This window comes from Cydia pomonella, chromosome 1 (assembly GCF_033807575.1).
Source record: "Cydia pomonella isolate Wapato2018A chromosome 1, ilCydPomo1, whole genome shotgun sequence".
Taxonomy (NCBI): Eukaryota; Metazoa; Arthropoda; class Insecta; order Lepidoptera; family Tortricidae; genus Cydia; species Cydia pomonella.
This window is the reverse complement of record NC_084703.1, coordinates 9,797,951-9,924,110: the sequence shown is the minus strand read 5'-3', so window position 1 is coordinate 9,924,110 and position 126,160 is coordinate 9,797,951. Positions and strand designations below refer to the sequence as shown.

At 35.2% G+C, this 126,160-nt stretch overlaps 3 protein-coding genes across 4 annotated transcripts in view; 2 read left to right on the top strand and 1 right to left on the bottom strand.

Moving 5' to 3' along the window:
* The first annotated feature begins 4,827 nt into the window (after positions 1 to 4,827).
* On the top strand, positions 4,828 to 112,828 carry LOC133531912 (glutamate receptor 1). 2 transcript variants are annotated; one of them, XM_061870441.1, is made up of 18 exons: positions 4,828 to 7,949; positions 24,687 to 24,839; positions 34,190 to 34,317; positions 35,368 to 35,497; positions 65,648 to 65,901; positions 74,058 to 74,207; positions 81,063 to 81,269; positions 81,486 to 81,593; positions 84,038 to 84,266; positions 84,455 to 84,543; positions 92,433 to 92,600; positions 96,378 to 96,509; positions 96,821 to 96,909; positions 101,491 to 101,647; positions 102,884 to 103,032; positions 108,064 to 108,178; positions 109,695 to 109,976; positions 112,130 to 112,828. In XM_061870441.1, exons 1-18 carry the CDS (start codon positions 7,847 to 7,849, stop codon positions 112,193 to 112,195), a joined length of 2,709 nt encoding a protein of 902 aa, XP_061726425.1. In that variant the 5' UTR covers positions 4,828 to 7,846; the 3' UTR covers positions 112,196 to 112,828. The 2 variants fall into 2 exon arrangements, with proteins under 2 accessions (XP_061726425.1, XP_061726350.1); XM_061870366.1 differs by having other exon boundaries at positions 102,881 to 103,032.
* Positions 42,483 to 49,087, top strand: LOC133531837 (uncharacterized). Its single transcript, XM_061870255.1, has 2 exons — positions 42,483 to 42,908; positions 43,018 to 49,087. The coding sequence occupies exon 2, from the start codon at positions 43,649 to 43,651 to the stop codon at positions 48,851 to 48,853; it is 5,205 nt and encodes a 1,734-aa protein (XP_061726239.1). The 5' UTR covers positions 42,483 to 42,908; positions 43,018 to 43,648; the 3' UTR covers positions 48,854 to 49,087.
* A 6,571-nt stretch (positions 112,829 to 119,399) lies between the features above and the next one.
* The window catches only part of LOC133529199 (uncharacterized), a 16,848-nt gene continuing 10,087 nt past the window's right edge, over positions 119,400 to 126,160 (bottom strand). Inside the window, exons 2-3 of the mRNA XM_061866864.1 lie at positions 121,059 to 121,194; positions 119,400 to 120,592 (exon numbers count right to left, since the gene is read on the bottom strand). Of these exons, the coding sequence (XP_061722848.1) occupies positions 120,215 to 120,592; positions 121,059 to 121,194 (514 nt within the window). The 3' untranslated portion in view covers positions 119,400 to 120,214. The remainder of the gene's footprint in view (positions 120,593 to 121,058; positions 121,195 to 126,160) is intronic.

Genomic DNA, 126,160 nt, shown 5'->3' with positions numbered 1-126,160 from the left:
AATTGTATTTAAAAGTTCTTACAAGCCTCGTCTTTCAGTCTTTTACAAGTATCGAGAAGAGTTAAATTGAGTGTAACTTATATTCAAACGACATTCTTTGACAGGACCAGCTTGTCCTTTCGCGAAATAAACTTCAGCGAAACCCCTTCAGCCTGCTTGAAACTTAAAAGCGAATTGCATTGACGTAGAGGTTCGATGCATCGTAAAAATATGTCTTGTATGTCTCTTGTTTAATCTGCAAGGTCCAGCAATTTATTATTGAATTATTACAGAGTACTGGTAAAGCTGAAAGTTGGTTAACAATAAGATGAATAAGTCAAGAGCCTTTCTAGTGTTCCGCAATCAAGTCAATTAGGAACTCTTAAGTATTGTTTCGCTACGTCCGTCTATCTGTCCAGTTGGGCACATGCTTTTCGTTGTGTTTGAATATCCAAATAACCTACTTGCCCTGATGCAGTAGAAAAAGAAGTAGGTATTTTATTTATTAAATATTTTTTCACTTTTTTCACTTCAAATTGCATGACACTTTAATGGTAAAAAAAAAAAAACGTCATCCACACCATACTACCCTCCCCTACTGTACTTACTTATGTATGCATGGGCTCGAAACAAAATTGTCAGTAGTTAGATTGGCAGAGTCGTGATATTTTTTTTACCCTTTCGACATCTGCTATAAATACCTACCCGAAATAATTTAAAAAAACAAACTCGATTATCGAATTTAAACTTTCGTGAGACATACTAACATTAGACTAATTCTACGGTTTACACTCACGTGTTTTTACACGTAACTAAAAACACGTAAGTGCAAACCGTAGAATTAGTTTAAGAAAATCGATTGTTTACATTTGGTATTCCTTGTATTTGAATTAGGGCATTGTAGAATATTTCCATGTATTGTTGGAAACCCCTTAACTTTAACTTACTTTAAACATCTTTATGTTACATGAGAAACGTGAGCATGAACACATGAGTTGAGTGTAATGCAATAAACTCTTAATGTAGCCTACTCGCCCGCGAATTGTGTCTTGCCACGAAACACAAACCTTTGAAAGTACATCTATATGGTTTGTTGAAAGCCGGAAGCATTATGTTTCTTGTACATGCTAACCGATTATAGTCTGTTCCTAAATAATATTATAGAAAAATGCTGAATAGCTACTTGGTCTCACAGGCCGTCGCCACGACCGTTCACAAACTTTTATGTTGTGAAACTTGGCTGTTTGCGCTTGACATTTATTGCTTTTATATTTTACGGTCTCTAGAAAGACGATTTGTTAAATGATGTAGTACAATGTAAGGAAATATGTCGACGATCTTGATTTTTTTTTCAGTCGTTAATAAATGTACTTAAGTTTTAATTCAATAACTATCTGTGACCATCCGATTACTGCCATAAATAATTAAAGTATTAGAATGTAACATAAGTGATTGCTTTGTTCATCATTTATCTTAATTATGTATGAGCGTCTTTGGAAATATCAACTAAGCAAAAAAGGCGTAATATGTAACAATCGAGCTATGAACGGGCTATACTATAAAAGAACAGCAAATATCTATCCAAACCGAACCGAAGTACCCATCGTCACCCATACTGCTCGTACTGAATTGTATGACAGAATAACATCTCGATGTTTGCGCGAGGTAAAGATATTAAATTATTTTTTAATTTTTTCCTATAAACATGCTTCTTATATAACTATTGTAGAGAATTGCATAAAAAAATACATTGTCAATTAATAAAAGAAGGGGATAGTGTGATGCCCACGCGAACATAATTGGTACAAACTAGCGAATATTAAAACTTACCAAGTAGTTCGGATATCGCCCTCATCCAAAAATGTAATGTGAAGCACCGTCGGGGTGTGAACCATAAGTGGTCACTAGCAGAAAATTATTTATTAATTATTTATTATTTACTATTAAATAAAATGAAAAAAAACCCTACACTATAATGCCAAAATATCCATTTCATGCCAAAAATGCCTAACATGAGTTTGGAAAAGAGCTGATACTCTTCAAACTGCTAGATCGATTTTCATGAAACCAGACTATAGATAATGTTAGTGTGCGTGATGTATAAAATTGAATTATTTTGCAGTTCTTACATATATCTTAAGAAGAAAAAAAGCAATGCTGAGTGCAAATAGATTTCGAAATAGAAGTACCTAATATTTTTACTTGTTTCGCAAATATCTTCTGTAAAGGGAGATGACCTATTGGGATGTGCTTCGTCGAAACAAATAAACATAATACACATAACTATAATTTCTATATTTTTTCATAGGCTTATATTGATGGCCGTCTCTAGGAATGCCGCCACATCTCGGTCTGACAGCGACCAACTGCCAGTAACTGTCCGTCGACCAAGAAGACTGTAAAGGTGGCAAACATTTACGCTACACACCTCATGAAATTATTAGGGTTTTGTGAAAATTGGTGAAAAAATGCAAGTTGTGTGAAATTACGCCATCTATTGGTAGTTAATCGGCATGACCGCCATTGACATCCACCGTAAAAGGTCGCATTATGGTATAAAGTCAGCCATTTAAGGTTTCTTTTAAACAATAAAGAACAAATATATAGCGGGTGAAACGTAATCTGTTTAAATTAAGATATGTTGGGATAAGTGCGGATTCGGAATAATGCGGACAAATCGTAAAAGTTACATATTTCAAGACAGCTTTTTTTTTACCAACGGTTACATTCACGTTTTTGAATTTCTATCACTCGTATTCCAAAAATTACTTTAAAATAATAAAAACAACCTTGGTGGGATAATATAGTGAAAGAGTCGAGCGTTCGAATGTCAAATACCCCTAGGTGATTGGGTAGGTCATTTTCCCAAAATCATTATTTCCTTGTAGCGTAATTTCCAGTCGCATTTTTTCCTATTCTTAATTTACACCAGACATATTTATTCCTAACATGATTTTTCCATTCGCATATTTTCCCATTAGACAATTTAACTATTCTTAATTTACACTAGACGTATAATATTCATTGCAAAATTGTCGGTGTTGGGAGTGTTGGGATTGGGACGGTGAAAATTTAACGGTAGGTTAGGTTCGTTAGGTATCTTCAAACGGCCGAAGGCCAAATGGCACAGAATAGGAGCCCCGCGCAAGCGGGGCTCCGTCGATATTGCTAACTGTACGCAATTTGGGTGATTGTGGATAAATTGTCTAATGGGAAAATCTACGCATGGAAAAATCATGCAAGGAATAAATACGTCTAGTGTAAATTAAGAATAGTTACATTGTCTAATGGGAAAATATGCGAATGGAAAAATCTTGTTAGGAATAAATACGTCTGGTGTAAATTAAGAATAGGAAAAAATGCGACTGGAAATTACGCTACAAGGAAATAATGATTTTGGGAAAATGACCTAACCAGTCCCCTAGGTTACAGTCCAAGTTCTAAGTAGCTCCCTTAATTTACACCTTTTGAGTAAAATGACTAGCCAATTTTAATAGCTGTCTGGGGTTAAACATACCCTGTAACTTAATAATGATCCAAATAAGTTTTATGCGTAACAAGACAAAATTTAACTTATTTAATTTCCCAATGAACAAGCTTCCACATGAGCTCTTGATATTTTTCCAAGAAAAGTATAGGGACCACGTGTACATTGCTTTTCCTTAACACGGAAAATTGTGAACATACTAGAGCTTTTTCATAAGAAAATGATATTTTTCTAGGTCGGTTCTTTGAATTTCAAGAAAATTCTGTAATCACAGGTTTTAAATTAAAATAAATTAAATTGTTTAAAAATAAATTATTATTATTATAATAAATTAAAATAAATTAAACTTTTAAATTAAATTGAATTAAATTCATTTATTCAAAAAGACAACACAATCGTATATTCTTTAGTTTTGACTTAATCTACGTCTTAGTTTACTAAAGCTTACAATAGTAATAAAATATAAAAGTAATTTCGTCTTCTGGCTCATTTTCCACATACGTAAAAGGACAATCTAAATTTTTGCCATCATGTTTAAAATGCTGTTGCTTTTGCCGCGCACCCTATCAAGCAGCGAGGCGGTTCTCTCGCCCCAGTCGGCATCGCAACAGTTTTCTTGCGCCATACGGTATCGAAGACATTTGTGCGTGCCTCGGCGAACATGGATGACGCGCTGCAGAAACGCGGCAGACTCAACAGCCCCCTAAAGGCATTATTGTATTGTAAGTTGCACAAAACTTCTGAAATCGTGCTGCTTTCATATTTGGCGAATTTTTGTAAACAGTAATTTCGCAAACAGGTGTTTATAATGTTTGGAAAATATTATCATGCAAACCGGTAATGTGAGAGTTTTTGGTAATTATTGTTTTTCATTAGTATTTAAAACGGTCTTATCTTACCTTTTTGGAAAAAGGCGGATTTCATAAGTAGTAAGACATGTTGAGTTTACAATATATACTAACACAATCAGTAGGTAATTTATCCATTTATTCCCAACGGCCGCAGGCTGGAGTGAATTAAAGACTTGAGTTCGTAATATTCTTACCCTTAGAGTAAAACATAATATTTTTCATCACACTTGCTAAGAAAAAACTAAATTTTAAGCGAAATAACTATTAAATACAGTGACATTTCAAACAAACGTCCTCCATATTGACCTTTTTTTACAGATTACAGGTATCGAAGACACAAACAGACCCGTCCGGCATTCACCTACGATTGATCATTGTGTCAAAATATTTTAAACGGCTATTAAACTAATCAAATTTAATATTTTTGAACATAAAACAAGGATTTTACTTGTAATCTACTCGGTTCGTATGAAGTAGTGACTTATTAAAAAAGCTATAACTCTTTAGGGAGTCCTTATAGGCCTTTGTTCTTCAGTACACCTGCATGAAATAAGATCTTTTTCGAGCAAGTGTGATGAAAATACATTTTTTAAATGTTTTGCAAAATATTTTGCAAACGTCTCACAAGGTCAAAGACTCGACCAAATCTCTCTTCTACCTCGCAATTACAGATTGCCTCATGACTAAAGAACATTTTTGTGCAAAAAATTTAATATTAGGTTTGTGTTAGCCCCGCTACCCAGGGTATCATATAGGAGAAGTATCAGACACATTTTCAGTTTGCCTCAAATACTCTAAAATGTCTACTGGCTCTCAGACCATCGTTTTCGTAAAATCCATACAAGAGTGAAGAAAATAAATAAACCGTGAAGGCTTAGTTACCAACTTGTCAAAAAAAAGTTCATACTTACTCCAAAATACCTTTCCCATAACGTTATTTGGTAGGTGGCTACTAACTACCCTTTGAACTATGTACAAATTGTACAATATACATTTAAATATTTTATACTAGCATTTTCAACATCTATCAAAAATATACACATTCCAGTTCCTGCTCTGTCAAGTATGGAAGTATTAACTACCTAAATAAATTATATCTACATTGTTATGACTGCATCATCATACTTGCACGTTCGTGTTGAGAACATTCGCGCTTCAGTATTGGCATCTAAAGTGTGCCTTGCTGGTATGTTATTGTAAAACATAACATTTCAGTTACAATTCTAGCTCCTCCGTCACGCAAGATGAGTAAAAGATAAATGGTTAGCTTGTACGAATCTTGAGTGCGTTACAACTTTCTAGTTACACTACGAAGTTACAAAATTAGCATTTTATGTACTTAGTTACTTGGAACTAGGCCTCAGCCCAACCTCGTTACTCAGTGGCTCCCCAAAGTAGCGATCAAAATCAAACTTGCTTAAATTTGCAATTGAAATATCTTTTTATTTTCCCTTTGAGCTTTCAAGGTTTAAGGGGCCCAAGCTCGTCAACTGCTTAAGGATATTAAACTTCCTAGAGCCTTCCCTTTAATTTAAGTTATTTGAGGGACAGTTTTTTATTTGTTGCTGCGAATTTGTTTATCTTTCTTACTAGGTATATATACTCTTAAGCGATTAAATTTTATCATTAAACTTTTCTTATAAGAAGATATTGATAAAAGTATTACTATTGAGTTGGGCTAAATGACCTTACACAAAACTTTATTTAGGGTTAGGTATATTAGAAACATTGCATCACACTTGCTCGAAAAAGATCTTATTTCATGCAGGTATACTGAAGGACAAAGGCCTATATTGTCTCCGGAGGAGTTATGGATTGTAAAAAAAGCTATAACTCCCTAGGATAAATGAATTGTACCATTAAAATATGGACGTTTATAATTTAAAATTATTGTTTATGTTTAAAAATATTTAATTTGTTTAATTTAATTAGCCCAACTTACCCCAAAGACAACACAGGTCAGACGGTCCTGGCGCATGAGAGCGAGGAGAGTCGACCCCCAATAATGGGAATAAGGAAAAGAGAAAGAAGAAGAATTTGATTAATTTAATAGCCGTTTACAATATTTTCATATAATTTTCAATCGTGGCTGAATGGCGAATAGGTATGTGCCTTCGATGACGACAATATGGCGGACGAATGTTTATATGTCATCGTATTTATGAATTATTTCGCTTAAAATTTAGGGGAATTACCACCCTAGTTTCCAAAATTTCACTTACCCCCCGCGGTGCACAATGCACTATCAAGTGCGGCGTACATTAATTTATCTCTAATGGACTTGTCACTTTTAACCCAATCACATAAAGGGTTTCACCTGAGAATGAGAGATAATAACTTAATCAGCTGGAAACTGGTAAATACCTTCATGTTCTAGAAGTTGTCTGAAATGTCGCAGAAACTCTCATGTCTGGAATGCAAGTTATTCAAGGTTTTTCACAAATATCAAGGTTTCATTGGCTCTGCTCCTAGTAAGATGGTAACATAATGATTTTATTAATTTTGAAGAAGTAAGGTATCTAGCTGCAGCCTGCACGTTTCTCGCTCTATATCTTAAAAACAGTCGAGCATATGAAATAATTTTTGTGATGTAACTTACCGCATTTTTTCTTCAATATTTATCTAGATGTAAAAACGTATGAATATTGAGCTTTGTAGTATTTACGATTAATGATCTTGATTATGATGTATTTATTGCGGATAATAATTAATATTGGAATTTAACATTATTAATCAAACTAATAACTGAATCTGGTTACAATAGTCTATTTTAATAGTTCGTAGTTCGAAATTACATATTTTTTTAGTAATGTTCATAAATACCAACTAGGTATAAAAAAAATTTACTAAATTATCTATAATATAGGTTTAAAATATACCCCGTATTTCAAAGATTTTAGGTTATGAGTACTATCACAGTACTAAAATTAATAGGCGAAACTTGGAAGCAGTGGTTTTCCAGAGAACTGTGGCTAATGTGAGAGAGGTAACCTCAGTATTAGGGGTGAAGCAGGGGCGGGGAGCTTAACTCAGCGGAGCGACGCGCGCACCACACGTACTAACAACATACTTCAAACGAAACTTTAATATCAACTATACTTAAAATAAATTACACTTGCCTGCACTCCCTTTCTTAAATAGACTTTCAATATTTCAAGAATACTAACAGACTTTTAGCGCTTTGTTTTGTTATGCTAGTTAAAGTAACTATGTATTATCTATCATACATGAAGATGCTTAAATATGGAAAAATAAACAAAAACATTGAATTTAATATGGTTATATTAAAATAAAGGTTTCAGTCAGAAAGTAAGCGCGCGGTTGTGGCGGGCGGGAGGGGGCCCCATGCCACGGCCGCTCCGCCTCACAATCAGTCGCCCCTAAGTCTCAGGTTTGTACGCAGCATCCCGACACTTTATCTCCTTACGATTCACACGAAATTTTCTCAGTTGATTGGTGACCAAGAGGCTGGATTATGTATTTTATCTCATCGTCCTGTGCATAAAAGTGGTCGGGTTGCTAGCGCACAATGGCGTACGAACGTAAAGTACGATGTTCGGTCGGCGCCGGGTTGTTATTGTTGTACGTCGGTGTGGCGGCGCAGCCTTTTTCCGTCGAGAAAATAGTCGTCGGTAAGTGTCATTCTCCCGCGATAAGCGAGATAATTCATGTTAATTCTTAGTTGACAGCTTTGGATGGTTTGGTTTAAAAAGAAAACTTTATTATTATTTTATATTTGCTGTTGTATGTGGGGAAAGGTGATAAAAATATGTTTGGTTTCCTTTTCACTCTAACGCACGCGGATACTCTCTTGCCCGTTCAGGGAGTATCGATTTTCTCTTTCCAACCTTATGTGATGTCTCTCTCGGTCTGACGGGAGTTATAATTGTGCTTTACAAGGGTACTTACTTATAGGTAATTATATCAGCGCAAATGGTTGTTTGACTTTTTCCATTTATGGATTTTATAACTATTACGTTTTTATAGTATTTATTGACTTAATTTTTAAGTCATATTACTTAGTTAATACATTGTGGGAGAATGGGATCTTACAGATGACACAGCTCTTTTTGAACAATTAATTGGTGATATTCTAATATTAATAAACACTCACAAAATCCCGCTGATATTAAGGTGAGAATAATACATAGAACCATTTACCTAATATAATTAACTTCTGTTTGACTGTTGTTAAGCTCTACATTTTTGCTACTAACTGCGAAAAGTATGTATGCTATCGGCTACGACATAGCGCGTACGGCCTAATTCGAACTTAAAGATACGTCAAATATTCCCTAATATTGGACGTCTAATAAATTTCGAATCGGTACCGGTAGTGTAGTCCTGAGTTCAATACAATTTCAAGTTTTAAGTCGTAAGTATAATTTTGAATGAACAGTGAAATACAATAATACTTTATAATTAAAAAAAGAAGAAAGATCATTTTGCGTATGTAGGTACATATATCGAGAGAAGGAAAATCGGTTTTCTCAACCTATGGAGTTTCATATTCCAAAAACATATACCTACATAAAAAAATAGCAACAGAAACTCGAACATACTCGTAGTAAAGTATTTTGTACGGGTTACTCACGTAATAAGTTGAATAAAAACTCGACACATTCCGACCCGTTTTTGAGTATTTATAATTAACTATTTTCGTCTCGCGTGAGTTTTATAGTTAGAACAAAATAATTCTGTATTTTTTTTATTTTTTTTTATAGTATGTTCAGTAGTGTCTATTATTTGTATGAAATCATTCATTTCGTTCATTTCATATATTTTATAGAATGCATATATATTTTACTATCCTAATAGTAGCAAAGTAGTTATAAATTTGGAGGAAAAATAAAAATGCTCATTCTATGTACAATGCCCATGAATATATGTTTAAGACACCATAGTTTACAGCGATTTAGAACAATAACCTTATAGTGCTAGCGATACGTCAAAATAACTGCAAATTGTATTAAAGGCATAAAAACGGAACTATTGATATTTAGGCCATAATAAAAAAAATAACTCGTAGCCCCAAACAAAGGAAAAGAATTATGAATCAATTTAAACTGTAGTGAGACATGCTGACATTAAACTAATTTAACAGTTCACACTCACGTGTTTTAAGTAACTCGCGCGACATGTTTCGGAACGCCTTGGCACACAACTACTCCGCTACTACTACTAATAGATAACGACAGCGCAAGACCTCACCCAACTGGTTTTCTAAGCGCACGCGCAGCGCCCGACGCGGCGCGCAGCAGTACGCGAAGCACGGCCGTCGTGAACGCTGCCCGCACTGTTGGTGCTTGAGAAATGAGACCTAGGCTCTCCGAAACATGTCGCGTGAGTGACTAAAAACATGTGAATATAAACCGTAAAAATATTAGTTTCATAATAGTTTTACGGTTTACATTAAAATAATGGTAAGTAAGATTCGGGCGTAACCCGGAGTAAACGATGCGCTGCACGCGCTCTAATTTCTCAAATGTGTAATGTGCTGAATGTGTCAATAAAAGGGTGATGCGATAAAACTAGTTTTCATCGAGATCTTAGGTACAAAGAACTAGTTATAATTGTAACTAGTGAAAACTCATTTTCTCCATGGGCATACGGATAACTAGTTTTAACTAGGGAAAGCGCGTTTTAACTAAAAACGGGTATTTAGGGTAACATTTACTATATTTACAAGCTCTGTATATACATTCACAAGCCAAATGAAGTTGGAGCTGTTGTACAACATCTTTTCAGCAATCCCTGCTGGCTTTCAACATCGGTACAGTCAAAAAAATTAATTTCAGTATCATTTATAATAGAAATTCTGTTTATTTAAACAAATGAATTACAATTAAGAAAATAAACACTTATCGGTTCTTAAAGATTTTAAAAACAAAATTAAATAATAATACTAAAATAAAACTAATATAATTAAATTAAAAATCAGTACAGTATCATTTCGTACCTTGTCACAGTGAAAATCAATATGAAAGTCGCTAGGGACCTCATACTAACTCACTGTGACGAAAATACGAAATGGGTAATTAAATTCCTTGACCGCACTTTACTCACTTTTATCCGGCAAACGAGAGGTAGGAAAAATTATTTTCACGTCAGCAGCTCGAAAAAGGGTAATTTGCTGCTTAAAAACAGTGAGCAACATTGCATTTTGCTCACTGAGTGAGACAAAGTAACATTCAATGACCTTTATATTCGAATGTCATTTCAACGTGCCGGGCCTAATACAAGTTCGAAATATTTGGATTCTATTGTCTTAATTTGTCCCTTTAACGTCAATAGCAAAGCAAAGAGACAAAAAAGTTCACACTTAATTCAACAGTATATTGACGGTTAATAATAGACCCCCGAAATAAGTCAGACCGCATTGTTCCAAAACACCCTACGAGTCTTCTTCATTTGTAATAATTAATTAATGAACTAAAAGTTTAAAATTAAATAAAAACACCATATTTTACGTATTTTATTATACAATCAAAAAAATTTACTTATAAAAAATTACGCAATTGTTACGCAAAGTAAATAATTTTACTTTTATCGATCACTCCTATAGTTGACAAAAGTAGTATCCGCAATTCGGAGCGTAACTTACAAAGTTTTTAAAAAAAAACAAAGTTGTCGTTTGAACTGTCAATTGATGTTTGTTATTTCATTATTTTCGTATTATTTTATTGAAATTTCGTTCGTTTTGTTTTATTGCGGTAATTAAACTTAATTGTTAGAATACCTTCAGAAAACCTGAGTAAAATAGTGATGAAGACGGATTAAATTTTTTCAGGTTGTATTTTTATCTTCCAAATATGTTCCCATTGCCGACGTAATTTTTTTTTGTGTACTATACGATATCAAAGTTACTTACATCTCAAAATTCTATATTATAATATTATAGAATTGTTCGCTTGCACGGGACTCAAAATAAGCACTCGAAGAAATATCTAACTTTGCTCTCTTGTTGTACAAATAACTATTCCTACGTATGTATTCTTAAATAAATTAAATACTGGTTATCACGTTAATTCGTTGTTTCGTGATAAATACATATTTACCAAGACTCGAAATAAGCATAACAATAATATGAAATTAATATGGTAATTTTGCCCTTTCTTTGATACATTTTTTTAGTAAAACCTACGTATTACAAAAGATCGTTACGCTTTATGTCAAAATAAGAAAGTATTCAGTGCACCAAAGAAAACTTCAACGGCAGCACTTTAAACTTGAAAGCAACGTTTGACGAAAGTTACCGTAATTACCCTATTCGAATAGTCTTTGTACAGGTTCCACCTGCTACTTACCGGGCAATATCTGTAGAATACCTTAAAAAGTCAGCTTTATATTCAATCTTCCTAGAATATCACTCCTGTAAGTGTAAACTTGTAAAGACAACCCTACCCGAAAGTTCGCATGGTCACATAACCCTTTAAGTCCATGTTTTCAAATCATAGTGCCAGAATCAAAAGAAACGGAGGAACGTGTGACAATAAATAGGATATATTAGGTGTAAACTCACACTCACATATAAATTATCTGTAGTTTAACAATTAGTAATTATGTACTTTATAGATCTTTGATTTCAATCTTGGTTGTAACAAAATAAAACTGGCAATGTGAGGATTGGCATCCCGCTAGGCAAATAACCTCTGTATATAAATTATTAATAATTTTTTTTACGTTCGTTGTGCTGTGTGTAACATCGAGTTTGAGGTTTTTTTTATATAGAGATACAATTACCCCAAAAAATCTATAGTTGGAGGCCAACATAATATTTTTCATATCAGTAGTCTAATAATTATGGTTCTTAAAATATAGTCCGCTTGGATACGGACGAACAGTCGGGCAGACAGGGCAGCTGACCTAGCAGAGAGAAAGTAGGCTTAGGAAAATATTTTGTGGTTCTTTACATTAGAATAAAATCTTCTATTTATCCGGTTAAATTAGAAAATATATAGAATATATCTAAAATAGCGTAGCTAAATTAATTTTTCACGTCAGCAGCTCGAACAAGGGTAATTTGCTGCTTAAAAACAGTAAGCAAAATCGCATTTTGCTCACGGAGTGAGACAAAATAACATTCAAGTGACCTTTAGATTCGAATGTCATTTCAACGTGCGGGGCCTAATACAAGTTCGAAATATTTGGATTCTATTGTCTTTGTCCCTTTCACGTCATTAGCAAAAAAAAAGAGTCAAAAAAAGTGCATACGTATTTCAACGGTATATTGACGGTTTATAATAGACCCCCGAAATAAGTCAGACCGCATCGTTCCAAAACACCCTACGAGTCTTCATTCATAACAATTAATTAATGAAATAAAAGTTTAAAATTTAATAAAAACACCATATTTTACGTATTTTATTATACAATCAAAACAATGAACTTATACAAATTTACGCAGTAAATAATTCTACTTAACTACTTTCAACGGTCTCTACTATAGTTGACAAATAGTAGTATCCGCAATTCGGACAGTATCTTACAATTTTTTTTTTTACAAAAAACAAGTTGTCGATTGAACTGTCAATAGATGTTCGTTAATTCATTATTTTCATATTATTTTATTGAAATTTCTTTCGTTTTGTTTTATTGCGGTAATTAAAGTTAATTGTTAGAATACCTTCAGAAAACATGAGTGAAATAGTGATCCATCCATCTGGATTACATTTTTTCAGGTTGTATTTTTTGTTGGCTAACTGACGTGAAAAATTTTGTGTACTACACGAGATCAAAGTTATTTACATCTCGTGCGCTTTTGAGTCCCTTACTACGCTCAAGATTCTAAATTATATTCACTCGCTACGCTCGTGAATCTATTATAGAATCTTTCGCTTGCAGGGGACTCAAAACAAGCACTCGAAGAAATATCAAACTTTGCTCTCTTGTTGTACGAATAACTATTTCACGTTAGCAGCTCGAACAAGGGTAATTTGCTGCTTAAAAACAGTGTGAAAAAATCGAATTTTGCTCACTGAGTAAGACAAAATAATAATGTCATTTCAACGGGCCTAATACAAGTTCGAAATATTTGGATTCTATTGTCTTTGTACCTTTCCGTTATTAGCAAATAGAAAGAGAAAAAAAAGTGCATACGCAATTCAACGGTATATTGACCGTTTATAATAGACCTGCGAAGTAAGTCAGACCGCATCGTTCCAAAAGACCCTACGAGTCTTCATTCGGAATAATTAATTAATGAAATAATAGTTTAAAATTTAATGAAAATGCCATATTTTACGTATTTTAGTATACAATCAAAACAATAAACTTAAAAAAAACGCAATTGTTACGCGAAGTATATAATTCTACTTTTAACGATCTCTATTATAGTTGACAAAAGTTGTATTCGCAATCCGGACCGTATTTTACAAACTTTAATTTTACAAAAAAAAGTTGTCTATTGAATTGTCAATTGATGTTCGTTATTTCATTAATTTCATTATTTCCGTATTATTTTATTGAAATTTCTTTCCTTTTGTTTTATTGCGCTAATTAAAGTTAATTGTTAGAATACCTTAAGAAAACATAGTGAAATAGTGATGACGACGATGATTTTTTCAGGTTGTATTTTTACGTTCCAATATGTTCTCACTGCTGTCGTGAAAAGTTTTGTGTACTACACGAGATCAAAGTTATTTCCATCTCGTGCGCTTTTGAGTCCCTTACTACGCTCAAGATTCTAAATTTGATCTATTATAGAATCTTTCGCTTGCACGGGATTCAAAATAAGCACTCGAAGAAATATCAAACTTTGCTCTCTTGTTGTACAAATAACTATAGATTCAATCCGGGAGGAGCATATCCTGACTTGTTGACAGAGCGATAAGACTGTACCAGTTTCAGATGTACTGTTAACTTTGTATCAAGTAAAATATATTATTATTTTACTAACATATAATATATACGTGTAGCGCTCTATTATGTTTCCCTTTATAGTCTCACCGAAACAAGGTGAGCGAGGGAAGTTTTAACAATATTTGAATAAACTTGGGTAGCGTTACGGGCCGCAAAAGTTATGCGACTCCAACAGCCGCGATCTCACGTGGCTACCTTAAACTTTTGCTATTTTATCTTTATATTCATGTTCATAAATATACCCTTTAACATTCTACATGCCAAGTTTTTCGATTATTGGAAATTTAGTAGAAAATCTTAGGAATGTTCGGTTACCGAATAAAAATACTTAATATAATATCTCTTGTATAATTAAATCTGGAGGCACGGTAATGCCCCCGCCAAGGCGAATCAAGCGAAGCGCAAGGGCACTACCTACCTTTTCTCGGAGCGCTTCGTAGTTTTTTTGAACCCTCATAACTGGGTTTGGATTATCCCAGATAAACTAAATTCTTGGGGTATGATGTTGTTTTTTGCAATTGCATAGCTTATTAGCATAAGATTTAATTGTAATCTCAAAAACCCCGATTTTGTCACTGACTCAATCACTCGTTCACCGATGATCATCAAAACTCATAGGGTAGTTCCTAAAGTCCTAGAAAGCTGAAAATTGTTATGTAAGCTAGTACACAAACAACAAAAACAATTCTAAAACTTGGTACTTACACCCTAACCCCTTAGACTAGGGGATGAAAATTTGTATGTGGGTTATGCAAATTTTGATGCTAGAGGTGTGAAAGATATGTGGATTCCTTCGGTCAGATTCGAAGAATGAGATACGATAACGATAAGTTCTGGTTTAGATAAGTTCACATTTAGATATCGTTTGTACAGTCAGCATCAAAAGTAGGGGATCAAATAACGCTTCATAAGTATCTACCATTCTGTAACAGCTAAACAAAAAGTGATGTTTTTAATATACAACAACTAAGACTGAAAGAAAAGATAGTTTTGAATATCAGTTTTAGAAATGTATCTATATTTGGAAAAGTTATCCGGGATGTCAGATACTTTTGGCGCGTTGTTTCATCCGCTACTTTCGATGCTGACTGTACGTCGTATAATTGACAGAAGCACTTCAATTCGGGCAACCAATGTCACTTTGACGTTATAGGTAGAAATATCGTAGGTAGATCTTATTGGGATCACAGCGGAATCGAAATAAACATCAATGTTGACATGTCGTTTAGCTATCGATCTTTTAAAGATCTTTCTAAGATCTTAAACGTGTTTTAATCATTCTTCGAATTGGGCTGTTTGTTATAAATAACAACAATCGTTCTTGTAGCAACGAAACGGCCAATTAAGACACATATTTTGATTAATATTTACTTATTGCATGTTTCATTATTAAATCTAAGTTTCATTGAATTGTGAACATTGCATTAACCTACGTGTCATTTACAATTAAATATACCTTACAATTACCGCAAAGTACAGAACGTGACAGTTCTCGCAGCGAGGACTTAAACATTTTTACCCTCAACACATTTATGTGACATAAAATGAAATTACGTGAAGAATTCCCGTGTAAGCTGTTGGCTTCTGGCCAGCTCCTATCTTCTAGCAATAAAACTACTTCTTCGTAATGAAGTTGCATTCTAACCTTGTACTAAATAATACAATATAAAAAAATATACCTACATGCAAAGGTCAATTCTCAAGAGCTGGCCACAAATGACTATGAAAATATTAACTGTTCAGTACAAATATTTGTTTGCGTAAGTATATCATCGTTTTTACCTGTTTTTACCTGTTTTTATTAGTGTAGTTACTTATTTATCTTAGTAGAGGGGGGTATAGGGGAGTCGGGGAATCCGATTACCTCATACGGTTCCGGGTAAATTGGAACGGCAACGCTTGTTTTCCTCCAAAATGAAGTATGATAACATTTATTTAAAATTATGATTTTATTAAACATATGAAGATAGGCAGATAGCCAACCTAACACTTAGCGTAAAAATTGTTTTTTTTAGAGTGTTTGAAGTTAATTGTTCCCAATTCCCCCACTTTCCCCTAAATAAAAGCTGGAAAGGGAGAATAAAGTACAAACAATTTTATTGGTTATCGTATAATTCCATAATAGTATTTTGTGTAGCAATTACATAATAAGGGTTCTATAGTTGATGTTACAAAATGTTGCTGGAGTAGAATAAATAACCGGCCAAGTGCGAGTCGGACTCGCGTTCCAAGGGTACATTAAAAAAGTGGCTCTACAAACTGTAAACCTTTCTGTTATTTATTTACTATAGAGTTAATATATAACTAAAAACCGACTACAATAAAAAATCCGCGCCACATATCTATATTAGGCGTCGCCTGACTATATTAAGTACCTATTACGAGCGCATCGGATCACGAGCAGTGTCCCCTGTAAGTTGCCCCGTACGTCAGGCTTTTCCCGAATTTTTCGTGTAAATGGTGATGTCAATGGTGTGCACTGTTCATTACAGTTGGCCCAACTCTTATTGTATGACGGGCAGGCTAGTCTGGATCCAAGTTCTTTAAAGTTACTTAAGCCCTTTCATGAATGATATACAACACGGTATCGTTCTTTAATTATTAGAGTCCATCTAAAATAACTTTGCATCGCGTTAACACAAAGAGTTGGAGTGTCATTAAACCTTTAGGTACATCATATTTTCTAATAAATTGCAATAAATTATCTTGGTCCCACTTTATCTTCTTAGTCATGACAGACTTAGGATCTCATAAGGGAAAAAATTGTTCATGACACATTATTTATTTAGCCTAACAAACCGTTTCGAATGACACCTCAGTTGAGAAATTATAATAAGTACCTAATTTAGAGAGATAGATAGAGCCGGCGTAGCTTTATTGACGTTCATAATATAACGTAATGGTAATGTCGACTTGAAAACAAGGTTTTTGTTGAAAATAATGTTTCTGATACAAGATTTTATCGCTGACTGTACTTTTCTTTCCAAACTAAATACTCATCGAGACAGGTTGCATTTCATCACAGAGCTCTAATGGCCACCTCCTACCTCCTATCTCCATCATCAGATCAGCTCGATTGTCTTAGAAGTTTTTGAGGAAACAGATGAACCTACATACATATATATCTACAAACATACTGCTTTAGCTTTGCTGTAGTCGGTAAAATATAAAAAAATACTGGAATTCTGCCTTAACTTCACATGATTGTGATAGATTACAAAAATGTGTCGTATAATAAATATTATGGGTTTGTTTGTTGTCTGTACAAATTGGTTCGTATGAGATAAAACTAAGAGGAGTGCTTCTTTTACACCAAATTATTTGCGATCGAGGGGATAGTACGAAAATTGTGGCTAAGCTACGGAGATGCAGCGTGTGCCTGCGTTGCACGTGCGCCGTAGACATGTGCTTTACGTGCGCGTAACCCGTGCGGCAGAGGTGCTGCTCACGTCTTAACCATGTCTTAACTGATCCTTCTTACCCTTTAATAAATTTAAAAAACCAACAACAGTGCAAATCCAGGCACGATTGTATATAAGAAAAACTTAATATAATTATGTATGTATTAATGAGAATTGTCAAGTTAGTATTCCTTTGAATAAAAGTCGAGTTAGCTAGCGTAATAGTAACATCAATTTGTTAGATTTCTGTACACGGTCTATTTGATTCTTTTAATCAATCCGAAACATTTAGTTCGCTTTCATAAATAAGTACCTAAGCACTAGGCTTATTAAACACTTCTAATATTTAATTTACAATTTTCTCTGGTGCACAAAGTGAGGAAAGATTAAAAACCAGTTAACGACGTCTTCTTCCAACTCTCTGTCCGGCGTAAAATAAGTTGAAAAGTACCGAAATCAATCTTAATTAAGACTGCATTTTTGATAACAATTTTTAACGTCTGAAATAAGAGGACAAAAGGATTTAGGTGCAATTACTTTTTAACACAATAAACTCGATTAATAATATCACTACCTATGTTAGGTTAGGCAGCTTTCGGCCACATCCGACACTTTTCGACAGCATTCTTTCGAAACTAGGTTTCCAAAAAAGAATCGAAGTCTGTTTTATAAACACTTGCCGTATTCTTCTCTTTCTCAGTCGTATACTCTTGTCAGAGTAGTCGTGGTCATTGAAGTCGTTGTACGGTATTTTTTGTTTTTCCCACCATGCTCCTGTATTGCATGCCGCACGCATAGATTTAAGAGTGACCCGGTGAGAACTTTCAATTGGTCGGTCCATCGCGTTGAGGGCCACAATCTGGGTTTTATCTTGTACCTTTTACTCTGCAGCACAAGCAGAGTACGTTTTCAAAAACAAATCCTTGAAATTCTAGCTGAGATAACTTAATATCTTTGTGTAATTTGTTGCAGTGGCATTTAGTAGCTTAAGTGTGTTAAATTTAGCTTAGTTTAGTGTACTGTAGTCGACCGAAGCGTAGCGTACCGGTCCGGTGAAGAGGGATGGACAGAGACATATTGTCAGAAGAGCGAAGTTGACGGTCGCGGGTAACGCCATAATATTGAAAGAAGGATTTGAGGTATTCAGGAGAATGTGGATCGTTAAGCACAGAAAAAATAGTGGAAAGCAAGCGAATATTGCGTCGTTGTCGTCGCCAGCCAAGTTGTGCGCGAAAAGAAGAAACGTGATCATATTTGCGGAGGCAAAAAACGAAGCGAATGCAGTTATTAAGCAGGCGGTCCAATTTATCGAGGAGCTCTTCGTTTTTTGCCTATTTTATTGAATAACTTCGAAACTAATTATTCGAAAATTATAAAAAAAAATATATTTGAGATTCCCACAATAAGCCCTTTCATTTGATATATAGCACAATATATTTTACAAAACTTTTAATTTTATTTTTCTCTTTTACCCCCCAAAAGTGGCCCCTATGTATAATATTCATTTATTTAAGTTACATTTCCGGCTTTGGGTCACAGATTTACATATGTGTACCAAATTTCAACTTTATTGGTTCAGTAGTTTCGGAGTAAATAGGCTGTGACTGACAGACAGACAGACGCACGAGTGATCCTATAAAGGTTCCGTTTTTTCCTTTCGAGATACGGAACCCTAAAAATGAGTAATATTATGCTTGAGACAACTCAGCGATTACTTCTTATTTTATTCCAAACATACAAAAAAATATATATCTGCACTCCCGGGCACGCAGTTCCATCTCGCTCACGCTTACGCTTAGTGAGAGTGAGAGAAGAACACGAAATTACGACACCTTAACTCAAAAAGTCGTATTAATGACGCGACGTCACAAATAATTGGGTTTTCTGAACTGGTTACAATACTGTGTTAAGCGCTTTAAAAGCGGACTTGCTTAGAACTGATTTAGACGGACTTAAGGCTTCCATATTTCGAAACTTAAAACTACATTAATTAAAATAGCATACGTTTTGGCATACATATACGTAATTACGAGGTTACTAAATTACTAAACTAATACTTCGACTTTTCTAAGTTTGTACCCTAGAGGCGTTTCACTCGCTATTCAAATATTAAAAAAAAACCGACTTCAATGGGGGAGACCGGTGAAAGAAAGATTATTGTTGATTTTGGATTTCATACAATGAAATTAAAAAGACAGCGTCCTACGACTAATTATGTAGAAAAGGAGGTAAAAGGAGGTAAAAGGAGGTTTGTCACTGCACCCACCTTGACACATTTCAGATTTGCTGGTTGACTGGTAAAATACCCGCAATAGGGTATTCGACTGTATTTAAAATAAATTATTTCACACTATACATGAAATAATAATAAAAATGGCTATAAGTTTGCTTAAAATAGTCGAGAAGTACCCTCAATTCCTCCTGGAATTCATTATCAGAGCTCAAGATGACTAAAATGTGCCTTGAAAACCTAAATCCTTCACAAACATGCGAAGAGGACAAATTGCCAAACGTGAACTATGCGGCGTTGAAGAGTTCCATTCTGCTCAACATCAGCAGTTCCGCAAAAAAAAAATACAAAATGTTACATTTCAGGGGATAGATCCAGGGACCTCTCTCTCCCTGCTACAAAGTTTAGTCAATCAAAAATAGGAAATTAAAGAGCAAAAAAAAAACAAAAAAGAATTCTATGTCCAGGATTGGAACCCAGAACCTCGACATTGCCAAACGAGCGTATTCCAACTGAGCAACGAATGGATATACATGACATGTTGAAATTAGGCTACTTATTCTCGGGTAAAATCTAAATATCTAAATACTCCCTAAACCAGCGTTCTAAAATATCTGAATTATTCGTAAATCACTCTGTAAACATGTCTCACAAGGAAGAAACTCTTACGATATGGATACGGCTATTTGTTTAGGCCCGACGTACCATGTATCCGCCATTTTGAAAAAAAAATCCAAAAACTGGTTCGACAAAAAAATTCTATTTCATCATAAAATATATGGTCACAAATTTTCACGCGAATCGGTTGAGAATTGCGACCTGTAGAGGAGAACATCCGGACATACGAAAGTAAATTGCCCAAGTCAAAACGTAGACCTACACTACGCTTCGGTCAATTAGGAAATTGAGTTCGTCCATAGTGTTCATCCTAACTAACGACACCAATTGGTGTCGTAGATATAAAGATAGAAATAGGTCGATATACTGATATATGTATAGTTCATGTCATCCACGATAACGCGCAGATTTGTCAAATCTAACCTTTAGTAACATGACAAGACAATACGAGTCAAGACACGCGTCTTAGTAAATGACAGGATCTATACCGAACATAGTTTTAGTATACTTCCCCACATTGACCTTACTTAAAAATCGAACTCCGCAAAGGCGTCATATTTTATGTTGATTTGACAAAGGACTAAAGAACATTTCAACAAAGATCTCTGTAATACGGTACCGTGTCATTACAATAATGTTCTAAAAATAGATGTGCCCCACCAACACCAAGCTAAGTGCATAAGCGCGTAAAGTAGCGGTGACCCGAGCGCTCTAGTTGAATACGGTTCAACTTATGTTCATGTAAAAAGATAAACGTGTTGGTGTTGCATTTAAAGCTAAATCTCGGGCCTAACGATTGTACATAGTAGGCCGACGATAGTACTTGAAATTAAATACAAATTAAGTTTCGAATATGTGTTTACATGCGTTGTAGGTATTAAGTGTAAGGCCTGAGTGGACGCTCGAAGCGGAGCGTTCGGCGGGGCGTGCAGCGTGGCGTCGGGCTCACGAGTGATTTTGAGCAGCGTGCACTAAGGCCGCTGCTATACGTTTGCATTTGTTTAACATGCACGCCACACGCCCCACCCCGCTGCACGCCCAACTCAAGCGTCCACTCAGGCCTTACACTAAGACGACCGGTCTGGCCTAGTCGGTAGTGATCCTGCCTATGAAGCCGATGGTTCTGGGTTCGAATCCCGGTAAGGGCATTTATTTGTGTGATGAGCACAGATATTTGCGTCTGAGTCATGGATGTTTTCTATGTATTTTAAATATTTATATATTATATACAGTACCCACAACATAAGCCTTCTTGGCTTACAGTGGGACTTAGTCAATTTGTGTACGAATGTCCCTATAATATATATATATTTATTTAAGAATTTATTTAAGTTTACCTGCACTAAAGCATAGATAAATAAGGAAGCTTAGAGTCCAGACATAGGTTATGTATGGAGTACCTAAGCACTTTAATTGAAGCTTATTAATTTATCTATGACTAGGTAATGTATTGCATAAAGATGCACCTACTCGCATATGTTATTACCCCTTTTAATAAACGCAGAGGTATTGATTAAAATAAACAATTTACCCCGAGCATATTACATAGTACGAATAAATAATCCGTTGCGGGTACTCTGGTCTATTAATTACCTATTAAATACAATTTTGAGAGGAAGTAGAGTGCTTAAAATTGCATGTCATATCAATAAAGCTTTGTACGTTAAGCATTTAAACGATAAAGATAAAACACTGCATGAAAATAAATTGCCACCGGCTTTTAATTTATTAAATTGAACAAAATATAAGTTAAACCATGATATTGCAGCGAGCCATTATCGTCTCATAAAATTCATAGCACTGTTACTGCGCCCGAGGCTTAGAACACTTTGCAGAGCTGAAAAAGTTTCTTTTAATCTTCTTTTAATGAACTTACAGCCTCAGCCAGGTAGGACACTACCGAGCGTCGACAAATCCTACTTTTAAAAGAAATATTCGGTATGAAAAAACATCGCACTTTTTAAATAATAAACTAACGAAGTCTATTTATTCAAAGTTGTAGTGAACATTATAAAATACAAAGAACCATTTTAATTTATTATATTTGTTGAGTATACAAGAAACTTTAGAAATCCTCACTTATATAATTTGCGTCAATCTATAATACCATGAACTCGCACACACGAAGATTTCGAACGTAATATAGAAAGAAATGACGTCGCAAATGGAAGAAATATTGCTAAGAATTGAGGCTCGAAATGGCTCTTAGGATAGGACATAATGTTCGGTCGGTGTAAGAAAAAAAAAGACATAGCGATAGTGTATGGGTACGTAACGTAAGGCGCGCCAAAGTCGGGCGTTAAAGGAACCAGCGAGCTGTGGGCTCTGATTCCGATAAACGTTTTGGTCAGCACTCATATATCAAGCCAATGACGCTTTTCAGAATGCTAGCGGACCCGTTTTTTCACTATACGACCAATAAAGATGTCGAATCGAGTGTTCCATTACATGTCGCGGGATGTTCGGTAGAAATAATAATTCTATCTTTTGGAGCATGACAAATTATGTAAAAGAAAAAATGTTCAAGTACTATAATATATATATTTATTTATTTATTTATACCGGTATATAAAACTGGGTAAAATCGACGATGTTTAAATTGTTTTTACAATAGTGAAGATCGCTATTTCATCATTTTCAACACTATCAGCTATTTCTAAATAAAAGCTGTTTATTTTTACAATAAATAAGGGTTTAAAGCGATTCATTGCACCTGAGATATTTTTCATTTCGATTACGAGGAAAGTAAAATACACAGGATGCATTCCATAAAAGGAATGAAGTAACAGAAACAATGTTCATAAATAATAAAATGTTATTTATGAAGTAACCAGTATCATTACGGATCGGCACTCATGGAATTAAGTAAAATACCTGAATTGAAAATATTGAACAGACGTATCCGAAAAGAAGTATGGGCATTGTGAATAAGAGAGGTACATATGGGCAATGTGAATGTCATCTCGCTTTGTGTGGTAGGGCACAGATCTAGAGCAGAGCCCAACTGGGGAAGTACCTACCTTCACCTTATAGAAAACCGCAGCCAAATAACACTAGATCCTACTCATAGTATTGTTCCTGCCGGTGAGTAAGGTTGCCAGAGCTCAACGAGGGTGCGGAGTGTTAGGGCCGGCAACGCGCATGTAACTCTTCTGAAGTTGCAGGCGTACAGATGCTACGGAGACTGCTTACCATCAGGCAGACCGTATGCTTGTTTGCCACCACCGTATTATTAAAAAAAACTGGACATAATTTATTTTGTTATATTATCATCAGATCGGGCGCCCCAGGTACCGCTGGTGTGATGTCGTGGATTGCTTCTATTTCAAAAGCATCGCCTTTTTCCACAGATTTTAGAGTGACGAAATCGAGCGCTCGAAATTCAAAATTAGGCCCAATGGACACATACTTACTGTATGGGAGCGAGACAATGACGGGTAGTGATAAAGTTGGACGATTATATTGTCTGTCGGCCCGATTCGAGGAATGGTTAAGACACGTTTAAGATCTTTAAAAGATCGATAACTAAACGACATGTCTAAATTGATGTTCATTTCGATTCCGCTGTAATCCCAATAAGATCTATTTACGATATTTGTAACGTCGAAGTGACATTGGGTGCCCGAATCGAGCTGCTTCTGTCAAAATTTTAAGACATACAAACGATAGCTAAATGTGAACTTATCTAAACCAGAACTTATCGTTATCGTATCACATTCCGCTGGCCGTTGATCGGGTATAGTCGTAAAGAATAATTCACACTATATGCGTCAAACATTTTTCCTGCGATTTTTAGTTCCTAGTAGTGTCTACATCGAGCTCTGACCCAAAGATAAGCAAAATAATTCCGTATAATAAATTGCGTACCAGAACTGGCCTTTTTTCAGACGACCGAACTAAAACCTATTGAAAGAATACTCTTTTGTCAAAAACCATCAAAAACTACATTTTTTTTATAACTAATAGTCATTAAATGTATTTATAATTTAATAAAATAAGCAGTTCGATAATTATTTACTTGATTTTCGTTGGTTACATAACTGTCGTCGTCTCAAAATTAATGAACATACGAGGTAATTTACATCTCTAATGCAAAAGTAGCTCTGTTTGTTAACAGTGCGGTTTTTTAAGATAAATAATATATAATTAATTATCGCACGTCTCCTACTGTCCATACTGTATGACATACCTCAAAAATATTTCTCACTTATCTTTAGTTTAACAAAACATACCTAAATGCCTTTTTGTTTGTTCAACAGGCGCCATATTCGACCAAAACACCGAGGAGATTCAAAATGTGTTCAAATACGCAATGAACACTCATAACCAAAACATCAGCAGTCGTCGTCTGGAGTTGCAGGCATACGTAGACGTCATTAACACTGCAGATGCATTCAAGCTCAGTCGGCTTAGTAAGTATCGTATTATAATATTTTAAATAAATACTGAATTATGGTAATAGAATTATTTCTCAAAAGACTAGCGGCTACCAGACATATACGCCAAATGAAGATGTTGTAAGCGAACTCGCAAAATGTTACTTACAAAATGTCATCTACACTCCCACACAGAATGCGCCACAGGCCTAGCAGGCCGCCGGTAGCGTTGTTCATTTCCACTACTCTTATGCGGCCGTCTTTTCCAGGCAGGATACTTTTTATTAGGCTTCGTGTCCTGTGGCTTCTGCTCTTGTTGCCACTTCTTCCTCGGGAACAGAAGCGGGCGTTTCTAATGCTGCGCTATTCGCCAATGCTTTGTTAAGGCTAAGTCCGAATCGACAAATACTCGGACAGCAACTTAATACGGCAACTTGGACAAAGAGCCTATAACAAAATGGTTGGGCGTGATCGCTTCAGAAGAGCCAGGCTCTATTTATGTATTAAGGTTTGCCAACAGATGTAATACATATACAATTGGACATAAATAATAATTAATAACCACAAAAATCATACTGGAGTATCCACCCAATTATAGGCAAACACAACTTGCTAATACTACGCGTTTACACTTTGTACTTATGTTAAAATTCTTATCCTTAGCCAAAACAAAAAAAAAAACTACAAGCATTAAGATACAAGAAAGCAAAATGAAAAGTAAAACAGATGTAACTATTCTAGAACTAACCTCTAAGCTATGAGAAACTATAAAGACTTCAAGAATACTACAATTTCATGTACCAACCTACTACAGAGGTAAGTACATAGGTGCATACAATTGCAATACTTAGGAAAGTGCGTTACGCTAGGAATGTTTCTCTTAGTGCTCGTTCATTCAAAATTACACGAAGTTCGATTTACAGTTCGAATCAAGCTCTCCTACGCCCAATGGAAATACATCTTCACAGGGCCTGCGAGGTTCCTATCTTTCCACAGGAACCTAAGGGCGTTCAGAGCCACGGAATTATTTTTCATCACACTTGCTCGAAAAAGATCTTATTTCATTGCAGGTGTACTGAAGGACTGTCCGAAAGACAAAGGCCTATTTTGATCCCGCGAGAGTTATGGATTGTATATTTTGTTGTATGTTGTGTACAAACCAAGTAGCATAAATAATAAGCGTCACTATTTCAAAAGTGTTACTTTTAAAATAGTGACGCTTATTATTTAATATTTTTTTTTAATGTTTAAAATTATTTTATTTGATTAATTTAACAGACGTTTTAAATATTTTTACATACTTTTCAATCATGGCTGAATGCCGAGTAAGTCTGTGCCTTCGATGACTAACCTGTCAAGAAATTATAAAAAAATGGCAGACGAATGTTTGATATGTCGATATTTCGTTTAAAATTTAGTTGTTTCTTCGGAAGTGTGACGAAAAACATTGTGTGACACTCCGGGGGTAAGAATATTGCTAACTCGGGTCTTTAATTCCCTCCAGCCTGAGGTTGTCAGGAACAGTGTTGTCACATGTACCAACTTTTCGGTAGATCTACCTATTTTGCCTGCGTTCTACCTATCTACCTCCCTCGGCCTGAAATCTACCTATTTTTCAAAATGGTACAATTGTAAGCAATTCCCAATACATGTGATGGAACATTACTTCATTTCTACCGAATTTCGATTCGATTTAATGAAAGCTTGCCAAAGAAACAGATTATACAAGCAGGTTTATTACCTAAAAACAATGGAAATCCTAACTTTTGCTTCAATTTCTTTAATAAACACGTGTACTAACGTCACAATATTAAAAACTTATAAATAATTCAAAACATTTTATACACATTTTTAATCATAAATTGTACTTCTATTGAGTGGTAGATCTACCTATTTTTCATTTTAAACTCCACCCATTTCTACCTGTTTTTGCACCCTGTAATACCATTTCGCCAAAATTGTGTGTGACAACACTGGTCGGGAATTACCACCCTCGTGTCCAAAATTTCACTTGCCCCCCTCGTTGCACAATGTACTATTAATTCCAATAAAACATATCTTTTATGTCACCGGTTATTGCTACCCTTTCATCTCGAAAACAAACCATAAAGCGGAACAAGAAAATGAGTAAATCCGGACCCGTAAGAAGAAATTCATTAAGAAACTTTCTGTGACTCAGCCACTGCATCATAACGCAGCTTCTTCTTGTTCAGATTGTCAATTCCAATATGTGACAAGTACCATGTATTGTGCGTGAGTAACGTGTCAGCCTTTCGAGCGAAATCATTTTCAAACGACCGATCCATTTGTATTTTTCTGATTCATCTGTAAACGTTGTATTTTTAACAATACTACAAAGTAGTCATGGTATCATCCGAACCGGACCACGTAACATGACGTGCATGCAGATTTTTTTTTAAATATTATCAAATGAAAGATAAATTTAGTTACAGCAACAATTTCAGTGACAACATCCTAAGCAACTATAAAAAAAATACATATGATATACAAAATACAATGATATTGAAAATTCGCGTCTGAACACAATTGAACCCCTTAAAATATTGACCCTTATTTATTGTAAAATGTTGAGGTTACATTAAAATATATGTGGCTTTCCATAGAGACCCTTCAATCCTTCTGTCCTTTACGCTAAACTACGTAAAATTTTCATAATCGCGTAATTTCGACGTCAGACAATGACATCAGTCGCCCAGTTATTGACTTTCTAACCCTCGGAGTAGAACTGACGATAGCAATAGACAATCCTTTGAGGCGTTTGTTTTAAATACCAATCGTAACAAAGCAGTACGCTCGAAAGTCTGTGAAAAATGTTTCATTTCAACCCTGGCTTTACACTCAGAATATGTGCCCGAGCGGCGTTTATTGGTATTGTTGTCACTCAACGATCCTGGGTTGTAAAGCCAATTATTCTTGCTGCACGATAGAACACACGTTACTGATTGAAATCTCGTCATGTTCGATGTGTCTTCGTTTTGTATTTTATTCCATTCACGGTTAAAAATTAGTAAATGTCACGAATGATAATTTTACGATAGGTACCTACGATAGTTTTATGATTGGTAACTAATAAAAAAATTAAAATATCATTCTGCTATTAAGACGAAAGGGGGACGACTTTGCGAAATCGCTTTTCATACAAACGTAGTCCGCATTTTCCTCTCTGAATAGGTATTAACAATAATTGATAAATCTTACCCATCCTCAAAGTCAAGCCATTACAAAATATTTTTCTCAAAAATAAACGCCTGTTTCTTAAAGCACCCTTGTTGCCTTTGCTTAATTTTGCTATAGCAGCAACTGAGAAAAACAAAAGAAAACCCCTGACATCGCCAACCTTATCGCAATGCTTTATATTGCTTCCAGAGGGGCTGTCTAGTGCTATCAATGAAAGAACACGACTTAATTGTGACAGATAGACGTAAGCCTAGGCCATATTTTATCTCTCGTAAAATAAGAACAATGGACAAAAAAAAATATACGGAAATTAAAACAGAAAACAAAAGCAATAGGCCGTGAAAGAGGATGGTGCGGCAGACGCTGTCAGTGGCTGTTTGGTTAACGGCGAGTATTTTCCCGTGACTGCGACTGCGCCGTCTCTAATACAAGGACTCACACCGACACAAAGCAGATGCAATTTCTTTATTTTGCTAACAATTAAATCGAACGCAATTATATTCCCTCTTCAAATCTCTGCCAACATACAAATATTTGAATTATAATACACCTAAATTTTAACTCGGAGATTTATTCAGCGAATAAGCCACAAGGGTAATATTACGTTCCTTTGTCCTATTTATTAACAATTACATTTATACCTACCCCAGTAATTACTCGTCTAGTCGGGTAATTGGCTGATTAGGACTGTGATTAGTTGGAAGATTTTCAGGTCGGGATATATGAGGCTGCATGTCACTGCTTTCTTAATGATTTATTCACGTACAAGCATACGGCCCTTCTGGTGGTAAGCAGTCTCCGTAGCATATGGACGACTGAAACTCTAGAGGTTTTACATGTGCGTTGCCGACCCTAATACTCCGCACCCTCGTTGAGCTTTGGCAACATTACTCACCGGCAGGAACACAACACTTGGCTGCGGTTTTCTGTATGGTGGAGGTACTTCCCCGGTTGGAATGACATCCGCTGTGCTGTGCCCTATGACACAAAGCGAGATGACATTCACAGTGCCCATTATATCTCTCTTTTGGTCATAGTTTAACTGCTCAAGCTAATTTGGCTGTCCAATACTAATGCTATGATATCTCCAACGTAAAGTAAACCCTAAATGGCTACACAATTAAAGTCCGAGACCGTAGGTACACTAAAGGCTTTGAAGGATACTTGGTATTATTTCTATTAAGTTCACGGCGTGCCGTAATTTAAACCTAAACAAGAATCTGCAATAATCTCAAAAATCGAATATATTGAGATGTGGCTGTTTATCAGGCAATATACCACCTACATGGTTTTTTAAGTTATTTTTAAAATAAATTACATTATTGACACAGTTGTTTACTTTCTTATTAAGCTTATTTTTTCTTGTGACCAGAGCTAGACTGGAATATACATAAATAATCGTATGTATAGACCTGACTTCTCAGGTCAGAATTAATCGCAGTTTCAGACAAGGGTCAAACGGTATTTGGCTGCTGTTCAAAGTCATGATCCAAGTCTAGTTAGAAACCCAAAATCTTTTATAAATAGTACCTATATTCATTCTAACGCTTACAAAGTTTAGATCATTATCTGTCAATTATTTATGAGTGGATCATTCATAATTTATTTCAGTTTTATTGAAGACTAAACGTAAAAATTTAATAAATAAATTTGTTATAACACACAGGTTTTTAAAAACATATTTTAGATGTTAAGTAAGAGTATTTGTTAAACTAATTTATTATTGATATTTTTTGTGACCTAAATAATGTATATATATATAAATTAACATATGATATAGTATAATGCATAATATAGTAACAAGTAAAAGATGGAAACCAGCTCGTCGCCCGACGGTAGAATGCCCAGTAGGCTTTTGGCATTGCCGCGCTGTATGGCGATTCCAGTTCGCTGGGCAAGGAAAGGAAAGAACCAGCCTTCTGGTTACCCGTAGCATATTTTAATAATAGGTCTAATAAATGATTAGATATTTTAAACTCCCATATTATATATAATTTCTGTACTTACAAGTAATGTAGGCGATATACCTAGATGTTATCGTTATCGCATAAATGTAACATCTCCCAGGCAACTAAATGAACCTAGCATGGATACGATGATCGGTTTTTTCTACGTGACAGCGTGATAAAACGGTGTCCGTCAATCCCGCGGTGTTAAAAAGAGACGGTTATTTTGTCACATGGATAAAGCCATCCATAATACGCTTACAGGATTGATACACGTACAGTCACCAGCATAAATATATGACTGTGGGCAGCCGTGCAAAAATATCTGATTTTCTATTGGAGCTATAAAAATATGAAAAAAACCGTGGCCGGTAAGAACATAATTACTGTGTATCCGCATAAATATCGAATCGGGTCGCTTAAAAATATTTGATTACTCATGAAAATCAAAATTATGTGATTACTCTCACCTGGCATAAATATATATCTACTGTGAAAGCAAATACATCCGATGGTAGTTGGACCGCCTATATATCTGACACGTTGGAAAATCAAAAATATGTTACCAAGCTGCAAAAACGAACCGTACCTGTTTGGTATAGAGTAGTAAATTGTATAAAGTGATTTCAAATTCACAAAAACAGTGCAGACTTGTCATTGTATATGTCTGTCTCGCATTTTATTCTATCAATTTGGCGGAATAAAATGGTTTTTTTTTTGGATATTTGCATTGAAATAAAAGCTTATCGTGTCATTCACGATGACGTGCGAATTTGTCAAATCTAACCTTGAATGCCGTTACAACTAAGCAAGGCATGCGTCCTTGTGAATGACACGATCTTTATGTATGTGAGCAAAGTTGCTCTGATAAGGGTCGTGAACATTAAATATTTTACCTCTACGTTTCGAGCTAGATAAAATAATCATTCCTTAGTCGCTTTATTGCCACTAGTAGGACAGCTGTACCCCAACGGCATTCAATAAAACACGGCAGATATTCAATAATTGTATTCTCACTTTCTTACGTATAAAACATTTAAAATAAATTCTCTTGAACTTAAACCTCTATCCTCTGTCTTAATAAAATAAGTGAAATTAACCCTAATATCGAGTATAGCCACCCTCGGCATTTCTTACGTCATTCAGCCTGTCTCGCATGGACATCTCCATGTTGTAACAATGATCCAAACCCCGCAGGGATTCCCAAATGTCAAAGCAGTGCTGAGTTAATGTTGCCTTCGTGCTAGCTTGTGTGAAATCCCAGTGCTGTGTCATTATGCCCCACAAGTTTTCAATGACATTTAGGTCTGGACTTTTAGGTGGGAAGTCTAATAACGCAATTTTTTCTTGTTCGTTAATCCAATGGCGAACAATGCAGCTGTTGTGAAAAGAACAGTTGTTCTGGATCATATATACAGGATTGACGTCTGGATAAGTAATATGCAAAGAAGGCAATAGCACATCGTTGAGGATTTCAATATAATCTCTGCTGTTTAGTCGACCAGTCACTTGGCACAGTTCTCCCGGCCCTGCAGACGACATCCATCCCCAAACTCCGCATGAAATACGACCTGCGATCTTCTATTTTCCATTACGTTTAATTCGTTATAACTGGTATTATTTACTCTCCACAATGACACTCGACCATCCATGCTTGACTGAAACACTTTTTCATCTAAAAACGCAACGTTTCTAAAATCAAAGTTTAAATACTGATTCGCAAAATCGAGTCGGAGGTCCTTATGTCTTTTTTGTAGCACTGGTTTTCGAGCAGGGACTCGATTTCTTAAGCCAGCCGCTTTCAATCTTCGACGAACACTATCGCGAGATATACCATAGTCATTTGCGACTTCGAGCGTTGAAGTTATAGGATTTTCTTGATGTATATGATGGCTGTAGTTTTACGGGGACGACCTAAACTTTTATGGTGCTTGACATTGCCTTCTGCTTCCCATCGTGTTATCCATAATTTCACGGTATTTCTCTAAAAAAATCGAATATTAGCAATATATTATTAAGTAAAGTAACTGTAACGTATTCATGGAGTACGTACTACGTAATTAACAAAAAACTAACTTACAGAAACTCCCAATACATCCATGATTTCATGAATGGGTTTATTTTCCTCGTGCATTGAAACAATTCTATGTTTCAAAAGGTCATCGACTCGATAAGTCGCCATGATATTGAGTTCTGTAACTGTTAAGATTATCCCTGCAAAATGATAATGAGGTCGATTTTTTGTAATGTGACATATTAAAGTTGACTTATTAATCTTTCTTTTTAATGCTATGTAAGAAGGAGGTTTATTATTATTACACATCTCATACAACATATCTTTATAAGTTTTCTGATATCAGATTTTGAATCATGTCACAATTATTTAAAATTGCAAATGAAAAATGTGAGACAGACATATGCAATGACAAGTCTGCACTTTTTTCGTGAATTGTCAAATCACTTCATACAATTTACGGCTCTATGCTAGCCAGGTACTCGTATGGTTCATTTTTAGGGTTCCGTAGTCAACTAGGAACCTTTATAGTTTCGCCATGTCCGTCTGTCTGTCCGAGGCTTTGCTCCGTGGTCGTTAGTGCTAGACAGCTGAAATTTGGTATGGATTTATAAATCAATAAATCCGACAAAGTGGTACAATAAAATCTAAAAATTTTATTTTTTTAGGGTACCTCCCCCACACGTAAAGTGGGGGTGAATTTTTTTTTGCTTCAACCCTACAGTGTGGGGTATCGTTGGAAAGGTCTTTCAAAACTAATAGGGGTCTTCAAAAACATTTTTTGATAACGTGAATATATTCGGAGATAATCGCTCCGAAAGAAAAAAAATGTGTCCCCCCCCCACTAACTTTTGAACCGTAGGTCCAAAAAATATGAAAAAAATCCTGGAAGTAGAGCTTAAGAAAGACAATAAATGAAAACTATAGCGGACATGATCAGTTTAGCTGTTTTTGAGTTATCGCAAAATGTTTCCCCTTCATAGTAAAAAGACGTACCTACATCCACAGTTCATCCCTTGGTTAACAATCTACTATACTTTAAGCTTCAGTTTAGCTTATTGTGACGGAAGAGTAACTACGGAACCCTACTCTGAGCATGGCCCGACATGCTCTTGGCCGGTTTATTTATTAATTTTCGTGTCAGATATATAGGCGGTCCAACTACCATCAGATATATTTGCTGTCACAGTAGATAGATATTTATACCAGGTGAGAGTAATCACATAATTTTGATTTTCATGAGTAATCAAATATTTTTAAGCGGCCCGATTCGATATTTATGCGAATACAGAGTAATTATGTTTTTGCCGGCCACAAAGCATCACATATTTTTACGAAGGTTGTTTCGTCATATACTTATAGCTCCAATGAAAGATCAGATATTTTTTCACGGCTGCCCACAGTCGTTTATTTATGCTGGTGACTGTACTATATGTTTATATTATAACATCCTGTGTTTACCAAACAAAACAGTTCATATAATATTTATAAAACCAGTATCTCATGTTCACTTTACTAAATTTAAGATAAAATTGAGTACTTACCTAAAGCCACATTTTATATACCTATTCGATTATTTAAATAACCAATTCAATTTAACAGTCCCAACAGACACCGATATTGACAACGGCTCAATCGCCCCCTCCCTATTGTAATTGCACCCTAATGCAATTACCCTAAAAGCCTGTCAGTGAAGCTAAATTTAATGAACTTGAAAATAAAGTGAACGTCCGATTTAATCCATCTCTTCTTCGGTACTTATTTAAAATCGACACGTAAGTATAGAATATCTTTCGTTCTTGTTATTGATACTTTTCCCTTTTGAAATTGGTCGTGGAAAAGACCAATTGCAATAAAATCGATCACAACAAAACTTGACGCAGCTTATATGTTCGTTTTAATGTGTTGCATTTTGGTCGTAGGTACGTCATTTTGGTACGTAGCTAAACGAAGCATCAACGTCTTTTGAGTAGCAGTGTGGCCCATCCTGTTAATTAAACTTTTGTTATTCAAATCAAAATAATTTATCCGCTTTTGTGCGAAAAAGTTACAAACAGCTAATAGAGGACGTCTATGTGTGACCTATCGGCCTTTTTACGTAAGCTCTCCGTAAAGCGGAGCCTGTAAGTGGTACAGTAATGGTTAGAAGCACTTATCAAAGTTTAGCATTTGAGGAATGTAAAAACAAATACCGACAGTGAATGCATTACAGATTGTGTTTGTTTCAGTATGCAACCAATTTGCGCGCGGCGTGTTCGGCATGCTCGGCGCGGTAACGCCGGAATCGTTTGACACACTCCATTCCTACACCAACACCTTTCAGATGCCCTTTGTGACACCATGGTTCCCAGAGAAGGTAACATATGTATGATAGATAAATCTTAGGGAGTTCCCTGTTTCTCAGTTTGTTTATTTGTCGATGTCGCTTTGTAGAAAGGTTGAACAGGTCAAACTAATTAAGCTGAAGTAATTTCAGAGTAAGGCAAAGTTCAAAGTTTTGAAAAGTCAATTTCATTTCACGAAAATTGAAATAAATTGTTAATAAATAATAATTTCCACAATTCTGCGGATCTCTCTCGCGACGTTCGCGGTGATATTTATTTATTCGGTTTAAAATCCTAAACCAGTTTAATATTAGTTACGTATTATATTTACACCAAGCAAATCTGTTTTTAAGCAACTACTCCACAAGCATCTTCTGTCAGAAGAATTTAAATAATGTTCTCCATCATGTATGATAAGCATGTAGTAATAGGTATTAGTTTATCTTTTGTATATCATAAGTAATAGTATTTGATCATAGTTTCGTAGATTTATTTTATATAATATTTGGTTATTCGGTTAAATAATTTATGAATCTCTTCTGCACCAACATGCATGTCTCTGTTTGACCCAATGGTAGACTGGTAGAGAATGCCTTTTGGCATTAAGTCTGCCATTTATACACTTTTCTTTGTTTATGCAATACAGTTTAAACAAATTCTAACATATTAACTTCTTCTAAATTCTAATATAACAATTCTAATAACAGCTTTCAAAACTGTTATAGTAAAGTAATATTTTTTGTTTTAATTAGTATGGATTTCCGCAAAGTAACGCATTATTCTATTCATGATTATGAATTACAGTTTAAAAGACTAAGTAATTGTGCTAAACTACTTTAAAGTTCCCAAAAAGTAATCATAAAGCAATATGGAAGCAATGACATAAATAAAATGTAAACTAAAAATCTTAAATAATAATACGATGCCTGTATTGATGATTCTTTCCAAAGCGTTTCATACTTCGCTGGCAAATTGCTATCCAAGGTACATACATAAATACCACCGACAACACCATATCTCAAACGCGTTTATACGGATTTTAAGTCTATGACTACTATACTCTAGGATTGTTTTTTTGACAGGTGATACCACCTTCGTCGGGATTGATTGACCACGCAGTGAGCATGAGGCCGGATTATCACAAGGCAATTGTAGATACAATCGTGTGGTATGGCTGGACTGAGATCATCTACATGTACGACTCGCATGACGGTAAGTGAACGCGTTTATTAGTGTTATAAAAGAGCAGCAGTATTGCATACCTCATCATCGCAAAACAGACACGGGACTCATTATGGTGCAGCTCCGTCCGTTTGTCTGTCACATTGCTAAATATGGCGCCATTCATTTATTGCGTAGTAAGTTTTTGCCAATTTTCGACCCTCTACTCTTGATTTACTGCCATCTTTCGTATCATACTGTCATCATCTACTTAAAACTTTTATTACGCCATTTGATTTTGATCCTTATTCTTTAACTGATATGTGTTAAATTTGTTAAAAGTAGCGCCATCCTTGTAGTACGGGTAGGTTATGGCGCCATCGCTTGAAAAGATGCCGCCTTACCTTTGGCCTATAATTTGATGCGGCCATACCTGTTGCTACAAAGTTTACTTTGATAATCCAACTCTATTTGAAATTCTTACCTTATGCTTAAAATTTTCAATCTCGTCCCTTTAGGCAACTTAGTAAGCTTCGTTGCCTAAACACGGTACTTGACTGAAAAGCTTTCTAATATATCACGATTGTATAAAATACTATATTATAAGATTGCCTTTTTTGTTTTGTTTATTTGATTTTGATTATACGTAGTAAAAGAGACAATGATTATTAAATTATAATAGGATAAGTGGTCAAATTGCGGAATGCTGTCGTTTTAATTTAAAATAATGGAACAATGAGATCAGTTCCGAACGTACCGGGAAATACCGGTTCCATTTTCCACCGGTACCGAAAATCCCGGTTCTTTAAAACAGTTCCGGTTCTGCAATCCCAATATTATACACACAATTGTACTTGGTATACTTCGCCATGAATATTTCGTGTTTATAGTTTCAGGGGACAGTTTGTATGGAATCCCCGCGCGAGTTAATCGAACTCACACTAGACCGGTTTTTTAAATACGCTTCACTCTACCTACATTATTTCTTTCTTTTTCATCCTAGGCAGAATGCTATTAATAAAAACCTTTCCATGCATTTTCTTTACATAGCAGATTAATGATTAGCTATGCGACGCGATACTTCTTATTCCTAATATAAGTCCTGAAATAAAAACCAAAATTATTATTTTAATTTAGAACCTGGTAAAATCATCAGCTCAAGTCACACTGGAACTAAACTCTTTATAAACATTACCTTCCACTCTTCGCTATTGAATGGATATCACTATTAGTTTTCGATTTCCATATAGGAAAAGTTTTAGCTCAACTCGAGCAGAGGAGAACACAGGAATTGGTTAATATTTTTACCTTTGCATTTTAAGCACGGGTCTTGTTTTCCTTAGACGTCTGTGATAACAGCGACCGAGGCGGCTGCTCCTGTTATTTTTGCGGATTAACTTTTTAATATCAGTGAATATTAAGATAAAGGGAGACTGCGAACGGGGTGAGCTCGGAAGTCAAGCCGGCTTACTGCATTCTCTTTATTGTGTTGCTTTACAGAAATGGAGGTTTTGTAAATCGTAAATTTGCTTCCTTCGGACACTTCAATCTGTTTCCATCGCGGCATGCTATTTTCTTTTATAACGAGGAACAAAAATATTCAAGTGACGAGCTACTAATACTTGTTGTTAGATTTAAGTTCATTTAATAAAACTAATATGGTTTTAATTTACAAGGTGTTACTTTTTTAAAGACCCTGTAAAGTGTCCTACTCCCTCTGCTGAGCAAAGGCCTCCCCCCTAGACTTCCAATACTCCCGATTAACTGCAGCATCCGTCCAGTTGCTGATAAATGCATCCAGGTCGTCCCGCCATCTCTTCTTAGGCCGATCACTTCGATGTTTATATTATATAATCAAATGTTTTTTTTTTGACCTATTAATTTATTTTTGATAGCAGATACCAATTGATATTATACAACAAGGAATACAGATATAATAAAAATACGCTAGGCAAAAAAATGTTTTGGTAAATTGAACATGTTATCTGTATGTACTTGTACACGTGTACCTAAACGTATAATTGTGACAGTAAATTCTATTATGTCTAAGTAATTGATAACTCCATACAAAATAGTTTTCAGTAAAAAAAAAAATACATAGTAAAAAACTATTCGCATTAGTTTAAACATTTTTCATGGTTATAAATAGCATTGAAACATCTCTCAAAATGATATTCAAATCCCATGAGTTGAGTTGGAACAGCTAAAAACTTTCGGACTAACCCTCGTAAATACTATATCCATTAATATCTCATACTAAAATGTATGAGGTTATTAAACCTTCTCTAAATCTCCAGAAAGACTATTATTTGAACGCTTGCTAGCTATTTACATATTTCACCTCCGACAGTTAAGACCCGCCTACACTCTCAGGAAAAGTTATAAAAAACTTTCCTTTCGGAAAGTAAGCTCTATCAGAACGTACCTCTTGTGATTTAAGACGAAGAGAATTCAACTTTTGTTTTCAAAAATATCACACCTTTGTTTCTTCCAGGTGATGTCGATAATAATATCCGGACATAGTAGTATTTTATGTAACAGATACGTAAATATAAGGGTTTTTATAGGGCTGAAGTTACAAAACGAGAGGAAGTCGAGTTTTTTAAATAAAAGTCCTATAATTTAAAGACCTATTTATGAACCATTGCACACAATATGTTTTTACTAACAGAGCAACAAACCTAAAATGATAAATAAAATCGAAGTACGTGCACAAGAAAAAATCGGAGTACACTAGAAAGCAAAGGCAAAGGTGCCTTAGCGCAAAGGTTGTCCATCGCGGTTCAACGCGGAAACGCAGCAAGCGTGAGGGGCACCTTTGCACTGGGAGCGATGCGGGTAGGCTGATTGGCTAGTTTGTATATTTAGGTACACTAGAATAAATCAATTCCTTTTTATATATTTTTGGTAACAAAATATCCATACTCTTTTGTTGTAAAGCTTTAGAAGAACACTATAAAGCCTCTGTGTCACTTATATTCATGAGTTTTGTGTAAAGTTTTTTGTTTTGTGAAACCTTTGCTCAAAACTTTTTAAATTGCATAATTATCCGGTTCGCAATTGTAAAAGTACGAACGCCTTCAAGTAAAGTGTCAAAATAAAAATATGTTTAAAAATATATATTTTGTATACTTAAGTAAAAATTAAATGAAATAAAAAAATACGCTACAGTTATTTTTATTTAATATTGACTAAATAGATGTACCCAATTATATGTATCTCAATTCGAAAAATGTGATTGATTTGAAAACAAAAAACTAACCTTGTTCGAACATATTGCCTAGAAGTCGGGCCTTAAAAAAATACAACAGCTACAAACAGACTTCAGTATCACCACTCAAATGAAGATGATTTAGATATCACTCTCATTCATTCACATTGAGTGCCGGGAACCCGCTCAGCGGGCGCTCTGTTCGTAGTCGCTCTACAAAGCGGGAAAACGCTAGAATCGGCTACGCGTGTAGCGCTACGAAAACGTTAACAGTGAATGCGATTGATGGAAAAATAATTATTTGTTAGTATCAAAACATAGGTACTCACATATTAGCGGAAAGTAAAAATGCATTTAAGAGATAAAAAGAAAATGGTAATTGCAGAAAGAATCAATTATAGATAATTTTGTAAAAGATACAAACTAGATGTCATACTTTCTGTGATACTCCTACATAAATCAAGGACATTTCTGTCGAAGCGAAGACCATTTTTAACCATATTGAAAAATTATTCTTGTTCACCAAAATCCACGAATGCGTCCAAACGTTTTAGTAATTCAGTTAGGCAATAAAAAAAATATGTCATGGCAGTTTGTGCAGACCATTCCAATGTACCAGATTTGGTAAAATGTGACAGGGGCTTTACTCGATTATCGCCGCACATTTGCCGGTTTGAACATAAATGTTTATGACATCCAGCAAAATTGCAGGGCTTCGATTGCACAAACTGCATCTAACAGTAATTGTTTTTTTTTTTTCCTTTTATAAAGTAAAACTTGTTATTTCGGATTCCGTAAACTTGTAGAATCGCCGTGCCCTTAAACGACCGTATATTTTCAAATCAATCGAAAGTTTTTATTTCACCTACTTTAAAGTTTACTTTTTAATGTCAAGTTTTCGTCCAGTTTTAGTATATTAGTGATATTGAATTTTGATTTATGACAATTGTCGTTGAAATAAAATTTTGGTTATACAGAATCATGCAGAATTTCTGTAGACATTTCGAGAACATGTTGAACTGGTATATACCTGAAAGAATTAAAATATGAATTATTGCATAGCGAGGTTTTCGTACATAAAAACAAGTGAGGTATGCAAACCTAAGATGGAATATCATCGTCGTACTGGTTCATTTTAATCGTGACTAGCTAGCTGAGCTCGGGTGAAACCTTACATGCCTATTATGTAGCATACTTTAAGTATGTTTTGTCTGATGAGTATGTGTATGGTAATGATTAGGGTCGATAATTGACTGTTGTCGATCAGTTTAGTTTATGAATCCTTTACCGCAATGACACACAGTAAGCGCAGTCGTAGGCGTCCGTGTTAACAATCTAATATTCTGTAAAGTTGCCTGCCTACGTATTACATTTCGTTATGCTCGATGTATACTGATAAAACCCATTTCCAATTCAAACACAGATAGCCCAGTACTCTAGTCAATGCACAGATAAAATATTTCATATTGACAGAGCCGCACGTATGTTAATGATGTTACGTAAATCATCAAGAGTATTATTATGTTTCTTTTTTATGGCTATAAAACAGTTGCAGGTTCTGATAGTATTTATGTGAAAATGAGTAAGTAGACTTTCTATGGATCTGTATCCTGTTTGAACATTTATTAGACTTTTTACGGTTTCGTAGTTAACTAGGAACCCTTATAGATTCGCCATATCCGTCTGTCTGTCTGTCCATCTACGGCTTAGGTTAGTGAATAAACTGCAATTTGGTATGGAAATCAATCACGCCGACAAAATGATAAAATAAAAACTAGATTTTAGTTACTGTACCTACACGTAAAGTGGGGATACATTTTTTTTTTTCATTCAACCTTATGATGTAAATAAAGAACATCAATGAAAACTGTAGCGGACATGCTGGATTAAGCCAAATTTGAGTTTTCGCAAAAAAAAATCCCTTCTTGATAATAAGACGTACGAGTACAAGTGCTGCGTAGGTACTCCCTTTTGCTTGTTATGTACATGATACCCACTAATAGCACCTGTTAAATGCATCCTACATTATGACGAACAGGTAACTACGGAACCCTACACTGAGCATGTCCCGACAACCCGACATGCTATTGGCCGGTTTTCTAGTTGCAGGCATGGTTGTAACTATAAGAAAAGTTGAAATGTATGTATAAGAAAAGTTTGTGGTGAAGCAAAGTTTTTTTTATCAGATACGGTTAGTTTTTTAGATTAAATGTCTGTCTAACCGTTTGTCCATCCACAGTTTTGCTCAGTGATCTTCTGTAGGTACTAGACAAAGTGGTACCTAAGTATTTTACAGAATACGTAAAGTGAAGGCGATTTTTTTTCTCTTTTACCAGATGGGACGGGGTAACGGAGGAAAGGTTTTTTTTCTATTTTTAAAGTATATATACTTGGAAATATAATAATTTCGTAAATCCAATAAACGTGTTCGTCAACTAACTTTAAAATTGTGACTACTATAAAATAATTGAATTCCTTTTCAGTATCTAAATAAACTCACTGGTTACCTACTACTCTGTGCAGAGATCATATCAGGATTCAATTTATTCAAGGCGACGCGCGACCGCATTTTCACAAGACGTCACATGTCACCGGCACACACATGCACCAGGAGTGCACCAGGATTCATTTCAGGAATACGGCTTCGATCAATCATGTTGAACTATATTACACTCCCAGCTGTCACTTGGCACGTGAAACTAGAGATTCTCTTAAAATTATTTTATTAAATCAGAGCAAACATAAGAGAATACGAGTAATTATTATTAAAATTAAATTACAGTCAATTGGTTTTGACTAGGTTAGTAAGTAGGTAGGTACTTTTACAATTGGACCACGCTAAGTTTTTATGCCAAAGTGCTACGTCAATTATGGAGCTTATAGGGATAGGTATCCATTCGTATGCCAGTTTGTGCAAAGTTAGCGTGGTCAGTCTTTTTACTTAGGTAAATACATTCTTAACAGAGATACAAAAGATGGCGGCCAACATCAATGCTTTGATGATTCAATCTCAAAATATTAAAAATAAAAACGTAAAAAGATGTTTAACTAGGCAAGTATGAAAAAAGGTATACCTGGTTAGATTATATCTATCTACCTACTTACTTTAATCTCAAAATAAATATCTCACGATAATTGTCTTGAAGGTATTTTTTAACAAATAAAAGAAGTAACTTTATAAAATAATTAGAAATGAAATGTTTTTATGGTCTTTATGAGTGGGATTAAAAAAGTAAAATAGTTGCAAATGATATTTACACAATTTTCAATAGTGGCTTTATGCTGCACGGGTTTTGCTTTTCATGCCTTTATGTCAAACCATAAACAAATTGGTGGACGATATCAGAAATGTTACTGTATTTAACATTTCATATTTGGGTTACGCAAGTGGGATCAAAAACTTTGGTTGAACATGGACGTAATTAAAATTGTAAACTCGAGGCATAATAAAAACACTTCCGTACAAATTCAACTTATTATTTTTTATATCTTTTACTAATTAATAGTTTTCTGATTTTTCCCTGTACTTGTAGCATAAGACGATATGATTTGGACAATTTCATAGGTCTAGAGGTCAACGGAAAGTACCCTATAAATTTCGATTCCTTTGAGAGTGTCAAAATATACGTTTTTTGCTACATAAACGGCCGTATCTTTTTTATGTTGACTTAAAAGTTTGATTTTTTTTCACAGCTGCTAGACTGAGCTTTCTGTAGACCTGAGTACATATAGATATGGTTTTAAATTCAACTCGATACCACCACGCGTCCCCCAGGTAAAGGGTCTTGAGAGGCAGACGGACGGAAAGACAACAAACTGATAATAATAAGTGGTGGTGATAGCACCAACGCATCATCTTAGGCCCTGCTGGACACACGGAGCAGAACCGGTCGTCCACCGGCCGCCGCGCCCGCGCCCGCGCCCCGCGCACCGCGCGCGACATTCTCCCACCAACCGCGACACACGAAACACGACGGCTCGCGTCCATCCCGCTCGCGATTATGCGGTACGCGCCGCGCTCTGTTTTTATTGTAACGGTCGATTTATAGTTTTAATATATTTTTACATAAGTTATACAGTCCGCTTATTTCTCTCCAGTAGCTAGACCAACATATGGTCCTTAAACGCCGTAGTAAATGACAGTGGACCGTTACAAGCGCGATTTAAAATAAAACCGTTAATATCGTATCCGTCGTTCTACGATTGATCACCTCATCACGACGGTTCTACGAGTGGAGGTCGCAGCGCATCGTGAGAAGCACATCTACATTCGCCCGTCTTCAGTTGCTTTCGAGATTGCTACATAAAACTGAGGTCTTCGCCGTTATTATCATAACTCCAAAGTGCACGGCCCCTACAGAGCAGCAGTATCTTCGAACTACGTACAACAACAGAAGCAACACCGGGTGAACAACAAACATCATAAATACAAGTGCAAGAAGTTCATATAATAAAAACCACAAACAGAATAATCATCGGGATTGGAGCTCACTACCTACCGGCCTACGATTACGGATAGCATAACTGTGAGATCATTCCAATATTCCCCTTATTTTAGTTTGCATTCCCATAAACAGTAAAGTAGTTTTTAAAATCATTTCATTAAAATTACTTACGATCAAAACAAACCATTAAAAGTGCTTCGATCTTAATTGCATGTTAAAGTTGTCTTGTTCAGTCTTACAAAGCTTTATTTTTAACTTCCATTATTATTATCGTCATTCTTGCAAAGTAATTTAGTCATAAATAAAAGTTAAAATCGTAATTATTTTTCATAATAAAAGTGGGTTGGTCGAGAAAAGCATTTTACGATACGATTTCTTAATAGCAATATCACAAGTAGCTTATTCCACGAAATTTCAACGCCTGCAAAAAAGCTTAGAGCAAAGTTGAGAATAGTGTTGCTATTTTTTTTCATCAGTTAACATAGTTATTACGTAGAACACTTAGTACTTAATTCTATTTCACTTTTTCTATTTTTTCACTGCATAATGGCTACAGAAATACGCTGCAAAGAATTAATTAAGAAGCGTGGTACAGTTAAAGCTAAGCTTACGCAATTTACTGCATATTTAGCTACAGCAAAATCTTGTGCTCAGTTGAGTGACCCACAATTGGTCGAACTAGACCTACGCATAACCAAAATAGATGCTTTATATGAGTCATATGACACGTTTCAGAGCGAGTTGGAGCAGCTAGTGGAGGACCCGAGCGAGCTGTATACCGATCGAGAGCAGTTTGAAGGGACTTATTACCACGAGCTCGCGACCGCACGAGAACTATTGGAGCGACATCGTAGTCAGCGCGCTAAGGAGTACGCTAGCGCCAGGTCTGAGGTAGGTTCCGATGAGTGCCCAACTGTCATATCATGCAGACAAAGCAACGTACGTTTGCCAAAAATAAATCTACCACATTTTAGCGGCGGCTGTCAGAATTGGTTGGAATTTAAAGATATTTATGTTTCATTAATTCATACGGAGAAAAGCATAGATGATATCAATAAATTCCATTATCTTCGTGCTTCTCTTCACGGAAGTGCGGCCATAGTGATCCGTAGCTTAGATTTTAGGGCAGAAAATTATAATGCAGCATGGAAATTGCTATGCGACAGGTACGACAACAAACAATTATTGGTAAATAATCATGTTCAAGCTCTTTTTAACATAGACCCGATTCACCGCGAGTCTTGTCATGGTCTCCGACAAATAGTCGACACTGCAAATAAAAATCTTAGAGCACTGGCTACCCTTGATCAGCCAGTCGATCATTGGGATACCTTAGTCATTCATATAATGTCGTCAAAGTTAGACAACATTACTAGTAGAAAATGGGAGGAGCATAGGAACTCATTGTCAGAACCTCCTTCGCTTGACAATTTTCTGACATTTTTGAGTAACAGGTGTAATCTTCTTGAAACATTAGAAGAATCCAAAAATAATAAGTCGAAGGCTGAGCCGTCAGTCAGTAAACCGAAAAGTTTTGCAGCCTCTTCAAGTCAACATGACAGTGCAAAAAAGCATCTTAAACCCTGTCCCTTGTGTAACAAGAACCACTATATCTTTAATTGTGACACCTTCAGAGCCTTGCCGGTTGACCAACGTTGGAATAAGGCCAAGGAGCATAAAGTGTGCCTTAACTGTCTGCGCCCGGGACATCATGAGTCGAAATGCAGTCTTAGTCATTGTAAATATTGTAAGGTCAGACACAATACGTTGTTGCACACTCATAATGACACAAATACCCCTACAGAACACGTAGCATTGTCGGCAACCAATCACGTCATGGGTAACGTATCGCCACATGTATTTCTTTCCACAGCTCAGGTGAAGGTCAGTGACAGCAAGGGTCAATTGCACACAGTGAGAATCATGCTGGATAATGGCAGCACAGCAAATTACATTTCGCAGAGTTTGACGAGTAGACTATCATTGCCAACACGCCCTATTATTTCTAATACGTCTGGTTTAAACGAACAAGAGTCAAAAGGTGTACAGGCTTGCTCTCTTCATATGGAGTCTCGCGATGGAACGTTTAAGACAGACATTGATTGTTACATATTGCCAAAGGTCACACGACCCATTCCTGACCAGTTTTTAAACGTGAATGAAATACCTATTCCTTCAGGACTTTGTTTAGCTGACCCCTCTTATTATGAACCGTCTTCAATTAATCTTCTTGTCGGTGCCCAAATCTTTTGGGCTATACTTGGTTCAGGGCGTATAGATCTTGGAAAACAAAATCCACTCCTTGCTGAAACTAAACTTGGCTGGCTTGTCGTAGGAGCTTTGTATCAGCCAAGCCTTAATAAACCTCATAATCCTGTTTGTTTCTTTCTTAATGATCAGCAAACGGGCATAGATCTTACTCCATTTTGGGAGCTTGACACAATACCTTCAGAACATAATCGCACCGTAGACGAAAATACATGTGAGCAAATCTTTACCACTACAACAAAACGTGATGAAGAGGGACGCTTTGTAGTCACTATGCCATTGAAGGAGTCACCAGACGTATTGGGAAGCTCGTTCGAACTGGCTAGACGCAGGTTCCTTTCCTTAGAGCAAAAGTTTGATAGGGACCCTTTGTTTAGAGAGCGGTACGTTGACTTCATTACTGAATATGAAACGTTAGGCCACATGAGCGAAAGTTTTCATGACACTTCGCGACAGTCATATTTTCTACCACATCATGGAATTCTAAGGGATTCTAGCAGCACTACCAAGCTGCGGGCGGTTTTTGACGCGTCTGCTGCCACCACGTCTGGAAAGTCCCTAAACGACATCCAGCTAGTAGGTCCTAGGATTCAAGATGACTTATTCTCTATACTACTTAGATTCCGTCAACATAAGTTTGTGGTGTCTGCAGACATAGAAAAAATGTACCGACAAATTTTAGTTGACGAGGAACAACGGTCTCTTCAAAAGATTCTCTGGCGGGCTAACCCCTCGCAACCTATAAAAATTTACACACTTAATACTGTGACTTATGGTACAGCGTCGGCTCCTTACCTTAGCACACGCTGTCTTCTCCAGTTGGCACAGGATTCTCTAGACAAGCAAACTCAAGATGCAATATCAAAAGACTTTTACGTAGATGACTTCCTGTCAGGGTCACACTCAATTGCTGATACCGTGTCTCTGTGTCAAAAGGTCACAGACACTCTTCGCTCAGCAAAATTCAATCTTCGAAAGTGGCAATCTAATAGCGAACAAATTCTAAAGCAAATCAAAAATGAACCTTCTCTTAATCATACCGTAAACTTAAGCGAAAAAGAATTATCAAAAACACTTGGCATTAGCTGGCATTGTACTCAAGATACTTTAACCTTTCAAATAAACATTTCAGTTCCTTCCGTAGTTACCAAACGCACTATATTGTCAGCCATAGCACAGATATTCGATCCTCTTGGTTTAGTTACACCTTGCATTGTAGAAGCCAAAATTTTAATGCAAAAATTGTGGGTAGACAAAATGGATTGGGATCAGCCTCTTTCAGGCAGCTTACTTACATCATGGAACAATTTTGCAAAAACATTACCTAACCTAAATAATGTAAATATACCAAGATGGATATTATGTGAATCATTTGCTTCTATTGAGTTTCATATTTTTACTGATGCCTCAGAAAGGGCATATGGAGCGTGCCTTTATGTCCGCTCCGTGGCCGGGGATGGCTCTGTGTGTGTGCGTCTTCTGGCCTCCAAGAGCAAAATTGCACCAATTAAGGCCACGACTATCCCTCGCCTTGAACTTTGTGCAGCATTGTTAGGAACAAGACTGTGTACTAAAGTCCTGGAGTCACTGACCTTGAAACCAGAACGTTGCATATTTTGGTGCGACTCCATGATTGTCCTTGGATGGTTAAAATCTTCTCCAGCTCTTCTAAGGCCGTTCGTAAAAAACCGTATCTCCGAGATACAAGATAGCTTTCAACAGGAATGTTGGCGTTACGTTCCTTCTAAAGAAAATTCAGCTGATCTCGTGTCTCGGGGTCTTGATGCGGATCTTATACAAACCTCGTCTTTATGGTGGTCCGGGCCGTCTTTTTTAGCGTCAGATTCTTCACATTGGCCAACTACACCTGGCTCTGAAAGTGAAACCTCATTACCAGAGATCATAACACATAAATCATTCGTCATTACTTCATCCAATTCAGATGATGCCAATGCTATTCAAACTTTGATTAATAATCGCTCAGATTATGCAAAGATTCAGCGGGTAATTGCCTACATTAAAAGATTCACATACAATTGTCAGAATGCTAGTAATAAGAAACAGGGTTACCTTACCGCGTCTGAATTATCTGCTGCATCTACTCTGATCCTTCGCATATCTCAACAAACTGCCTTTCCTGAAGATTATGAATTGCTCAAATCAGGAAAGGAATTACCAAAACAAAGCAGACTTAAATCATTGTCCCCATTTTACGACGCTGGTCTTATCAGAGTTGGCGGTCGACTACTTAATTCCTTCTACGATTACGATGTTAAGCACCCCATAATTGTTTGTTGTAAACAACCTATAATAAGGCTTCTAGTTAGGATGTTGCACCTCCGCGCTCTCCATGCAGGTCCTCAGTTACTTATGACAGTTTTACGTCAAAATTACTGGCCTCTTGGGGGACGCAACTTAGTAAAGCATACAGTTCAACAATGTATCCGTTGCATTAGGCTCAAGGCAGAAACGATCCAACCTGTAATGGGTAACTTACCAAAGGAGCGGTTACATCTTGAATTTCCATTTATTGAAACAGGCACTGATTATGCCGGACCTATTTTGATAGCCGATCGCAAGGGTAGAGGCTGCAGACTTGTGAAAGCTTATATTTGTATTTTCGTTTGCTTAGCAACACGGGCACTTCATTTGGAGCTTGTCTCTGATCTTACTAAAGAAGCTTTTATTGCAGCGCTCGATCGGTTTATAGCTCGTCGAGGGAAGCCGAGAACCATATTCTCGGACAATGGTACTACCTTTGTTGGCGCTGCCAACGAGCTCGCTAACGTGCTGAACCAAGATTTAGCCAAGGATAGGGCTGCTGAAGGTATTAACTTCTCTTTTATTCCCGCGTACACTCCTCATTTTGGCGGCTTATGGGAGTCTGCTGTTAAATCGGTGAAGCATCATTTACGTAGAGTGTTAGGCCTTACGCATCTCACCTTTGAAGAGATGGCGACATGCCTTAGTCAGGTCGAAGCAATTTTAAATTCGCGACCTCTTACCCCCCTTTCCGACGACCCCTCTGACCTTATACCCCTTACTCCGTCACACTTTCTTATTGGGAGATCTCTTACGGCCGTACCACATCGTCAAGTCTCCAGCCAGAACATCTCAAGTCTCCAAAGGTTCCAGCGGATAGAAGTTCTCAAACAGCACTTTTGGAATCGTTTCTCAAGCGAGTACATCTTCAGTCTTCAACAGAGGACAAAATGGCGCAGTTCAAGAGGAAGGCTTGAAGTTGGCACTATGGTAGTAGTGAAGGAGAACAACCAACCGCCTCTTATGTGGTTAATGGGCCGTATCGTCAACGTGCTACCTGGAAAGGATGGAGTGGCCAGAGTAGCAGACATCAAGACCAAGAAGGGAATCATACGTCGAGCCTTTAACACAATATGCCCTCTCCCGATCTACAGTCTTGAAGACAATGAGTCTTCAACGCCGGGAGTATATGGTGGTGATAGCACCAACGCATCATCTTAGGCCCTGCTGGACACACGGAGCAGAACCGGTCGTCCACCGGCCGCCGCGCCCGCGCCCGCGCCCCGCGCACCGCGCGCGACATTCTCCCACCAACCGCGACACACGAAACACGACGGCTCGCGTCCATCCCGCTCGCGATTATGCGGTACGCGCCGCGCTCTGTTTTTATTGTAACGGTCGATTTATAGTTTTAATATATTTTTACATAAGTTATACAGTCCGCTTATTTCTCTCCAGTAGCTAGACCAACAATAAGGATATTGGGTATATACGGGTTCCGTTTTATTCCTTTTGAGGTACGGAACCCTAAAAATACAAAAATTGGACCAGTGCGAGTCGGATTCGCGCACCGAGGGTTCCGTTCTTTTTAGTATTTGTTGTTATAGCGGTAACAGAACTATCACAGTTCATGAGATACAGCCTGGTGACAGAGGGACGGACAGCAGAGTAATAGGGTCACGATTTGACCCTTTGGGTACAGAACCCTAAGAAGCCACGAGTAACACCTCTTAATATTTATATTGTTGTAATGTATCAGTGGGCCTTACACTGAAGCGCAGGCAGACAGACAGAAAGGCAGAGAGACGGACGGACGGACGAGCAGCGTAAGCTTTTAGTAATAATTAACCTTAAACTAATTAGACGGTTTAACTCAGGTACATCCGTACCGAAAGGGTTGTAACCCTTGAATTTAAACAGTTTATATACAAGGGTAACAACCTTTTTGGAAGTATGGATATGCGCCAGCTTTTATTTCACAAAATCCAAATTATTGTTTAGTTAACAATATGTTCTTTTAACACTTTATCTCATTTGTGTATTTTAATTTTAACTTCAAATTCAATCTAAACATAGTTTTTGTGAAACCTACAGGTATGTACATCAAAATACATCTAATGAATGATCACAAAACTTATTTTTATTAGTTATATTTAGAAGCAGGTATGGGACCAGAACAAATCACCGTCTCTGCAATCTCGAGACGAGTGGCACAATTTTCAAACAACAAGGCTGGAAAGGCACCAAGAACAAAGAAGTGCATTAGCGGATTCAAACAAGAGCAAGAGTATTAAATTTTTTATAAGAATAAACCTGTATTTTATGGCAGAAATATAAAACATCATGTTTTTGCAATCTCGAAATTACGAATGAAATATACAGAAAGGTTAAAAATAATGCTATGAAAAAGTTGCGCACTCAACCAGACCTCAACATCAAAATGTGAATTTATTGCAAATAACCGGGGAATTGATATTTATGCACTGTCGTAAATTTTGTCGAGAATAGACCTTGACTTGAGTGTTTCTAACACACCGCCGGAAATAAACAAGAGTGCTCGAGTTTTGAGGTTCAAAAATGCTTATAAAACATTTCGTTTTAATAATCTTCCGTCAGCTCCCGAAGTTATGTGGTATCCTCTCGAGAATTAGTTGTTTTATTTTTGAATTTGGATCCTATAGTTCAGAATAGATCGTAAAATATCTACAAAATTACGTAAGAGGGGTCTTAGGAGGGTATTCATATTTATTCATAAAGTACACATACATTACACGTCAACATTACAATTAAAGAAATAATAATTAAACATATTATAATTAATAGCATCATCTAAATAATAGGTATTAAAATTATGTGATCAATAAAATTACAAATGAAATGTTTATTATAGACCTATAGATAGACTAACATAAATGAGGCAAAATGATTTAAAAGGTAATTTACTGACTCCTGGTACTTACGTATTACGTGTATGACAAAAAGTTTTAAACATATTCGACAAGAATTCATCCGTTCTTTTTATTCATTTTGTAGTTGATAAATGGTAGAAACTTCCTTGAGCTCAAAAAACTGGCCAAATGCGTGTCAGACCACGCATAATGGAGGGTTCTGTACTTTCATACAATACACGAAGCCTTTATTAAAACATATTTAAAACGGGGTCTATCGCGAATTTATTCACCCAATAAGAAAAGGGCTTGTAGGCACTTATTCGCCAGTTCATTGAAGTAAACTACCAACACGTTTTCCAAGAAAGACTGGGCGTTTTTGCTGATTTCCCATTGAATAAAAGTTTCATATGCCGCCAATTATTATTCACCCGATGTTGATGGTAATTTAATTGCCTCTATTAAGTATTACTGGCAGCTTAAATTTTATGTGTTCTTTATTTTCAATGCTTGAAAATGACATTTTCGTTAATAAATTAACTAAAATCATGCAAAACCATTTCAATTTTATAACAAATACGGAAAATGGCTGGCGCGTTATTTTTTTTACGCACGATTCCAATGCGCACGCAAGGCAAAGGCGCGAAAGAAATCGACAAACAGCCAATTAAAAAAATGTAAAAAAGCTAATATTTTCGTAGTTCTGTTTGACGGATGGAGATCCAATCGACAAAATGTTATGTTTATTCATTAATGTCATTTACGAGATAATTTAATCTATAAATTATGCTTCGTGTGATAAAACCTCTTTGAACTAACATTTCAAACCTAATAGTTGGTTAAAAAATGTATTTCTCGACCAAATTAAGAAGGCTCCGTCTCCATGCATATTATTAGTAATCAGTTACTTCTTAACTCAGTCGGATAATATAATGAAAAAGCACAAGTGTTATAATATACTGAAAAAGCACGCGTGTTTAATATCTAGGATTATAAGCCAAAAATCAGTGGAATGAAAACGCCGTTTTGAGCAAGTCTGTTGAATAATAAATAAAATAACAATAAAATCCGCGATACCGGGCACGCACGCCCGTCCGCCCAGTGCCCAGCGAACTCTGTTCTGAGAAGGACTTGAACTCAGTGCACCTTAACGAAGTATCGACTATTCCAAAGAGGCATTTAGGTCCAATTCCAATTGAAGTAATTGGGTAAATTAGGTATCTATTCCTTGGAGGATTATTCGACTAATTGCTAGTACTTTATGAATACAAATAAATAAATAAATATTACAGGACATTATTACACAAATCGACTAACGAAATATAACGTAAACTGAATGTTTATGTAATTTTAGGACATAAAAGGGTCACTTCGGTTGCTGGGTACAAATCAGTCTTGCACGAAAATGCAATATCACTTTTTATTATATATTTTTTAGGTTGGATGATAATAACAAAATAAAATCGTATAAGTAGAAATACACTTTTTGAAGTACTTTGGAAATGTCTATAATTTAATCTCTACTATAATTATCCCTAGAGCAGACTGGTTTGGAAATGTTCCAAGTGGCTTTGGTGACTCCAGCTCGAGCTTTGTCTTACGGGCCGGGAACTATTCGCTTTGCCTTTGATATTTTTACTAAATTAACTCGATATTTTATTCGCTTTGTGGTATTAAGTAAGTCTTTATACACCGTGTTTTTTTTGATTTGCGTTAATTTCGAGGGTGCATTCCTGAGCTTAAATTAAGTAACTTTCTCAAAGATACCGATATTCTAACTAACTCCATTTCGGAGATAATCAATCATAAATTTTTATATTATAAGGCCCTTACGAGCGTGTACACTTGCTTTAGGACCTGTTTACTTATTAGTTAGTGTTTAGTGCGAGTTCATACATTTGCTACTAAACGTACGTACTATCTCGGACGATCGATGTTTGAAATGACATTGATATGTCACAGTTTTCAATTGTTTGGTTGAGTTAAATGTAATGCCCGTGTTACAACAACGCTATATGCAACATTTCGTTACTTTTTATAAAAATAAAAATAGTAAAAAAAAAAACAAAAAAATTTTTTTTTTTTTTGAAAATTAACTATGCCATTTAGTTTCCTTAAACGTACTTACCGAAACCCCGGAGTTAACGCAATTCAATAAAAACACGGTGTATACATATTCGAAGTAACTGGTAGCTATAGTTTTGTACACTCGAGTCATTCCATAAGAAAACTTATGACGGAGTGTGCAGAATGATTTTAGATAATGTTAAAAAAAATCAGGTGTGTACTTTGGGGTATGAAATCACTAAAACCATGGAATTTTTGAATACTTTAAGTTTAAACTGGCTTCAATATCTTACTGCCCTTAAACTAGATAATAATAGATTTTGGACTGCAAACAGACTGGAACTTCTTTGGAACTGCCCGTGTGATGGTGCAAATAATTTGAAAATCTAGTTTGAGAAGAACAACGGGGAGTCATTTAATTTTTCCCATATATTAAACCTCAAGCAGTGTTCGGTTTTTAGGGTTCTGTACCTCAATAGGAAAAAACCGAACCCTTTTGTGATCACTGTGTTGTCCGTCCGTCCTTATGTCTATCTGACACAGAACGCGTGGAGATATCGAGTTAAAATTAAAACCATATACTCAGGTTTACAGTTCCTTGAAGCCGTGAAAAAATCAAACTTCTAAGTTAAAATAAAAATGTATGCCGCAAAAAATGTATATTTCGACACTCTCAAAGGAATCAAAATTTATAGGGTAGTTACTTTCCGTTGACCTAGAACTATGAAATTTGCAAAGTAATACATATACTTAGTATTACACTACATGTATATGGAAAGATTTTAAAACTATAAATTTGTAAATAAATAAATAAATATTTTAAATTTGTACAGAATCCTCGGTGATCGAGTCTGACTCGCACTTGCGAGTACACTCCTGATTCTTTTTCGACAAAATCTAATATAATTCATCTCACTCCTTCAGAAGTTTTCATATGGATTTACTCGTGTGTACAAAAATACAGGAATTAGCTACTACGTGAAAACCCTGTGCGTGCGATAAGTACGAGGATAAGTTTTATGTTGTGTTATAATTCTTATTACTTTTTTATGAAATTCGTATTAGTATGATTTTATGAGATAGGTAATACATATAGTACATATAATAAACGGTTATTTGATGTGTGAGAACCATAAAATACCCAAAATAATATTTTTAGCATTAGTGAGTACATTCTAGGTTTTCCTTTTATGTTTTGTTAATCTAGGCCTAAATTAGGATTAATAGGATATTTTTGATAATAACTTTTCCGCGGCGTTATAATCGTAGATTTTTTTGTTTATGACAAAAAAGAATATGACAATTCTTTATGCTAGCTGGCTATATAAGTCATAATATAATTTTTATCACCTAAAGACTGCTAATTAAACATCATCTGCAGGAAAAACGAAAATTCTACATAAACTTTAGTTATTAGAACAAAAGAGACAAATCTAAGAGTAAACCAAAAGATTAGAGTTGCTACTTTAATTAAAATTGCATATTTACGTAAAGTATGGCATCTATCCGGGTTTTACCCTAGATATTCAACAGCACAAACTTTTGAAGAAGTGAATGTAAATGCTACAACTGCCTTAGCAGTGTCATCATCATGAACTTAGGAGTTATTCTCTTGTCGGTGGAGTATCTTCCAGCTTTTCCTATCTTGCGCCAACTCTTAAACTGACATATTCGCTAACGTCCGCTAGCCAATATGTCAGTGTCAAACTGGTGATAGTCGTACTTATGGAGTGAGGATTTTAAAAGGAGTGAAATTTCTTATGGTAGAACTGTTGCAAAAAGTGTCCAGCTGTCAGCTATATATAATAGTTCCAAACTCCAGAGTAGCGCTAGAGTAGCTAAGAACCTAGGCGCTATTGACGGAGTGAAGTGCGCTGTCTATGATTTGATTTTATCGTCGAGTATTCTAGATATTGTAGCGCCACCTATTTAAGGTTTTTTGGTGACACTTTTTGGTACATGGAGATTTCATACCTCCACCTTCCATAGTCGTACTGTTAGTAGGCAGAAATCGAAACGTAGAAGAAAGAATTTCAGAAGGTATTGCATGGTTTTATATATACATATTTCTTTATTATGGCGATCATTTTTCATTTAATTAAGAAATAATTCTTATGTACGTGCAGTTTTATGGGTTTAAGACACTTTTAATAAGTATCTGAGTTTTGCATATTGTCTCATAATCTAGCAATAATCACAGTATAAAATCCAGTTGCGATGTATACTTAAGAATTTATGATCTGTCATCTTAGATTTAAGAAAATATTCCATTTAAACATTGATTTTTTGGGTTCAAAGTGAATCCGTTTCCATTTTTTCATAATTTCAGTGTGTTTTCCAGTAAGATATTATAATACATTTTGATATCTAAAATATAGGTACTTAAGTAGTTTGAATTTAGGTGTTCTTGAGGTTGACAAATAAATTATATTCCTGAGTCCAATACAAAAGACCGAACTTCAATCCGAGAATCATGAAGCTGGAAGTCGCCAGCAACACGCTGAGATGAGGCCATTTCGTGACACTTTACTCTCACTATGTTCTCTTTTATGTCTGTCTATTACTGTTTGTGTGTTTATGAATAAAACAAATTCTATTTCTATTTATATTTCTATGAAGGAAGGAAGGAAGATGTTATGTGACGAATGTAAGAGGTTATGTGATGCGATGGATGATCACGCGTCTTCGGTTAGTATTTTAACGTTTTAGGATAGTACATAATTATTAATATTGTATGCATTCCACAGTGCCTTAGTGTCACACTGTAATCTGTTAGAATACGTAAATGATAACGTGCAATTTTTTACGAATTTTTAGTGATTTATGCTGATGTGTTTGAAGTAAATGTTATAATTCATAACGGATACTGTGTTTAATGACCTATATTATTAAATAAAGACCATTTTTATACTTCTAAGCAAAGTTTCAGCGTAGTATGTGCGAGAAGAAAACGACACCATTGCGAACTTCTGGTTGGTGCTGATGCGATACATTAAGGGCAACGGTTTTTGTTGTTAAATGTCTCATAAGTAGTACAGTCAGGCCTATGGAAGTTATGGAACTCTCCGCGCGAGCTCAAATTGATGCCTACAAAACTCGTCCCGTCTACGGTACAAAAGTCAGCCAGTTGGTTGCCACGTGCGCTCACGGACGCACGTCACTACGCGCTCTTAGATTAGATTAGATTAGATTAATTTATTTTCATAACGATAAATTACAGTATAAATTATTCTTATGTTAATCTATATGAATTTACATTATGATCGTCAATGATTTGGCATGCAAACATATAATTATAAAACGTCAATAATAATTATCAAAAAATAAAAAAAACAAATTCGAAATTACCGTCAAATTAAAAACTACGAAACAAAAGAAACAGGAAAACTAAAAAGAAATAATGGAATACATGTCAAACTAAATATTTAGTAGATATCACATAATGATCGTCATTAAAACTAAGAGCAGTACTTAATAATAATATTCTAGAACAAATGTCATCTTAAATCAATTTTACATAAACTATAATGTTAAACAGTTATTATAATTTTAATTCCATGTATTCATCCACTGAATATAATGGGTTTTCCAATAAAAAATTCCTCAATTGACGTTCAAATGCTTCGTCAGATATTTCAGTTCTTAATTCGGCGGGTAGACGTTCGTAATAAGTTGGGCCTATTACTCGCGGATTCTTACATGAAAGTGCCATGCGACGCGGCACTGTTCGCAGTCTTCCCGTCGATCTGATTTGTTTGCCCATGACTTCGACACGTTTGAACATAGAGAAGTTTTTTCTCACGAACATCAGAACTTGAAACATGTATAACGAATAATGCGTCATTATACCATTATTTTTAAAAAGTTCCTTACAATGGTGCATTGGTTTAACTCCAGCTAGTAAACGGATCGCACGTTTTTGGAGAATTAATACTCTCTTTGCATCTGTGGAATTTCCCCAAAGCAGTGTACCGTATGACATCAAGGAGTGAAAGTGCGAGAAATATACGGCTTTAAGTGACTTCCTTGATATCAGAGGTTGTAGTTTTTTTAATGCAAAGATAGAACTACTCAACCTGTTACAAAGCAGATCGACATGGCACTTCCAGTTAAGATTCGAGTCAAGTATGAAACCCAGAAATTTTGTTTCATTACATAGTGGCATTGGACCGTTACTAATACATTTAGACATACACTATTACTTAGATTAGATATTGTGCGAAGGAAATGTCTTCGTCACGAACAAATAACACGGCTTGTATGGATGGAGGCAGAAACATCAAAATAAATACAAAATATCGATTTGGTCTTCCGCAAGATGAGGAAAAATAGTAGGTAGACATTAATTGAGAAATACGTACTTACACTTATTGTTAATATTTATTGAATTTCTTTCAAAATCTTATGTTTGTACGAGACATCATGTATAATTAGATTTGAAACAGGTGAATATGTATAACTAACTTTTTAGGCCTTTTGGTATATGTATGTTTATTTTAATGAGAGCTAGTACTTACTAGAATTTAAATATATTGCTTACGCCCTGGTTATCTTATAATTACCAGTATTCATGCTTTCTTTATTATTTGTCTGTATTGTGTAACGTTAATCTCTACCTGGTTATAAACTACACAAAGTTTCATAACGAATTATTGCTGAGTTCATTGCGCGGCTTATAACTACATTACTACGGGGGACATATGACCTTTTATAATGTTTCGTCGGAATGAAATTCATAAACGAAATATTATAATGATTGCTACTTGCTCATAGTTATTTTACTTGCATGTCTAGCAAATCCTCTACGAGAGGTTGCATTTTTATTTTTAACCAAAAAAATCGAAATATAATTAAACGTCCCTTCGTTTATGATTAAGATACAATAAATAGTGAATAAATATTTTCCATGGCAGTACCCAGAAAGGAAAATAGTAATAAATCTTAATCAAAATGTTTTAGGGCCTACGCTAGCTGACGCGGACTGCTATTTGTAGGTGAAATCCGCCGCACGCGTCCGCTTCAGTTACCGTTGCTCATACTATTTTTCGTTAACCCGCTCGTCCACTCCGTGCACCCGCGTTAGCTAGCGTAGGCCCTTAGATGTAAAAAAATCAGAATAAGCAATAGGTAGATCCTCCTCCTCTCCTTCCTCACGTTGGCCCGGCATTTTGCCACGGCTCATGGGAGCCTGGGATCCGCTTGACAACTAATCCCAAGATTTGGCGTAGGTACTAGTTTACTTGATTAATTGGCAGCACCTAAAAGATCTAATATTTTGTGAACACGGGGTCGGTATTAAAATTTCGATCGCTTGATTTCGTATTCACCCTTTAATACTGTCCCTATTACTAGGTATTTAAATTCTACCAAGTAATATAATTGAAAACGAATGGTTAATACCACTATATTCCTAATTTTTAACGCTCGTATTTCAAAAATAGCATCGGCCCTCAAATACTTTTTATAAAATGATAGCACACATGGAGTCTTAGAAACTGATCACCATGACTGTTCGTTAGGACACTTCGATACGACGAAGTAAAACGGAATAAAAAAATAAGTAAGCTTTTTCTAAATATGATGTACACCACCTAAATAAGTACTGAAATATCCCTCATAATTGTATAAAATAGCATGCGTAGAGCCTGCGCAGCTAACAAGTTTCAGACCAACTTTCGGACTGTAAGTCTATACATACTAGGGTGGGTCGATTTTGTAAAAATAATATTTTTTATGCTGGGTACGTTTAAAAAGTTGCGTTTTGGTCTGTTTAGCATCAGAAAAATAATAAAAAAAAATACCGATATAACTTTTAGCCCTCTACCATGGCTTAAATATTTCTAAATTATATATTTTTCGACATTTTTATTTTTGTATCTAAAATGTGTTCTAAAGCTTTTTTTTTAATTTTATAGTTTATTCATTCATTGCGAGTATCGGGACGTACATTACAATGTTCTTTTTTTTAAATCATAGACAAAAGTAAGCTTTCTTGCGTCAAAACTGTCAAGTGAATTTTCGCGTTTCCCGCCAATTTGTTCATAAATTTGTCAAGTAGTTGTTCTCATAACTTATTGATAGTTTTTAAGTAAAAATAAATAAAACCAAGTGAAAATTTTATTAAACATTTAGTAAACTACATAATAAGTCAACTTTATTCAAGTTTTGTTCATAAATATGAGTGCTAAACAATCTACCGTCAAAACACGAAGTGAAGTTACTTGCCCTTTGTTTGGACCACCTTCAGATCTTAATGTGAGATTGTTACCGACGATATCAGACACTATTAAGTATATACTTATCGTAAGACACCGTTTGCAAGATCTTAATTCCGGAAAACAACCGTCGATAACCCATGTTTTTGCTTGTGTGAGCTGCGACATCGAGAAGATCTGGGCTTCCGCTTCTATTCCTATTGTAAGTCCCAAGAGAATAAAAGAGTTGTTAAAAAAGTATTACGACGAATACTTAAAGTTAATACGATACCCTAAAAGTAAAATAAACGACAACTATAGGGATAAGTTGACGAGCTTTAAGAACGGCTGTTTAACGCAACTTTTCGACATTGCAGCTTGCAAGTGCACGATTGTACTGAGTACCGATTATTGTTCCTGTGCTAAGCAAAATAAAGTACCAGCCGTCGAACAAAAATTTCTACTAGATCAACGATCTCACAGACAAATGATTATAGCTGGTGTAGACAAAATTCAGACTCAAAAAAATTGCTCAAAAATTGAAAGACAGCAAAAGTTGCAGAACCGTATGATGGATTTTTATAACTCTCAACCAGGTCTAAGCTCTAACCGAAAAATAGCACGTACTTCGCTTGCTTCAAATACGGATTCGAATGGCATCATTACTACTCCACCTGTAATATCACTGCCGATGACTGATACACCTTATAACACCCTAAGATTGCCAGAACTGGCAAAGACGTGTGATCGGTACGGAATTTCAAATCGATCCGGAGCTGCAATCGCAACTGCTGTGCTGCAAGACGTAGGACTTATATCTTACGACGACAAAAACTTAGTAGTGGATAAAAACAAACTATGGCGGGCTCGAAATAACGAAAGATGTAACTTGCAGGAGAATATGAGTCATGATCAATTGGAAGCGATTTATTTTGACGGCAGGAAGGACAAAACCTTGCTTATCGAAAATTCGAATGGTCGCTCTTATCGTAGACTTACTGTGGAAGAACATATATCGCTTATAAGTGAACCAGGCTCCGTATATTTAGGACACACGACACCACGAACAGGAACTGGCAAGGAAATTTGCAATTCAATCGTTGAATACTGTCAAAGCCACAAAATCGACTTAAATGAATTAAAATGTATAGGTTGTGATGGGACTGCCACGAATACTGGGTGGAAAGCAGGAGTTATTAGATTAACTGAGTTGAAGTTGCAAAAACCATTACAGTGGCTTGTATGCCAACTCCATGCGAATGAGTTGCCTTTACGACACTTATTTTGTCAGCTGGATGGAGGCACAAGTGGACCTAGAGAGTACTCGGGGCCCATAGGAAAAGCTCTAGAAACCTGTGATAAACTGTGTGTAAAAAAGTACGCAGCTATTAATAGTGGTACTACTGATATAGATCAAAATGTCTTAAAATCTTTAAGTACGGACCAAAAGTATTTGTACGAAATGTGTTGTGCTGTGTCGACGGGAACTTGTAGTGCAGAACTCGCAAATAGACAACCTGGAAAGATGGCTCATTCTCGTTGGCTTACCACAGCAAATCGTATATTACGATACTATATCGGATGTCAGAAACCGTCGAATAAATTGAAAATTCTAACAGAATACATTGTCAAAGTGTACGCACCGGTCTGGTTTGAAATAAAGAAAAAATCGTCGTGTATTTATGGAGCCCACCACGTATTTAATTTAATACGTTTAACTAGATCCTTCGATAACAATGTGAAGTCTATTATTGATCCAGTAATCCAGAGGAATGCTTTTTTTGCTCACCCTGAAAACATACTGGTGGCTATGATATCGGATGAGAGAAAATCTGTGAGAGAACTTGCTCTAAGAAAAATTTTACAAGCAAGACGTCAGCCAATCAGTGGTTCTGTCAGAGTGTTTAAAGTGCCTCAGCTCAATTTTAATGCAACTGATTATATAGACATGATAATCTGGGCTGAGTGTCAAGTTACACCTCCGCCGATTATGAGCCACGTGTCTGAGGAGGATTTGCAGAAGATGATAGATGACGTCTCGCTAGCTCGAGATGTCGTTTTGTCTAAGTTTCCCTGTCACACGCAGGCAGTAGAACGGTGCATAAAACTTGTGACGGAAGCATCGATCACGGTGGCTTCAAAAAATGCACGGGATGGACTTATTCGGACCAAACTGAAATCCAGATCTGTAATGCCATCTTTTGACAATAAGGCACAATACCACTGCTAATTTAGTTAAAATTCAAGTTTTTCAACAATAAATTCTCGACATTATGCATTTATTTTGTAACTAAAATGTCATATTTATAAATAATTAGACTATGTTTTATATAATACATGTGTTTTTCATTATTTAGTACTACAAAAAATATAAATAATCATACTCGAAACTGACGTCTAATATTTCAAAAATTTAAAACTTTGAACAGCTGTAGAGGGCTAAATCATGTAACGAATCAACATTATTTTAACTGAATATAAGAGCTTAAACAAAATAGCAACTTTTTAGACCCCCCCAGGTACGATTTACACAAAAAAAAATTTTTTCATACAATATCGACCCACCCTAATACATACCTATATATTACAATGTCAAGGCATACCTACAGATTGTACGTACGATAGGTTTAATAGACTAGTGACAGGCCTCGAATATTACGTTAAAACTAGTGGCGGTGCGATCTAATTTTAGATTTTGTAAGTTCATTTACAATGTTTCGCTATCGCAAGGCGCGGATAATAGACGACTCGCATAACTGACGCTAAACAAAAGTGCCCAGCCCGATCTGCACGCGTCGAGCGACCGACTAGGTACTAGTAAACAAATCACTGTGTGAAAAGATAACGACGCTACACCTATTATTTCTTAACTGATTCATGTTAACTCACTGACATTGTAAGAACAAAAATATGCACATAATGGACAAAAATAAGTCAACACACTCGGTATTATCGGAAGTAGCAAATGCTTTTCCATCACAGGCCGTGTCGTACGGGACACGAAAATAAATTATTTAACCAACATTTTTTTTCGGCATCACACCATACCTACTTCGTCATTGTAACCCAATTTGAAGCTTATGTAAAGTAAGAAAATGGGGGAGATTGAACGGAAAACACACAATAAACCATCAATAATTTTGGCGCAAAATGGCTTGTCAACACTATATTCGTTTACATTTAACTATTATCAACGTATTAACGGATTTATTTTTATACCACTTCGGTGGCAAATAAGCATACGGCCCGCCTGATGGTAAGCAGTCGCCGTAGCCCATAGACACCTGCAACACCAGATATATTTTATTAATTTTATGATAATGTATATAACAATGTATACCAAAATTAAATAACGCTGAAAAAACATTAATGAAATGCCATCGTGATATACACCGTGTTTTTTTTTATTTCCGTTAATTTCAAGGGTGCATTAATGAGCTTAAATTAAGTAGCTTTCTCAAAGACACAGGTATTCTAATTATCTCTATTTCGGAGATAATATATAATTTATTTTTATCTTATAAGGCCCTTACGAGCGTATGGAGTTGCCTGAGGGCATGTTTACATATGGATTAGTGTTTTGTACGAGTGTGTACATTTGCTACTAAACGGAAATACTATCTCGAACGATTGATGTTCGAAATGACATTGATATATCACAGTTTCTAATTGTTTGGTTTAATTAAATGTAATGCCCATGTTACAACAACGCTACATGCAACATTTAATGACTTTTTATAAAGATAAAAATTTATATGACTTTTTTTTGACAATTAACTACGCTATTTAGTTTCTTTACACGTACTTAGCACTACTTACCCATACCCCGGAGTTAACGGAATTTAATAAAATCACGGTGTATAAACAACTAAAACCAAACTTATATTCTTATAGCAGAGCAAAATCTCTTTAACCTATGTTTGGTCGAAGCTAATTGGCACCGTGATTGAGTAGTAATAGCTGTTTCTTACATGTAACTATTGAACAATATATAAAAGTAGATTAACCTTTATCTTGTAGTGTGTGATGCCTTGATTTTATTTACAATGAATTCTGTTTGGTGAGGACCTATCGTAAAAAAAATCTTTATAAGAGATTGACATAGAATTCAATAACGTTTCATTTTTTCCGGGATAAGAGGTGTGTATACTCGTAATATTTCGTCCTTGTTCTACGTCATTGAGATTAGAAAAACACAAAGAGGCAACATAATATGTAAATCAGCTGCAAAGAAAAGAGATCTCATTTTGGTATCGACAACTTCATAATTGATTTTGGGACACACAAGGCGACTGAAGGGGACGTCATAAGCCATTAGTCCGGTGACGACAGTGGAAAACCTCAAGGGTCACGAGTTCAAATGCGACACATGGTGAGAATAGTCCGGGTGCGGGTGAAACTTTCACCGCATCTCCAGCCGCACATTTATCTCTCAACAACGAAACTGTTTTGGATTTCCACTTGCGTGTACGCGAAGCGGTTTAGGTCACGATATCCCGTCACCGGCCTACATAACGAATGCATTTGTAAAGATTTTAGAATACAAATAAGATTTACATTTTAAACGTGTATCAGATTTTAAGTATATGGATATAGATTAGTAAGAGCAGAGTGGAGCTTACGGATATCTTAAACGTGTACAAATAATGTAAGTATTATACGAGTATGTATCGTCATCTACTGGTACATAATAATCACAGCACATTGAGATTATTGTGGGCTTAACTTTATTTTAGTAACATTTACAGGTAATGTTTATTTACTACTTATTTATCGACAATTTTATAAGTAGTTGTTTTACAATAAAGACAATTCATTGCTTTTTATTTAGATATTTATAACAGTAACAAAAAATGTGTCTGTTATCGTTTATGCATGACGGGGATTCTCAATAAATTTACACTCATGTGACGGAATAAAACAGTGAGAAAATCGTTAACTGAACGTATAATCCCATTGGATATGATTCACACCAAATTCATCCGCACGCCAATCCATTGCCGTAATTAATTAATGCTCAATTCGGACATCAATATTTTGTAAATTTCCAACAATATACTCTTGATGAATATTATTTCATAGCGACGCCTAATATCAACACAGTAAATCCCTTTCCTTTCGATTTAAATAATTGTCTTATATGTATATGTATCAGTATGATCAGTGTATTTATCATAGGTTATACGAGATGGTATATTTTATTAACATTTTATTTGTTCCGCTATGAAACCCTGTAGGACACTGCAATATAACTTAAATCTAACTTAATTACTATGGCTTAAGGCTCTTTCTTATACATTGGTACCTTACCTTATTATTACCTTGCAAAGTATTCCTATACATATTTTAAACAGTCACAGATATATTTAACTTGCAATATCAAAATCTACTATACTAAATAATATTCATCAACTACCAAAATATACTTGCATGAGTAAAAACAGTTGTCTGATACATATAAATATCTAGTCATTTTTCTTTATCTCTGACAGTCTTTGGAAGTTTATTATACACTTGTATATACATTGCAAGTGGACTATTTAAACACTTCCACGCACCAAACTAAGTAAATGGCCGCGAACAGAATTTTACGCGTTGTATTATCTTTTTCGTCGGGTATATATCGTTCATACCTTCCAGCTTAGGCACCCTTTCACGCAGAGCAAAAGAGTTTTTATTTTTTGCCTCCTCCGAGCACGCTTTTGTCCCTTTTTCGTTCCGCTTGTTTTATATGGGGCGTTTAATTCGATAAAATTCGCGTGGACTCGAATTGGTTTAGGAGAACTGGAAAATAGAGCAGCGTATAAATGCTTTTGGCATTGTCAGTGTTCTATATGTTCTATTATCTTTGTATTGTTCACGAGACTGTATCTACGTAAAGTGCTCGGTATCTTTGTTAGGTGGATATTGTGTTACTGAGTGTTACTAATACATTCCTTATTCTTGCAATGTTTTGCGTATGAAAATAGTAGGGGCATATGTGGTACCTATTACCATGTAGAGGGATAGAGGCAGTGTATGCAACAGTGAGAATGAGCCCAATTCGTATACAGGGCGTTCTTTTTTGTTTTCCGTTAAGTTTAGCGTTTGCCTGTACGAATATACATACCGTTTTGAATTGAAATTATAATGGCATATTCTTACATTTGTTATGGCCTTCTTTTTCTACAGTTTATTTACAAATTCGTTACATTTCCGAGTAACGACAAAAAAATCTTGATGACGTTTTTTCATAAGATCTTACCTTTTTGACTAAAGAACAAAATGCAACAATATATTAGGTTTTCGTGGCTAGATTTTGCCTAGTAACCCACAACAAATTATGTAGAATGTTTATTTCAAATGTATTGACTTGGAATGTAATAACATTGAATGACTATGATAGGTGCAGTAAATTGTAGCGGTATCTTAGACTGTACGAGTAATCTAAGGCAAGTGTGCACACTCGGGAATGCTTTATTAGATAAAAAAAACAATTATAGATTATCTTTATAACTTAATTCGAATACCGGTGTCTTTAAGCAATTAACTTAATTTACTCGCATGAATATACGGTCACGTCTGAAAATATCGAGACGGACAAAATGTCAAAAATATGTATACACTACCCTATTAATATATGGGCCATAAGGTCGTGTATATATATTTTTGGCACTTCGATCGTGTCGATGTTTTCAGACGTGACTGTACTCTTCAAATTAACGGAGTTCAAAAAATACAAAGTGTATTAAATGGTTCAGATATTTCATTGCATGTAAATATTTTAGTTATCTACATTATTATACTGTACAGCATAGGAGACTCAAACATGTTAACTTTAATGAGGCAAGCCAAAATGACAAATAACGTTGAATGTATTTATACAGGATTACTACGTCTACAGCAGCTGTATCAATCAATGCAGCCAGGCCGCACCGTGTTCCGAATCTCTCTTGTGAAACGGATTACCAACGCATCGGAAGCGATGGACTTTTTGCTGGCACTGGAGCAACATGACCGGTGGGGCAACAAGCGTATTGTTCTCGATTGCAACGCAAAAAATGCCAAAAGCATTCTAGTTGAACATGTACGGAAAGTGCAATTGGGGCGGAGAACTTACCATTACATGCTCAGCGGACTGGTGAGTGCTATTCTACTATAGTTAGATAAGTCGTAGTAACAGTAAAACACTTTATTGTACGATTATTAAAACAAACCATGAAATAAACACGAATCACTAGTACAAAGGCGAACTTCTCTTTAAGGGATCTCTTCCAATTAACCTTTGAGCAATTGAGGGAGAATCGGAGACGGTAGGTAGACGTTACGGTTGCAAAGAATCTTGAAATTTTAATATTCGTAATGCGTTTTACCTTACACTAGCTACTTAAAAATGATATGCATAGAATAGACCTCAATATTTGACCCCTGGATTTTTTTCATTTTTTTTCTGTTTATAGCCTGGAGTATGCGAATATACAACTAAATATGTTACCGGCCCCGCTATTTTACTTATAATGGCAACTTTGTTACTGATAAAAATATTTATAAAAATGAATATAATATATTTTTTTACTTTAGTTACAAGATATCGTTGGCGCGGCATGTAAATCTGTTTTATATTGATATACAATAAAAAATACATCATTTACAGATAAAAAAATCAAATACCTGCTTTTGGGGACAAAAATACCTGCAGTAAAAAGTAGAATGACCCAATTTCATTTTTGAGGTAACTCAGCGATTGTTTTTGCCTTTTATTTTAAACTAACATAAAATTAAAATTCAAAAACATGATATCCGCTCACGCTTTCGCTCAGTAAGAGTGAGGGAAGATCACGAACCTACGGGGCCTTAAGTTTGTCCAACGTAAGTGCAACTTGAAATTTTAATAAATAAAAAAGTGTTCGTATTCGTAGCAAAATTTACTAGACATTCTTAGCAGATTTACCTACAATACATTTAGTGTGGGTACTCAGGCAACGATATATAATATAATAATATATACAATATTGATTGATTTCTACAAAATGAAAAGTATAATAGAGGCACAAAATCGTATTTTGACTATTTGTAGAGTGTATGCACACTCTACAAATATTTTAGGCATATGGTCTCAAGTTAAAATTATATGTCATAGAATCTATTATATCTTTTTAAGATTAGTTAGTCTCAATGTTGGGTTCTTCACTCCAAAAACATTCGCCATTAGCAACATATTACCATGACTCTCGTCGGAAAATAGTTCATTTAAATTCGCTATGTGCCAAAAAAATCATGATAAACCACATAGCGATTTTTTTATTCGTATGGACGATGCATAGTATTGTTACTAAAGTTAAAGGCAAAATGTCGTATCTACTGATATACAGTATGTTTACATTTTAAATAGGGGATAAGTTGGTTGACAGTGGGTTGGTTGTACACATTAACTATCGCTAATTCTGAAGGTCTGTATCTCCTGCGCGGGTAAATTTGTGATTATTGAAGTTTGTTTCCAACATATATAACTGTATGAATTCATTTATATATTTTATTGCAAACTAGGCAGTTCAGTAAGCAATTTTTACATAACATTAGTGTATTTGCTGACTCATATATAAATGATTTTATGAACTTTATTTTATTTGGTAATTGAGGCCTGGGTTGGCAGCTGATCAAGTTAATCAGGTTGACAGTTCAAGAAAACATGACGAAGCAAAAATGTTTTTGTGAATAAAAGGTTGATATTACTTTAAGACGGTCTAGAGAAGTTTTCTAGGTAGAAATATATTGTAACTGGAAATTACAACAGATCTAAATAGGATCTTTCCTCATCTAAAATTCTAAAATGTGTTTGTAAATGTACCTCGATATTTTTTACCAGATTATTTCAATCTTTGTTTTACTTTAGACTACCAGGTGAAAAAGACTAAGCGTAGACTACCCCTGTCGCACAGTGAGTCAATTCCCATTTTTCATTAAAAGCATTACCAGCATCAAAAAGTTTAATTTAGATTTTTAAGTATAATTTAGTTAAACATAGACAAATTGTGTATACAATAATTCAAAAATCAAGTACCTATGTATCTCAGTTATTTCTCGAGATATGGGCGTAGGAAAATAAAGTGATCCAGTGTTAACCATTTTACCCTACATATAAAGCTTCACGGAACTTATGTACTTCCTGTATCTCACCAACTAAAATTCATAGAAATGCCAGTATCCACTTATCAAAAACAGGGTGCGCTATTTATTACCGTATTGTTAAAGAGTCATTTTGATCGGATGTTCACATCCGATATTATGGATTTCGTATACAGAAATATTATACAAATCGCGTGAGTAGAACCAAAGCAGCTAACAATTTTAGTCCAGTCCTCGTACTGAATCCCCAATTAAAATCTTTGACATGGTATTTTTCGCTATTAAATCAATCGCTCAATTTTACATTAAAAGTATATTTGGACAAGGTATTTCCTGACTCATTTATGTCCTTGGGGGTTTTGTCTAAATATATTTTACTTTACCGTTTACGGCAGACATTTCCCTATGTCGAGTTGCAGCGAAGCTTTAAGAACGAATAACAAGCGCCCGAGTTCCTTATGTAAACGTTCTTACAGGAAATGTGATAATAGCATTGAACAGCGTCTTTTTCGCACTTCCTCCTACGCGAACCCTATTAGCGAAGTGTCTTTGACCATTCGTCCATTCGTATCGACTTTCCGCAGGATTTCTCTAACCACTGAACCGATTAAGTCAGAATCACATCACTAGTTTAATTGACGACCGTTTTTCGATCTGGAACATTGGCTAAAGCAAAAAAGGCAAAAGTTTGGTTCGTTAAAAATAAATAAATTAAAGATGTCAAATTATAAAAGTACGTATAACGTGTTAACTCAAAGTAACAATTTTTTTACGAAGACATAATAATATATACAATAACTCTTGTTAATATTTAACTACTACGGGGACAGAACCCTAAGGAAAATAATTATATGCATACTTATTCGTTTGCCTGAAGCCATAAAACGTGAAAATAATAAGACTAAATTAAAATTTATGTTATAAAAACATTTTCATACACTGTAGTCATTAATTACTACAGTGTATGAAAATGTTTTATTTTTAGTTTTAAGACTAGAGAATGGCGATCCCTCAGTAGAACTCATTGTTGAGTTTTGTAGCGCTACGACTATTTTTTAAGAATACCACTGTATTTTAATAAATAAATAATATAAGAATACCACTATATTTTAATAAATAAGGTAATAGTTTTTTTCACCACACCAACTGGTAAAGGCCCTCTTGATTGTCCAACAACCAATGAGAAAGTTGCATTTTATCGACATGTGGGGCAAAGTAATCAGGTGCAAATTTTGAGTTGGTTCCGTATGTTAGCTGGCAGAATTGACTTTTATATGATGATTTTGAATGATATTTTTTTTATTACGTTCATTTTAATTTGATTTGGTTTGTTTTTTTGGTATTTCATACCCCACCCTTCGCAAATACAAACTGTAAAACATCAAACAAAATGAAACCAAATCAAATCCAAATGAACGTAATTAAATATGTATCATTTAAATTCATCATTTAAAAGTCAATGTTTCCAGTCAACATAAGGTATTAAACAATTCAAAATTTGCATCAAATTACTTTGCCACACATGTGGATAAAATACAACTTTCTCATCAGTTTTTGAACAATCAGGGGCTCTTTACGAGCTGGTGTGATGAACAAAATATTTACAACCCAAAAAAAATTGTAAAACATAAAAGACAAACAGTGAACAAGGCAGGTTGAAATGAGGTGTAGGACCGTGGAAGCCAAGGATGTGTTTTATTGATTTTGATCTGTCTCGAATCCTACGGGTGCACATGCATGTGGTATGTTAAGGTTTTTGATTTCAACCAGTTGCTGATAATTGCTCACTCGTTAACGAAGTTCAAGAAGCACTAAACACGCCAAAATACTTAGTCCTAGTTGTCCGTTCGCGAAGTTTTATTATAGTTGGACTGATATTTCAATATTTCGACTACAATGTAAGTACAGATTATTTACGACTGCATGAAAATGATGTATCTAATACTCGTAATTATCTAAAACAAGGATTACTTTTAAGTGAGCAGAATTTACTTTTCGGAATAACTATTTTTGTGTACCTATATTTATAAAATCAAGGGTAACAACTAACCAATATCACACGGATAACCGCCATCGCCACTTTAATTTCAAATTCAAATTCTATTATGAAAAATACAACGCTTCGGTACTGATGCAAAGTGTTCGTATTTTCCTACGACGGTATCGATTTTACAACCTTGTTATTAATTAAAAGTGTAAAAGCTAACTGCGCCAAAGGAGACCCGGTTCTTAATCTTGCCTCCTTTCAAAATTTCATATTTTTGTAAGAGTGAATGGGTTCAAATTTTGCGTTAATGTTTTCTAATATACCATAAACCAAACTGCAAGTTCACATTAAACGTGTATATTTTTGTAATGTCATTTTTGCACCATTATGCTAGTCCGTAATTTCTTTGGATTTTGAAAAAACCTATGACATAAGAAACGCGTTCGAAATATAAATTTAATAATTCATAAGACGCCAGTTTTAAGTAAATTATTCAGAAGAAAAACAATATTAAAATTAATTGAATCAGGAATATGATGCCCGCAGCAGAAAAATTACGTTTTGGAGAAAATAACTACGACTAACAAAATAATATTGAAATCAAAGTTGAATGGTATAAAAGGCATCCGTAAAAAGTTAATAATTTATTATCAATGAGACTTTGAAATAATTTGGGCCAGGAATATGATGACGTAGAAAAATGTAAGTCTAATATTATACTTAAATAAATGCATTTAAGATGTGCTTATATCGCCAGTTTATACATATTGAAACCACTAAAATAATTATTATTGGTAAGTTTGTAATTTTTCCGTTACCAGATAAATGACGCCAGGTAGGTCACGGCAATGAATATTTTTACAACTACTGGAAATGATGAAAACAGAGATTTGAAAAAATCTCTAAGAGATATGATCAAATCACGCAGGATGTTAAAATGGCGAATCCATATCATCATTTGCCTAGAAAAATTCAGTCATTTGACCAAATCACTGACTCTGTTTAGTGAAAGGACAAAATCGGCCAATAAACGAGACACGTTTTTTCATTTCACTAGATTTGTTTAGGAATTTGACAAAATCCCTAACCACGACAGTAAGTTGACAAAATGAACTCAAAAAGTCAACAAGTTTTATCATTTCGCTAAACAAGTTTAGTGAAATGATAAAGTCTCAACTGGTAGATGGTTTGTATATGGTAATTTGATTAAATCTATGAACTGATTTAGTGAAATGACGAAAGCAAGTACCGAATGCAACATGTTACTAGAGTTAAGCATTTTGATCAAATCTCTGACTAGATTAAGTGAAATGGTAAAAAAAACTGTCAAAAGTAGGTATCAAAGTTGTTTATTAAACCAGCTATTTTAATCCAAGAATATTCAGACTAAACATATGAGGATTCAAAAATTCAGAAAAGGCAGTATACTTACAGTGCTTCGCTTTGCTAGTCTTAGCGGGGGCACTGCCGTGCCCTCAGATGACAAAGACTTAATGGCCAACCAACGTTAAAGTATTATTTGCACTAAATAATGCACATTTTTATGCAAAATTTATTCATCTTTTCTTTGGATGGATGGAACTTTAATGTAAGGCATATGCCTTTTAATGTAAGGCATATGGATTACAGATATGAAGTTATGCTAGTTACATTATGAAGAAAACCGCGAGTGTGGCACGCCTCACAGAATTACTGTGCGCAGTAACAGTTACATTGGATATTTTTTTCTAGCATCTGGTGATGTGTATAGTGTTAATTTTACTATGCCTCGCTGTATTCATATGTGTCAGTTGGTTTAGTAATTACACACAAGACACCTAAAAACCGCACTATGAAAATGAACCCAGACAAGAAAAATTAAAAATAATCATGGGCCTCCTTTGGCGCAGGAACCTTAGTTGAGAAATTATTTTTCATGGCCATCTCATTTATTGTCCTGTCCTAAAATATCATCAGGTATTGCTGGCACAATAATCTACGAAACTAAATAGGGCACAGGGTGACCCAGGCTGATTGTTCAAGTACATGTTATTACCATCGCCTAAGTAATTTCACTGGAAATATCAATTTATTTATATTAAATCTCATCGTTTTTATTAGTATTGGTAAAAACTTGATTTTGATTTTTGCATACTCTTGCGGCTTGATAAATGTCTGGTCGTTTACAAATATTTACAAAAACAATTCTATAATACAAAAAACCAGCCAAGTGCGAGTCGGACCGAGGGTTCCGTACAAACCTGTAGGTACATATATAAATAAAAGTTCACCCATCACGACAATCGAGTCCTATCAATTATTTAATAGTACATTATGATACAAGTGTGCTAAGTTGGCCATTACACACAAGGTGATATTGTGCGCAATAAGAAAGCCGATGTGGGTAATGACCAATGCACACGCGTTTCATACGACGATTTTCAACACACTTGCGGGGAAAAAACAAAACATAGTTTGTTTTTGTCAAAACAGTTAAAGTACAATTTTCAAAATGGTGGCTTACAGTTTTAACATCGAATTATTGCACCAAAGCGTGCTGGGCTTGTAAGCACTTATTCGCCAGTTAATTTAGCTACCAACACGTTTTCCAAGAAAGACTAGGTGTTTCTGCTGATTTTCTATTGAATAAAAGCTTCATATGCCGCCACGCCAATTATTTTTCACCCGATTTTGATGGTAAAAAAAGGTTATCGTTCTCGGCTCTTGCCTCTTTTAGTATCACTGGCAGTGTCAATTTTATGTGTTTTATGTATGACATTTTCGTCAATATATAAACTAAAAACATGCAAAAATATTCCAATTTTATGACAAATACGGAAAATGGCTGGCGCGTTATTTTTTTACGCACGATTCCAATGCGCGCGCAAAGCAATGGCGCGAACGAAATCGACAAACAGCCAATTAAAAAAAATGTAAAAAAAAAACTATATTTTCGCATTTCTATTCGACGTATAGAGATCAAATCTATAAAATGTTATGTTCATTCATTAATGTAATTTACGAGATAATTTAATCTATAAATGATATTTGGTGTGATAAAACCTCTTTGAACTAACATTTGAAACCTAATAGTTGGTTTAAAAAAATGTATTTACCAAATTAAGAAGGCTCCGGTTCCATGCATATTATCAGCAATCAGCACGCGTGTTTAATATCTAAGATTATGAGCCAAAAATCGGTGGAATAAAAAAGTCGTTTTGAGCAAGTGTGTTGAAAAATATTTTTATTATACGATGTAACTAACAATTTATGGTTTTCGCAATTTTTCCTTTATCTTTGCTATAAGACGTTGCTTTGTACCAAATTTCAAGATTCTGAGTTCACGGGAAGTACCCTGTAGGTTTTGATTCCCTTGCGAGTGTCGAGCGGCTGCATCTTTTGATTGCGTTGGCTTAGAATATTGATATTTTCACAGCTCCAAAGGACAGTAGACTTGACTATTTGATATAAATTCCAGCTTGATACCTCCACGGGATCCTGAGAGAAAGGGTCTTGACAGACAGACTGACGGACGAAGTGACCCTATAAGGGTTCCGTTTTTTCCTTTAGAGGTACGGAACCGTAAAAATGAAACAATGGTACATCCTAGTAAAGGGTTAAAAATATTAACTATATTACAGTACCTGCCGTTTTGTGGGCGTCCGCTAGCTAGCGCGGTTGCATAGAGCGTGTAAGCGGGTTAACGAAAAATAGTATGAGTAACTTGCGCGGAAGCGTGCGACGGATTTTACCTACAATATCACTCGCGTGCTTGCACCCGCAGCTCTGTGCACCCGCGCCAGCTAGCGGACGCGCTTAGAAAAAAAAAGTTGTAGACAAAGTACAATTAAAGCCGAATGAATAATTTATTAATTATAACTACAATACTGAACAAAAGAAAACCTTAATGAACAAAAGGCACTGCCTCCCTTTCATTACCATTCAACCTTAAGGCAAAGCGGAGAGACTAAATTAATAACGGTCTGAAAAATATATTAGAGTTACATAAGGATTGACCTATTAAACTGCATTTTTTGTGTTTAATTGACAGCTACTTCTTCCGATAGTGACATTATATAGGTAAACATTTGTGATTATAATTATCGACTAATATGTTTTGAGATATGTACACATTCTCTAATATATTCTTGAAGGAGTCGCATCCCACGGAAAGGTTGAGAACTCAAACGTATTTCCATTAATAGGTTATGGACGACCACTGGGAGAACGAAGTAACCGAGTACGGCGCAGTCAACATTACCGGGTTCCGCATCGTCGACCACTCGCGCAAGATTGTGCGCGATTTCATGGACGGTTTGCGTAGAATGGACCCCCGATTCAAGGGAACCATATCGGTAAGTGCTTCGCCCCCATTACACCGGCCGCGCACCAGCACCCCTCCGTAACTAGAAACAGTTTGAACTATGATCGCCTAGACAAACTTATTATAATAGATTGTCTCCAATATACAATATATTGCCATGTATTACCGAAGCCTTATTAGACTGATATTGGAGATACAATCAGAAACAACCTTTTTCTTTTTCCAACAGATCGTTGTTTATTAAGATAGTAGGTAATTAATTACTTGCCCAGAAAACAATTGTATTCTATTCAAGGTCAGTTGGTACGTTAGTTACTTTGAGAAAAGTGTAGGCTGACTAAGTATCTACACCTACGTCAGATATTTGGTTCCGTTTTGTATTTACTGTGTATATTTATTAAATTTATTTTTAAATCTATACCATATATGTCATGTTTCGAGTATTGTCATTTCATTTTTTAATTTCACCCACTAATTGCACAACATATCCTCGGAAACATTATCATGACACATAATACGACTAGTTGAAGTTATGCAGTGGAAATCCCTCGCTTGCGGCAAAGCTTATGCTGCAGCACTTTGACTAGTTTGAGTTCACTCCGAAAGGCCAGCAGATTAATTTGGGTGCTCCATTTGATGCCGTTTGCATATCTAAGCTTATCGTGAAGTTAGGTCACCTGACATATAATCTCATAACATATGGAGACGGATGATTACATCGTTGATTTACATACACAATTTACTGAATGCTCCGAATCAAGAGCCAGTAATATAGCTCAAGACTCCGTAAATACCAGCTTAAATCCTGAATCTATCTTATCATTAATTATTTGTCGTTATGGACCACGTTTATCGACGAGTTAAAGCAACTATTTAAAAGTAAACATTTTGATTGATTTCGGAAAGGTATAAAATGTACAGTCAGCATCAAAAGTAGCTAATCAGACTACGCATCAAAAGTATCTACCAATTTCGAATAGCTTAACAATAAGAGATGCCTTTATGCCCTTTATATAAAGAACTATTAAATTGTAACAGATACTTTTGAATACGATCTGTAGAAATATATCTCGTTTTGGTAAAGTATTCCAGGGTGCCAAATTCTTTAGGTGCATGTCATGGGAGTGACTAAAATACGATGGTTTAAACAGCGAGGTCGAGCTACCTATAACACTAGAACAGTCACGCCCTAGTTTGAAATGCATTTAGTCGCTTTGGGGTCCACAGGACCCAGTAACTTAAATAACCATAAAATGAAAACTATTTAAACGCAATGGTTATACACATTATATTAGTTACATTAGATTATAAAGCATTCATGAAACAGTAATCAACCGTTTTAGTTATCAAATATTCGCAAATCTAAATCTAAAATTGATATTTTTACTTTTTTTTAGCGCTTTCATATGTAATGTACATAACTTTTAGAGCTTGTTATTGCCCTTTTTGTAAACGTTTTCTTAATTAAATTTATACTAATATATAATAATTAAGAAAAAATCTTAAACTACTAGAATTGTTTCACCAAAAAATGTCTAAAAACATCTCAATGTATATTAAAACATAATACGTAAATGCACTCCGAATTTTTCCTATTGGAGAATTCCTCCAACATATTTTTCTCAGTTTTGGAAGAGTTTTAATACTCTATTAGTTCAATTAATGTAATCTGCTATCTTTTTTTGACAAATCCCTATGAGCAGTAAACTTTTATGTTAAAAAATGAAAACACAGACATAATGGTTTTAGATCATGTAAATACTACACTGATTTAAACTTTCATGATTTTTAAACATTACTAATTAATCGCGTATTAAGATTTAAATTTGCCTCCGACGTTTCGAGGACGGCGTTGTCCCCGTGGTCTCGGAGAAGACTGGCTAAAGTTGACATCAACATCTAGCCGCGCGAGTTTTTTGAACTACCCGCACTTGGTCTTGTTTATTGACTTGAACATTTTGCGCACTAGGGATGTTACTTTGTTGACACACAACACTAACGATATTCGATTTTTCGACTGTTGATATTCGTTCTCGCTTACATATACTAATGACTGGATTTCAAGCGGATGAGATCCCCAAACCCTCGTTGCGATTGAAATTGCAGTGGCTTCCCGCACTTTTCTGCTGTAGAAATGGCGATCCGTGGAAAGGATTTTAGGGCTATGCAGCTCGACCCAGTGCAGAGGCGTAGCGAGGGGGGGGGGCTAGGGGGGCCATGGCCCCGGGCGGCACATAAGAGGGGGCGGCAAAAACGGTATTTAAAAAAATATAAAATTAAGAAATCAATATTTTCAAATCAAGTCACGAAATGAACTATTAACGCACCGCGAGAGCGAACGGCGTGGGGCGGGGCGGGTGTGCGGGGGCGGTCAATCGCTACCGGAGTGCGGCGTTCCAAACCACCGACGAGCTTACACGCTTGTCCGCTGGTTATAGGTATAACCTATAACACGCCTATAACCCTATATGACGTCACATCAATTTTAACACAGCGCCTTCTGCGCACGATCTACAGCCGGGCGCCCTCGGCGCCATCATTCGTTCAAAAATAGTTGGGCGCAGCCCGATAAACGTGGCGCGATACGCGCGACTCAATGTCGGGCGCCTTCGGTGCCCTCATATTGAAAGAGTCGGGCGTAGCTCGACGTACGTGTCGCGCTGCGGGCGATTGAATAACGGGCGCTTTCGGCGCCCTCATGCAAAAGCATCGGGCGTAACCTAATGCATTGGGCGCTTTGCCCTGCCACAAAAATAATGTAAAATGACTTTAATAGTTATTTTCTGCCCTCCGGGCGGAAAGCGTCAACTTTTCTCTCGCTGCGCTAAACGAACTTCTCGACGGAGGCGGAAAGCGGCAACTTCGTTTAGCGCAGCGGGAGGATTATAACCCCATAATTAATTATTAAATGTAAGGCCGACTACTGAAAATCGCACTATAAAACGTATGAAATAAGAAAACATTCTTACCTGAAATAATCATTTACCTTTACCTGAAAAGGGAAGAATAGCTTTGCGATCCTTGCATAATAACGGTATTTTTTCTATGAAATTACATTTCGGGAGAAAACGTTTTCCACTAACTAAATCTTAACAAATCACTTTGATTTTGATGTCCATCGCTTCAGCATAGTTTATTATAGGTTTATAGGATTCGCTTTTTTTAAGAATTATTTAAGGAAAACCTATAATTTAGTTTTTTCATTGTGTCAATAACATACTAAAAAATCATGGAGAATGGAAAATATTTACAAGTGGAAAAACGTTTTCTCTTTTTGTATGGACGATCAATATTGAATATACACAATGGGAATCCGACAGATGTTAAAAGTGTATTTTTGACCACATGTTTAGAAACTAAAATGTCATACAAAGTTTTCTAAAATCGGTCTTGTTATAAAGATAATGAGAATTCTTGTGAAAATTCGTTTTTGTAATAACTCAGTGAAAAACGCCTCTATGGCTGCGACGACGCAAGCACTATGTGACCTTACTAAGAGGCATTAAAGTTTTAAAGGAAACTCGCAAAATTTGTCTGCAAATATATAAAAAAAAAACTATTTATTCGTTGTAAAGTTTTTTTTGCCAACATGTAAAAATAAATAACGTGTCGTGTGCAGAAAACACATACACACACTTTTTTGCCGAATTTGATCAAAATACAAATAATTTTTTTTTGCTTCTTAAGACAGGAATACGTGGTTAACATCTGACGGGTTTCTCGTTCATACAGTGTAATTGTATACAGTGTATGAACGTAATTAAGTAAATTATGTTACATTGTATTTCTTTATTGAAAAGAAGAAAATATACAATATTTTCTATGTGATTATTTCAGATGATTTCTTTTTCTTTTTTCATAAGTTTATGAGCCAAATTTTCAGTAGTCGAGTTTTAGTTTTTGAAGAATTTTTTTGTATTTTACCTTTTCCAACTAACTTTGTCTTGTTTATTAACTACTTAGTCAGGTCACAAGTATTACAAATAAAATGTTATACAACGCTTTTAATAAAAAAAGTTTGCCATGATTTGAAAGCTTGTTTTATACTGATAAAAATGTAATATAATTATTTTAAAATGTAAAGCTCGTCTTTATTTACTACTTGTTCACTTTGGGATTGTCGTTAGACGCGAATACACGCGACATAAAAAAAAAATATATATAACTTTTTTTTTCGATATTACATATGTTTGAAGCCGGATCCGTCTTTAAACAACTTCCAAAAGAGAGGTATGGGCATTGTGAAAGTCATCTCGCTTTGTGTGGTAGGGCACAGAACAGCGGTTGTCATTCCAGATCTAGAGCAGAGCCCAACTGGGGAAGTACCTCCACCTTACAGAAAACCGCAGCCAAATAACACTAGATCCTACTCAAAGTGTTGCCGGTAAGTAAGGTTGGCAGAGCTCAATGAGGGTGCGGAGGGTCAGGGTCGGCAACGCGCATATAACTCCTCTAGAGTTGCAGGCGTACATAGGCTACGGAGACTGCTTACCATTAGGCGGGCCGTATGCTTGTTTGCCACCGACGTAACATAAGAAAAATGTTGAACACTTAATGCAAAACTGTATCTATAACTTCTTTATCAGTAAAAATCTTTGTGACAGAACTTATGACCTGACTAAGTGATGTTGATCATAACATAAATTGGGGCGGCAAATTTCTGATCGGCCCCGGGCGGCAAACACATACGCTACGCCGCTGACCCAGTGGTTTGGTCCTGACTCCAGTAAATGCTAAGCCACAGCAGACTTGTTCATCTGACGATTTTTGACAGCTGTGATGCCTGTGATATGTTCCTTAACTCTTTCTGCTATGGTGCGCTTTGTTTCCCCTATATAGGAACTGCCACAACTGCAATCAATTTTATAAACGCCAGATGACTCAAAAGGAATAACGTCCTTTGGTGACCTTAGGCTCCCTGCGACTTTGGATAAAGGGGTGTAAACTGTATTTATAGAGTACTTTCCAAGTACTGTTCCAACTTTATCCGTTACCCCTTTTACATATGGCAGAAATGCCGGTTGTCTGGAGACATCAGGACATTTCCCTCTTGCTTTCCGTCTGAGTTGCCACTTTTTTACCTTATACCTGTTTCTTTTTAGTACCTTCTGAATGTGCGACATCTCGCTGCGAAATATTCACAAAACGTGTGCTCTGTTCACCAGAGAGCTGACAACCGATTATAAGTGACGGAGATGGTGATGAGAAAGGGCGTTCAAATACATGCCAGTGTGTATATATGTAAGCGAGAACGAATATCGACAGTCAAAAAATCTAATATCGTTAGTGTTGTGTGTCGACAGAGTAACATCCCTAGTGCGCAAAATGTTCAAGTCAATAAACAAGACCAAGTGCGGGTAGTTCGAAAAACTCGCGCGGCTAGAAGATGTTGATGTCAACTTTAGCCAGTCTTCTCCGAGACCACGGAGACAACGCCGTCCTCGAAACGTCGGAGGCAAATTGACGGATAGACGCGACGAACTTTCACTTGAAGGTACTCAAAACGACATCGTCGTGCAATACCTAACTAGCAAGTTAGCGTTCATAATAAAAGCCCTGGGTCCAGCAGACCCATCAGCGACTGTTCAAATGATAACGAGATCCTAAGGCAATTACTCACTACTTAATAGGTACCCATATGAGGTTGTAATGTACTTACAATCACGCTCCGTGATTGTTGAGCCATTTAGAGTTCTAGCTAAATTGGACATTCCATAGCGTAAGTTTTGAACAACCAATACTAGAAACCTGCCAGCCTAGCCAAGGTGACAATCGCTATCGCTACGACAACGAAACGTTTTGTGTCTCTCTATCACTCTTCCTTATTAGTACGATAGTGACCGTTGCGTTTCGATCGCTACGCAGCGTAAGCGATTTGCATGTTGGCTACGCAGCCTGTATCGCCGAGCAGCTCACATGCGTCAAAAGTAAACAGCCGATGTGGAGTTGCGATGAAAATTGTGAAGAGAATTATAACCAGTTTATGTTGATTTCAGTAATTCACTTGGCACGCCCTAATGAAGCCATAAGTGAAACCTCTGCGTAAATGTGTAGTAATATGCTCAAAGTTGTTCGTTGAAAACGTATAAATACTTCGTTTTTTTAGCATTAGGAAAAAGGTAAATAATCTAGAGATAACTTTTTATTGAAAAACACTTCTAAAAATAAATTACAGCAAATATGTAACATACATGATCAATTGATCATTTACTAGATTTTGGTTCAATAAGTAACAGTAGGTACATAACTTTTGTTTAAAGCGTTTTTTCTATAAAAGCTTAATAAAACGAAGTATAGAAATGAACAACCTACATACCAACATTTTCATTTTAATTTAATTGAAATATACTTTAAATCGTACCATTTTATTATGGGTTTTGAAAGATTCCTGATAACTTGTTGGTAGAAAATATTACTACATATTCATCATTATGACAATGAGTAGCTGTACGAAGAGATATTGCATAAATTAAAATCCTAGCATCGAAGTTTTAATATATACATAATTGTATATGTATTACCCGTATTTCCAATAAACCGTGGAACCTTGACTATCCGAACGCTGTATGCTGTCGTCAAAATAAAATGTCGTTTTTATAAAATAAAAAAACGTAGTTCGTATAAAAATACATTCGACTTTTGAAGTGTTTTAAATTTCAACATTAATATGTACGTACATTTTTAATTAATTGTATTGTGTTTTTATAAAAAAGGTGTTATTTTTATTTAATCTCGTCTCAAAAACCCACCTTTCGAGTATCCAAAGTAGTCTTGGTCTTAATTCGTTCGGATAATCGAAGTTCTACTGTATGTAAAAAAGTAATGATATCAAATTTTTCTGCTCTATTTATAAAGATTAAAATGCCCGTGTTTATGTTTTTATTAGGCCCAAGCTGCACTCATGTACGACGGAGTGCAAGTATTAATGGATGCACTTGGCAGGCTTTCGAGAAAGAAACCAGACGCATTCCGCAACGCCCTTCGCAGGGCCGCCGGTCAAGCTAACTCGACCAAAGTCATCGATTGTAACCCTGGCAAAAGCTGGGTAATACCCTTTGAGCACGGCGACAAGATATCTAGGTTAATTAAAAAGGTAATTCCTTCCATCTATTTGAATCTCACAATATTGCACGGGTAACTTCCATTTATTATGATATGAGCTATGAAATCCTTAAGAAAAAATCTAATCTCATTATAAAGAACAATTCCCAGGGAACTAGCTTGATGAGTGTTTTATTGTAGTCTAGATGTCCTTATGCCATTAAAAAACTTAATACAATACCGGACTTTGTTTGCTTTCTTATTTCAGACTGATATAGAGGGTCTTACAGGAAATATATCATTCAATGAAGAGGGGCATAGGCACAATTTTACTTTACAAGTGGTTGAGATGACTGTTCAGAGCGCTATGTTGACGGTACGTATCAATCATGATGCAAATTCTACCTAAAATTGACTCATCTTGGTCGTGTTAAGTTTCGTGCAGTTTTATTATTAGTATCTCTCGTACTTCCACTTGTATGTATCTACATTATATTATATTTATAAACTAATATAGATAAACCGCTTTGTAACCGCGCATAGTTCCACGATACCTATGCTCACATCTCAAGAGGCAACAACGCACACAAACACAACAAAAAGTTAGTACTTTTGCCGCGTTTGTGAGAATTGGATCTATAATATAATATTACTTTAGAAAGTGGCGTGCAATATACAATTTGGATATCTAGGACTAGGTTACTAAAAATTACTATGCGTTTAACAGTTAATAAGAGGTTCCGTTTCCTTGTGCTGTTTGACATTGGGGGCCTCGAGGAATCACCTCCATCTTGGAAGACGTCTTTTGTACTGCAAAAAAAACCTAATAAGTAATTTAATTAATATATTACTCCAATATTAGCCGATTTTATGGGTTAATTACCAACCAACGAGTGTATCTTTTATTGAAATACGCTTAATAGTTTATAGACCACAGAAGGAGAGTTTTTATTGTCGTATTGAATTTTATTCAATGAAATATATGTAACGCTCCGGTTACGAATGCATATGCGTACATTCAGTTCATTCTCCAAGATAGCGGCAGTTCCTTGAAATCCTCAAACGTCTAATGGTTATTAGAATATGGAAACGGGACCTATTATTAACATTCATACCGAATTAGAGGACTGATCTTGGGATTTCTATTTTAGTGAGATTATATGTAATTACAAATAAAACAAGATCCCTAAGACGGGCCATGTTTATTAAATATTGAAAGTTAGTTAAAGTTACTTTTGTAATAAGTACCTATCTTTTTGGAACCAAGTTTAAAGGTCGAGAGCTGGCAATAATGTTGGGCAAAGTTTAATTTCAACTTTCTTTTACCTTTCACCCCATTTCTTCTTTTACTTGCTAATGAATACTGGGAGACCATAAATCAATGCGACCTACTTTCTCTTTATTTTTCGTTTATACCTATCCACATATTTTGGATTTCTGTTGTGTATAAGTTTGTATTAAGAGGCTAGTGGACAACCACCCCTCCATACAAATGTAGTCCGTATTTTCCTCCCTGGATATTATGGAAAATATTTTTAAACAATTTAATTTTATTGTGTACTCTTATTAAATATAGCTGTGTAGTTATGTTTATAAACTACATGAAGGCCAAATACGGATTTCTCTGAACCAAAAGTTTCCTTTGGCAGAATTAATCTTTATGTTTCTAAGTAAGGGGTTCTATGTCAACTTTGGTATAATTTTCAATTAAATCAAAGGTACACTGTAGACGTAGTAATTCAGCTGCAACACACATTATGACATTCAAAAAATTCCAAAAAAATAATGACCGCACGCACTTCAAACATGTTGCGCTATATAGTTTGTGAGAAATAAGTTCCAACATTTGATATGTTTGTCAAATCTAGGAATTATAAACGAATTGGTCGAATCGATGATATGATACAGTCGAATTTTGCAAGTTGTTATTATTTAAATTGTTGTGTTTGTATTATTAATTAAACTTTTTTCACATCGTATTTCATTTTATAATCATTTTGTTTTTTTTTATGTATTGTTTATTATTATAAGCCATAAACATGTACATTTACACGTCACGTGTTTTCTTGTGCATAGTAGGTTCTGCCATCTTGAGGGCTACTCCGGAACAATAAACGTCACATTTACGCCTCGTGCCAAAAATCTGACGGCTCCTGTGCTATCCTACAGTTCACGCACGCTCCCTATAGAGCCGATTTTTATCAACTTAAGGAAATGTCATATGAATCGAACCGACAGCGTCACTGCTTTAAAAAATACATAATATGAACTGTTTGCGTGATAAATTAATATTATCGTAAAATATTGAAAGTTATATTTAAGAGAGGCGATATATTGTTTTTAAGTACTTGACAAGCTTTAATTAATATTATTATAGGATTTTATTTATAATTTCAATGGGCCATGCGCGTTTACGTTCTATGGGCATTGTCATATGCCAAATGTTGAAACTTAAATCTTACAAACTATAGATGTCTAGATGTCGTGTTTTTATTTTACCGTTATATTTTCCTGGTATTTATAAAGTAGATATGACTGCACATTCATTTGACCAGACAAATCTGGTGGGCAAAAATTTGCATTAATATTACTGAGGCCAATTCGAACCTTCATTTTGGTGAGACAAAGAACTCGCGTGTGCATTTCGTTCATACTTTTCTGTACATAGCAAATATAAAAAACTTCGTACGAGCATTTGCGCGATCGAGGGACACGAGAGCATTACATCAAAATATAAGTTCGAATTGTCCTCAATAATTCAAAAGTTATGGTTCTGTTAATTTACGCTATTGACAAAAATATACATTTCATTTGGAACAGGTTGGAACATGGACAGACGCAAACGGTCTCTCTGTGAGCTCTCCAAAGCAAGTACAGCTAAAATCACCCGCATCTTACGATACCAACAAAACATACATAGTCACAACAATACTACAAGAACCTTACTTGATGCAAAAGTCTAAAACGGGTCATGCAATGCCTGAAACCCAATATCATGGATTTTGCAAGGATTTAGTGGATCTTCTGGCTCAGAAACTTAAAATAAAATGTAAGTTTAAAATGGAAATGTAATGCGTGTAATGTATGCATTTTATGTAAGCTTGCGGTTTAAGACGATGCTTGCTAATCAATTTTCCGACGCCGTCAATGCTCAGTCGCAATGCGAACCCAATGCGACTGAACAAAATATAAAACATAGTTATTAGGGTCTAGGTTTTAAATTATTACTTCTTCTAGATGAGTTGAGACTCGTACAAGATGGGACTTATGGATCGGAGACCCCACCCACTGGTTGGTCCGGTATAGTTGGCGAAATAGTTCGAAAGGTAAGTTAGATGATCCCCCTTATCGTCGGAATCTACCCGTGCTATCAAATATTAGAAAAACCGCCAATTTAGATTAGTAAGTTTAAGAGACAATTTCCCAATAATTATTTTTTTTTATATTATTTTGATTGTATTAAATGTGAAAAATTTAACAAATTCGTGCATATACAGTGTGTAAATCCAATAATCAAACAAGACATAGAATTAACACGTTGTAATCATGAATTAATTAGTTTTCTAAGTTTCACTTAATTATGACCAGAGAGAAGTTTTTGTGGCAAAATAAAGTGATTGACAATACCAAATATCGACATGTCTATTATCGATGATACCTTAACGTTATAGATATTTTTAACATTATTTTATAACAACACGTTCGATATCTTCTTTGATACACCAATAGGTAGTTGTCTTATTTTATGATACTATTCTATAGTTTACGTTTTTATTTTTAAATATATAATATATGTAATAAAGAAATTATGGTCGGATTTGTAATTGATTTGCATTCTTGAAATTTACCGGTAAATTACAGCAAGTAGAATTGACATCTTTTACTCGTCATTATTAATCTATGACTGACGTATCGATGTTATTATTTGTCGATGTTTCATTTTCTCAAGCACTCGTTTTTGCCACAAAAACTTCTGTCTGATATGACCATTACGAGACAAACATACATAACGTTAAGAGATACGAGCTTTTTATAGTAACTGACAACAAGCGTTGACAGTTACTATAAAAATCTGTATCTCGTAACTTGTGTGTTGCTTTATATTGCGGGCTGAATTATTCCGTATGGTTAATATTTGAACTGTTCTAAGCAACAGTTATCTCAATATTAACAAGTTGGTATATTGATGGCCCTGTGCTAACCACCGTTTAAAGGTTTGCCCGACTGGGTAATACACGTTTCATTTTGTTATTTAAGTTAGACTAAAATAATATGTTGTTATTTAAATAGTGGCTAAATATGTCAAATTGTAAAGAATAGAACACCGATTGCGAGTTATGCCCCAAAAAGTAACCTCTTTAATAATACAACACAATTCCGCTACAAAATGCTACCTACTCTATATTTCTTGTTTTCCACACTTTTATATTTTATAATATAAATATAACTTCGTCGTACATATTTTTCTTGCCTATTCTCTTCAGGCACTTATTTTACAAAACACCCACGAAATAGGTATTGTGTACATAAATCTATCTCTTCCTCATCCTTTTGGTTAGAAAACTGTTACACAAAAAGAAATCCGTGCGAAGCAAAACAACCTAGAAACAAAACAACGGAACGAAAACCATTCGTAAATTTAATTTCCTTTCTTCTATAACAATTGAAAGTTACGTGTTTCTAGTCCAGTAACGGTTTTCTCAATTAACTGGAATTCACTCAACGATCCAGACCTTTATTTACTTATTTATTTCAATTGCACTTAAAAGCTCAACCTCTGTCAAAGGTTCACCGAGTTGTTAAAATCCACTCGTTGACTTTAATGTACCGCTATTAAAACAGTATTTAAATGTTTTTACACATATGAGCTGTTGCTATCTGCGCGCTGCGTTAGGAATTTAATATGTCAAATTTTAAGTCACGCGCGGCAACCCAAGACATGCTAAATAGTTATACAGCGTGTATTTTTGATACGACCACATAATCAAAGGGTAAGACTATATGCCCTAGTTAAGGCTGTAATGAACACACTTTTATAGGTTTTATAAAAAAGCGGCCAAGTGCGAGTCGGACTCGCCCATGAAGGGTTCCGTACCATTTATGACGTATTAAAAAAACTACTTACTAGATCTGGTTCAAACCAATTTTCGTTGGAAGTTTGCATGGTAATGTATATCATATATTTTTTTTAGATTTTTCATTCCGTTATTTTAGAAGTTACAGGCCCCCCCCCCCTTTTTCACTTTGGAAGTGTCTCTCGCGCAAACTATTCAGTTTAGAAAAAAATGATATTAGAAACCTAAATATCATTTTTGAAGACCTATACTTAGATAACCCACACGTATGGGTTTGATGAAAAAAAATTTTTTTATTTTTTTTTATGACGTATTAATAAAAACTACTTACTAGATCTCGTTCGAACCAATTTTCGGTGGAAGTTTGCATGGCAAATAGAAAAAAATGATATTAGAAACCTCAATATCATTTTTAAAGACCTATCCATAGATACCCCACACGTATGGGATTGATGAAAAAAGATTTTTTGAGTTTCAGTTCTAAGTATGGGGAACCCCCAAAATTTATTGTTTTTTTTCTATTTTTGTGTAAACATCATAATGCGGTTCATAGAATACATCTACTTACCAAGTTTGAACAGTATAGCTTTTATAGTTTCGGAAAAAAGTGGCTGTGACAGAATCGGACAGACAGACGGACATGACGAATCTATAAGGGTTCCGTTTTTTGCCATTTGGCTACGGAACCCTAAAAATGGACAATTCTATTTTTCAGCAAGCAACGTATCACTACTTTGTTTTGTTTTTACTCAAAACGTTGCATTTAATGACGCCCTGATCTGTACGTAATACATTGCCGCACAAAAATAAACAAAACTTAATTATGCTCAGGTATTTAAGATAATAATTAAAAAAAATGTTTTATAGCTCTAAAACATACATCTAGTATAAGTTTGTGGATATATCAAAAATATACACTGTATTTAGACATAGAAGTTTCATAGCTTTTGCTCATGCACTGCACATAGGAGTGGCGTGCGGATCCGCATCCAATATTCTTAAGTGTCCTACCACCATAACATCATTGATTACGAATTTCCAAAAGCGATAAAAGACGTTTAAGCTCTCACAAGATTGATCATGCAGTTCCAGAATTAAGTTGTAGTAATAACTAAATGTACCAAATAATTGTGTTAAAATTGCCAAAGCTTAGTTACATACACCTCATGTAGGATCAGTGTCAACGTTGCGCTCGTACCTATTACACCTAGATTAGCAAGCGTCCATTCGTCACAAGGTCAACGTATTTTGAGGCCAGTTGAACGTTTGATTGCTAAAATTTTGGTATCAAAAGATCGACTCTACTCTTTCAAACATAAACATATCAATGTATTTTTCAGACTTTCAGTAGGTACTGGTACACTTTGTATGTATACAGTATGTAAATTCAATACGGGCAACCCTATGAACGGCGGTTAGCATAGGACCTAAGAAGTATACTGAGAAGCATATTTTTGCTTAGATATACAATGCAAATATTAACCATACAAAATAATTCGGCCCGCAATGTAAATATAAATACAATACTTGTTGACAGTTACCATAAAAAACTCGTATTTCATAATGTCATTACATATGTTTCGTACTGTTTACAGTACATTGCTGCTTGCTGCTCGGTAAATTTACAAAAAATAATTACGGGGTCATAATTTTGTGTAACATAACAGAACTTTTTAATTCATGATTACAGTAAATTGTATGTCTGGTTTGATTTATATTGGATTACCGGATTGGATATTGGATTCACGACAATTTAAAAAAGGAACACTTATATAGTCAACTTGGTAATCCTACCTCTGTTTCAATCCTCTTACTAAGATCGAGGGAAACAGTTAATGATCCGTAAGTAAGAGTCTTAAATTATCGCTTCGATCCAAAATCACAGAACCGACTCAACCTGTTCAAACGTTTACGAATTGATTTATCTTCTGTGAATGAATAATTGGTACCCATGCATTCAAGTTACAGTCTAACATTAAACGAACCGCTCGAATGTAATAACTATGAAAATATTATGCATCATTGCCTCGCTGTTCATACCGTCAAAAAGAAATATAATATTATAATCTTCACTATCTACATGGCTCGTATCACATGAGAATAACTCACTTAGTTTACGACTCCAAGTGCCGGAAAATATGAGAAGATTCTGATGGTACTCGGTGGTAAACAGGAAAAATGACACATTTGCCTCCTCTTATATCAGAGGGGCAGAATTTAATTTAGAGTTTGAAGGTAGAGGCACGTGGAGAAAAAGCAAATCCTTGTGTTATAAACTGGTGCACTGCAAAGGCTCAAGTTAGCTTAAAAGTATTTACTTTCCAAGATAAAATAATGTAGTTTATTGCGGCATCGATGTTTTCCGAGGGGATGTGCTTTGTCAACGTTCCGATGGACTTTTTATTCGAATCCAATTTCTACGCTGTATGAAAGGTTTCTACTATAAAATACCAGCATTTATCTACTGTACTGGTATAACAGGTCAATGACACCACAGATATAATGATCAATAATTTCTAGTCGAGTAGATAGTTTTTCTTTTTCATATCTACCTCATATGGAAATTAATACGGGACACAAAAACCGACTTCATACTTTTTTAAAGCTCTATAGTAGAATAATGTCCTGGAAAGGTTTGTTTAAAAAATATTTATTTGTAATACAAGTGTAATACTTTATTAAAATAAATATAAGAAAATTTATTAAAATAAATAAATTATTATAAGAAAACATAAACAAGAATATAAAAACCCCCTTCCTATGAAAAGTCCCCCAGGTCTGTCCCCTGCGGAAGGGTGCCCATAAGGCTGGCTACGTTCCCTCGTTGAATGGCGAAGCCTATTCTTTGGCCTAGGAATGAGCCAGCCCTAGGGTCACCCGTGGTCTCAAGCAGTTTTTTTTTAAATTCTTGTATAGAATATGGGCGTCGTTGCTCCACGGCCCCAAGGTCTCTAATGCAAACGCCGCAAATATGTGGTTGTTGGAAACACCTTGGTAAAATTAATTTTAACACTTTAATTTTTTTTGTCAAAATAGTTTTCGTATATTTCCTTGGAAAACTAAATTGATTGATTTCAAAATTGATTTAATTTATATAGTTGTAACTACTGAGTTTTGATTAGAGAAAACTTTGAACTATTTTTTTTCTATTTTTTAATGTTTATTTAGAAACCAATATGTAACTACGACTGACGTTTAAATTAATAATAAAAAATACAAAATACTCAATATCCCACAATTTTATAATTGTAATTTATAATCCATCATTTTCAGATGCGTTTTCGCTATTTCAATTAAAATAGACACTTCCCGTTTTCAATACACGGGCATTCCCGAGCACGTTTGTTGAACGAAAATGTTTTTTTTTTTAACTTACACTCTCGTTTTTCGTCCTAGCGTCGCAGATAATAACTAAATGGTTATAACACGATGCCGAATACCCAATACATGGGATTTCCCATAGTCTAGAAAGTCCATGAATTGGGTATTGCGTTATTACAAAATAATAAATAACGGTGTCGCTAGAAAGAAAGATCAACATGAAAGTTCGTAGCCAACTTAAAACCCAGTAGAGCTGAATATTTGGGGTTATTTTTCCAAAGGGATATTTTTCAATCTGAACATTGTTTGAGCAATGCGAAAATACAAAACGTCTGAATATAAACTAATACTGAAGCGACATAAAACTCGACACTTTTTTTGCCAGTTTGTAGCCAATTTTTGTAATCATAAATTTTTGATGTGATCGTAGGAGACAAGATCGAGGGTAAAATATTTTCCAGCCTTCCCGTTCAATCTCGAAGGGTACAATGACCGCATCGCTCCCTTAAAGGTCCTTGTTTATTGAGTCTCAGACGCATTATTGTAGTTATAAAGGATTTGCGCCCCCGGTCGACGGACACTCGTTTGTTTTAACTTTTGCGAAGAAATTTGACGGTAAATCTAATATCCAGCGAAGGTTCGCTTAATCTCTTTGTCTTTACGAGAGGTTTCTTATGTGTACTTTGTTATTTCAGACCCTGTCGCTACATCTAATGAAATATTTTGGAGAGTTAGTTTGACTTGGGTCGTACCTACTACATACCTAATTACAAAAAGTATTCTTATGCGTGTATTGCTTAATATACAAGGTATTTTTTCAACTCTTAGCCTTATTTTGTGAGATCAATATAATGTCATACTGATCAACTTTTACTATCGATGGCCAGGAGGAATATCCTAAAAATGATCATGAATGAGGGAAATTTACGAACTTAGACGTATAGGGTCGCATATAAATATACCTTAACCTGACTTGATCAATTTTCAAACAAAACACGATCCCTTTTTATATGCGTTGAAATTAGCAACTGCAACGGATATGGTTGAAGTCTGGGCCAAGCCAAATTGTTAAGCGGTATCACACTGGCAAACTCAATCATGACCTTGGTGCGACTCAAAAGGTTATGGTTTCAAACCCCCAGCAGCCTATGGTCTCTAGTGCAAAATATACAATATAATGATTCACCCTCAACCCTTGAGTAATCTCAAGTACTTGCTCCGCTTTTTCAATGAACTATAGGCAGCACGCCTCAACTGACCAAAATTTTTTTCAACGACTTAAAAATAACTTGTGTTTTGATTATTAATGCACTAAAATGTATTCTAAGATGCAATGTATTGCGAATTTTGTTATTTTAAAGCGTGACAAGCAACGTGAATTACCACGAAGATGGTTGCAATGGAAGTTACTGAACAAAAGTGTCATAACTCGAGGAGTACAATCTATGTTTTAATTATTTGCTCCTATTACAGGCCCCACCCGGTGCAAATACTTTCACATTTGCATCTATTTTAAACAACGGTAGTTGTAGTTCATAATGCAGGATAAAATAAGTAGGTACATATTTGTTTTGTTTTTTAGGACTGATTTCATAACCTGAAGGCATTATATACTATTACGGCGTTCTGTCGCCTAAATAGTGTTTTTATTAGTATTAAGTTATTCACACAAAGACGTTCTGTCTGATCCTGTATATTAAGCCGATGATCCCGGGTTCAAATCCTAGTAAGGGCACTTATTTGTGCGATGAGCACGAATAATTTGTTCCTGAGTTATAAGTGTTTGTCTATGTTTTTATCTATATAAGTAAATATGTACATTGTCGCCTAGTACACACAGTACAAGCTTTGCTTAGTTTCGGGCTGGGTCGATTTTTGTAACATTATCACCAAAATAATATAAATATATATCAATATAAAGGTTCATAAGGTCTACAAGTTGGCTGAAAGTAAAGATTTTTCATCCATTGTGTACCATTCCCTCAAATTGTACCATAACCATATAAAAAAAGTTTTGTTTTATTTTGATATTGACAGACAGACAGCCTAAAACGTTAAAGATAGGAGCTTCAAACTTGAAACACATTTCAAGGGCAGTAAAAGCTCCATTATGAATCACATAAATTTAACCCCTTTGATAATGAAAATGGGGTTAACATATTTTAATTATAAGTAATTGTTGCGCGCGGGGTATAATTACATTATAATAATTCTTAATTTAATGCATGAATATTTCCTTATCCAAAATCATTCTGTATGACTATATAATGATGATCGGACTAGTCTACGCCGTTTAGCGTAAAGCTGACTGCAACTGTCTCTTTCAATAGAGTGGTATTAAAAACCGACAATAGGATTGACACGTGGATAACACCACATGAAGTAGGATTTTTTATTTTATTTTATTTAAACTAACACTACTTTTTTATAAGAGTAGAAATACAATGCAAGGACGCCCGGGTGAAAACAGGCGGGCTGTAGATCGCTTGTTGCATTAATTTTTATATTAGAACTTTAACAAATTTAGTACTTTATGTACAACATAGAAAAATCAATGGCTTGGATACGTAATATATCTCGTATGATACTAGAAACAAATAGTTCTGAATAGTGTTTTTATTTAATGTTCATTAACCTAGTCGAAGAAGTTGTTTTGCAAAAATATCAGTTAACATTAAAGTTACGAATGTAATGTTAGAGCTGCAAAGTGCTGTGACACTAAATTTACTTTGGTAAATAACTACAACACGAGTATACTGTTCGATCTTCATTCAATAAATAAAATGTATACATATATTTCATTTATGTTTGTTTGGCAGGAAGCGGATATCGCTGTGGCTCCTTTGGCTGTGACCCCCGAACGCGAGATGGTGGTGGATTTTAGTGAAGCTTTCCTTTCAATCGATTATCCAATCAACCACGCAAAAACTCCCAAGCAACTGGCAGACACTTTCAGTTTTCTTCGGCCGTTGTCAAAGGAGATTTGGGTGAGATAATTTTTTTTTTTTTGTAATAATGTATGTAAACCGGCTGAATTATACCGACGGCTTGGTAATTTGTGTAATTTTTGGTAAAAGGCCAATTCGAACGTACACTGGCGTGAGAATAATATCATTTAGTCATCGTGCGTCTTGCTCGCGGTAATTCATGTACGGGCAAGTACGAGCGGAACACACGATAACTAAATGACATCATTTAGATATCATTCTGATGTCAAGGTACGTTCGAATTGCCCTTTAAATCTTCCGTTGACCGCTAACGCTCTAAAGGGTTCGAAACGTCGGAATGTATTTTAATAATCCGTTTTATTTCATGACTATTGAAGACAATATACTTCTTTTCTTTGTTGGAACACGTTTCTAAATGTCGTTCTGATTGTTTCATATTGGCTGTAGGATTCTGGTCAAAGTATAAAAGAACCCTTACGTACCTTAAATCGTATTACACGATAGAGTAGAAAAATTGTAAGTTAATAATAACACAATTATATTATTCAGATATACGGTTCGATAAGTTAGTAGCTTCCTGTTTCGATTATGGGGCTAAGATGTAAGTAATCCGAATAAAAGCAAAACATACAACTTGTTACTTTTTTATAAAGGCAACCAGATTCCACAGTCCCAGAACCCCGTTTATGATTTGGGTTATATAGCTGGTTTGTCTGTTTACATTGTGGCATCATTGTGTTGTCTATTTCATGTTCGAAACATGTAACGTTCTTCCTAAGTAGGAACATAATTTTAATACCGCCCATGTTACACACAATGTTTTTCATCACACTTGCGAAAAAAAACCGATCTAGTGCCAGTTCAGACTCGCGCACCGAGGGTTCCGTACAATCTTTCAATTATCGCATATAACAACGAACACGAAAGGCGTTTAACCATAAGTATACTTTGAATAATTGTGAACAGCGCCATCTATATGTAAATTGGCTTAACTTTGCGCAACCTGTGTGTTTGTTGTTTTTTTGGGATATTTTTTTATTAAGTATGTGGAATTAGTTAAAGAACGTATTTCTATTGTAATTTCATAGAGACTTCAAGTATTATAGAATAAGCAAAGGGGGTTAACTTGCAAATAAATTTGAAAATGTTGTTTGGATAATAATAAAAAAGTTATCAAAATAGAGATGTAATTATATTTTTCCCGTAATATTTATGATAATGTTAATGTTATATAAACATTTGAAAATTTATTGTTTGTAAACTTCGAAGATAATGAGAGGGAAATGTTTATTTTTACATTTTCCTTAAAAAAAATCATCTCACTATGAAAAGAAAGTAAAAATTGTTTTAGAATGTCCAAATTCAGTTCCTTCAAATGATACCCCGCTTTATCTACTTTTAAATTTTGTCCCTTCTTTATATTGGACATTTTCAATACTTAATAAAAAAAAATAAGAAAATTACACTTTCAATGTGTTAGCGTTGTTCAGAATTATTCCAAATTTCAAATCTATAGCTCAAGTAATTCTCGAGATATTTGACAATGTGACAGACAGACGGACGGACGGACGGACAGAGTCGCGCCATAGGGGTTCTTTTTGTGCCGATTTGGTACGGACCCCTAAAAACGAAGTTTTAATCGAAACAAATGCTAAATTCCGGTATCGTTAGTCTTGTTATTTATACTTAAACTTAAAGGCATGAAACGCAGAGACCCATTTGGAATACCGCCACAAATTGCTATTTTAAACAGCTATTAAGTAAATTATAAATAAAAGAAATGAAATATAACAGCAATAATGCAACTGAAAAAACATATTAGCCGAACTCATTGCGTAATGCAAAAGATAACTGAACTTAAGTAATAAATAAATAAATTTTGATCCATATCCTAAAACTGATTTTGTTGCTACAAACCGGTGTAACAATGTTCGTAAGGCCCAATTTTAGTGTAAGTAGTAACATAATGTTTTGTTATTCTTCAATTTGAAATAAATATTTGATTAAAACCTACGTGAAATATCTTTGTCAAACAAAAAATCATAAATCGTTAAAAAAATGAGCAAGTGTATTTAAAAAAATCAGTAGCTTCTACTAGTGTACATACAAGTACAAGGATTAGATTTTTGAATGACTAGAAGAGAATAAATTATCCGTCAGTTTACTAAATTTTTGCAAGCACAGATGTAGCAACAATATAACAAACTTTGCGCGCAAGTTCACACAATGCTATCACGACTTATACAATTTAAAAAATACAAAAAAAAAAATATATACAACTCAAAGCTTACCTAAGTTATAGATCTGCTAACAATACTAACAGTTAAAATAAAGGTTACGTAAATCCTTAAGCACTCTGACAGATCGCATATCTGTTACTTTAACAATAATTAAAAATTCAAATATATATATTTGAATTTATTTATTGTAATAAATATTCTCTTACACACTAGCTAAACGAATGTACCTACAATACCTAACAGTTTAAAAATAAACCAACATGTTGTCCACGAGTAAATAATATACATAAATACCAACTACATAAATAAAATACTAGAAACATATCTATTAAGTAAATCAAAAAACATATTGTGTGTATTGCATGTTGGATCTATTGAGATGAAAAAATTCTCTTTAGATCCATTTTGATAATGGTATAATTTAATGGATCTAATGATATAAAGAATTTTCCCTATAGATCCAGTTTTAACTGTCAACATAAATATTTGGATCTAACAAGAAAAACATTTCTCACTAGATCCATTTTGGATCTATGGACTGGATCTATCGAGAATGAAGGATGCATAACTTGTGAATCTTTTGCCAGCAAAGTTCATTTAAAGAAAGATTTATTGTAGAATTTCCGTCTTTCTCTCATGTCTTTCAATTGACCGGTTTGCAGCGTGTCATGTCATGAGGTTTGAAGTACGGTCTGAAAATAAATTGTTTTGAATCACCACCATTGACGTTGTAAAGTTATTTGACTGATTTTAATGTTGATTTAATAAAATCAATTCCAATAAAATTTAAAAATAAATTAAAATTTTATGTTCATCCTCCGAAGATAATTTTACTTCAACAATAAACTGTGTGGCTAATGGAAACTGAAATTCTTTCAATCTCTCGATCACACATTCTGTCGGTGTGTTGCTTCAGCTGCCTGTCAATCAGCTATGTACTACATTCTTTCTTACATTCATAATTATTGTATTGTACTTGGTTAGTTTAATTAATTAGAATATAGTTATTGGGCAACAAGAGAGGAAAGTTAGTTTTTCTTGAATATTTTGAGTCCCGAGTAAGCGAAACATTCTATAATTGAATTACGAGCGAAGCGAGTTATTCTAAATTAGAATATTTACTCGGGACTCAAAAACACGAGATGTAAAATAACTTTGCTCTCGTGTGACACATACAACTTCTCACCTCAGTAGTGAGAACATATTAAAGGTTAAAAAAATTGCATCATCAAGTAAAGTTTTTATTCCTGTATTCATGGCCTTCACTAAATTAAAAAGCTACTTTGTCTCACTCCCTGGAGTGAGGAAAGTCGTACTTTCGTCACTCCCTGGAATGAGGTAGACCGCACTTTCGTCACTCCCTGGAGTGACAAAAGTAGGCTTGTTCGAGCTGCTGAGGTGAAAATTATATTACAAAACTACTCCTTAATAGAACCTATACAATAGGTGTTTGCAAGTCTACGCTTTTTATAATTCTGTTACTACATTTAATTATATGCCTACGGATATAACTGTTAGGTACGTATCACGGGTGTTATCAGATACAATTTATTAATATCTACTTGTTATGTTACAGCTTTGCGTCCTCTTCAGTTTCTTTGCAGTCAGCATAGTACTATTTCTTGTGTCAAGATTTTCCCCTCACGAATGGCGCTCGGTTTCTATAACCGATACCCACTTGGATCACCCAATAAGCAGCGCTAATGAGGTAATTAAACTTCTTTCATCTTTGATTAAGTTGAGTAACTGGCTATTTATGTGGTTATATGTGCAGAGAAAAAATATTACGTAATAGTATTCGATCCAAAACTGAAAAAAGAATCCAATGGGTACAGATATCGGGTTATAGCAAGTACTCTTAAAGGTTTATAGGAACTAATTTGCCATATAATAATTTAAGAGTCTACTTACTACGAAAAATTCTGACCGCGATTCTTATTCAAGAATAGAGTATTACTCGTACATGACAACGTTGAATCAATAATTTCACAAGTAATGTTGACGTTTATTTTTTTCTAGATTATCTTGCACAACGAATTCAGCATATGGAATTCGTTTTGGTTTTCGCTTGGCTCATTCATGCAACAAGGCAGTGACGTGGTCCCAAAGTACGTATACTTTTTTATCACACTTTTTACACTAATATAAACTTATGTTTGATTTTTGTATTTAAGTAATAAAAATAAAAATATTGGTCTCATACAACGTTAATTTGTGTTTGTGTGTTTGGTCATGTTAAAGTGGGTTTGTCCTACGTATCTATAAGTTTATTTTTGGATGTAAGGTCAATGTGGGTAAGACCGGAACCCTTCAATTAAAATAAAGTATGATTGAATAACTACTTAGGTTAGAGTAAATGAACTTTTAAACACATCCCATTTTTTGACATCTGCTGAATATCCAATTTTCGAAATATTAATAAATTATTTACAGTGTTGCGTGCATGTTTGTTTAATCAGACAACCAAGCCAATGCTTCAATGTATAAGAACGTTTTTAAATTATTTATGAATAGTAACGCAGCAGAGCAACGTTCTTAGTTATTTTTTTTTGAAAAATGTGCATTTTTTCCTGCGTGACCGGTTTTTTTGAGAATGTAGAAATATTTGATGTGTTTAATAGGTGTGATCGATAAATTTCCGTCCGTCCAAATACGTATAGTGGCTCCGCCTCATCATACTTTTCGTATAACATCTGCAGCAAATTAAACATTTGGTACTGCCAGTTCAATGAATAATAATTTTCTAAAAGTTACTTTTCACTTTACAGTGCTTGATAAATAATCTTATTAATAGTTAAAATTCCTCAAATTAATCTCGGTACACTATTGTAAATATCAATATGGTACTTACTAGTTTTTGCTTCGCTAGAAACAAGATACGCGTATAAATAAATTAAGTCTCGACGTGAATTCGATTTTGAAATTGTTGCATGCATACAATATAGGTATGAGATTAAACGGTTAAATAAATAAACTACCATGTCCAGTTAAGGTATATACAGTCAGTAGCGGAGTACCTAACTGGGCAAAATATTCAATATTGCCTACGAAATTTTAAGCGAATACGAGTATGTTCATGTCAGATTATTTTAAAAACTTCGTCCGCATCCCCGAAAGCTTTTCATGCAATATTTTTTAGGATTTCTTAGTAACTAATATTTTTTATAGTTTAGCCATTTCCGTCTGTATGCGTGGGTATGTATGTGTATCAATCACGCCGACAAAGTAGTAAAATAAAAAATAGGGTGTTTTTTTTTCCTTCAAACGACAGTTATTTAATCTTTTATATAAACTATTATGAACACGATGGGTTAAGCCGTTTTAGGGTTAGCGCATTTTTCCCTTTTTTATTAAAAATACATTCAGTGCTTTGACGATAATCCCTTTGCTTGTTATGTACGAAAGTTCCCGTATAAATTTGCCAGTTGTGACTGACGGGTAGTAACTACAGCTGAGATTGGCCCGACACGCTGTTGGCCGATTTTATAAACTTGTTGCATCTACTGAATTTCAAGTATGAATAGAAAAACAATAGAACAAATTTAATGAAAAAGTATAAATAACACAAAAGTGCGTTGCCAATTTCGAAACACACAAGTAATGCGGTCAATATAGGCACATCGGCGCTGGCAATAGAAGTTAGATTAAATTCCATGTCTTGTGTTTAATCTTGCGTGGTTGAGATATAGGATAATATATTATGTATATAGGCGAACGACCGAAGAGGGGAGGCCTGATAATCACCTTGTTATACGGATACGAGACAGTTTACTTATTTATTCTGTATTTCACTTCATCGCGATATGTCTACAAACTTTTATTGGTTAAACTATTGTAAAAAAAAAACAAACAGTTTACAAACTGTCCCATGTTGTCTATCCCAGTGTTTTATTATAGTATTTTATTATAAAATATACCTTTAAACGAGCAATTCTTGTATATTTATATATATATTTCGGGGATCTCGGAAACGGCTCTAACGATTTCGATAAAAAAAAATATATGGAGGTTTTCGGGGGCGAAAAATCGATCTAGCTAGGTCTTATCTCAGGGAAAACGCGCATTTCTGAGTTTTTATATGTTTTCCGAGCAAAGCTCGGTTTCCCAGATATTGTTATTAAAATATATAAGTAATGCAATGAATTAAACTAAAACTACTTTAAAACTAAAAATCGAAATCTAAAATGGGCCCCCATGGCATGGTATCGAGGATGCTGGCAGCATTTCCTCGCTGGATCGCTATGCTCAAGCGTACGAGGAAGCTGCCGGCTCTCTTATCCCCGTTTCCCCAATTGCCGTTTCGCCAATTGAACAATTAATTAAACAATGGTAAATAACAAGTACGAGTATTACAATAATTAAATATTCTAAAAAAATCTAACGTAACGTATGGCTGTGATAGACATACAACACATCGTAATATTTTCAAAAACACACAAAATATTTTCAATAATGTCAATATCCTAAGAGGAAAATGAGGACTACGTTTGTATGAAAAGACGATTTCGCGCGGGTCCACCACTTTCTTCTTAAGGAGTACTATTATAATAATTAGGGTTCCGTATATACAAAGGGTCAAACGGGACCCTATTACTGAGACTCTGCTGTCCGTCCGTCCGTCCGTCCATCCGTCCGTCCGTCTGTCACCAGGCTGTATCTCTCATGAACCGTAATAGTTAGCCGTATAGTATTTCTGTTGCCGCTATAACAACAAATACTAAAAACAGAATAAAGTAAATATTTCTTTCCAATCTCGAGGTTCTCATCCAATCACCGAAGTTAAGCAACGTCGGGCGGGGTCAGTACTTGGATGGGTGACCGTTTTTATAGATAATGGTACGGAACCCTTCCTGGGCGAGTCCGACTAGCACTTGGCCGGTTTTGTATTAACATGTACCTCTGATTGACATCAACTTTATCAAATTTGCACTAACGTTCTTACTATTTTTAACCGCCTTCAAAAAAAAAGGCGCGGACCCGTATGTTTGTATGTATGTATGGATGTGTGTATGTATGTATGTTTCTCCGCGATTATCTCGCGATTGGCTGAACCAATTTTGATGCGGTTTTCAGAAAAGTCTTTGTTACTTTCTGGAGAAGGTTTTAGTATATATGGATTTTATGGATGGTTTGAAAAAACAATTGGACCGGGTAGGTGGCGCTGCTATCGGTATATCGTCAAATTTGGGAGTGGGAGTGGGAGTGGGAAAAGTAAAGGTGTGGTAAAAGTGTGGTTATATATTTACAATAATACCACAGTAATGCAACTGCAGTCGGAAGCCGAACTTTATTCGTTGGCTTACTGTTTTTATTTCGCAACCTATTTTGTTACTCTAGCTAGAGCTGTAAGTTTTCTTAAGAAATAAAATAAAAATATAATCCTTATATATATATTCGCACTATACTATACGATTATTATAAATTTGAGTCCCAGGGTAGGACATAGGATAGTTTTTATCCCAGAAATAATCCATTAAGGGAGTGAACATTTTGGGTGTAAGATTGATATATAGGGAATCAATAAACGATGAACCGATTGAGATGAAGTTTGAGATTGATATATTGGTTTGAGTTAATCCCGTATGGGTGTAAAATGAGGATGGAAGTTTATAAAGGGAATCAATGATTTCTTACGACATTTAACTTTTTGTAAAAATAAATAATGTTTACGCATTTTTGACCAATTAGGTAATTTTGGTCATTTGGAAAGGGGGTAGAAGTTTGAATGGGGAATCAATAAAATGCAGATTGCATAAAAAAATAAGCTACTTAGTTTAAACCATCCATGCAGACGAAGTCGCGGGCAAACGAACAAACCCAAACGTAAAGTAAAAAATAATAAATTAACAAAGATAATGAAAAAAAAACGTAAAGTAAAAGAAGTACCTATCACTAAAAAGTATGAAAAAAGAGACGTTAAAGAACGTACAATACATGAATCACTAAAAACTATGAAATAAAAAATTAAATAAAAAAAATGGAAAAAAGTAAAACTAAAATAACTTAATAACATATCTATTTTTAATAAAAAAAGCAAAACTAAAATAACTTAATTACATACCTTTTAAAAAAAAGGAAACCGCATTCAAAAAACGAACCCACTGAAAAGCACAAAATAATTTTTATATACCCCATCCCTATCCTTGTCCAGTCCCTATCCCGTCGTAAAGCAATTTTCTGCCAAAAATTAATTAATACCTAATAATAAGAAAATTGATAACCATCCTGGTAATTACTTAGTTTTTAGGTATTTTTCTTTTGTATAGCGCTTTTTTTATTTTCATCGACAAATCAATCATTTACTTTCCAAAATTTGATGAAATGAAACTGCTGATGAAAATCAGAACGGAACACCTCAAAGACACGTAGATAACTATATAGTATACCTATTTCTAATTACTAAAAGCTAACCTGCAAACCTCATATACGTATCAACAAAGTATACGAATATAACTTGGATCGGCAGTAGACCAATTAACAAAAAATCCGTTCCGCACCTTATGGGTAAAAATCGAAACCCTATTACTAAGTTTCCGCCGTCAGTGTGTCTGTCCGTCGGCATATGTCTATATTATCAGTTATAGAAATAGTTTTCACGCAATGTGATTTTAAGACACAAGCATCTCCCCATTCATCGATTCTGTTTCTATGTCACTAAGAATAAAATTAATCTCATGGTATTCTTGTAGGTCACTCTCCGGAAGAATTGTTGGCACGGTGTGGTGGTTCTTTGCTCTGATACTGGTCTGTTCATATACGGCAAACCTGGCTGCCTATCTTATAGTGGAGCGCTTATCCGAGCCAAGCCAGTCCATCATCTCGCCACCAAGCATGCCACAAACCGAAGTAAGAGACATGCTTTTTACCTCAGGTAACCTTCTTTAGTGTTAGTCCCTATGAGCAAGGCGATGGTAAAATATTATAATTTTAGTTCTGCTAATAATCGATTTTAATGTGATAGTGTTTACAGAATTTACATTTTAATTTAATAAATTTGTAAATCTTTGTTTCTGAGTGGTGGCAGTCGAAATGGTTTTTATATTTTTTTCGGCTTTTTGGTCATAGTACATGAGTGTTTTTTCATGAGTAACACCGGACTAATCCCAATAAGGCCTAGTTTACCCTCCGGGTTCGAAGGTCAGATGGCAGTCGCTTTCGTAAAACATAGAGCCTACGCCAATTCTAGGGATTAGTTGCCAAGCGGATCCAGGCTCCCATGAGCAGCAAAAATGCCGGGACAACGCGAGGAAGGTGAAGAAGTACAAGAGTGCTTTTCAAACCAATAAATGTCTAAAACCAGTTGATTAGAGCCTTTTTCAGGCTCCTCGGTCTAAATATTTTTTTGTTTCTACTATGTCACGTCCATACAAATAAAATCAGACTGTGCACTTTATTATTAATGTGAAACATCGTCTATTTAATTATACTAATTTGATATTCATCTAATATAATTAACATGATTCATTATATTGTATAAATTAAGCTGCATATGTCTATGGCACATGACAAAGTACAGTCAATTTGATTTATAGGCTAAATAACTATGCATGACTTTGACAAGGTTCTATTTACGAAAGATTTATGTGGATCGTTTTGACATGTAAAATTAAAGAATCGAAAGTATCTTCCATTTTCTAAGATAACTTTTTCTTCCCTATATATAGAACAATAGGTTGTGACACATACTTTAGATCACGAACTGTAGAGATACTTATTCTCTATTTGGAAAATACGTAATTCCAGGATAGCAGGTACTTTCGGAGCATTGTTTCATACACTACTATTGATGCTGACTATACTAGAACGGTCAAATCTAGATCTAGAACACTTTATTAGTAAGCATTGAAAACGCTACCCAACGATTCTAAGTAGAATGAACACAAGAGTCCAGATCAGACAGGATTACAAGATTAAAAAATAATACATAGTAACAATATAAAAAAAGTGTTGCCAATAGATAATAGTGACGTCCCTAACTAAATGCAACTACGTACATAAGTATTAAATACGAATACTGATAATTATTATACATAAAAGATTCATTCAATTCTGTTAATATTAATACATATATTTTTTCAGCAGAACAGTATAGAGGGAACTGTCTTGAATGAGGACCTTGCCGAATACTCATTTGAAAAAGAAGGGCAACTCGTTTGCGGTTCCATGCCACGCGCTTGTCGCTACAAACATGTCGACTTTGCTATCGCCACTGCCAAAGGATCGCCTTTAAGGTAAAGTATCTTATTAATCTCATGTTATCAGCGAGATTAATCAACATCCGCTTATACACACGTTAATTAAATGCAGATTTATTACAACAGATAATTATACCAAGATTGTATAAACGTTTTTACAAACATATACTTAAAGAAATTTTTTATAATAATCTATATTCTTAAAGCCCAAACTGATAATGACACGAGGCGTGTTTGATATTTTATGTAACTTACAATGACCACCCATTTAAATTATACTTTTATCTGACTAGCTAACTCTATCCGTTTAATCCGAGATAACCAAGCGCCACTAACTTAATTTAAATAAACTACCAGCTCCGTACATAACACTAACTTTACCCGCATGGAAAATGAAAGTAATTGCGAGTGTGCGCACCTCGAAACTCTGCACTAACTATCCATGCTTCAGCCTGATTTCCACAGCATGGTTGCGGATAAAAGGGTGCACTGAAGCATGCGATGCTCGCAGTGAAAGTGACATCAAATATAATATCTATTGGAGTTAATAGTGAACGTCGATGGAGCGGTAACGTACATATCTACGGCGAATCAAGTAAACAGTCTAGGCAAAACAGAATTGTTGAGTAATACAGTTATACGAAAAGAGTAGTAAACGACGTATAGCTGAAAAATATATTTTTTTACCTACTTGTACAGATTGATTTCAAAAAAATTTGGTGTAGTTAATACTGAGAGTAGTCCATTACAAACGTAAAAGGAAATATAACTCTAATCTTCCTCTTTTTCTTATCAAGCGTTTCTCACTCTACATTGTACATTATACTACGACTGTCTCCGCCTTTTCGATATCGCTATTTTACTATATTCACAACCGATTTTCCAGTGTCATAAAAAAACGTAGGAAATAATAAAATCTGCACTTTCTTTGCAATGACACGATTTGTATTTATTCAATTAGTTGATATACATTTAGTTGGTATATGAATAGTCAGTAGAAACCCGAAAGGTACCCAAAAGGCAAATGGTTTTTATGACTCGAGTACCTACACATTTTACTACCGCCCGTGTAATACACAATGTTTTTCATCATACTTGCGGCGAAAAAAATTAAGTTTTAAGCGATATACATATCAAATACGGTATAGCAACAGCTGTCGTCCGCCATCTTGTCAAAATCTGTCCTTGGTTCTTCTTTCTTCTTGGTTGGTATGACTTAGTGACATAATTAAGAAAAATCCATAAAACTGTTTAGGATTAGAGGTTTTACCTGCGAGAAATACGACGATTTAGATATGTGCTAAAATAGTTACTAATATTTCTAAATTCTATATTTCCCATCTTAATGAGAATTCCAAATCGAAAAACATTCGCTTATTTAGTTGCACCTATAGTCAACAGAAAATATTTAAAGTAGATTCTACAGTTACAATAAAACCAAATTATTTTCGTCACGTACTTACTCGTATGAAGGAGATTTCAATAACAACACGATGATGATACCGTAAAGACAAACTAGGCCCTACTCTGAAAACTAATAGCTGTTTTGTGTAAAGCTGACTTCATCTTTTCTCTAAGAAAAGCTCCAGGAATTTTCGCTAGAACTTTACAGCGAAATGAGGTTTGAGCAACATTTCAAGCTATATAAAGTAAACTCATTTGCAGTGTAATAACTAGACCTAGTCCGTTGGGAAAAAAGAGGTGCAAGTTACTATGCGATGGCTTACCTGATTATATGATGAAGATTTCACTATAATTAATGTGGCGTTTGCAGTAAATATTATGTTATTTTTCTGTATTATCTATATATCATTATGAAATGAAAATCTTTATTTCAGGCAATTAGTGGCCCATTAGTAAATACCTTAAAACTAACATTCATATTATAACAATATATTATAAGTAGTAGTGCCATATTTGTGCCTTTGTATGTTCTGTACAATAAAGAGTTAATATGTAAGTATAAAAATATAACAAAGAGTAGGTACTGAAATGACACTTTCATTGGTGTGTAAGATATAGGTAATTTAACATCGCTTCTTTCGCCATCTCACTATCTGAAGGGATCGCTGTTTAGCGATAAGTCCGCCTGTTGTTACCTACCAATTTATATCTTTTCTTAATCCTGTATCTTTTTTAATGTAGTGTGCAATAAAGAATTTTATTATTATTTTTATACTCTTTATTTTTCTCTCATCTTAGTCTACGTTTTTATAATACGGATGTAAAAGTAATATACAAAAATAATAATTAATATTATTATTATTTTCCAATTACGGTCTACAATAACTTATCAAATTAAGTCTTAAATTAATCTTGAAATTATCAGACACAGTTCAGAAATTCCAGTTAATTGCAAAGATAACCTATATGATGAATATGATGATAGTTGTTTCCAATTATAGTTATTAGGTACCTATGCAGTTTAATACCACAAAACAACGTAATTATTATTATTTTATTTCCACACTATATATTTTTCAATTCACAAACATGATTGGTTTTATTTTTTCATACTGGTTTTTAATTTTAGCACGAAAAACGGGATTACATGAACACATATTACTAAGGACAGACGCAAACTTCGCAGTAAATTTTCAGTGTAGGAAAGCTCCCAGTTCACACTATCTGGCTGAAATCTCGCTTCTGCGCGGTAATTCCCAGTTGAATACTGAAAACTCGTAAATTTACATGGGTCTCCCGTCAGTGGGGTACTACTCTCTACATATCGAATTTATATCCACCTACTGTTCCGTTTTTACGGTACGTGCGGCAAGCACGTGATTTTTAACGACAGTCTAAAAATTTACATTTTATATGACACGTACAGTTTATAGCGCTGTAGAGAAATAAAGATACTTTAGTGGCATTTGAATTATGTATACTTAAACGTTGATTTTGCAGATGGTCACAAAAATACAAGTTGGTACTTACCTATAGGATTTTACAAACATTATCAGTGGTTCCTAATAATAGTAACATTAAATTTAACCATATTAACCATATCCTTACTCCTATTTCCTATAGGAATAAAGGTACATTGCAATATGACATGACATAGGGACAAGTGTGGTTGTTTTTAGGGTTCCGTAGTCAACTAGGAACCCTTATAGTTTCGTCATGTCCGTCTGTCTGTCCGAGGCTTTGCTCCGTGGTCGTTAGTGCTAGAAAGCTGAAATTTGGCATGGATATATAAATCAATAAAGCCGACAAAGTCGTAGAATAAAATCTAAACATTTTTTTAGGGTACCTCCCCTACACGTAAAGTGGGGGTGAATATTTTTTTTGGCTTCAACCCTACAGTTTGGGATATCGTTTGAAAGGTCTGTCCAAAGTAATACGGGAATTCAACAAACATTTTTTGATAAAGTGAATATATTCGGAGATAATCGCTCCGAAAGAAAAAAAAATGTGTCCTCCCCATCTAACTTTTGAACCATAGGTCAAAAAAGTATGAAAAAAATCGTGGAAGTAGAGGTTAAGAAAGACATTAAATGAAAATTATAGCGGACATCATCAGTTTAGCTGTTTTTGAGTTATCGCAAAAAGTTTCCCCTTCATAGTAAAAAGACGTACAGTTCATCCACAGTTAATCCCTTGGTTAATAATCTACTATACTTTAAGCTCCAGTTTAGCTTATTGTGACGGAACAGTAACTACGGAACCCTACTCTGAGCATGGCCCAATATGCTCTTGTTTACATTAGGTATTGTTATAATACCACATTTCCGTCTTCCTCTCTGTCTCTCCTCTGTCCACCCTCTGCTTAGCTCACTGTCCGTTAGTGGTAGAAAGCTCTAATTTGGTATGTGTGTGTAAATCAATCTAGCCGACAAAGTGGTAAAATCAAAACTAAAAAGAAATCTGGGTACCTCCCCTACACGTAAAGCGGGGATGACTTTTTTCGCATCCACGATAGTGCGAGAGTTCGTAGGCAAGATCTTTCAAAACGAATAAGGGTGTTTAAGACAATAACCATTGTTTAATAAAGTTAATAATATCGGAATTAATCGCTCCAAAATAGGTCCATAAATATGAAACTAAAAATTGCATAAAGTCTTTCTTTCTTAATAAAAAGACGTTCAAGTACTGAAAACATGTCTTCGCTTTGCTGATGACATTGTACTGTTTTCCTCAAAAGCCCTAGAATTCCAAATAATGTTCCAAGAACTAAGCACAGTAAGCCTTCAAGATGGTCTTACAATGAAAAGGACCAAGACGAAGATAATGAACAACCCAAGGCAGAAAATTAATTATGCCGACGTGTACCCTTATATTAGTTTCTTTCAGCCATAGACAGGATAAAGAAGTCGAAAGATGGATTCAAATCGCGTGGAGAAGATATTGATCTATGAAGGAGCTGCTAAAGGGCGATTTTCCTTTGAGCTTAAAGCGGAAACTCGTCAACGTGGAAATTCTGCATGTCCTAACCTAAGGTGCTAAAACGTCGTCACTGACCGAAGCGCAAAATACGAAATTGAAGGTTTTCCAAAGAGCTATGAAGCGCAACATGCTAGGAGTAAAACGAATTGACCAAATCCGTAATTCTACGCTACGCTCGAAAACGCACATTCTAATGTTGATGCCAAGACCACCACGCTAAAATGGGATAGGCCGGCCATGTCTTCCGCATGCTCTCACAGAGGTGAGCCAAAATATAGCCGCAAGACGGCCGAGGAGCTGGAAGGCCGATTTGGACGCACATAGATAGGTAGTGATCGAGTGAGGGAGGCTTTTGTCCATCATTGGAATTACCATGTAGGATTGTAGGCTATTAATAATTATAATAAACTAGGCTAGGCTATTTTTTTACTTCATTTGAGCCAGCATTTGATAGTTTTGACACACCATAATAATTATACACGATCATTTATTGAAAACGCCAAGAGACAGTTAAATAATGTATGGAATTGATTACGTAACTTTTTGATTGCCTTTGTCGATAAACAATCGTTATCTTGGCTGGGTCCCATGATGTAAAAAAAATTTAAAGGTAACAAACCTTAATCATAAGTTACCTACACGTTTTCTCGGTTAAAAAAAAAGTGCTTTTTTTTATTATTCTAGAGAGGTGATAAATCTTGCCATAGTTGAAATGAAAGCTAGCGGAGTTATATCGAAGCTGTGGCGTAAATGGGTTCTCGAGACCAGAAAATCGGACTGTGACGAAGGAAAGGACGAGGTAAGAGGGTATAATTAATCGAGTTAGTCGATTAATCGATCGATAAAACGTTACACTACTTTAACATCAAAGACTTTATATGTATAATTGTTTACTATTTCAATATTAAACTACACACATATACAACCTATATGTGTTATGAATAATAATCAGATGTTATATAAACATGCTTAAATTTAGAATTTTTGGCAATATAATTGTATACCAGTACAACCGTACAACCGTATATCTATGATAAGCAAGCTGCAGTGCCAACGGCAGCGTGATGTAGTCACTTCAGAGTGGTTTATCGATATTTATCGCGTTAGCATTGATATACAGTTCCGATTAAGCTTTTACGTTCAACAGCCTGTTAATTTTCTGCCGTTGGTACGAGAACGTTTACGAGTTGCTAGCTGCGCTGAACATTTTCAGCGTTCAAGTTTGTCATTCAACGGTGCTGGACGCTGCGATTCAGCTTTGAATGTGAGTCGTTATAAATACTATTATATTTAACAGGTTTGAATTTGTCCAGTAAAACATATGTTGTCTCTTTTGCAGATAGGCAGTTGATTTCATTTTAACCTTTGCGCTACTCTAATAAAACAGTTATCATATTTTAATTTATTCAAAAGGTCTGCAACGGCAGTTACAATGATACATTCTTAGGTATAAGTAGGTACATTCGATAGTTATCTTAAGCTTATTGCACAGCTAATTATAGGCAAACACCACTTGTGTAAACTTACAGTTAACCTTTTCGCCGCCATGTCAAAACTTGCACGTATACAAACCTGTCCAAAATCACGACTTGATATGAAGAAATGGTGTGAGGCACGAAATGTACTGACTATATATCAAGTCATTGGTGGCGAAAAGGTTTTAAAATGAATACGTTTAAGTTCTACGGTTTTACCGAGGTAGATGGTGAGAAGTTGATGTGATTGGCCACAAAGCCGCTGAATGCTCGGCTGGATGGAGCTGATTTCTTATATGTGAATAAGTAGAGTTTATTATTTGTAAATTAGGCTTTAGTGCAAGAATTCAGCTACCGTCCACCAAAAAATCACCACGAAAGTTCCTTGCCAAGTTAATTTAATGAGTGTACTTACATGATCTTACACGTAATTTAAGAGAATAAGCATATTATAATATGGTTCTGGAATGAAGAAAATAAATACGAATAGCACAATAACATACGCCTCAATCCTGGGTGGTAGTCCGGAATCTACTCAAAGAGTCTATGGTACTCTTTCCAATCTGATTGATTCAATTCTTACTTACTTAAATGTAGTAGTAACATTGGAAACAAAAAATCATGCATTTATTGAAACTGCGATTTCAAAAGCGGCAAGTTTGAGTTACGTTGAGATTGAGTTGTTTGAGTTAAACACCCCCGCAGATTTAGAAAGCGTTAACGTCATTCTAGGAATACTAGGAAATCGAGATTTAAATTTAACAATATACACGTTCTAGCTAATTGATGAACCTATATAATTTTAAATGAGTTTTGAGTTTGAACATCTCGGTTTTACAGGAAACGAGTATTACGGAAATGACGCTTAGTCAAGTAGCCGGCATATTCTACGTGCTGGTGGGCGGTCTGGCGCTGGCACTGGGCGTGGCGCTGCTGGAGTTCTGCCAGCACGGGCGCGCGGAGGCAGCGCGCGCCAACGTGCCGCTGCGCGCCGCGCTGTCCGCCAAGGCGCGCCTCGCCTCGCGCGCCGACCACAAGCCCTCGCATGCCCACACGCACGCCTCCAGGCAGATGCATCGCGAGCACGAAAGACTCGGCTGGAATGGCGCAGCTTTCGCAGGGGTTAGTATTGTATAACTGTCACTTTACCTAGTAAAAAAATATTAAAATATAGGATGTTATTTCCAAATAGTGACATTTCCAAATAGCTCTTAATAATTCATAAGTAGTTCATAAAGAATTCAATAACGAAGAATCGTACATTAACGCTAAAATCGCATAGGCTTCCCAACTTCAGCTTCTGTAGTTTTAGCGCTTATTTATTTACCAATATAACCATGAAATATTGGTACTTAAATAAACAAAATCACCGCATGCCAAGTGTAAACTGTTCGGAGACATACGGTGCATATCGAACAATCCTTATAAGATGTCACACCTATATGATACCGACCTGTCAGTCAGCGACGTTTTTGATTGCAGAAATGTCACGTTTGATACTGAAAGATCAGTATCGTATCAGTGTGACATCTTATAAGCATTGTTCAAATTGAACCGATAGAAGTAGTATTCATTGCGTTCTCATTCCTATTCTTAAGGGTCCCCAGCGCGGTCGGTTCTCCATACAAACGTAGTTACGCACTCATTTTAAACCTTAAACCTTGAACATCTGAAACCTTGTACTTACAACAGGATATATACTTCTCATACAAAACTTGTATGTGCTCTACTTTGTTTGTTTTATAAGGTGGAGCAATATAAACTACATAATTACAGCCCTAGATTTGCCTCATGGCATTGTATGTGCAAAGTTTCATTTACAAACCGACACTTAGTTTTAAAATGAGAACGAAACTCCGTTTGTATGGGAAGGTGAAATTCGGTCAAGCTTGCCGGGGACTCTTAAACCATGAAAGTCTCTAACAAAGTTGTGTCTATCATGAGGTTTGTGTTCCTATAAAATATTTGTACTGTAGCACTTAATCGGTTGCTATGATAGCTATAAATATTTTAATTATGCTACTTTTAAGTTAATCGTTTCTTGTTCTTATTCTGTTTAGTCCAATGACTTTCTTCTGGGGAGGGACATTTTGAGACATGTTCATCGGAAGATATATTAGAAGTTCTTAACAATGTAAAGTAAGTTTCGTATGGCTGCCCCATGGATTGATGACCTTTGCATCATAAAACGTTCCTGAATTATCATGAATATGAATTGTTTTTCTTGAAAATTGTGACAGTGTATTCTAAAACAACTCACGCATGTTATCGTTCCATTGTTATCCATGGACCTGTAGGTTTTTAGTTAATTTCTATGTATCAATCAATTTCAATGCCAATTTGTATGTATGTGTATTTCTACGTTTAATAACTTAATCTTGAGCAATTGTCATTTTTAAATGCTAAACTTTCATACGAAGTATATGATATAATTATGAGGTTACCTTTTCTGGAATGCACACCATACTTACCAACCCACAAACAAAAAAATCAACACACATTTAAGTCATAATTTTTTTTCTTCATATTTTCCTTCTATTTACTGAATTCGAGTATATACGAGCACAATATATGATGCATGCGGTTATCGAAGAACTACGTACATAATACGCCCCTAAATATATACAATTTTAGTTTTACCAATCAAAACTTATATTGACGAATCACACCTCTTTTTAATTGCAGGAAATTGTGTAATGGGTATATTTATCTAGAAGAGATAACTAGTAGTCCCTATAGGCAATAAAAAATATGTTATAACTTTACAAAAATGTCACTTACAAAAAATTGCGGATTTCACATTCCCAGATTACCTACCTTCGTATTTTTGAACGTGATTATTGAACAAAAATTGCAAAATATTATTTATGCATGAAGTCATCCGCACGATATGGTAAACTTTCCTCGGAACGATCTTCTTCGCTGATCTTAATACTTTCATTGTAGGATCTGTCAACTAAGTCTTCTTTTCTATTGCTTCCGAAGTCGATAAATCTGCAAGATCAATCTTGGTTAAGTGTAAGCCCCAAAAACCTTACAATACTTTGAAAGGTCCACCCAATTATCTTCTTTATAGCGGTCAGGACTGGATCATAGAAATGTTTTAAAGTAAAAACCATATTTATAAAATTCTCACAAAAATGTAATTGTTTTGACAAAAGTTAGGAGTTGCCACTATGTTTCGCCTTTAGTCTCTTTTTGTTTAATTTCAATTATGTTTGTAGGACTATATGTAGAACACGGTTTTTTAATTACGTTATTTTGTAACTTTCCAGTATTTCCCCGCGGGTACGCAGATCGCTCAGGATGACGCGGTGCACGCCAGCTTCACGCACGTCTGATCCGCGGAGAAGGGCGGCGCTAACGTGCGCCGCTCCTCGCTCACCAAACCCGCCAACGCCGTCGATCTGTATCAGCTATAAGCCCAACCGGCTCAGAGCCCACTTGCAGCTCTAACGTGTCTCAAATATGACACTTTCTGCTACTAATCACACTGCTCCGTATAGGCAGCTAATTAACAGGGCTGAGCCTGGCGTTGTATTGCTGCCAACTAGGTCAAATCTAAGTTAAATTTAATGTGAGAGTTGTAAAATGGTGTTATCAAAACTCAGTTATTCAACATCCTCATTACTAGCCCTGGAGTGTCCATACTGCCGCGTAGTGTGCTTTACTCAGGCTTTATTTTAGTAGGTAACCCTATATAATTTGGGTCATCCACGATGACGCGCAGACTTGCCAATCCTAACCATAACAACATGCCAATACGAGTCAGGGCACGCGTCTTCGTGTATGACACGATCTTTTGAGGTAAACCCGATTGAATGAAAATTAACCGTTTACCAGGCTAAGGGATATATATTTCCCACATGCGGCTCTTTAAACATGTGTTCAATTTTCGATGAGTAAGACTGACATTCGATTGTCATTTCTGAACTGTCAGCCTGGTAAAGGGTTAAGAATTAGGACCTCATTCTGCATAGCATCAAATGGTTATTACATTACAGTTTTAAATGACTAATTGGTACCAAATACCTACTTTATTGTTGCCAATTTACATTCAACCTTTTAATTCAGAAGGACCGTTCGCATTAGAATATCTGGTTGCATTAATCGGAAATAAAAATCTTGTCATTTGAAACTTAAATAATAAATAATGTGTATTATGTAGAATATTAAGCTAAACAAAAAATTGCACTAGTGAAGATATAATGTAACGTTGCATTTATGGAAGTTCCAATTCATCACAGGAATATTAATACAAATTAAATAATGTACAATTGTATTGCTTTCCTATCATTACTACCTATTGTTGAGCCGTGGTTGTGTACAAACTAAGCCTAAGTATATGGCTAAAATCAGCGCAGAAACATACACAAGTAAGGTTTTTAATACTATAAAAATCATATAAATAGATAAAGGCCACTGTACCACTCGCGTCGAATGATGATCTCTACGATAGTTCATATTTATATGGAATAGCTGTCACGTAAAATGTTTGTAGATTTTTTTTGGAAGTTTGTTTTTTTGTTGATTGTGCTCATTTAATCAGACATGCAAAATTCCAGTATTAAAAATACGGTAAAAACATGTTTCTTCTTATTTTTTACGTTAAGCCTTGAAGGGCCAAAGGAGACTAGAATAAGGAACTGTCATAGTCACCATAATTCGAAGCGAGAGTTATCTAGATATCCCTGGTATATACTTAACTTAATAATATGAATATAAAAGTTGCAGTGCAGTGCAAAGTGCAAGTGTCGAGCGTTTTCGACTTAAAATACGTGAGTGACCCGTTTTGACATATTTAATATAGAAAGTGCATTTGGGGTAACCTCGAAAGCGGATTAATTTTGAAAATTGCTAATTTCTACTAAACTAGAAACAGTTTTTATTGTTGCAACAGTAAACAAAATGATGGCATTCTATACTATTACGCTGAAGTAGCGTAAATGTTGCTAAAGTATGAAATACTTCTGGTTTGATAGTTATTAACCAGTTTCAAAATCATCCCGCTTTATGGCGTGGTTTTTGTGAAATGGGGGGCAGATATAATTATATTATCATATATTAACAAGGAGTACGAGTTTAAAAACATAAGTTATGTACTTACTGTAATTTTTGCAACGTTTTATGTCATTTGCGATTAGGCATAACAGCTTAAAGATTAAGCTTGTATGACAGCTATTATCTCTATTTTAGCCGCACACTTCGCACAGTCTAAATTTTACGCATATTCCCTATAGGTCCTTGGATTAAGAAAAACGATCCTGAAAAACCTACTTACATAACTAACACTAAAATCATCAATACGTACTTGTAGAATATGCATTGAAATGCTAATAACATAATGACTAGGCATCGGAGTTTTTATCGCATGGTAAGACTAATAGCAAGCTATGAAGTCGACATTAGCAATAAAATTCAATTCATATTCATACTCATACTCATTCATCTATTTAATAAGTGATTTTAATTTTATAACCAAGAACTAGAACTTTAAGTTATATACTATACTTTAATTTTGTCTTTGAATATATAAATATGAGAAATAAGAATAATTACTATTTTTTTGTATTGATTATATTACAAAGTTTCATTAAAAAAACAATATGTATATTAAGAGAGAATTAAAAAAACATATATATGTATATTAAGAAAGAAAAATGGTCATTATTTTTTATTAGTAATATTTGTCCTGAAAGCCAAAACTAAAGGATTGTTTATAAACATTCTTGTCCTTGTAAAATTAAAATCACAAATTAAATAAATGAATGAGTATGAGTATGAATATGAGTTGAATTTTATTGCTAATGTCGACTCCATAGCTCGCTATTAGTCTTACCATGCGATAAAAACTCCGATGGCTAGTAATGACCTCTCTGAGACGAATAAAATGAGATCTCCAATGTTACAACATAGTAATCAAATCAATAATGTGGGAGCAACTTACGGACGAAACGTAAAGATGACGTATCTTAAAGTTGGAATCGGGCCGTCAGTTTCTTAAAAAAACATAAATTATGACGGATAAGACAAACGATTTATGGCATATAGGGAGCGTGCAAGAAATATATATCGTTGTCTAAGTACCCTCAACACAAGCCTTATTGAGCTTACCGTGGGACTTAGACAATTTGTGTAATAATGTCCTATAATATTTATTATTTATTTATTTATTTATGACATATTTAGTAAAATAATGGAATAACTGTCAACATTTCATTTTTTCCATCCCCGGCCACTTGAGGTCTTGGTATTTTTATTCTTTATAGTATTTTACACATAGCTTGTGTAAGGTGACAGCTGTAAACATAATACATATTTTAAATATATCGCATATTAATCAACGTTGTAAATTGCATGAAGATGACAGTTCTCACCGTACCCAAGTTATGTGAAAAATATTTCAGTTTATATAAAATATTTCCAAATAAATATAGTGAGCTGACCCGGAATTATTTTAGGTGAAAATGCTGTGTAAAACACAAATTATTGGATAATCCCCCATTTCTTTCCAAATAAAGTGTGAACCCAAAAAGTTACATCATTACAGCGATTAAGTTCAGAGTTAAATCCTCTTTACTTAAACCCTTTACATTCAAGAATATTTTGATCACTTCAGTTTGTCAATTTTATTAAGAACGAATAACAAATTGGAAAGTAGCAAATAATTACCTAACTAAATAAAAATATGAATAACAGTTGTGGATCTGTCACAGACGTCAATAAATCAGGATTAGGTATTGTAAATATTTTTAACTAGCGAAGATTTCAACCATTCAGACACCGTATTCAGGTACCTATGTATATCATACTTTACGCTTCTAGAATTCTAGATGATAAAATGTCCCATTAGAAGAAATGAAATGTTGACAATTAATAAATAATCATAATAAAACGATTATTTAGGTATCTAATTAAAACGCAATACATAATGGACTACGATAATGATGTGTGCAGACAGGCACTTTGTTAAAATCAAACCTACACATGATTCTACTTATGACAATATTAAAATCCTATTAGTGTTTGATATTGTATTCATATACCTAAACACTTATAACAGCTTAAAATTATTTTCTTTTTTACCGCTCCTACGTAAGTAATTGACGGTGGATCTTTTAAGGGAAAATACTGTATATATTATTTAAAATATATGTTAGTTGAATATAGCTACTAAGAGTAAGTCAGTGAGTATTAGGTATTTATAAATATATTGAATAATGTTGTAGCTGTGTGTATTTATTCTTATTACTCCTTATTTAATATTGTATCAAACATAGTTTGTAGTAAGTATGTAGTGTGCCAAAAATCAATATTAGTTTCTAATGGAAATAAATCATAAACATAAAACATGAATGAGAAACGCGTGTTCACTACTTGTAAAAGCAATATTAAATTAATGTCATGATACAGAAACTAAAATCTCGTTCAAGTAATTAAAATGTGTTTTAAATATTAATATTCAAGTAATTTGTGTTTTGTATATTGACAATTTAGAAAGCTAGTATTATAGTCGTAGATGGATAATACCGCTGTTGGTTATTAAGATTTAATATTAAATTAGTTAATACAAATGGTCATTGCCAAAGCCAATCATCTTAAAATAATAACTTCATGATTGATTTATTAATAGTGTCTCTATAAGTGGACTTTCTGAATAGGAGAATTAAAAATGTTGTTCTTATAAATCTGAGATATCATGTAATGATTGATATACGAGACAAAAGGGAACGTGATACATAAATGACAGTTCCGTATATACAGGACGTATGGCAACCCTACATTAGAGTGCATATTATGGTTACTACTGAAATCAGGGGTAATTTAACTCAGCGAAACCCAAACCACGACCACATCCTGATCCAGGAAAACCTGTTGGCACATATTTGTAATTCAATTAGCAGCCTTCTAGTCTAGTTGGTAGTGACCCTGCTGACTAAGCCAGAGGTCCTGCGTTTAAATCTCGGTAGTGCCATTTTATTTGTATGTTATAACAAACATTTGTTCCTGTTTTCTATGTTTATAAGTATTTATATTATATCGTCGTTTAGTACCCACACCTCATTGAGCTTACTGTGGGACTAGATCGGTTTGTGTAAGATTGTCCTGTAATAAATTTACTGCGAAATTAAAGACCTCTAACTGACCATTTGTAGAGCTCAGTCATTAATTTCGCTAAGATTTACGCATGGTCAGTTTATTGTGTGTAAGCTATAAATACTAGCTACTATCATGGACGAATAAAAAAAGAAGACAGACATCTATGCCAAAATCCGTACCCTCAACATTGAGGCTATTGCAAGTTGGTATCACAATCGGAGCAGGTATTCATTAAGTCCATTTTGTTCGGTGCTTAATAGGAGGTTTACGGAAACTTGTAGTTTTTATGTTGAATTGTTACACGTTTTTAAAAGGGTAAATTCCATGAAAAAACAACATACAAACTATACCAAGCACAATCTTACTAGGTTAAAGTTTGCTCTATGGAAAACACATGCCTAATTGTCATTTTATTTCAATCGGATCAGTTTTAGTATTAAATAGCTAGTGTTTGGCGCGGCGCGCTATTTTTTTGTTGTTTTCTAATTTCCTGGCTTTACGCCTCCTCTAAAACCTTTGGTTACGGTTCTGGTCCGCTGCGCCATCTTTTGAACGTAGTTATTTTGAAGCAGGTCTCAGATCCATCCATTTTATTCGGCACTTAACGCGACTTTAAAATATACAATGTCAGTCTTCTTGTTTTAGTCATCTATGCTACTATTATCCTATCAGTAGCCGTAAAATATTTAGGTAGGTATCATTACCATTCCGTCACAACAAATATTATTAGTGATGCAGCGAATACGAATATTCGTATTCGCCGAATATTAAAATGGTTTTCATACTTTTTAACTTATGTTTAATTAAATGCACTATATACTCGTAAGTTTCACGGAGAATCAAAGCGTAGCGAATATTAAACTTTAAAAAAATAAAATAAAAACATTTTATCACCATAAAGAAATTAAATCCACTACAAATGTACACCAAATTAATGCTTGTAATTATTCATAGTTCCAATCTACTCACTAGCTTGGAAATTAATAGCACAGCGCATTTTGTTTTTCTGAGAGCATTTTACAAAGTTTCCCAACTTTACCCAACTTCTTATTGTCTTAAAAACATGACAATTCAATAGAACCTCGATTATCCGAACAAAAAAAAGTACTATTCGTTGTATCAGTAGGTGTCATACAATTTTTGAAATACCTAGTAAAGCATTTAAATTTCGAATAGTTCATAGTTTAGGTACGGTAACATCTGAAAATATGGATACGGACAAAGTGCCAAAAATATGTATAGACTAACTTAATATATGGGCAATAATCTTATATTTCTTCAGTATGTACTTTGAAAATCTCGCATCTCATACTGCTACTTAAAGCTGAAACGCAGTAACTCTGTTTTCTTTTTCAAAGAAATGACGAATTGCATGTATTCATCTCACTTATTAATATAATATGTCATTGTTAAAAGTGGTTTGATTTTTCCTCTGTCCGATAACTCCATCTCCGTCCAGACTAGACACGAAACCATCAATGTACATACAGTCAGATGCAGAGATAGGTGACCTCCCCTTCATAGACTGAGTGTATGCAGGGGGGTCACCTCTTATTCTGCATCTGACTGTAACTACCGAATTACAGAAGCACTCACGTTGTGATATAATTTAATGGAAAAACTTTCACATTTTACTTTTTCTCTTACACATTCATATTTGCAGTCTCGAATGATTTACTTGAACTTACGTCTAATAATTTGGGCTAATTAAACTTTAAGCGATATGTAGCGAAACCACTGAAACCAACCGAGACTTAACGAAAATGGCCGACCGTCGTAAAAAAGATCGTTATAAAAATTTCTTTAGCTAATTTTTAAACAAATACACAGCGAAGGCTGTAATTTTTATGCTCTTTTCTATCCTCATATAGATTTGCAAACTTTTTTTATAATACGCGCGTCGTATTCGAGAAACGTGTCAACCATGTTCTTAAAATTTTGGTTTTTCGCTTCGTCCCTTGTTTTTCCGCTACTTGACGCTAGATGTTGACTACCAAAAATAACCAGCGTTTTGTTAAGGAAACTGATGTATGTGAGCACTCTATGCATGCTTCTCTATGCTTTGCACGAGTCAATATTAATGGTCAATTTTAATTTTAAATGTTGCGGTATATTTGGAGACATTCACTGTCACTTTTATTTGAATGCAGACTACCCCTGGAATATGAAGGTCAATTGTCTACGGTAACCGATTACCATCAGGTGTTGTGTATTATTGTTTGAGACACTGACGTGTTTAAAACTGGATTTGAATCAGATTATCATTTTTATTTTCCGTAATAGTTTTTATTTCTTCTTTAATTTTCGAAAAGTTATAACTTAAATTTATATTAATAGATATTTCATAAAAAAAAAAAAAACATTTTTTTCCGTGAAACGCAGACATTAAAAATTCATTAAAACAGGTCACTCACGTATTTAAAGCCGAATATTGCGCATGTTTCGCTACATAAGGAGGATCTTCAACGGGAGCACGCGTTTTAATATATTATACATATTTTTGGCTGTTATTGAAGATATCCGAAAAATATAATTCAAAGAAATGATAGCATATTTATCGTTTTTTAGAATGCTCCTACGGCGCCACCTAACGTAACACAGTAGGTATTACTGAAACATGAAACGGAAAAGAAATAGCACTTCCTTGGCTTAGAGCCGTAGTTTTGTCTAATAAATTGAACAAGATGGCGTTGGTGATATCTGCAAAGTAGTAAAATTTTGAGAATGTCTTTAGTTAATAATTTTTATCAACTTGAAGGTATATTAAATTGGGTTCATATTACTCAAGATCAAAATTACCTTCTAATCATAATATCCCAAAAGACTTCGTCATGGGAGGTTGTCTAGGTAGATCATGCCGATTATCGACCAAAAGATGGCGTTTGTTCACAAACTGTGATTTTTTTTCACCGTTTCTCCCAAAACCCAAACGGTTAGATAAGATGTGTTGATATTGGCGCAAACAATAAAAAATACTACCTATCTCCAAATAGAAACATAATAATTTACAGGCAACAGTGTCTCATTTCATTATAACCTGTCAAAACTAAAAAAATATTGCAATTTCTTGCATTCAAGCACACTTACGTGGCTTCGTCCAATATCAGTTTCAAACGAGGTTCAAGAGAAAATAGAGCAAGTATAACTTCTATATTTTCATTGTAAGTACCTATAACAATTCCTAGATACCAACTACAACTCAGCATTACGTCAGTATTACGTTTTAAAATAAAAGCGTTACCTCGATTGTATGGCGTAGGCTAAGTTCTTGTGACACCTAAGCACGGTGAACTAATCAGCATAGCAGGCGGTTCAGTGACAACTCGATGGCATGCCCAAAATAAAAACCACGCTACGCTCATCACCCGAGCACAAGAACACACAGTTCGTCTACCAGCCAAGCAGCTGCAGTAATATACAGATATAGCGGCTGGTATTTCTGAGTATTGGGGTGGTGTCAACGAGCAGTACGTGTAGTATATTTCCCTACTCACATGTCTGGACTGAATTCGCCCTCGTAGCAAATAACTGTTGCTATTTAAAACGTGCACATTTTGACGACATACTTCGATTTTGTATGCACTGATAACTCTTATATGCTCGCCGTAATATGAACGATCTTGCAATAACATTAGGTCCTGGAAAGTCAGATTAAGAAAGGTGTTGAGCTCTGGGAGATTTCCATCTTTGCTTGTAAATTACCCCCTTATTATGTTCAAATAATGCAGGTCTACATACTTAATCAGATTGTTAGGAATATTGAGTTTGGCTCGTGCTATTTCCAAAATCTCTTCTGCGTAAAAATTGACAAAGATAACTTAGTGCTTGCTACAGCAACTTAAAAGTCCAGCATCAAATGGGTAGAAGCAGTTGTTGTAAACGAGAGGCCGGTTAACAGCGGACTGAATTTATTCCTTTGTCTTCCTATGCATCATTCTTTTGGCGGCCAGCACTACTGGAGATTTATTATATAACCTACTTACATACAGTACAGCAGTATTAAAGTATTTTTGGCGGAACAAACAACAAGTCACGCTTTTATCCACTGATTAGGTACTTCTACCACCCATCTGCATAAGGTTACATCTTGACTTATTTGTTGACATTGCGGCGTTTGTTTTTATCGTTAGTCTTAGATATGAGAGCGTTGTATCCCAGTTCATGAAGGAATGTAATAGCATCCCTGAAACATCTATCAAGAATAAAGATGTCACATTCTCTAAAATATAATAATACGTTTCTAAAAAAAAACTCTTTTTATTTTTGCCGACTACGCTTTTTCTGGTTTATAGGTTGGTAATAGATGGAACTCATGTCAGCAGCTGGAACAAGGGTAATTTCCTGCTTAAAAACAGTGAGCAAAATCGCATTTTCCATTTACCTTTATATTCGAATGTCATTTTAACGTGCGGGCCTAATACAAGTTCGAAATATTTGGATTCTATTGTCTTTCACATCATTAGCAAAAAGAAAGAGACAAAAATAAGTGCATACGTAAATCAACGAAATACCTAAGTCAGACCGCATCGTTCCAAAACACCCTACGAGTCCTCAATCGTAATAATTAATTAAAGTTTATAAAATCAAAGTTTTAAATTTAATAAAAACACCATATTATATTACTTTCTTACTTACTTACTTACATATTTTACGTATTTTATTATACAATCGAAACAATGAACTTAAAAAAATACGCAATTGTTACGCAAAGTAAATAATTCTACTTTTAACGATCTCTACTATAGTTAACAAATAGTTGTGTCCGCAATTCGGACCGTATCTTATAAAGTTTTCTTTTTACAAAAAAAAGTTGTCGATTGAACTGTCAATTGATGTTCGTTACTTCATTATTTCCGTATTATTTTATTGAAATGTCTTTCATTTTGTTTTATTGCGGTAATTAAACTTAATTGTTAGAATACCTTAAGAAAACATGAGTGAAATAGTGATGAAGACGGATCACATGATCTCAGGTTGTATTTTTACCTTTCAAATATGTTCACACTGCTGTCGTGAAAATTGTTGTGTACTACACGAGATCAAAGTCGCTACGGTCGTGAATCTATTATAGAATCTTTCGCTTGCAATGGACTCAAAATAAACACTCGAAGAAATATAAAACTTTGCTCTCCTGTTGTACAAATAACTATTGCAGTTAATAACAGGTGCGACTGATTCGTAAAAAAAATGGTGAGCCTAAAAGAGTGAGGGATGTTTTGGAATGAACAGAAATATTAAGTTATGTGGAAGATACCACATATTGCTGTTATTATATCGTTGAATTTAATTACAATGCAATAAAGGGTGTTTTTTTTATGTCATATTATCTTACATTAAAGTAAACGAAAAAACCTTTATAATTGGTTTCTGAAATATTTAGCGTATCAGATGGTCGTTATTTTATTTCTCAGCCTGACTGTACTCGAGTATCATTAAGTCAATATTTATGCCATTCTAAAGCAAAAGTCTTGTCGATTACATAAATTCAACTGAATATAAAACTGAAAAGGGACCTCCTTTTTGTCTGAAAACGTGACAAGTTCACAACTTTACAATATTGTAACTCGCGCTGGTCACATTTCCCAAGTCGACCTCGCAGAGACATATTCGAATCCGCTCATGTGTTAATAACTCCTTTTGTGAAGTTCGTCTTACCCTGCCTTCTCAACATTTCCTCTGCAGATTTAGCTTCTGATAAGTTAGCCCTGTTTGAAGACGCTGAGGTTGATGTGTTGTAGTTTTAATTGTCAATGATGCGAGTGATTTTCTTGTTATTCACTATGTAAACGTAGTAAGTATATAAGCATCGAACAGATACCCATATTTTTGAGACAGGGACTGAAAAACCGCAAAAGACCGGTAACCTAAAATAAAGGTATCAATTGAATAGGTATCCAAAGCTAAGGGTACCCGAATAAAATCGCAAAAGACCGATACCTAAGATAAGGGTATCAATTGAATAGGTATCCAAAGCTAACGGTACCCGAATAAAATCGCACAAGACCGATACCTAAACTAAGGGTATCAATTGAAAAGCTATAGAACTGTAACGGTACCCGAATAAAATCGCAAACGACCGATACCTACACAAAGGGTATCAATTGAATAGGTATCCAAAGCTAACGGTACCCGAATAAAATCGCACAAGACCGATACCTAAACTAAGGGTATCAATTGAAAAGCTATACAACTGTAACGGTACCCGAATAAATAAAATGTAATAGGTACATTTTTCAAACGGTACCGCTACAGTTGAAAGGGTACCGTACGGTACCGTTTCAAGTAGACTTCTACTTTGGAATCCAAGATGGCGGCTGTGCACTCGTCATAAAAGTCGTCATGGATATCGTTTTATAGGTTTTAGGGAGTGCAGATTTCGAAATTGATGACCATTTTGGAATCCAAGATGGCGGCCGTGCACTCTGTCATAAAAGTCGTCATGGATATCGTTTTATAGGTTTTAGGGAGTGCAGATTTCGAAAATGATGACCATTTTGGAATCCAAGATGGCGGCCGTGCATTCTGTCATAAAAGTCGTCATGGATATCGTTTTATAGGTTTTAGGGAGTGCAGATTTCGAAAATATTGACCATTTTGGAATCCAAGATGGCAGCCGTGCACTCTGTCATAAAAGTCGTCATGGATATCGTTTTATAGGTTTTAGGGAGTGCAGATTTCGAAAATGATGACCATTTTGGAATCCAAGATGGCGGCCGTGCACTCTTGTCATAAAAGTCGTCATGGATATCGTTTTATAGGTTTTAGGGAGTGCAGATTTCGAAAATGATGACCATTTTGGAATCCAAGATGGCGGCCGTGCATTCTGTCATAAAAGTCGTCATGGATATCGTTTTATAGGTTTTAGGGAGTGCAGATTTCGAACATATTGACCATTTTGGAATCCAAGATGGCGGCCGTGCACTCTGTCATAAAAGTCGTCATGGATATCGTTTTATAGGTTTTAGGGAGTGCAGATTTCGAAAATGATGACCATTGTGGAATCCAAGATGGCGGCCGTGCATTCTGTCATAAAAGTCGTCATGGATATCGTTTTATAGGTTTTAGGGAGTGCAGATTTCGAAAATATTGACCATTTTGGAATCCAAGATGGCGGCCGTGCACTCTGTCATAAAAGTCGTCATGGATATCGTTTTATAGGTTTTAGGGAGTGCAGATTTCGAAAATGATGACCATTTTGGAATCCAAGATGGCGGCCGTGCATTCTGTCTTAAAAGTCGTCATGGATATCGTTTTATAGGTTTTAGGGAGTGCAGATTTCGAAATTGATGACCATTTTGGAATCCAAGATGGCGGCCGTGCATTCTGTCATAAAAGTCGTCATGGATATCGTTTTATAGGTTTTAGGGAGTGCAGATTTCGAAAATATTGACCATTTTGGAATCCAAGATGGCGGCCGTGCACTCTGTCATAAAAGTCGTCATGGATATCGTTTTATAGGTTTTAGGGAGTACAGATTTCGAAAATGATGACCATTTTGGAATCCAAGATGTCGGCCGTGCACTCTGTCATAAAAGTCGTCATGGATATCGTTTTATAGGTTTTAGGGAGTGCAGATTTCGAAAATGATGACCATTTTGGAATCCAAGATGGCGGCCGTGCATTCTGTCATAAAAGTCGTCATGGATATCGTTTTATAGGTTTTAGGGAGTGCAGATTTCGAACATATTGACCATTTTGGAATCCAAGATGGCGGCCGTGCACTCTGTCATAAAAGTCGTCATGGATATCGTTTTATAGCTTTTAGGGAGTGCAGATTTCGAAAATGATGACCATTTTGGAATCCAAGATGGCGGCCGTGCATTCTGTCTTAAAAGTCGTCATGAATATCGTTTTATAGGTTTTAGGGAGTGCAGATTTCGAAATTGATGACCATTTTGGAATCCAAGATGGCGGCCGTGCACTCTGTCATAAAAGTCATCATAGATATCGTTCTATAGGTTTTAGGGAGTGCAGATTTCGAAAATGATGACCATTTTGGAATCCAAGATGGCGATCGTGCATTCTGTCATAAAAGTCGTCATGGATATCGTTTTATAGGTTTTAGGGAGTGCAGATTTCGAAATTGATGACCATTTTAGAATCCAAGATGGCGGCCGTGCACTCTGTCATAAAAGTCGTCATGGATATCGTTTTATAGGTTTTAGGGAGTGCAGATTTCGAAATTGATGACCATTTTGGAATCCAAGATGGCGGCCGTGCACTCTGTCATAAAAGTCATCATAGATATCGTTCTATAGGTTTTAGGGAGTGCAGATTTCGAAAATGATGACCATTTTGGAATCCAAGATGGCGATCGTGCATTCTGTCATAAAAGTCGTCATGGATATCGTTTTATAGGTTTTAGGGAGTGCAGATTTCGAAATTGATGACCATTTTGGAATCCAAGATGGCGGCCGTGCACTCTGTCATAAAAGTCATCATAGATATCGTTCTATAGGTTTTAGGGAGTGCAGATTTCGAAAATGATGACCATTTTGGAATCCAAGATGGCGATCGTGCATTCTGTCATAAAAGTCGTCATGGATATCGTTTTATAGGTTTTAGGGAGTGCAGATTTCGAAATTGATGACCATTTTGGAATCCAAGATGGCGGCCGTGCACTCTGCCATAAAAGTCGTCATGGATATCGTTTTATAGGTTTTACGGAGTGCAGATTTCGAAAATGATGACCATTTTGGAATCCAAGATGGCGGCCGTGCATTCTGTCATAAAAGTCGTCATGGATATCGTTTTATAGGTTTTAGGGAGTGCAGATTTCGAAAATGATGACCATTTTGGAATCCAAGATGGCGGCCGTGCACTCTGTCATAAAAGTCGTCATGGATATCGTTTTATAGGTTTTAGGGAGTGCAGATTTCGAAATTGATGACCATTTTGGAATCCAAGATGGCGGCCGTGCAATCTGTCATAAAAGTCGTCATGGATATCGTTTTATAGGTTTTAGGGAGTGCAGATTTCGAAAATGATGACCATTTTGGAATCCAAGATGGCGGCCGTGCACTCTGTCATAAAAGTCGTCATGGATATCGTTTTATAGGTTTTAGGGAGTGCAGATTTCGAAAATGATGACCATTTTGGAATCCAAGATGGCGGCCGTGCACTGTCATAAAAGTCGTCATGGATATCGTTTCATAGGTTTTAGGGAGTGCAGATTTCGAAAATGATGACCATTTTGGAATCCAAGA

What these genes read in the sequence shown, in the direction of transcription:
- LOC133531912 (XM_061870366.1), top strand. Translation starts at nt 7,847, where the DNA reads ATGGCGTACGAACGTAAAGTACGATGTTCGGTCGGCGCCGGGTTGTTA. An exon ending in CATGTACGACTCGCATGACG is followed by an intron (nt 35,498 to 65,647) that starts GTAAGTGAACGC and finishes GTATTTATACAG; the next exon opens with GATTACTACGTCTACAGCAG. An exon ending in TCAGAAACTTAAAATAAAAT is followed by an intron (nt 84,267 to 84,454) that starts GTAAGTTTAAAA and finishes TACTTCTTCTAG; the next exon opens with ATGAGTTGAGACTCGTACAA.
- LOC133531837 (XM_061870255.1), top strand. Translation starts at nt 43,649, where the DNA reads ATGGCTACAGAAATACGCTGCAAAGAATTAATTAAGAAGCGTGGTACA.